Source organism: Brassica napus, chromosome C9, assembly GCF_020379485.1.
Source record: "Brassica napus cultivar Da-Ae chromosome C9, Da-Ae, whole genome shotgun sequence".
In the NCBI taxonomy this organism is placed as follows: Eukaryota; Viridiplantae; Streptophyta; class Magnoliopsida; order Brassicales; family Brassicaceae; genus Brassica; species Brassica napus.
In genome coordinates this window covers 31,785,558-31,915,636 of record NC_063452.1, presented here as the reverse complement: position 1 = coordinate 31,915,636, position 130,079 = coordinate 31,785,558, and the positions used below count along the sequence as shown (strand labels likewise).

The following is a 130,079-nucleotide window of genomic DNA, read 5'->3' as shown; positions in this document are numbered from 1 at the left end:
GTTGGTTTAGTTTCTTTTTTTTTAATGGAAACGTTAGCTACGGCAATGTAACCGTATCAAATTCGTAGCAAATCCACCGAAAAACGTCCCACCAGTCAAATCATGTGTAAATGTCGGGGATAAAAAACAATTCACACAGCCACGACATGTTTTCGTAACAAAGCCCATGGCTTACTCTGAATGTGACGTCTCCTCGGTCTGACAATGTGCAGGACAAATAATTCAAGATATTTTGAGCTTGTTACGAAATGGGAACGTTGCAAAAACGTAGCAATTTTTGTAGCATTTTGTGGCAAAAAACGTAGCAAATATCGTAGCAAACCGTAGCAAAATCGTGGCAAGCTATTTTATATAAAAGCAAGCAACGAGTTCGATATCAACTTAAGCGAGTTTTTATTCAAGAGAGTTTGATATAGTTGTGGCAAAATTTGAGAGTTTAATGTCTGATTATTTTTATTCAAGAGAGTGGATGGATCGACACATTGATTCAATTAATAATTGTGTTTCTCGTGAGTTTAAGGAAGGTGTTGATGTTTTCATCACATTTTCTTCCAATCAAAATTCTTTTATAGAGGGAAAAACCATGTTATGTCCTTGTGCAAGATGTCAAAACCGAAAACAACGTGACTCGAGAACCTTATCTCGCCATCTTTACTGAGTCGGGTTCAAGAGTAATTATTATTTCTTGTCAAGCCATGGAAAAAATTACTATGACGTTGGCGAATCATCGACGGGAGGTCAATTTATGGGAGAAGATACACTGCATACAGAAAAAGAGACATAGCAGGAGAACTTTCTGAATGTTATGGGAGGAGACATTGGACCAACTCATGTATTAGAGGATGTGATGGAAGCACCCAATGAAGAGCAATATGAAGATGGCGTGTTTCAAGCATTTGAAACCGCTAATGAACCATTATACGAAGGATGTGTTGAAGGTATTTCTCAGCTATACTTGGCGTCACAGTTATTGAAAGTAAAAATCGATCATAATTTACCCGAGTCATGTTTGGATGAGATATCACAAACTTTTAGAGATGTTCTGCCACAACCAAACAAAGATTCTGCATCATATTATGAAATGAAGAAGTTAACAAAGGAGCTTGGTCTCCCTATTATGAAGATTGATATTTGTAAAGATAACTGCATGTTATTCTGGAAGGAAGATAAATAGTTGTTGGTATGTCGGTTTTGTGGGGAAGATCAATATCACCAGAACCATGGAAAGAGAAAAAAATTGGCCAAAACAAAGAATGTTTTACATGCTTATTACAGAAAGGTTGAAGCGGTTGTACCAACTTGAAGCGACTGCATCACAAATGCGGTGGCACGTAGAACATGAGTTGCCCAAAAGAGAAATCCATTACCCTTTTGATGGAGCAGCTTGGAAGCATTTTAACAAGGTACTAGGATAAGATCAGCGCAAATGAGTTTATAAAATAAAAATTTAAAATATATATTATTGACAAATTAAATATTTATATATGCTCAATTTTTAATATATATCTATACTATTATGTTTTGGATTGTATAAATTAGACCGTGACCATTTTTAATTGTAACTGTAGATCAAAACCTATTTTGAATTTAATGTGGGGTAGTCGATTTGGGCTTAAATTTTTTTCACTATTTTTAAGAATTTCAGTATAGATGTTCTTTATATCATAGATGACATTATATTCTTTCTTGAATTAGAGATGATCGTATTTGTGAATTGGAACTCGAACTATCGTACTATATATATAGTCATAATACCAAGGGTTTTCCAATAATAAAATATTAAAAGCCACATGAAGTGTCTTTTATTGACAACAAAATATACAAATTAAATACATGAAAAATTTGAGGAAAATTGTAAGGAAAATATCCCAACTAAAATTTTTAAGCTTTTTAATACTCAAAATTTTTCACAATTTAATACCCCAACAAATTATTTTACTCATTTTAACACATAAACATTTAAAAATTGTGCCCATTTTAAAACCCAAAATTTATTTATTTTAATAATAAATACTAATAAATTTCAATTGAAGTTAAAAAAAGTAAAATTTATTAAAAAATATCAGAAAATATTAGTTTTATCTTGTGCTTCAGAATTAAAAGTATCTAAATTTGATTTAATCTTAAATTATGAAATAAAAGTTTTAAGTAGTAAATATTGAATTTATTTTTTGTGAAAACAAAAAAAAATATTTGTTTTATTCTAAAATTAATATTTATAATGTCAAACAAAATTCTCCATAGTTTATTTCCTAAATCTTAAAATAAATTTTTTTTTACATTATTTTTAGATTTTGAAGATTTTTAAAATTTTGTTTGAAACTTATTAGTATTTTTAACTAAAATAAACAAACTTTGAGTATTAAAGTTGGTGCAATTTTAAAATTTTATGTATTAAAGTGAGCAGAATAATTAGTTGGGGTTAAAACTGGGTAGCAAAAAAATTTGGATATTAAAAAAGTTAACAAAATTTAGTTGGGTAGTTTTTTAGAATTTTCCAAATATTCAATGAATTGTTTCTAATGAATTTGGTCCCATATTAAGTTTTGCTTGATAAAGAAGAATACAAATTATTGGGAAGGAATTTATGGGTGTTTTTAGGGCTGGACAAAAAAAAACGAATTCGAAGAACCGAACCGAAAATGTTGTATCGAATCCGAACCGAAATTGATAAAATATTCAAACGGGTTCAAAATTTTGGTATTTAGAGAACCAAAACTGAACTCGACCCGAACCGAAGTATTATGGGTACACGAATGTATCCGAAATACATAAGATACTTTTAAGTTATTCAAAATACTTTAAAGTATATACAAATAGCCAAAAGTAAAATAGCTAAAATATACTCAAAACATGAAAAATACTTAAAATATCCATTGACTCTCTTCCAAATATTCAAATTAAACCAATTTATATGTTAAGTTTATGTATTTTTACATATGTTATTCAAATTTATATGTAAAATATTATTTTTTTATAGATTTTGAGAAATTCAAAATTATATAATAGATTTTGAGAAATTCAAAATTATATAATAAATTTTGAAAAATTTAAAATAATTTAATTGAGTTATCCGAACCTGAACCGAACCCGCAAAGATCCGAACCGAATTCGAACCAAAATTTTAAAATACCCGAATGGGGCTGAAATTTTTTACCCCAAAAATCCGAAACCCAAATAGACCCAAACCGAACCCGGATATTTATGGAATAAACTATATTAACTTTCTGATTAAAATAAGAAACTTAGATTTGAATGAAAAGTCTACATTGAATTTTGCAATATTAGTAAACTTATTATAGATTTAGACTTCTTAATCAAGCCTAAAAGATTGCTCACCAAGATTAACAAAAATGATAACTTTCTTTATTTTTAATTGGCGAATCAGTACAGAGGTATACTCTATTAAAAGGCTGTATCTTCCTAAGGAAATATCCATATACAGGATGACGATTTTCCCGGTTAAACCAAAGCATTATTTTTTCTCATTCATGACTAACTTAACCATATGAAAACAACAATGTATTGTATACAATAAAATTCACCGCAACACAGCGTCATAATTGTGAAAACGTCAAGTCAGTTCCTTGAGTGAACCATACAAAACGAAAGCAAATAATATATCCAAAGAACTTTGGTTCAAATACTTATTCGTCTAATTTAATGTGCAGATTGTTCTGTATAGTAAGGTTCCCGAACTGATCTAATATAGTGCTAACAATGCACGGTTTATGAATATGTATGTATTGAAACAAAAAGGAATTCTGATGACAGAGTATACGTTTTGAACTACAATATATGCAGTTAGTTTTTGCATTCTGGAGCCTTTATAGTCATGGCTGCAATGAGTACAGGATTTGAAGCTTCGAATATATGCAGTTTGTTTTTGCATTCTTGAACCTTCATTGTGATGGCTGTTCCGCATTTGTTAACCTTTATAATGATATACACCAGGATTCAAAGGCATGGATCTTGAAACGCACATAGAATTAGACTTCTGAATTTATATTTTAATTGCATACTGTTAACTACGTAAATGGTGGGTAATAGGATTATGTTATAGTGATTATGGATTTAAATATTTAAATAATTTGGTTATTTTTTTTTTTTTTACGTCGAACGGCCATTCTATTATTCAAGTTTGAGGTGGTCTGGGTAACTAGACCGGAATAATTTTGTCCGCCAATTCACTTAAAGCATGGTTAATTGAATGGCTTTCTAACCCTATGTAATTTTATATGTAGGTACTATCTTGGGTTAACATAAAGTTTCTCAGAGAATTGAAATTGGACTAACAAATTTTTAAATCAATTCTAATGATGACACATCAGCAAAATTGAGAGGTAATTAAGTGACACATCAGCAAGCTTCGTTTGTAAATATTACAAAATATAATGTTACTATTTTTCAAATGATTCTCAACTAATATATAGGGAATATCCTAATTTCGCTGAAGAAAATCGGAATATATATTAAGGATTAGCAACAGATGGATTTAATCCAGTTGGTATGAGTGGTGAAGCCCACTCGGTCTGGCTTAGTGAATGAGTTGGTTTTGAATATGTCCTAATGGGTTTAAGAAGTGGAGGTCCAGAAGAAACTGTTACTCACGCTATCTTTGAATGTCCACCAGCTTTACACATATGGTCTTTATCAACAACTCCGTCAAGTCCTAACACTTTTCTGCTACCAAGCACTTATGCCAATATGACTATCTATTCTGGAGGAAGAACAATATTGAAGATCCATACTTAGAAAGAGATCCTTATCCCTGGATAATCTGGTATATATGGAAGACCTGAAATGATAAACAATTTAGAGGGATAAACAGGGATCCTTTGGAACTTATTGGAGATAAGGATGAGAATATTTAGGAGATAAGTATATGTTATGTAACAGATAAATACGTAATTAGTTGAGGTGTTTATCCTAACCAAGTTGGTTAAGGAGGTTGTATAAATACTCTTGTACGTACATGAATAAGATCAAGCAATTCTATAAGCTTACATGGTATCAGAGCGGAGATCTGTATAATCTCTTCGTACAAGAATTGTTACGTGACAAACAAGCTTCACAATGGGTGATGATACGAAACAACTGACTACGAAACAAAGTGATGTAATGGTGACGTCGCCATACGCTCTGTTCTCATCAGACAATCCATGTGCCTTGATTACATCTGTTCAGTTGAAGGGTGATAATTACAACGAGTGGCCTATGGAGATGGAGAATGCTCTGAGAGCAAAGAAGAAGATGGGTTTTGTTGACGGAACTCTGCCAAAGCCAAGCGATGATAGCGCTGAGTTGGAGGCGTGGTTGAGCGTTAACTCGATGATAGTGGGATGGATCCGATCCTCAATAGAACCGAGGGTAAGATCTACTGTGACATTCATAACTGAAGCTCACAAGCTGTGGGATAATTTAAAGAAGTATTTTGAAGTGGGGAATAAAGTACGTGTGCACCAGCTGATGGAACAGTTGGCGTCTTGTCGACAGAACGGACAGCCAGTGATAGCTTATTATGGTCGACTTGCCATGATATGGGAGGAGCTGCAAACATACAAACCTCCTCCTGCGTGTAGCTGCTCAGCGGCTGCGATCTATGAGAAAGAGAGAGAGGATGAGCGCGTGCATCAGTTCATCATGGGACTGGACGATTCAAGATTCAGCAACGTTGTGACTGCTATAATAGAAGCAAATGAGCTACCTGATTTGGGAAAAGCCTACGCAAAGGTGATCCGAGAGGAGGCGAGGCTAAACACATCCAAGTCTAGAGAAGTTGCTCAACAAGAGGCTATTGGGTTTGCTAGTAGAAAGGAAGTGAGAGAGTTACACATAGAGGATAACTCACGTTCAAGAAGTGAGAATCAAGATGCAAGCAGTTTGACGACACGATCGGAAAATACTAATGGAAGTTATGGGAACAGAACAAGAGACAGAGTGTGTTCTCATTGTGGGAAGACATGCCACGATAAGAACAACTGTTGGTAGCTAATTGGTTTTCCTGAGTGGATGAACGAGAGACGAGGAAGAGGTGCAGGCAGAGGTGGACGTGGAGGTTCTAATGGTGGTTATGGCCGTGGGGGAGCAAGTGGACGTGGTGCTGCAAACACTGCTCATGCGACTAACTCACATGGGTCTAGTGCCTCTGACTTGTCACCAAAACAATGGAAAGCCGTCACTCAGATACCCAATAAAAGACGATCAGGCGGTCAGTCTGAGAAGCTTTCTGGTAACCCTATTGGTGATGTTATTATTGACTCTGGTGCGTCGTACCATATGACAGGAACGTGTCATTCCTGGTTAACGTGAGACAGACCCGACCATGCATTGTTGGTTTTGCGGATGGAGGGAGATCTAAGTCTACTCAAATGGGTGACATGATTCTCATGGATCATATATGTCTGAGAGATGTGCTTTTAGTACCAAATTTGGATTGTACTCTTATCTCGGTATCCAAACTCTTGAGACACACGAATTGTTTTGCCTTATTCACAGACACTATTTGTTTTTTGCAGGACCGTTCTTCGAAGACTCTGATTGGAGCCGGTGAAGAACGTGATGGGGTTTATTTCTTCAAGGATGTGAGAGTTGCTCGTGACTGCAAAGCTGAGGGAACTGACGATCAGCTTTTATGGCATAAGAGACTTGGGCATCCTGCAGTTTCAGTGTTTTCTACTTTACCTGAACTTTCTGGTGTTAAAAATAAGGCTTGCTCTAGTCCTTGTGACGTGTGTTTTAGAGAAAGCAAACAAGAGATGTTTTTCTTGATAGTATCAATAAAACAAGAAAGATTTTTGAGTTGATTCATGTGGATTTTTTGGGTCCTTATAGAGTACCAGCTTCGAGTGGAAGTGTGTATTTTCTTACTGTGGTAGATGACTTCTCAAGAGCTGTATGGACACACCTCTTGCTCGCAAAGTCGGAAGTGAGGAATGTGATTCAACGGTTCTGTGCCTATACTGAAAAGCAGTTTGGTCAGCCTGTTCAAATGGTGAGGAGTGATAATGGAACGGATTTCATGTGTTTGAGAGGTTTCTTTCAAGATAAAGGGATCATCCATCAAACCAGTTGTGAGAACACGCCTCATCAGAATGGGCGCGTGGAGAGAAAGCACATACATATCTTGAATGTTGCGAGGGCATTGCTGTTTCAATCTCACATGCCGGTGAAATTCTGGGGAGAAGCAATAACAACAGCAACACACGTAATCAATAAGACTCCAACAAAGTTGCTGAAAGATAGATCACCGTATGAAGTCTTATTTGGTGCAAAACCGGTTTATGACTCGTTGCGTGTGTTTGGCTCGCTGTGTCATATGCATAGACGAGACAAAAATAAGGATAAGTTTGGCGCACGAAGCAGAAGATGTGTGTTTGTAGGGTATCCGTTTGGAAAGAAGGCATGGAGAGTATATGACATTGAAAAGAATGAGTTCTTGGTGTCTAGAGATGTAACTTTTGTTGAAAATGTGTTCCCCTTTGCGTAAGAAACAAAGAAAAACGTGGAGATTAGGGAACTGACTGGTAGTCCAGATGATGATTGGGTTATTGATGTTACCACTGGTGGCAGGGGGAGTGTTTCTACCACAACTGAAGAAGTCTCTGGAGTGGTTAGTACACCCATAGTTTCAGAACCAAACGTGGCTCAAGTACAAAGTAGTGAGGAACATAGTGGCTCTGATAAGGTAGAAGCCGAGAAAGTGGAGAATGCAGGGTCAGAACCAAAGATGGGTAGAGAGTGCAGAGAGAAAAAGCCATCAACGAGGCTGCGAGATTACGTAAACTACAATACACGCTGTCTCACAGAAGAACCCCATCACGATCACACCACCGCTTCCATCCAAAAATCAGAGTCATCGGAGGCAGTCCAAGGTAAAACGCCATACCCTATTACTAATTATATCTCTGATGATAAATTTTCTCCTGCACACAAAGCTTTCCTAGCGGCTATAACAAATGGAAAGGAGCCTAGAAGCTATAAAGAAGCTGTGCAGCAGGAGATATGGCGTGATTCGATGAAGAAGGAGGTTGATGCGTTTGAAGTTAACAAAACATTCGGCATTGGGGACTTGCCTCCTGGTAAGAAAGCCATTGGCAATATGTGGATCTATAAATACAAATATAATGCGGACGGAACTGTGGAGAGACCAAAGTCTAGACTAGTGGCGTTGGGTAATCGGCAAGTTAGATGCAGAGACTTCAAAGAAACGTTTGCGCCTGTAGCTAAGATGACAACCATTCGGTGTTTGCTGAGAATAGTAGCAGGGAAAGGCTGGATTGTACATCAGATGGATGTGCACAATGCCTTCTTGCATGGAGATCTTCGAGAAGAAGTGTATATGAGGCTTCCGCAAGGGTTTCAAGCGACAGGTCCAAACAAAGTTTGTAGACTGCATAAGGCGATATATGGGCTGCGGCAGGCCCCCAGATGTTGGTACCAGAACCTCACAGATGCACTTAAAGGTTTCGGGTTTCAACATTCATATGCAGATTATTCCTTGTTCATTTATTCAAAAAGGAACGTTGAACTTCAGGTGCTCATTTATGTTGATGATTTACTCATATGTGGAAATGACATCGATTTTTTGACTAAGTTCAAAGATCATTTGGGGAGATGGTTTCATATGAAGGACCTAGGGAAGTTGAAGTATTTCTTAGGCATTGAGGTTGGTCGTGGAGCAGAAGGCTTCATGCTTACGCAACGCAAATATACTCTTGATTTGGTTGCAGATGTGGGGCTATTAGGCTCAAAGCCGGTTGCTACACCCATGGAAATACAACACAAGTTGGCTCTGGATTTGAGTCCGTTTTTGAGTGATGCTGAAAAATACAGGAGGTTAGTTGGTCGTTTAATTTACTTGTCCATTACGCGACCAGGTATTTCGTATGCAGTGCATATTCTGTCACAATTTATGCAGAAACCTAGAGAGTTGCAGTGGGGTGCTGCTATGAGGGTTGTTCGCTATCTAAAAGGAACAGTTGGTCAAGGGATATTGTTGAGGTCTCAGGTTGATACGAGTTTGTCAGTCTACTGCGACGCTGCATGTCCTGTTTCTAGACGATCTTTGAGTGCGTATGTGGCGTTGGTTGGTGATTCGCTGGTGTCATGGAAGACTAAAAAGTAGGGAGTGGTGTCACATTCATCAGCTGAGTCGGAGTACAGGTCAATGGCGCGAGCAACTAGAGAAATAAAGTGGCTCAGGAGACTGTTGCGCGACTTAGGTGCTCCACAACGAAAACCAACTAAGTTGTTTTGTGATAGCAAGTCAGCTATACATATAGCGGCCAATCTAGTGTTTCATGAGAGAACTAAACATATAGAATCTGATTGTCATCAAGTCAGGGATGCGATTCAAGACATACTGTTGGAAACAGTGCATGTCAGGACAACGGAGCAACTGGCGGATGTCTTAACGAAGGCGCTTGGGAGAGTTCAGTTTGAGTGCTTGTTGTTCAAGTTGGGAGTTCGAAACTTTCATCTTCCCAACTTAAGGGGGAGTATTGGAGATAAGGATGAGAATATTTAGGAGATAAGTATAAGTTATGTAACAGATAACTATGTAATTAGTTGAAGTGTTTATCCTAACCAAGTCGGTTAAGGAGGTTGTATAAATACTCTTGTACGTACATGAATAAGATCAAGCAATTCTATAAGCTTACAGAACTTGTCTGATATGCAGAAGGTGAATGTCAAGCTTGGTGTAATGCAAATGAGTCGATACCCTTACCTCCACATAAGCATCCCCTTTAGGAGCAACAAGTCTTAAGCTTGGATAATATTTGTATGGTTGATGCGAATGGGTTTTGATGGATAGCTTGGGCAAGATTGAACTCATGGAGATGCATAACATAAGAAGGCGAGAGGCTGCTTTGCACACAGAATTGGAAGCACTGAAATGAGCTATGGAATGAATGTTCCAACATTTGACATGTCATGACTTTGGGACACATTGCATGGATTTAATTGCAATGATAAATGAACCTCAAGCCTAGTCAAGTTTTGCAACAAATTAGAGACGATACAAACTTTTCAGATTTCCTTCCCAAACTTCAAGATTTCTTATGTTCCAAGAGCACGAAATGGAATTGATGATTCTTTAGCTAGGTCTGCACGGTCTTTTGATCTTTGTCATAATTGTTGTTCTCTTCTGAATCATACCACCTTAACTTTGATTAATATAATAGACGTTCGTTAAATAATCGAATGAATTGGTTTTGGAAACTAGTTTGAAATGTGATTCAGGTACGAATTTACTTAAGTAATTTTTTCAAATTATACTTGACAAATGATTTTCGAATTAGGAAAAAGGTAAAAAAAGGGAAATTAGTTTTACATTGAGAATATATTAAATAACATTTAAATTTGTTGAAAATAAAAAAAATTATAAATTTAAAGGTATTCCAACCAATTGTCCAGAGAAATTTTTTTTTTGAACGACTCTTAAAATTTTTTTATCTATTCTATTAAAACAGAAACATGACCTATTGATATAGGTTTAGTCCAACTATTTTGATGTAATTATTACAAAAAATTATTAATCATTTAAAAAAAATATGATACAAAAAATATAAATATGACTAAAAACATAAATATAAAAATTAAATTTCTAAAAAAAATGTTTGAAAAATGAAACACAATAGTTTTGCATTTCTGACCAACTTTTCTCTCCCCTTTGAGCCTGGCCTTCTCCGTCAACTGCGAAATGGAGCCACCGAAGGACCAACCACCATCCTCCGCTTATCCTCCCTCTGGTTCCTGTAACAACTGCGGCGGACCAACAATTTCCGAGCCGGCACCTCAAGCTTCATTACCCGATATGTCACCGCCACCAAACTACCGCCCGATCCGAGCTCCGGCTATCAATGTCCCCCACAACCCTCAGGCGATCATCCTCTCCCCCGTTCCTCATGCCGAGAAAGTCCCCGTCGTCACTCCGCCGTATCAATTCCAACGTCCCGTCAAGAGAATCCACTCCCCAGATGATATTCGCCGCTTCCAGGAATCAGCCTCTTTCAAGAACTTCTTAGGATTCGTAGTCTCTCTATCGGAATCGATCGACGGACACAAAATCGCAGATCCTTGCCATGTTTCACCCACCGTCGCCACCATAGTCTCAATCCTCGAGACCTTGTTGCGATGGATCGACGAGATCCCTCCTGTTCCAATGTCCTCTCGATACGGTAACATCTCGTTTAGGTCATGGCACGATCGCCTCGCTGAGAAAGGCGAATCGCTTGTCCATGAGTTTCTCCCCGATGAGTTCAAAGAATCCACGATCGAGATCGTTCCTTACTTGTTCGATAGCTTCGGAAACGCAAGCAGAATCGATTACGGAACAGGGCACGAGACGAACTTCGCGGCGTGGCTGTATTGCTTAGCGAAGATGGGGATCATCAAGGAAGAAGATTACCATGCTGTGGTGGCTAGGGTTTTTGTGAAGTATCTTGAATTGATGCGAAAGTTGCAGATGGTTTATTGCTTAGAGCCTGCTGGTTCTCATGGAGTATGGGGACTTGATGATTACCATTTCTTGCCCTTTATATTTGGGAGCTCTCAGTTGATTGATCATAAGTATATGAAGCCCAAATCCATTCATAACGATGATATCTTGGACAATTTCTCTAGTGAGTATATGTACTTGTCTTGTATTGGGTTTGTGAAGAAGGTGAAGAAAGGGTTGTTTGCTGAGCACTCCCCGTTGCTTGATGATATAAGCGGTGTACCCAACTGGAAGAAAGTGAATAGCGGCTTGCTTAAGATGTACAAAGTTGATGTGCTCCAGAAGGTTCCCATTATGCAGCATTTCCTCTTTGGCTGGCTTATCAAATGGTATGACTCTTCTTTCGTTTTATCTCGTTTTTTAAGCATAGTAACCTCTGGCTGTATAATGTGGTTTGTGGATTGGGTTTTGTATCACGGGACTGATTGATATCTAGAACTAAAGGAGATATAGTTTGGTGATCTTTTGTATCAATGTGTTTGACGGGAAGCAGTAACTTCTTGATTGTTACAAACCTGTTACTGTTAGTTAGAGAAACTTGTAGTTTACAGATGAAGTTACATTATCTATTGACGCTTGACATTATCAGACATGAACTTAACTGAGACGGCTTGTTCTTTGCCACTCAGAGTCATACCTAACTTCTCTAATTGAGTCATTAGGTTCTTGGAATGTAATTAATTTAATTGCTCAAAACTGGGAGGAGTGAATTACTTTAGCATAATACATTGGAGCAGGGACGTCGATTTCTACTTGGAGAGATGGCTTATAATGTAATAGAGACACGTTTTTGCTTTTGCATGTATCGGATAGCTAGATGAGATAGATAGGAACCTTTAATAGCTTATACTATCTTTCGTATTGTATCCTTTGGGTTTGATACTTCAACTTGTTTTTTATTTGTTTTTTGGTGATTCCAGTCCCATCTGACTTTTACTTTGAAAGTCTCAGTAGCAGAGTAAATGACAAATACAAAATCCGTGACACAGGGTAGAAATTCTTCTTAAGCCTATTCACCGAAACCAAAGGACCTTAAAACACACAAATCACCGAGCTGAAGAAACATTAGTTTTAAACTTTAAATTTTCTCTGCAGAATGTTCAATCTAACAACAGCTACCATATTTTGTGTGTTTTCCATTTATAAAAAGGAAAGTTCCAACTACCGGTAACAAACATTAAACAGGGAAATATGCACGGGTTGCTACTTGGTACCATGATTAAACCATGATTAACTCCAGTCTTTTAAGTTGGGTTCTTAGCTTCGGCTAAGAGACGGTTCTTAATTTTTCTTAGATTTTAACTAAAAAAAGCTAAGAACCGTCTCTTAAATACAAGATATAAGAGCCATTTCTTAGCCGAAAAATGTAAAAAAAAAAAAAAAAAAAAAATTTATCAAATCATGAGTTAAGAACCCCGGCTAAGAGACCGGGTATGCTCTAAATTTGAACGATGTTTGTGGTTGCCAAATAAAAAAAGCTGTTTCACGTTAAATAAGTAATTGTATTCATAGCCTAATGGTGATTGTTTTCCACATGAGTCCATTTCTGTCCCCATAACTAATCTATTACCCAGTTTACCCAACATTCCGTCCTTTAGGCCTTCTGAAAGTTCTCTATAGGCCCGTTTGAGACCGGTGTCATTGGTTCCATAGCCCATTTGCTGATTCAAAAAGATCAGCAATCGAAGATTTATGGTTAGAAGGATTTAGGGATTGGGTTTATAATATTTTATCTCTTAAATTTATTATTTTAGTTATTCGATTTTAAAAATAAACATTTTTCTGCAATATTTTGGAGATTTTATTTATTTATATTATTTACATAGTTTAAATTGTTATTCAGATAAAAAATACTTCCTCCGTTTCAATTTAATTATTATTGTAGATAAAAATTTTCGTTTCAAAATAAATGTCGTATTAATTCTTCTATTCATATTTTTCTTTATCTATTTAGAATTCATCATATTTTTGATATTCTAGAAAATAATATAGCTCAAATAAATAGTGACTATCATTAAAAAAATAATTTTAATGCAAAATTTATTAATAAAATTCTCAACTTTAGTTTTTTATTAGTTAAAATATGGTTAGGTGTATAGGTAATTGTGTTTTTATTTTAAAAATATATAAAATCATATATTTTCTTAAACTGTGTGGATAAACCTAGAACAACACAACTAAAATGAAACGGAAATAGTATAAAACTTTCTAGATATCAGAACTCTGAGTATCTGAATTGCTACGGAATGGATAAAATGATTTGTGTTCATTAAATCAAATGGAACGGATCATGAATGCTTCCAAAAACTAGACAATCAATTTTTTTTCCACCCTTTATCTAATAAAAAACTTTATTTTCACCTCTAGATGTTTACATTCGCGGAAGCAGTCAATAAGTCAACGTCGGCAGAGACCCAACGATAGCATCTATATACACGTGTCATTATTTTCATCCGGAAGTAACTCTCTGTTCTCTGGATTGAAGTGCCACCACACACATTTTAACAGTTATGCGTGTAAGAGCATCATTAACCTCAAGACCCATTAAAAATTTCTTAATTTTTTTAATAGTAAATAGGAGTTAAGAGACTCCGTTAGGAGACGGTAACATTTATGTGCTCCAATTCAAGTCTGTTAATTAAAAGTTCTTAAGAAAAAATTATTAAACATTTTTTTTAAATAAAATTTATTTATTAAATAAAACATAGTAAAAGATAACTTTTTAAACATTGATTTTTTTAAAAAAAACATAAAAACAAAAATTAGTAAAATAAACGAGAATAATTTGAAAGAAGCATCCGAGCTCAGTTGTAGTCTTCATCACGTCCAAATTTACGCCATATATGTTCAACCAAATCAGCTTCCAGTTGTTGATGCATTTGTCTATCACGAATTCTAGTTCAAACACCCATCATATTGGCGATATTTGAAGGGATATCTATAGAATACATGAGATCCACATGTGAACTTCCGGTGTCTTCTCCTTGTTGGAAATCTGAAACATCAAATTGAATGTATCTATCTCGTTCGTCTTCTACTATCATATTATGGAGTATGATACATGCTCTCATAATCTTCCCAATTTTGACTTTATCCCAAAAAAAGTGATGGATTTTTAACAATGGCAAAGCGAGCTTGCAAGACTCCAAAAGCACGCTCGACATCTTTTCGGACAGCTTCTTGACGTTGAGCAAATAAAACTGCTTTCGGCCCTTGTGGTATTGGAATAGATTGGATAAAAGTTGCCCATTTTGGGTAAATATCATCAGTGAGATAGTAAGCCAAATGATACTCTCTTCCATTGACGGAGTAAGTGACTTGCGGAGCTTGACCATTTATTATGTCATCAAAAACAGGTGAGCGATCAAGAACATTGATATCATTTAAGGTACCTGGAGGTCCAAAAAATGCATGCCATATCCAGAGATCATATGAAGCAACCGTCTCTAAAACGATTGTTGGTTTACCCGAACCACGAGAATATTGCCATTTCCAAGCGGTGGGATAATTCTTCCACTCCCAATGCATACAATCAATGCTTCCTATCATCCCGGGAAATCCGCGTTGCTCTCCAATATCAAGTAGACGTTGGAGATCAACCGGTGCTGGTCTTCTTAGGTACTCATAGCCGAAAAAATAAATTATTCCTTCCACAAAATTCTCCAAACATGACCGAGTTGTAGTTTCACCGAGCCGGAGGTATTCGTCGACCGTGTCAGCCGCACTACCATATGCCATGACACGAATGACTTCTGTACACTTTTGAAGTGGTGAAAGACTTGCTCTTCCAAGAGCATTTTTCTTTTGGCGAAAGAAGTGAAATTCGTTGGAGAGTCGATCAACAATGTGCATGAACAATGTCTTGTTCATTCTAAAACGCCATTGGAAATAATTTTCAGGATACGTTGGAGTTTCACTGAAATAATCATTCCATAAACGAACATGGTCTTCTTCACGATTTCTTTCGATATAAGCTCGTTTTTTTTTCTTTGTTTCCTTGCTTCTTCTTGATGACCAATGGTAAAATTCTCAAAGGTTTGATCAAAATATTGATCAAATGTATCATCAATTGATTCTTCAAAAGTGTTTTGAGAAGAAGATGCCATATTTTTTTTTTGAATGATGTTGGTGTGGTGAGAAGAGAGAATATGACTTTGTGATCGAACAATGATCTTTGTTTGGTGATACAAGAAAGATTGAATACAAATGATGATACAAGATTAAACGATGAGAAAGAGAGAAGGTTGAATACAAAAAAGAGAGAAGGTTGAATACTTTATACTGGTTGATGATACAAGTCTCGTGAAACTGATGATGATACAAGATTATGACATACAAAAGCATTCAAGACTCTACACAAGACTTTCTTTCAGTCCGTGACATACAATAATTTCTTTCAGTCCGGGACATACACAAGCATACAAGACTCTACACAAGCATACAAGACTCTAGACAAAAGCATACAAGACCCTTTCAGACCGTGACATACTACACATGCCTACAAGACTCTAGACAGAACCAGACAAGACTCTTTTAGTCCGTGATTCCTCATCTGCTCTCTCGCCTGCATTAGTGAAGCCTCACCTACTCTCTCGCCTGCAGTATGAAAAAACAATAAGGTGAGAAATTTTATATGACAAGAACTACAGAGAGAAGAACATTTTAAACCAGAACCTGAGCCATAATAAGAGAAGGACATTTTAAATAGAACATTTAAAACATAAACTTCATTAATTCCTTAAAACCATAAGAAGAACAACACGTCAGAAAACAGAACAAGCATACAAGACAACCATAAAAGCAGAACAAGAACATTCCAACCTTAAAAACAGAACAAGAACATTCCAACCTTAACAGCATAACAACTCAGACTTAAAAGCGAGACTTAAACTAAGTAGACAAGAGCTCAGTAATTAGCTTCTTCTTGAGGACTTCTTCGTAGTCAGCTAATGGTTCTTTTTTGGTAATTAGGCTGTCAAGAAGACTCATGTTCGACAGCCTCTCTTTCATCGCTAAGTCCTTCTGTTTTATGGACCACATACTCTCAAACTCAGCCACTGACTTCTCCTTAACACGACGAGCCTTTGCTGCCTTCACACCTATGGGGCGATCGGTTTCAAGAGCTTGAGGGCCTGATGACTGTGCAACGTACTCACCCTTCCTTTTCTTAGAGTTTCCTTTGTTTTTAGCGGTAGATAGGTCACACCACTTCTGATCATTTCGGAGCTCCTTCCAAGCATGTTCGAGGTTGAATTTCTTCTTATGATTGTTGTAGAAGATTTCATGGGCTCGTTTCAAAACATCATTCTCATTTTGCCCGCTAGTTTTCTCTCGAGTTGCGGCTTCAAACGGGCCACAAAACTTGCAGACGAGGTCGTTCATCTTGTGCCATCTTTGCTTACAGTGACTGGCCTCTCTCATTTTGCAGCCACCCACCTTCGGACTTGCAGCAAACTAGGCTGCAATCCGTTTCCAGAATGCGCCTGATCTTTGCTCGTTGCCAACGACAAGATCCTTGCTGGTGTTTAACCACGAGCGGATGAGGACAGTATCATCCGTTGGAGTCCACTTCCGTCGTTCTGTACGCTCTGGAGGAGTGTCTTGACTGAAGTTTGAATCTTTTGTACCTTGAGTTCCTTGAAAAAGAACTTGTGATGAAGATAGTTCCACATTATCTTCTACGTAAGCAAAGGGAATATTTCGTTGACTACTGAGTAGTTCAATAAAGTTTGAATGCTGCCTATATGGATTGGAATCCATATCCGAAGAGAGAAGCTTAGAAGAGAGAAATAAAAGAAGAACAAAGATGAGAATAAGAGAAAAGAAGAACACAAATTGGAATCTGTTAAAGAAAGAGGAGAAGGAAAGTGTTTTTAAGAGTGAATAGAAAGACAAACGCATTGATCACGATGGTGTTGTGTTAGGTAATAAATTTATTATCTAACCATTACACAACCATAATCAATTGCTGCCATACACAACACCTTCGATTTGTAACACGTTCAATAAACACTTCCTTCGTTCTCTATCTAACCATTACACAGCCATAATCAATTTATTACCTAAAACAACCATTACACAACCATTAGACAACCATTTATTACCGACGATGTCCCACCCATTAACCATTAACACTTTCGTAATCGATTTCAAACACATTCAACACACTACAACTTTGTTCTCTATCTAACTATTACACAACCATAAAACATTTATTACCAACGCTTCAATTGATTGCAAGCAAGAATCAAAATCAATATCAATCGCAACAAAATCGAAAACAATGCTTTATTGAACAGATAAAAGCAAAAACGTTTTACCTCTGAGGCTGAATCGTACGCGTTTTGTATGACGAACCAGGATCATGCCTCTTCGTCCATCCATCTAAAGACAACAAAGACAGAAAAAATTCAAAATATCTGAGCATTTTATATCTTAAGATTCACGCATAAGAAGAAGGATAACAATCTAAAGACATGCATAATTGAAAGATTGAAAATTAATAACAAATTAACAAAACCTTGCCTTTCGATTTGACTGACCATCAACCGTCGGCGTTTTCTTCGTCTCGGAGAGCCACCAGAAGAGAACACTCGCCGTTTACCTTCCTCGAGGCCAGCCACTGATAGAGAGGTCTTCGTTTCATTCGCCGACAAGATCCACTGAAGAGAGAGAGGTCGCCGTTTTTCCTTCCTCAACGAGATCCACCGAACAGATAGGACGCAGTTTTCCTTCGTCGAGGAGATCTACCGATAGAGAGGTTGTCGTTTCCTTCGTCGACGACACCCACCGAGACATCGCCGTGTCGTCAAAGATAGCCACCGAGAAGGACAGAAATCGACCTTTCGTTGCGGAGAGGAGAGAAACAAAAGAGAGAAAGAGACGACACCGACCCTCTGCCCAATAGCCTAATGACACGTGTCTTTTAAGATCCGTGTCTTTGTTCTCTTAATTAAAAAACGCGCTTTCTTTATTTGTCTTTTTTCTTTTCTTTTAATCTAAAATTATGCTAACAAACCCCCCTAAAATACCCTGTTAATGATGCTCTTATACCCAATTTCCAGGGCACCTATATACATCGTTATCATTTTTTTTAAATCATCTTTATTAGTTTAAATTAATAATTCTCGTGCATTGTCCCAAGTAGGCCTGACACTTTTATCCAAGATCCTGATTCGATCCGACATTCGATCTGGATCCGATCCGAAAATCCGGATATCCGGAGGAGCCGAATCCGGATCCAGATAGTAAAATGTTGGATCTGTCAAAGGCGCATCCGGATCCAGATATCTTGATTTTTTAGTCCGGATATCTGGATCCGTAAGTTTTATTAATAACTATTTCAAAAATAGTAATATATATATATATATATATATATATATAAACTAATTTTATTTAACATATTTTCATTTTTATGACAGTATATGTAAATTTTTGTAATATTATACATAGAAATAATTAAAAAAATATATATTTTTATTTTAAATTATTGTTTATATTTTATATATATTAATATTATTTTATTTATTTATTTTAAGGATCCAAATCCAAATCCGGATATACGCCGGATATTACAATTTTTTTAAGGATATCCGACACCCGGATATCCGAGAACCCCGGATCCGGCTAAGGATAGTAAAATTATGGAACCGCCAGATAAGGATCCGGATCCGGATACCTTAAAATTGTCCGGATATCCGATCCGTCACAGGCCTAGTCCCAAGATATGGGCAAATGCTGGGAAGGGACAAAAGGGTAAAAAAAAATATATTCTGGACCACATGTATTTTTGTTTAAAAATTAAAAAAGAAAAATCAAAAATAGGAGAAAAAGACTAAGTAACCAAGAAATTTCAACTTATTTACAAACCCAACCACCGAAACCCATTAACCCGACCCGACCCAACTTCAAAACCCTAAATTCCCAATTTCATCTTTCCCCACTCACGATTTCAAACTCTGTCTCCCATAACCACCACGATTTCAAACTCTCTCCCATAACCACCACGATTTCAAACTCTCATCTCTAATCAAACTCAGATTCAAGCACAATCATCTCAAAACAACAATCCCCATCTTCAATTTTGTGTGTGAAATGTCGCCAAAAACTCGGCTCGCCGAGAAGAAAGAAAAAGCAGGAGCATCGGAGAAGAAGAAGAACGCCGGCATGAAAAAAGAAGAAGCGGCAGCGAAAAGGAGAGCCGCCGTTAAGAAAATGAGAGATGCGGCGAAGAGGAGTAAGACCACATAGAAGAAGAGGAAGCGAGACAGTTGTCTGGACGGTGGGTCCTCGTCGAATCCAACCAAGAGGGCTCGGAACCTTGTGAGAGAAACCGCAGCATCTCCACCGGAACATCAAGGCGTTCAATCCTCCACACCAGCAGCAGAATTGCCTTCTCAGGGCGATAGCGAGGGTACACCACGCCCAGTACTTCCGAGTCAGCCACAAAAATCGCCAACACCAACTCATGCAGCGAGTGAGGCTGAGAATCGAGTAACCTCAGGCTCTTCCACAAAGAGTCCTTCACATCGTGTAGACGAGCTGAACGGTGAGGAGATTGGATCTCACAACAGAGATTCAAACGCACCTGAGGTTCCCGTTGATAATGATGCGCCAAGAACGGTAAACAAGTCAATTAAAAATGGTTTTAGAATTATTTATGATAGGGTTGAACTAAGAAATATGTAGTAATTATATAAGTAATGTAACTAGTACAACTAAAAGAATAAAACTAGTTCAACTGGTAATAATATGTTGTAAACAGAATCAATGGAACTAGTATAACTAGTAGAACCACACTTCTTATAAACAATATAACTGGTACAACTATCAAAAGTATAATTAGTTTAACTAATACACCTAAGTATTGAATAACTAGTACAACTAAAAGAATGAAACTAGTTCAACTGGTAATAATATGTTCTAAAACAGAATCAATGGAACTAGTATAACTAGTACAACCAAACTTCTTATAATTAATATAACTGGTATAACTATGAAAAATATAATTAGTCTAACTAATACAACTGAGTATTAAATTACTAGTACAACTAAAAGAGTGAAAATAGTGCAACTGGTAATAATATGTTGTACACAAATTCAAGATAACTAGTAAAACTACTTTTTTTATAAGTAATATAACTGGTACAACTACCCTTCTTATTCGTAGTCTGACTGGTATAACTAGAGAAATATTTTTTATAACTGTTTTATGAGATGGTGTTGTTGTTGTATAACTAGGCTTGCTGGTAGAACTAGTAATGTCATTTTTAATAAATTAGTGTAACTGGTACAACTAAGTGATTTTGTGTTGTATAACTCAGCTATGTATTCAGTGTATTTTGTTTGTGTTTTTCAGGTTGAGAGGGATGATATGACCGTAGAAGCAGACAGACCTGCTGGTTTTTTCTTCAAACCGAGCGACTTTGGAAAGGGTTGCAAGCTCTCCTCAAGGTGCATGCAACACAAATTTCTGAAGACGATTGATAAGTTTGAGGCCTTAGAGAAGAGTTGGTTTCAAAATCATCCTCGGTTCAAGCATATATTCCACATGGATTGTACCTCAGCAAGAAAAGTGATGGGATTGTGGATGTTGCTACTTCGTACTTTGCATACAGGAAAGGGTCGACAAGCTTGGTTTGGGGTAAACGGTGTTCCAATTAGATACTCCATCAGGGAACATAGCCTCTTCTCTGGTTTATACTGCCACTCATATCCAGAAAACTATCCGAGCATAGGGAGCATGAAGTTTGCGAGAAAGCAAGGTGAAGAAGACAAAGGATGGGAAGTAAAAGGGTCTGCAAGTGACAGAAGCGGATGTCAAAGAGAAACTTCAGAAGATGAAGTTTGATGGTAGTGGAGATCGTCTGAGGATGGCGGTTCTTTACTTTCTGGCTAGAGTTTTAAGAGGAAGGTCAAAATCATGATACTTCATTGAGTATTTCATTCTCCAAGTAGTAGAAGATCTGGAGTTTTGCACCGAATTTCCATGGGGCCGTTACACATTTGATGATTGCATGAAGGAGATTTTTCATGTGAGGGATCATTTTCGTGATGGGATCCCAGAGAAGGCACAGTGGGTATTTCCTGGGTTTATCAACCCTTTGGAGGTATATGAATTGTATTTTTCATAAGCATATTTGTTATAATATAACTAATAAATGATGTGCAGATATTAGCATTTGAATGTATCTCTGTCCTGAGGGAAAGATTCAGAGAGCATGTTCCAAACTGTCTTGATGGTTGTCCAAGAATGTGCAAATGAGAGTTCAAGAGGACCAGAACAACAGGATTTCCACTTGACATGATTTATCCAACGCTAGGAAACACAAAGGTAAAAGCTTATAATTTTTTAAGTGTTTTTATTTCATTTTCTTCAAAGTTCAAAGTTAATTAAATGTGTAATTTGTTGTTGGTCATATTTCAGGAGATTATCAGTATTTTGGAACCAAAAGGATATGAAGCAAACCTTTTGTATGAAATAATGGATGAAGGGACTTATGAAGACTTGGAGCTGTTAGATGATTCGGATACGCCAGACATAGCTGCTGACAGTTGGAACAAGATCCTACTAGAACCAGGGAGTAAAATTTTATGGCCGGATCTATTCGAGATGGATGTGAGAACCCGAAAGCAACAAGAGCAAGCAGGAGGCGAGGAAGGAGGTGAGGCAGGGGGCGAGGCAGGAGTTGAGGCAGGGGGCAAGGCAGGGGGCGAGGCAGGTCGTGAGAATTTAAGAGAATTAGAGTTGAAGTTGAAAAAAAGAATGGACGATGGATTTGCATTGAGAGAAGAAACAATTCGTCTTCTAGCAGCAAGAGTAAAGGACTTGGAACAAGACAAGATTCAGAGAGAATGTTGGTCAATCCAGTTTGGTGAAGCTGAAACCGGATATGCTTCAGGAGGCAGAAGAAGAGATAAGGATGGTGATGAAGAGGCTGAGATGCATGGCGATAAGGAGGGTGATGAAGAGGCTGAGAAGCAGGGCTTGGATGATAATGAGGCTGATAAGGAGGGCGAGGACAATGGTGACAAGGATGGTGATGAGGCAGAGGCTGAGAAGGATGGTGATGAGGCAGAGGCTGAGAAGGATGGTGAGAAACAGATTGAGGCAGAGGCTGAGAAGGATGGTGAGAAATATGGTGAGAAATAGATCGAGGCAGAGGCTGAGAAGTTGATGCAAGGTAAGTCATGACAACATATAAGTTCAAATTATATTTTTAATGATGATGATCTAAGTCAGGATGTATTTTTGTTCAATGTAGATACTAAAGAGAGATTTGATGATGATGGAGATGAGCAATCTACACTTCAAATTATGACAGACACTGCAGAGAGATTTGAGATGGCTGCTGCGGAAAAAGCTGCTGCGGACAAGACATATGAGGTTGTAGATGATGATGATGCTGTGGAGAAGGAAGGTGAGGTTAGAGTTGATGATGCTTTAGAGAAGGAAGGTGAGGTTGGAGTTGATGACGCTTTAGAGGAGGCAGCTTCGGTTGGAGTTGATGACGCTTTAGAGAACGCAGCTTCGGTTGCAGATTCACATGATGCTGCTAAGATGCCAAAGAGGGTGCCCAAGCGTTCTCATTTGTTGAGGTCTCTTTTTACGCCAAACTGATTTGGCGAAGTGCTGAACTATGTTGTTGTTTTCGGAACCTGTATGTGCTTGTTTTAAAACCTAAATCCAAACTTGTATGTGTGTGTTTTAAAACCTAAAACTTGTATGTGTGTGTGTTTTAAAACTTAAATCCAAACTTGTATGTGTGTAATTGATTTGGTGGTTGAACATGTTGCATTTACAGGCGGGAAACTAGAACAAGTAAAACTGCATCAACTTGCCAAAAAATATAAAATTAGTACAACTAGAAAAACTAGTACAACTAGTGTTGAATTAAAACGTGTAGGACTTATCTGGGAATCCACTTATTTGAAACACATTATGCACACAAAGTTGTATTAGTTTTTTAGTTATACTAGTTTCTACAAAGTTGTACTAGTTTATTAGTTATACTGGCTTGCACAAAGTTGTACTAGTTATTTAGTTATACTAGTTTATACAGAGTTGTACTTTGTCAGTGAAACCTGAAAATATTAGTTGTACCAAAGAAAAAATACCATTATCTAAGTTGTACCATTTACTTATGTTTACATTTGTTTGCCCGGATACAATGAAATCATCACTATTGTTAAAATACTTGTCATATATGTTTTACAAAAAATATGTGGAGAAACAAGTTAACAAACCTTAAAAGTATAAGGTAGATCAAGCAAACTTTTATAATGGAGTTAGAAATCAAAAAAAAAAAAAACAATACAAAACACAAAGAAACCTATCTAAACACTTAAAAATTAGACTATTTGATTGTTTTATTAATATGGAAAGCCCAAAAGAATATTTAAATTTCAGAACCTGCATAGTTGTACTAGTTAAACCCCATGTTCGGAAACGCGCTAGGCGCTAGTCGGGCGGTCGGGTTGGGCCTAGCGCCTAAAGAGAAAATCAGGGATTAATCAGAAATAATGCGGGGCGGAATTTTTAGATGGTTTACTATGTTATAAAACATGTTAATCTTTAATCGTGTATAACATTAATACATTTTCATGTTTAAGATTGTTTAAAACACACAAATAGAATATATAAACTTAATATAGTGTAATTTTCATCAAAATTATGAATAAAAATGATATTTATAAAATTTTAGATCAAATAAACAAATAAAAATATTATTAAAATAAAAAAAAATAAAAAAAAATAAAATAATAATAAAAAAATTTAAAAAATAGATTAGGCGGCCGCCTAGGCGGCTAGGCGGTCATTTAGGCGGTCTAGGCGGAAAAAAATCATATCCGACTTTTTAAACCGATTTGGCATAAATCGGGGCGGAAGAGTGACGCGTAGCGCCTAGGCGGCTAGTCGGCCGATTTTTAGAACAAGGGTTATACCAGTAGAACCTATTTTAGTAAACTAGACATAGTTGTACTAGTTATACCAGTCGAACCTATTTTAGTTTTGCTAGTTGTACCAGTATGATAACACAGAAATATGAGTGTTATGTTTTATGAAGTTTTACCATGTTGCACATGTATTACCTGATTGAAACAACACAACACATAAATAAATTCTACAACACATAAATAAGTTCCACAACAAATAAGAAAGTTCCATAACAAGTTAACAAGTAAGACTCATTCATCATTTTTTCGTTACCACTTCCTTCGTTGTCACCTCCCTCGTCCCCATTTCCCTCGCTGCCACTGCTGTCACTGCCACTGCTGTCACTGCCACTGCCACTGCCATCACTCCCACTTTCTTCGTTTTCACCAATCAATGGTGGAAACTTCTTCTTTCTCTTCCTCCGATATTCTCCGGCAGACGTGAATCTAGTAACTTGTAGTCTTCCTTTTGTTTTCTCCACATACGGAGGGAAGACAACCTGAGATCGGATTTCCTCAGGAATTTCAGAACTTTTCCATGTTGGATGATGAGGCACTGGATATATTGTCCTGTAATATGCCAACGTCCACTGTTCCATCCAGTAATACTTAGAACAATAATGTTCAGCCATTTCTCCACGCGCCATGATGGCAGCAAGTGCATGCACACAAGGATACCGATCAATATCAAAATACCTACAATAGCATGTTATGTTGCTCAAATCAACCAAATAACCATGACCATCCTCGTCAAGCACATTGTAGTGACCTTCAAATGCAATATCCATGGATCGCCAATGAGTAAACCTCGTGTACTTTCTTGATGATGCTTTGGTTTCTATCAGTACAAAATACAAGCAGAGGATCATCTAGTATCAAAGTTTTTAATATAGTCAGAAACCACTCCCAGCTTGCATTTTTCTCACCATCTACTACCGCAAAAGCAAGGGGATAATGATGATGATCTGGATCCTGAGCAGTGGCAATGAGAAGCACTCCTTTGTACACACCCTTCAGGTGAGTTCCATCCATTATTATCACTTGCCTCATCGCCTTGAACCCTTCGATGCAAGCTCCGAGCGCAAAGAACATATACTTAAACTGGTTCTTCTCATCCACTTCTAATCGTGTAATGGTATCAGGATTCATCCTTTGTAACATGTACAAGTAAGATGGTAGCCTAGCAAAACTCTCCTCTGGGTTACCACGCAAATCACTCAAAGCTTTATTTTTTCCTATCAAAGCCGTAGAATATGAAACCTTAACACCCAGTCTGTTCTTCACCAAATCTATGAGAGTCTTTGGATTCGGAGTCTTGTATTTGCCGGAATAATCAGAGTGCACCACTGATGCGACCAAGCTTGGTGTGCCTCTTTTCTTCTTCTTCTTGACACTTGCATCTCCACGAGAGCACGTATGCATCTTTCTATACGTTCTGATAGAGAAAAAAGCAGAGTTCTTCAGCTTTGCAGCTCGTAAATACCATCTGCATCCAGCCCCATGACATTTCAATATGTAAACCCGAGGATTCGACTTCTTTATATCAACCTCAAAACAATTGGAATGCACACCTTTGTCCACTAAATCCCTCACTTCTTCTCTAGTCGCAAATTCTTGATGCAAACTCATATCAATGCCATCATCCCACTCTGAATTGACAACAGGAGGTTCAACTGCTGTAACAGCCAGCAACTCCTCCCTATCATCCATTTCATCACCCTATTCACTGACTTTCTCATGCTCAAACTCATCCTCCTGAATATGAGGAATAATTTCCAACTCTCCAACTCCAACCATGCCATCATTAGCTCTGGCATCACTCAGATTTTCCTCATTCATAAAAAACATCTCGTTACTCTGATTTTCTGAGACGATTTCCTTAAGCTCCACATGCAAGACACTACGTCGGTTTTTCTTATCTACCTTCATTAAATATCCTAAAACATCTTCATCATCCAAGATATAACAAGGCCTCTTATTATTCAATACCAGCGGAAAGTAACTCAATTGAAGCTTCGTCCCAACTACATCGATCTTCATTTTCTTGGCTATTCTATCAACCAACTGAGAATAAGTAATCTCCTCATATCTTCCTTTCATCTCTAGTGTAGAAATATGTTGCTCTTCACCATGTTCAAAATGTATCACCACAGACCCATTACTATCCATAGTTCCTGAAAATGACTAAAAACCAACATTATCATTTATTAGTTAGTTCAGTTATACCAGTTCTACGGTCACAATAATATCAGTTATACTAATATTATCAATTGGACTAGTTTACATGTAACAGTAGTTATCAGTTATACTAGTAAGACCAGTTATACTATGTCAACTTTGCACATGACTACTATAAGTTATACGAGTGGTACCAATACGATATATTCAATGTGTTACTCCAAGTTGTACCAGGTTTACTAGTGGTGTGTTTCGTATGAACAATATTAGTAATACTAGTTCTGCCAGTTTTACTACATTCCATTTTACTAGAGTTGTACTTGTTGTACCATAGACAAAAAACGATTTATTCTACAATATCATGCTTCATACTTTAACCAAATTATATTAAACTTTATAATCTGACTCATATGGTTGACACACATTTTATATGACTAAACTGAAACAAACAACAATAAAAAGAGAGAGAAACATAAGAGAAAGAGAAGGAGAGAGTTTACACTTATCAACCGATTTCAGAACTAAGGACGACGTACATGACCTGTTTCACGGCGTCCTAACCTGTCGAAAGACCCCAAGAAACAGAGGTGAAGGTTTGTGGATGAAGAGTTGAAGAAGAAAGCTTTTGTTGGTGAGGAAAATGAATTTTCGTGGTAGTTGAGTATGGTTGTAGGAGAAATGAAGAAGAAGAAGGATTAATGCATCTGTGGGACCCAGGCGAGAGAGAAGGGTTTGGATGTGAGATCCGAAGGCCAAGATTGAAACAAAGACATAAGATCCGACGGCTTAAGGGTGAGTTTCATTAATGGCATTCTTGTAAATATTGATCACTTTTCTTCTAATGATCTGACGGCTCACGTTATATCACATAGAATTCTGATGGACTAAAATCTGAAATGGACCAAAAGGCCAAAAATAAGTCTCACACATCCAAAAAAAATCTGTATGGACCAAGTGATTGTAAACTACCATTTTACCCTTAATGAATGAATAATATGAACCATTGGATTCTATTATCTTTCTATAAATCAGAACCGTCGGATTAAGAGAAGAAAAGATGAATGTTATATTTACAAAAATGCCATTAATGAAACTCCAACCAGAGCCATTGATCATCTTTTCTATGTTTTAATCTTGGCCACACGTTTTCACAGATCTCTCATTCTCTATCCTCTCCCCCCTCTTTAATCTGGCGTATAAATAACTCAGAGCCACACGATTTTCATTATTTCATTCTCTCATTCGACTAGGTACAACTAGTATAACTCATACAACTATACATGTTAAAAATAATAGAACTGGTACAACTGGTATATAAATGTTATAATTCATGTACATTTTGCAGCTACTATAATTAACTCAACTATTAAATCATTTTTAACATATGATGATAAAATTTCATCTATTTTTTCTGAGGTTCTTCAATTATTGTTAAATTATTAAATTACACTATCAATTTTATATAAGATACCTTATACTTTTAAGGTTTGTTAATTAGATTGACCATATTATTATGAAAAATAAACATCAAAAATATATTTACAAAGTTATAATGTGAATATTTTGGTACAACTCCTAAAACTAAACATATAAAAAATTTGGTATATTTTTTTATTATATATTAGTTTACATGATCTACCTTATACTTTTAAGGTTTATTAACTTGTTTGTCTACATAATTTATGGAAACACATACATGAAATGTACTTAAACAGTTATGAAATGTATTTACCAGACTAGTAATACTGATATAACTAGTACAACTACTCAGGCTCTGAAATTTAAATATTCCTTCGAGTATGTCATATGAAAAAAATCAATAAAGTGGCGAAATTGTAAAGTATTTATAAAGGTTCCTTATGATATTTCATGGGGGAGTTTTTTTTTTTGCAAATCTAACACAATCACATAAGTTTGCATAATCTACCTTATACTTTTAAGGTTTGTTAACTTCTTTGTCCACATAATTTTTGGAAAACATACATGAAATGTATTTTAACAAAATTTACGATTTCATTTTATTGGGGCATAGACGTATACACATAATGAAGTGCTACAACTGAGGTAAGTTTAAATTTTATGTCGTACAACTAGTTTTTTCGATTTCACTGTCAAAATATAACTATGTACAAACTGGTATAACTCAAAAACTAGTACAACTATGTACAAACCGGTACAACTCGAGTACTGGTACAACTATGTTATTTCATTTTATATTGTGCATTACATTTTAAACGTGTATCATGTTTTAAACATTATGGTTGAATATTAAATCAAGTCGTTGTACTAATTGTACTATTCCTAAATATTTTTGTGTAGTTTAACCTGTTATCTATTTCTTTTGGTTGAAATACATTAAATCAAAGTCGATAAAATTAAGAGAAAAATTTGTTAGGTACGTAAATACAACACGTAAAACTAAATAATATTTATAAAAAAATAGATATTAAAAACTGATGGTATTGGGATTATAAATTTTATAATTTTTAAAAACTTCATAGATTTTTAAAGATTTATTTTTTTGTAGGAAAAAATTTATATTATAAAATAGAATTAAATAATAAACTGAGTGAAATGTACGAATTTGCAAACATAAGAATCAAAAACTATTTGAAATCAAATTTTTAGATACAACAAACATATGTATATCATATTTTATATCAAAATATGCAAGTTTCACCATGTTCTTTTTGTGTATGTGATTACAATTGCTCTATTTCTTGTAATATTTTCATGTCCATATCAAGAAAATGAACTTTGAGGCGAGAAACCTACTAACCAACACTAGAAAAACACAAATCAAGTGTTGCCACAATTAAACTAGTAATAGTACTACTGTAGTTAAACCGGTTAAACTATTATTGTTGTAGTCCAAATACCAAATATTAATGTTTATGTATTTTTTTCAAACTCGTGATGGCTTATGCATTATCTTTTGGACTATACTCTTCCAGATCTTAAACTGCAATCTTTTCTCGCTCGGCAGTTGTCTTATTCGGCTTCGGGAGCAAAAACGTGAAGATAATTTTCTTCCATATATAATACAACTAGTACAAACCGAAAAATAAATCATTATCAAAACAAATATTATATAAACAAACTATTAACATATTTTGACACATCCACTAAGGACAGGTGGTAAGATCACCTTGCAGTCGATCAAAAAGGTGCATCTACAAGAAGTTCACAGCTGGTCTCGGCGTGACAGGATGAGGCTGATCTACTTGTGTGTGATAATGAGTGTGGTGATGGGGAGAGATGAGAAGGTGAACATCCCTCATATGTACATCAAGCTGGTGATACTGATATAACTAGTACAACTATTCAGGTTCTGAAATTGATATATTCCATTGGATATTCTATATGGTAAAAACAATTAGCTGGCCAATTTGGTAAGTATTTAGATAGGTTCCTTTTTATTTGTGATAATTTTTTGTTTTTTTTTTTTTTGCAGTTTTTACACCATTTCATAAGTTTGCATGATTTACCTTATTCTTGTAAGGTTTGTTAACTTCTTTGTCCATATAATTTTTGGAAAACATACATGAAATGTATTTTAACAAAATTGATGATTTCATTTTATTGGGGCAAAGACATGTATACATAAAGAAGTGGTACAACTAGTTTTTTCGATTTCAATGTCAAAGTACAACTATGTACAAACTGGTACAACTATGTACAAACCAATACAATTCAATTACTAGTACAACTATGTTATTTCATCTTGTATTGTGCATCATGTTTTAAACGTGTATCATATTTTAAAAATTATGGTTGAACTACATGTGAAGATAATTTTTTTCCGTAAATAGTATAACTAGTACAACTGGTACAATTGGTAAACAAGAACTATCCAAATAAATATTAACAAAAATAACTTTAAACATATTTCGACAAATCCATATAGTGGAAGATTATACCAATTTTTTCATTGGTTCTACATCATCCTCTTCTATAACATCATTCACATGCTGAAAACAAAAAGCTAATATACCATATTAAATGTAAAGTTATACTAGTTATACACGTTCTAATTATATTAGTCATACTAGCTAAATTTGTCGTAGTTGTATTAGTTATTCACGTTCTAGTTGTACTAGTAATACTATGTGTTTTTCATTGTCGGAAATTTTGTACATTGAACACGAGATTCAATTTTATATAAGAGAAAATGGATTGAGAAAGATGGAGAATTGATCGATTTGGGATAAGAATGAAATTTCATAAAGTTTGAAGAATTTTTCGATTTTGATTTGGATAATGAGATGAAGCAATTTTGATAAAAAAAAAAATTAAAATCTGGTTCTTAGCATTATGAATCAGGATTGATTATGGAATAGATGAAATTGAGTAACACAAGAGGAATCAGGTGGATGTTACATGATTTTAGTTTGATTTTGAAAAAATAGTAATGAAAGATGAAGGTGAAAATCGTGAGAGGGAGGATGTTTGAGAAACAGAGATTTGGGGATTTAGGGATCCGAATTGAGTAGGATCGGGTTAGTGGGCTAGGATAGTGTGTGGTTGGGTTAGTAAATAAGTAGAACTTTCTAGGCTTCATGGTCTTTTCCTCCTATTTTTGATTTAATTTTAATTCATTTTTAAAATAAAAAGGCAAGAGGTCCATATGAGATTATTTTGACCCCTTGTGGTCCATTACAGCATTTGTTCCAATGGTAAAGAAAAGAATCCTTTTATTCTTACGGACTTTAATCTACTATGGGACAAAAGAATGAAAAAAAATCTGGCACCACCTAAAGTAATCTCCCATAAAACAAGGGAGTGGTTAATGACAATTTTCCCCATTAATTGAGTAGGATCGGGTTAGTGGGCTAGGATAGTGTGTGGTTGGGTTAGTAAATAAGTAGAACTTTCTAGGCTTCATGGTCTTTTCCTCCTATTTTTGATTTAATTTTAATTCATTTTTAAAATAAAAAGGCAAGAGGTCCATATGAGATTATTTTGACCCCCTGTGGTCCATTACAACATTTGTTCCAATTCTGATCCAATGATTCATATTGATCTCATTAATGGGGAAAATTGTCATTAACCACTCCCTTGTTTTATGGGAGATTACTTTAGGTGGTGCAAGATTTTTTTTCATTCTTTTGTCCCATAGTAGATTAAAGTCCCAAGATAAGTAAGAATAAAAGGATTCTTTTCTTTTCTGTTTTTGGTTGGAGAGAATTACATAAAAGTTTTGGCAGATTCTCTCATCAGAGATTGGGTTCTAGTTATGAGGTACGGACTCATGTAAAAAGGGTTACTCTTTTGCTTGCTTATTGAGGAGTTAAAAAGTGAAAAAGAAAAACTGTTTCTTGAGGGACCCTTTTGTTGTCAAAGAATTAACTCGCTGTTCTTTTACTGTTGTTGGTTTGTTCTTGTTGTTTGGTTGTAAAAATTGTCGATGCTTTCTTTGCTTAGAGCATGATCAACCGTAAGAGTTGTAATTGGACTCTTAATAATTTTTTAATAATTAATGATAGTTAAGAGGTTGTAGTTAAGAGACACTTAATTTTTTGGCTCCAATGGTAAAAGTCTTAATTTGAGATTCTTAAGAAAAAAAATTATTAAACTAAAATTTTGAAAAGATTAAATTTATTTATTAAATAAAAAATTTTAAACATTAATTAAAAAAACACTAAAACAAAGATTAGTAAAATAAACGGGAATAATTTGAAAAAAACATCTGAGTTCAATTGTTGTCTTCATCACGTCCGAATTTATCCTACATATGTTCAACCAAATCAGCTTTTAGTTGTTCATGCATTGGTTTGTCACGAATTCTAGTTCGAGCATCCATAATATTGGCGATATTTGTAGGCATACCCGTATCAAATTCGAGATCGACATGTGAACTTCCGGAGTCTTCTCCTTGTAGGAACTCTGTAACATTATATAGAGTGTATCCATCTCGTTCGTCTTCTATTATCATGTTATGGAGTATGATACATGCTCTCATAATCCTCCCAATTTTGACTTTATCCCAAAAAAGTGCCAGATTTTTAACAATGGCAAAGCGAGCTTGCAAGACTCCAAACGCACGTTCGACATCTTTTCGGACAGCTTCTTGGTGTTGAGCAAATAAAACCGCTTTCGGCCCTTGTGGCATTGAAATTGATTGGATAAAAGTTACCCATTTCGGATAAATACCGTCGGTGAGATAGTAAGTCATATGATACTCTCTTCCATTGACATAGAAGGTCACTTGCGGAGCTTCACCTTTTATTATGTCATCAAAAACAAGTGAGCGATCAAGAACATTGATATCATTTAGGGTACCTGGAGGTCCAAAAAATGCATATCATATCCATAGATCATACGATGCAACCGCCTCCAAACGATTTTGGGTTTTCCCGAACCACGAGAATACTGACCTTTCCAAATGGTGGGACAATTCTTCCACTCCCAATGCATACAATCGATGCTTCCTATCATCCCGAGAAATCTACGATGCTCACCAACATCAAGTAGACGTTGAAGATCAGCCGGTGTAGGTCTTCTTAGGTACTCATCGCCGAATAAATATATTATTCCATCGACAAAATTTTCCAAACATGATCGAGTTGTACTTGAACCGAGTCGGAGGTATTCGTCAACCGTATCAGCCGCAGTACCATATGCCAAGCAACGAATGGCTGCTGTACACTTTTGAAGAGGAGAGAGACTAAGCCTTCCCCGACAATCTTTCTTTTGTCGAAAGAATTCAACTTCATTGGAGAGTCGATCAACAATATGAACGAACAAATGCTTGTTCATCCTAAAACGTTGTCGGAATAGATTATGAGGATATGTTGGAGTTTCGCTGAAATAGTCATTCCATAAATGTTGATCGCCTTCTTCACGAATTCTTTCAATGTAAACTCGTTTTTTTCTTTTTTTCTTTTCTTTTTCTTGATTACTAGAATTAATGGTAAAATTCTCGAAGGACTGGTCAAATGTTTCTTCTAACATATTAATCAAAATATTGATCAAATGTTTCTTCAACATATTGATTATCCAATCCCTCAAAAGGATTTTGAGAAGAAGATGCCATATCGAAAAAACAAGAGTTGTGTTTTTTTTTTGTGAAAACAAGAGGAGAAGAAGAGTTGAAGCGTTGTGTGTCTTGAATGAGAGAAGAAGAGAAGAAGAGTGGTGTGTCTTGAATGAGAGAAGAAGAGAAGAACAGTTGTGTGTTGTACAATGAGAAGTTCACCTTAATTTATAGAAGAGTACTTAACATACTACCAAACATACAAAGAGTCTTGTGAATACAGAAATAGACAAGAGTAGTCTCATGACTACACACACAGACACAATCAAACCACAGTCTCGTGACTCATGACAGACACAAACATACAAGTCTCGTGACAGACACAAACATACAAGTCTCGTGACTCCAATACAAAAGTAGTCCCATGACTACACAAAGCAACAAGCGTCTCGTGACTACAATGCAAACCCATGACTCTCACCTTCTTCTCTTCCTCTTCGTACTCTTAGAGGATTGTCCTTCTTCTACCTTGATACCCCGTCTCAGCTTCTTCTCTTCCTCATGCATCCTGTGCAACATTCTTCTGAACTCAGGTTCAATGTCATCTTCTGATTCCTCCATCCTAATCAAATAGCCCATATTCCTCCTGTATTCTTCGCATGATAACTCCACCATATCTTCTTCATCTTCATCTGATATCTCCACCACTTGTACTTCAGTTGGTGTGATCTCCGCAACATCATCATCCGTAACTTCTGGTTGGAGAGGTGGTATGATTCCACTTGCTGAGAGGCCACAAACAATCGGTTTTTTTGCTTCCATTACTGGATGTGTCTGACTTGTTCTCCTGAAAAGCAAAATATGAAAACAGAAACGCAGAAACGCATTAGAAATGCATAAAGACTACTAATATTACACATCAACTTATAATTGAAAGCAAGATTGATAACATTGATCACAAATGTTGGGGTCGAAAACGGTTACGACGAAGTTAACGTCCAAATCCCCTAAGAAGAAAAACGTAGAAACCTTCTTCGACAAATACTTTTTCGAAATAGATTCTTTTTTACGAAAAGTTTTGCGGAGGAAACGCGAGTCATCGGACAAGAGCCCGAAAAGGATCGTTACGCAGTGACCGAACACGTGCTCCGCTCGGTCGCTACGTAGCGACCGAGTTCGAGCCAAGGCTCGGTCGCTACGTAGCTACCGAACGTCCATTCCGCTCGGTCGCTACGTAGCAACCGAGCTTGAACCGGAGCTCGGTCGCTACGTAGCGACCGAGCGTTCGCTCTGAAGTTCGGTCGCTACATAGCGATCGAGCGCCCGGTTGCTACGTAGCGACCGAGCGCCCGGTTGCTACGTAGCGACCGAGCGCCCGGTTGCTACGTAGCGACCGAGCTCTTCCGAAACGTCGATACGACATTAGTCCATGCGTTCTCGTCTACCCTTCGATGATATCTCCCGAAGACCGTAGCGAACCCATTTCACGATTCCCGGCATTCTAAGTTATCGATCAAACTTTACCGTAAAAACCGCGGAAAGTTCGTTCTTTATCGAAAGAGGCTGTAATAAACGCTTCGAGTCGGAAGACGGCCCAAAGGGACCAAAGACATGACTTGAGACCCAACTTACAATTTCTTAACCAACAGCCCGTAAGCCGCATGATGGTTTACGCTTGGTTCGCAAGGAAAGATAAATGTCAAGTTTCCGCGGATAAATACGAAATTTTGAAGATAATTACGAAGATCGGAAAAAATGGAATATCTCTATTTTTATGCTATGGCGGCTTAAGGGCAGAAGGGGAAAAGCGTAAACCGACCTTGGAGCCAGTATATAAGGAGTCCTAGGCGAGAGGCATGGAGGGGGACTTTTTCACAGCAAACTTAGCACTTAGAGCGATTTTAGGCAATTTTCCGTTTTTGTTATTCGAGCTGCGACTCAATTAGGTTTTTGTTGTCTTAGGGTTTTAGAATTAGGAATCTCGCCGACAGCTCTCGTAGCCCAGACACTTACGTTGTTGTAAACGCTCAAACGCAGATTCGGAATAAGAACTATCTTGCTCTCTTTTTCGATTTCGTATTTTATTACTGTTCTCGTTTCGTGTTCTGATTGCTTGGCGTGTGGTATTAGCAGATATCCGGGACCTCTGGGAAATTAGGGTTCTCCTACTTTCCTAATTTAAACGGAAATCGACAGTGCAAATTTCGGTTCCCACAGTTTGGCGCTAGAAGGAGGGGGGTACGGATCAATCTAACTCTCAACCACATCACACTCAACCAAACATGTCAACTGACGACACGGATAACGTGCAGACTCCTCTTAACGGAGGCAGAGGCACTGATCTCCACAATCCCGCAGCGGACGTATCTGTGGCCAACGAACCAGCCAACGCCGTGGCGCTCAAGGAGTTTAAAAAGATGTTCGCCACCTACGAAAAAAGGTCGGAAGAACAGGATAAGCTCGTGAGCACCTTGACCAAACAAGTTGAATCTTTAACGGCAAGGACTTGAGCAATCCGCCCCCGCGGAACCACTAAAGTCCGCGGGAAAAGACTCAACTTTGCAACCCCACTCAACAGGCCTGGAGCCGCGCAGGAACGACCTTCGAGTCAAAACCCTAGCGAGAAATCTCCCATCAAAAAGGGAAACTCTGAAAGCCCTCCGCCTCCCGCGAAGGCTTCGGAGGACAACGGAGTCGAGCAAGTCGACCTGGATCCTAGCGAAGTCTCCAAAAATACTGATGAGGACGTCGACAGACATCCAAGGAGGATCAGAAGCCGATTCACTCGGGAAAGCTCTCCGTTCGACAAACCAATGACAGAAGAGGAGGAAATCCTCTATTGGAACGAACAAGAAGAGCTGGCTGAAAAGCAAACCGAGCTCACTCGCAGTAAACACCGAAAAGCTCGGAAATCTGCTAACGAGAAGTCGGATATACGCGATCTTCGCGACTATATCACCAAATCCATCACGCTACCAGCGCGGCCCCCGAGATCGACAGGCTGCTGGAAGGGGCTCGGAAGACCCCTTTCACCGCTCGCATCTCAGATACGAGGGTATCCGATCCAGGAAAAATCAAAGTACCGAAGTATGATGGTACGACCGATGCGAGAGCGCACCTTCAGGCTTTCCACATCATGATAGGAAGAGCGAGGCTGAAGGACGACGAAAGAGACGCCGGCTACTGCCGCCTGTTTGTCGAGAATCTAGAAAGAGCAGCCCTCGAATGGTTCGCGCGCCTTAAGCAAAATTCTATCGGAAGTTTCCGACAGCTCGCATCGGAATTTCTCAAGCAATACTCTATGTTCATAGATAGAGAAACTTCCGATGTCGATCTCTGGAGTCTGTCCTAGAGGGAAGACGAACCCGTCCAAGAGTTCATCAGCCGATTCAAGTTGGTAATGTCTAGGGTCAGCAGGATAAGCGAAAAGGTGGCCATCGATGCGCTCAGAAAGGCGCTCTGGTACAAGTCGAAATTCAGAAAATGGATATCCCTCGAAAAACCGCAGACAATCCAAGACGCACTCCACAAGGCGACAGACTTCATCATGATCGAGGAAGAAACGAAAAATCTTATCGCAAAAACATAATTCGGCGAGATCATCCTCGAAAGATGTAGACCCAAAAACAAGGAAAAAGAACCCTCGTAACGACAAGTATGACCATCACGAGGGGGAAGAACTCCAAGGAGCACACAATTACGAGATCGGCTCAGACCAGGGCCGAACCACGGGAAATACGTGGACTCGCAATCAAGGATATGATGAAAACACCTTCTGCGAGTTCCACCTGTCCCGAGGACACTCCACGACTAACTGCAAGGTCCTGGGAGCAAGGCTGGCCGCGAAGCTTCTAGCCGGAGAATTGTCGGAAGTGACCAGTGTGAAAGATCTCATCCTCGAGACCGATCGGCCCCCGAAGCCGGACAGAAATCTTCCCGCGGAGAGATCTCCTCAAAGAAACCAATCTGGGGATAAACGCGCAGGAGGCCAGATGACAAAGGGAATGATAACAATCGTTGTAGAGTCAACATGATCATCGGAGGATCGCAATTCTGCAACGATACGGTTTTGGCCATCAAGGCTTACCAGCGGAAGGTGGAGTCAAGCGCAAACTGGCCTACATGGTCTCCTACCCGAGATGATCAGAACTGCTCAATCACCTTCACAAAGGAGGAAGCCGGCGGGATCGATCAACCTCACTGCGATCCGCTCGTCATAGACCTCGTCATACGAGATCTGGAAGTCGGAAGAGTCCTCATTGACACGGGAAGCAAGGTCAATGTAATCTTCCGCAACACTCTCAATTGGATGAGCATCGAACTCGGAGAAGTAACTCCAACTCCGAAACCGCTCATAGTTTTTTCAGGCAAAGTATCGATGAACCTCGGATCGATTCAGCTACCAGTCATGGCCAAGGAGATCACAAAAATCATCGAGTTCGCGGTAGTCGATCACCCTGCCATCTACAACGTGATCATGGGAACCCCATGGCTCAACGCTATGCAAGCCGTTCCATCGACGTACCGCCTGGGCGTCAAATTCCCGACCCCAGACGGGGTCGCAGCTATCTGGGGATGTCAGAAACAGTCGCGACTGTGCTTCCTCGCGGAACAGAAGTTAAGACAGATGACGACCTCTGTAACGGCAAATTGCAAACGCACGAAGATTGATAAATCTTCGACCAACAACGTTTTGAGAAAAGACGATTTAACATCGTCTGCAGACGCAGACGCTTCGGGTGTCGAAACTCAACATGAGTCCGAAGCCGACACTTCAACCCAACCGGAACATCCGGAAGAGAACACTGACCCAGCCACGATCATCACGATCAAGGCGGTCAGCACGGCGACAACCACCGAGTGAAAACGCTCGCGGCATAAAACAGAACTACGAGATGGCTTGATCCTTTAAAGGGGTACGTAGGCAGCTCGACGAAAGACGAGTTAAGCTATCCCCCTCTCTAAAAAGGGGGGGGGGGAGTGGGTGCGTATACTCGTATACTCCCACATAGGAAAAGATGCGTTATTGTAATCGAATTCTATAGAGTTTTCGAAAATTTTTACGATCAATATGCTCCGCTCCTTTTTAAGACACTTGCAAAAGTCTCATAACACACCTAGAAAATCTACGAACGTTAATACTCTTGCCAGCAGCCTCGTACGGCCCAAAATCGCAAAACAATCTCACTTCAGCACCAAAATATACGTATAGTCTTCGAAATAACTGCGAGACGTCGCCAAGTTAAAAATCGAGATGATACGAACAAATTGTCCGAACGCGACCACTACAAATCTTACACTCCGTTCGTCGATTGGCCCCGACGAACACATCAGCCGTCTTAAACAAACGCAACTTGATCACTCTTTTGATCTTCAAACGTCCAACACAAGGACGAAAGCGCGCTACAAAAAAAAAATCCGAAATTTTGGTCTAGCACTTCCAGTTGGCTTACAAATTGTCTCAGGAAAGATGCTCGATTCGTGCCATACAAGTCGTATAAGCCGAGAACCTATCGCGGACTTTAAATCGGTACGAATCAGGTAGAAATCGCAACAGGAAAACCGATAGCCGGCTAGTCACCGCACAAACCTTAAAACCGAGAGTAAACCTAGGTCTTGCCCTAAACTCATCGCATTGGTCTCAGACATCTCAAAGACATGATATCTAAACGATACGAGATCCTAAAACATGTCTCTTCGTTCGTATCTCAACGTTCCCGAAAGATCGTAAATAATTTTTACGAAAACTCACGTCTCGAACAAACTAACAGACTGAACGCCTCAACGAAGTTAAATATGAGACGACAACTCATATTTACTTCAAACCCACTCTAAACAAAGTAACTCAAACAAACATCCATTATATAAACCGCATAGCGGTAGGGATTCAAAGCCACCAACGGTCAGTCCCAACAAAAATGGCCAAAATAGGCCCATACAAAGTTCGAAGGCCACACTCGGCCAGACATATATGAACAAAAGCCACACACAGCCGCTAAATACTAGATAAAGGAAAAAAACTCCTTCCCGTCAAAACACTCACAGATCGAAGTTAAAATTTCCGGACAAGGAAGCTCCGAATGCATCCGCGGGAAAGTTCACTTCCTCATCGTCATCGGCAAAATCAGCCGCGGTTTCTACGGTATCAGGAGAAACCGGGATGGGATCCCAGAATCCCTGAATCTTCCCATCGATCGGAGGAATGATCGCCTCAGCGTGAGCATGATCCTTCATGCCACCCTTCATTAACTCCATCTCCCTCTCGAAAACGTAATCATCCGCCTGCGTCTTCCAAAGGCTCCCGACGGAGCCGCGACACTCATGGAAGTCGCCCAGCGAGTTGAAAGCACCTTTAAGATTCCCGTACTCAACCTGGAATTGAGAAGCGCGAGTCTTCATCACCTCGACAATTTCCCTCTTGCCCTTCTGTTCCACTCTACGAACGGCCCTGGCATGATCACGAGCGAGTTGAGCATTTCGCGCCAACATCTCGTCTCGCATGCGAGCAAGATCCTTTTCCGCCTTCTCCGCTTTAAAGCGATAGATCATGGCCTCTCTATGGCTCGCCTCAATGGTCGATCCAAGGAAGTTCAAACCCTATAAAATCGATTGACACGTTATAAGCAAAAAATAATAATAACGATCGTCAAAATTCTTAAAGTTTATAACCCGTTAATGATACGAGATTCTTCCGCGACGATTTTCGGCCTCTCTGACTCACTCGTGGCCGGAGGAGCATCAAAGCCCGACGGAAGACCAGCGAAGAAATCATCAAAGTCCTGAATAGGTACCTCACTCGTACCGCTCCCATCGCCGAAAGCAAGGTCCGGATCCCATCCTTGAAGCATGCAATCGTCCACCGAAAACTCCAGGTCGCCGAGATCAATACCTTTCCCCTTCGAAGAGTTCAGCCCCGTCACAATCGTGGGAGTGGCGTTGGGACCTTGGTTTTCAGGTTCGGAATCACTCCTTGTTTCTCCGCCCAAAGCAGGACTAGGGTGCACAAACCTCAACGCCTTTCGAACTCTCTTCGGCGTAAAGGAAGTCCAGAAAAAAGGACCATTCCTGAGCAGATCCCTCATCGCAATAATGTCCTCAGGAAACGGAGCAAGAGGGTTGATAAAGGGACGATCGTTCGGCAACCTCCGAAACAGTGGGATACAACTCTCCTCAACGGACGCTGCGTCTACACGAATGAAGACGAAAAACTTCCTCCACGAGTTGAAGTTAGAAGTAAACCCCTTTACCACTGACATGAAGTTCCGAGGAACCAGCCTGTACGTGTCTGTGTCCCTGATGATCTGTAATCGAAGAAGCGCTTCGAAGTGATCGACGGTGAGAGAGAGACCATGCTCGTAGCTCAGGACCAGGATTCCTATGAGGTGCTGGATGCCAAGAGGATTCAGTTGGCTTATCGCCACCCCGAAACGACCCAACACACGGACGATAATCTCGGGGATCGGGAACCACAAACGACAGTGCGCTACGAATGCCTCGTAACAAGTAAAGAAGCCCTCCGGGGGACTACTAGCGCATTCTCCTTGACGAGGAACCCTGAATTCCACCGCGTCCGAAATATGGTAGAACGACCGCATGACCTCGAGGAATTCACTAGTACTCCTACTCGGTGCACCTGCCTCCACCGGGCGATGGTTCATGACCGGGAACGATTTTTCTTTGGGAGGCGTGATCGAACCGTAACACGCCACCCACCATGCCTCGTTCTCGGCTGGGTCTACCGAATGAGGAACGAATTCCATCTTCGGCACTCGAATCTCTTCAGAAACGTTCGCAGGCAAGGACCCTTTCTTCGAACTCCTCGTCTTACTCGACATCTCGTGTTTCTCTTTTTAATCAAGAAGGAAATGATAGAGAGAAAGAGAAAGAACTTTTCAAGAAAAACCTCTCTATGAGAATGAGTAAGTGTGAAGATTGTGAAGAAATTATCTCCCTTCTTATAGGCATGAGAAATTACTATTTAGTTGCGGATTTTTGGATACGAACTTCGCCCAAATACACCAATCTCGTCCGAACTCGCCATACCGCGCATTGGGACCTCGCTAGAAATCCACGCTCCCAACGAGCTGGGGGGCTAACTGTTGGGGTCGAAAACAGTTACGACAAAGTTAACGTCCAAATCCCCGAAGAAGAAAAACGTAGTAACCTTCTTCAACAAATACTTTTTCGAAATAGATTCTTCTTTACGAAAAGGTTTGCGGAGGAAACACGAGTCATCGGACAAGAGCCCGAAAAGGATCGTTACGCAGCGACCGAACACGTGCTCCGCTCGGTCGCTACGTAGCGACCGAGTTCGAGCCAAAGCTCGGTCGGTACGTAGCGACCGAACGTCCATTCCGCTCGGTCGCTACGTAGCGACCGAGCTCGAACCGAAGTTCGGTCGCTACGTAGCGATCGTGCACCCGGTCGCTACGTAGCGATCGTGCACCCGGTCGCTACGTAGTGATCGTGCACCCGGTCGCTACGTAGCGACCGAGCTCTTCCGAAACGTCGATACGACATTAGTCCATGCGTTCTCGTCTACTCTTCGATGCTATCTCCCGAATACCGTAGCGAACCCATTTCACGATTCCCCGCCATTCTAAGTTATCGATCAAACTTTACTGTAAAAACCGCGAAAAGTTCGTTCTTTATCGAAAGAGGCCGTAATAAACCTTCGAGTCGGAAGACGGCCCAAAGGGACCTAAGACATGACTCGAGGCCCAACTTACGATTTCTTAACCAACAGCCCGTAAGCCGCATGACGGTTTACGCTTGGTTCGCAAGGAAAGATAAATGTCAAGTTTCCGCGGATAAATACGAAATTTTGAAGATAATTACGAAAATCGGAAAAAATAGAATATCTCCATTTTTATGCTATGGCGGCTTGGAGCCAGTATATAAGGAGTCCTAGGCGAGAGGCATGGAGGGGGACTTTTTCACAGCAAACTTAGCACTTGGAGCGATTTTTGGCAATTTTCTGTTTTTGTTATTCGAGCTGCGACTCAATTAGGTTTTTGCCGTCTTAGGGTTTTAGAACTAGGAATCTCGCCGACAGCTCTCGTAGCCCAGACACTTACCTTGTTGTAAACGCTCAAACGTAGATTCGGAATAAGAACTATCTTGCTCTTTTTTTCGATTTCTTATTTTATTAATGTTCTCGTTTCGTGTTCTTATTGCTTGGCGTGTGGTATTAGCAGATATCCGGGACCTCTGGGAAATTAGGGTTCTCATACTTTCCTAATTTAAACGGAAATCGACAGTGCGAATTTCGGTTCCCACAAAAGACTACCTATATTACACATCAACTTAAAATTCAAAGCAAGATTAAATTGATAGCATTTCAGTTATCAGTTTGTTCTTAAGCGCCACTTCTAATTCACTAAGTGGCTATGTTCTTGCAAGCAAACTGTCAAGCAGTTTTTTGTTGCTAAGCTTATCCTTAAAAGCCAAGTCCTTCTCCGTGATCTCCCACATTTGCTGATACTCTTCCAGCTTCTTCACTCCTTCTCCCACTGGCCTTTTAGCCTTCGCCTTTGCTGCCTTAACACCAGTAGGCCTAGCCATTGCTTCATCCTCTCCATTCACACTCGGCATAGATGCCGATGACTGAAAAGATTGTTCTCCCCCCACCCTCTTTCTTTTAAAACCAGAGCTTTGTTGAGTACTTCCATATGTCCCACACCATTTCTGATCATTCCTGAGCTCCCTCCAGCCATGCTCCAACGAGACCTTCACCTTGTAATCGTTGAAGAATATTTCATGTGCTGCCTTTAAAACATCATCTTCACTCTGGCCACTGGTCCTCTGTTTTGTTGCAGCGTCATATGACCCCACAAACTTGCAGACACCCTCATTTATCTTCCCCACCTTTGCTTACAGTGGCTTTGCTCTCTCTTAGGCAACCCAACCACCATGGGACTTGCATTATAATAGGCGGCAATCCTCTTCCAAAAGGTTCCTGCTCTTTGCTCATTTCCAACTAATGGATCCTTGGGGGTGTTCAACCATGCACTGATGAGGACCAGGTCTTCAGCTGTTGACCACTTGACCCTCTGCTTACGGTCCTCACCACTTTGTGCATGGTAAGGAGAACCTCCAAGGTCTGGAGTTGGTGAAAAACTCATTAACTGAGTTGGGGATTCGTTGTTAGGAAGTTGACTGTTTAGTAAGTGTAAAAAGCTAGAGGACTGGCTTTGAAGAGAATCCATACCGAGAAGAAGTAGAGAACAAAGATGAAGGAGATGAAGTAGTTGGAGAAAACGATTAACAATGAAGCTTTAATAGAGGAAAGTAGATGAAGTTTTAAGGTTGCTTTTAATTGCTTTTAATTGGTTTAGGAAGTAGTTGTGTGTTATAGAAATGTTTTAGTTAAGTTTTTTAATTTCATGATTTAATGCTTCTATCTAACAAAGGACATATACATAAATGACAGACATCAAGAATGAGGACTTTTCATTATTTACATTTCAAAAAACTTTATGCAATTTCGAATTGATGACCAAAATAGAAACAGACTACACCCATAAGAAGCGATCAAGCAATTCATGTCTATTATGTCACAAGTAGATTGTACAGAAACGATTATAGATAACAAGAATGAAGAATCACTCTTACTGACATTATTTGTTTCACAAGCAAGCAAGCAAACTATAAGAAGCGATCAAGAAATTAAAAGGCTGCAAATTAATCATGTCTATTCCTATGTCTATCTACCTGTCGCAAGCATCAAACAACATCTATATCCTTACAAAAAGGCCAAAAGCTTACCAGATGTTATGGAGTTCAATGAATCTTCCTGCCGCTCCCTCTGTGATCCAGTAGAACACTCGGCACAACCTCAAAATATACACAAAAAGCATCATTTTAACCATGTTCCTCATTCAACCTCTACAAATTCAAATACACCAAAAGCTTACCCGAATCTTCTTCTGTATGATGAATCTTGTTGTGGCTCCCTGTATGATTCACGAGAACACACTTGAGAACCTGAAATACACACCAAACATCATGATTGTGTTCTACCCTGAACCTAACCAACTCAACACACATGCATGTCTATGAAAAGACCACAAATTACCTTCTCTTCTTCAACTCGGAGATACACCAAAACAGAAAAGCTGCAAGCTCTGTTTTTTTGCTCACTGATTTGGCTCACCTGAAACAAATAAATCATCAAATCAGTTCTTATTAGGGTTTCAATCCGAGGGTTTTGATGACAATGTAAGAAGAGGATAGAGGAAGAAAATGATAGATGAATAACAGAAGACGATAGATGAAGAACAAAAGACGATGGAAGAAGAAAATACCTTCGGCGATGTGGTCTGATAGGAGCTTTGCTTCGCCGGCTGCGCAAACACGGCCACAGAGGCGAAGAAGACGAAGATATCTCTCTGTAGAACCTGATTTCTAGTGAATTTCGTCTGAGAAGAAGAGATTTTTGGTGGGAAGAGAGAGAGAGAGACGAAGTCGATTCGTCGAAGAGGTGCCTCTCCCGTAGGGTTTCACGACACCCGCCTCTTACCCCTTTTCATTTTTTTTAATGGGTTTGGGCTTAAGAGCCCACGCAAGAGACGCCGTTAAACATGGTCTTAGGTGGGTCAGATCTCTCTCTCTCCTCTCCCTCTTAACTTACCCAAGCTTCTGTGGCGGATAATCCAAACGTGGAAAAAATATTTGGAGCTATAGAGATTTGTGATGAATAAAGTTTATATATATACTTTTTGATGGTTTTTGTGGGATAGAAAGTCTCTACTTTTTTTCCTTTTAGGACATGTCTTTCCATTCTAGTAATATCTATGCTTCAGAATAACTGGTTTTTGAGCTCTTCTACTCTTTTTCAGATCTCTGTTATCTGATCTTTCTACAGTGGAAGCTACTGGGTAAGAGATGTTAGTAATGATTGTACACATGCTTATGCCTCATTGGGTTTGTCATTTTGTTGATTTTTTCAGTTCTTTATTCATCTTGGTTTGTTTGGATCTTTGAGTGTTCTTTATTTATGTCTCATCTCTTGCTGGGTATGGGCCTGACCCTCCCAAAAGACCCACATGATGATTTTCCTGACACATGATCAAAACAGATGAGCTCGGCTCGTCGACTCGCGAGCCAGTAGTCGACTCGACTACGGACTACTTTTAGCCGACAGAGCGAACGACCATAAGTCTTTGGCTCGACGACTCGGTTCAGCGGCCCGACACCTCGGCCCAATCGTCGAGAAGGCCCATTAGGTCAAGTCGAATTAGGTCAACAGAAGACCGTCTATATAAAGAGGATGAGAGACAACGATGAGGGGATCCGCAAATCACAACACACTTACTTTCGGCTAGAAACTAGGGTTTTACATCTTATTCTCGCCGACTTGTATTCTCCGGCAAATTAGCTTTCGCCGGTTCATTTCCTTGTTTTCCCCTCCTTGTAACACGACTGAGCGTTCACTTGATCTAATAAAACACGCCTTTGTCTCGACCCACCGACGAGAACTCGTCCTTTTCTCTTAACTAGTTTATCGACAGTCTCGGTTCAAACAGTTGGCGCCCACCGTGGGGCAGACAGAGTAGCATCAGCAAAAGATCATGGCTCGATCTGATTGACCGTTCGACGACGAGTCACCTACGACTGAAGGCTCTCCGACAGCAGCGGCCTTCAAAGACACCATACTCGAGAGGATGGCGCAGCAAGACGCCGTCCAGAAGGCGACGAACGAGCAGCTCGCCGTCATCGCCGCCATCTTGGCTCCTTTGGCCGGAAACTCAGGAGATCCAGCCTCGACGGTCCGAAAACAGCTATTCGACACTTACCGAACAGCCGGCGCAGAAAACACGACGAACACAAACGCCGCCCAGGTTCAAACACCCGGTGGCGTAGATCTCGTTACCATCTGGGAACTCGCTGAGCTTAAGCAGTTGTTCCTGGACATGAAAGACCGAATGCTTGAAGGACCTACTTCAGCGCCGTTGATTGAACGCGTCCTCGCCGAAACCCTAAAAACCCCCTTTTCCCGGTGAATCACCGACGTACGGTACCGACCAGCCGAGAAAATCTGCCTTCCGACTTTTGCCGGAAAGGCAGACCCGACTAACCATATCACCGCATTCAACATGGCGATTGGTCGAACTAACTTTTCTGATGAGGAAAGAGACGCTGGCTATTGTCGGCTCTTCTTCGAGAGTCTTCAAGGACCAGCCCTTGGATGGTTCACTGGATTGGAACGAGACTCCATCAATGACTTTCACGACCTAACGTCTGCATTCCTCAAGCAGTACATCATGTTTACGAGACAAGGAGCGACCCTATCCGACCTTTGGAACCTATCTCAGGGAGCGGACCAAAGCCTCTGCGACTTCATGGAGAAGTTCAAAGCTGTCGCTTCGAAGGTACATATCCCAGACAGCATCGCCGTTGACGCGTTGATGGATACTCTCTACTTCAAGTCCTTGTTTCGCGAGGATCTCTACAGACACCCTACCAAGTCTCTTCAAGATGCTACCGCGAGGTCGAACAACTTCATCCGAATGGAAGAAGACACAGCAGCGATACTCAAGAAAATGAATGCGGCCGCAAAACCGACGACTGCTCCAAAAGCTCCTGAGGCACGCCAAGAACCCCGACAGCACGCCACAGGCAGCAAATCTAATCAGCAGAAAAACTTCGTCTATGTCGTCGAAGATAAAAACCCACCCCCAGGATCGACTGTCGTTGTGCGCGAGAAAGGTTGGAACGTCTGGGAGAACGACGAGAAGCCGCAAACTTCTTTGTCGCCTTCAACTTCGAATCCTGGCACGACCGAGCCAAACCTGTGGTGCAGTTACCATAAGTCCAAGGAACACGACACAAGAAACAGCAGGCATCTGGTCGATGCCCTTTTCTCATCTTACGAAAACGGAATAGCCAACGTCGAGCTCCCCAAACCTAGGCAAAACAACACCAAGAGCTGGAGCAAAAACAAAGAAAAGAAGGCTCAGAAAAGTCAAGACAAGGCCGGAGCCCGACCCAAACGCGCAGAAGATAACAAGAAAGAAGAGCAAGACGAAGACGAGGGCGAAGCACAAGTCGAAGAAGAGCAACCTCGTAATCGTCGACGCATCCAAGTTATCCTCGCACGACCAAGTTCCTCCTCGGATGAAGAAGAGGACAGAAAAGTCCGTGATTTGCACGAACGCTCCAATAAGCGACCAAGTGAAAACGGCAGACCGGAAGAGTCGAATGACTTGAGAAACAAGCTCAGGCGAAAGTCGCAGACAATCGACCGTGTGCACGACTCTAAAAACGATCTTCGTTCAATCATCGAAGAGTCCAAGGCTAAAAGAGTCAAGGACCCCAGTGTTCAACCACAGCTCATGCCTCGAGTCCTCGACCTTCGTGATCAGCTAAACTCGAAATCAGAAGACCTTAGGATCAAGCTCAACCGACCTAAACGTTCCAACTTACGACGAAAGTTGGAGGAAATGAAAGCTAGGAAAGGCTATAAACATGAGCCAATCATCGAGGACTCGCCTAGAGACCTGAGGGTCCAACTGCAAAATAGACGGATCGAGCGCGCTCCCTTCTTAAATGTAATTATGGGAGGCTCGCCTCCTTGCGGCGACTCGGTTCGATCGATCAAGGACCATCGACGACAGGCAATAACCTCAAAGAAATGGCCATCGAAACCTGAGAATGATCTCTCGATCACTTTCTCACATGACGATGCCATCGGCGTCCATCTACCTCATAACGACCCCCTACTCATCGAAGTAGGAAATGCAAAGTGTGACGTCGCCAAAGTTCTGGTCGATACTGGCAGTTCGGTTGATCTGATCTTTCGCGATACACTTGATAAGATGGGAGTCGACCTGCGCGATATGAAACCATCATCTCACTCCCTTACGGGATTCAACAGAGCTTCTGAGACGATGATCGGAACAATCAAGCTTCCGGTCTACGCATGCGGAGTAACACGCACGGTCAAGTAATCCGCTATCCGAATAAAGGCTCCATATAACGCGTGTCAATCAAGGCAATATCATCGACGTATCATCAGTGCGTGAAGTTTCCTGGACTGAACGGTCAAATACAGACTCTTCGCGGGGATCAGCAGGCCGCCCGTGACCTACTGATTGCAACAGTGAAGATGCAACAATCGACTCCTCGCATCAACGCAATAGCAAAGCAAATCCAACTTCAAAAAGGCGAGATTCTAGAAGTGACAATCGACAACTCCGACCAAAGAAAAATAGTCCGAGTCAGCGCTTTCCTCTCCGACGAGATGCAACGCATGATCATCAACTTCCTGAAGCAGAACACATCAACATTCGCTTGGACAACGTCAAGTATGAAGGGAATAAGTCCCGCCATAACATCCCACGAGTTGTATGTGGATCCAACCATCAAGCCTATTCGCCAAAAGAGACGCAAGCTTGGCCCTGAATGAAGCAAGGCTGTCAACGAAGAAGTCGATCGACTACTCGCAGCCGGTTCAATCGCCGAGGTGCGATACCCGGAGTGGTTGGCTAACCTGGTCGTCGTCAAGAAGAAGAACGAAAAGGGGCGTGTCTGCATCGAGTTCACCGATCTGAACAAGGCTTGCCCCAAAGATAGTTACCCGCTTCCGCATATCGATGGATTAGTCGAATCGACTGCCGGAAACGAGCTCTTGACCTTCATGGACGCATTCTCGGGTTACAATCAGATCATGATGCACCCAGACGATCGAGAGAAGACAGCATTCATCACCGATAGAGGGACGTACTGCTACAAAGTGATGCCATTCGGTCTTAAGAATGCCGGTGCGACCTATCAACGACTCGTCAATCGAATGTTCGCCGACAAACTGGGGAACACAATGGAGGTCTACATTGACGACATGCTGGTTAAGTCACTCCGCGCGGCAGATCATCTAAATCATTTAAAAGAGTGCTTTAAAATGCTGAATGAGTACGAAATGAAACTCAATCCTGCAAAATGCACCTTCGGCGTCACTTCAGGCGAGTTCTTGGGATACATTGTCACCCAGCGAGGGATCGAGGCGAATCCTAAGCAGATCACCGCCATACTTGACCTTCCCAGCCCAAAAAACAGCAGAGAGGTTCAGCGGCTCACGGGGAGGATTGCAGCATTGAACCGCTTCATCTCGAGGTCCACGGATAAATGCCTCCCCTTTTACGAGTTACTGCATGGAAACAAGCGTTTCGTCTGGGACAGAAGTGCTAAGAGGCGTTCGGACAACTCAAACAGTATCTTACGACTCCTCCCGTGCTATCGAAACCAGAAGCCGGTAATACACTCTCCTTTTAAATCGCAGTATCCTCCACCGCGGTCAGCAGCTTCCTCATCCGAGAGGATCGAGGAGAGCAAAAGCCTCTCTTCTACACGAGCAAGCGGATGACCGACCCAGAAACACGATTCCCCACCCTCGAGAAGATGGCTCTTGCAATTATCACGTCAGCGAGGAAGCTGCGTCCTTACTTCCAATCGCATACGATCGAAGTACTAACAAATCAACCGCTCTGCACAGTAATGCAAAACACCAACCAGTCCGGACGATTATCAAAGTGGGCTATCGAGCTCAGCGAGCATGACATTGTGTTCAAAAATCGAACAGCAGCAAAATCCCAAGTCCTCGTTGACTTCCTGATCGAGCTCGCACCAGAGCTAGAGCAAGACCTAATCCTACCATGCCAGAATTGGATACTTCACGTCGATGGATCGTCAACAAACAAAGGATCAGGAGCAGGAGTCCAACTGCAGTCTCCAACAGGCGAGCTAATCAGACAGTCGTTCAGTTTCGGCTTCACCGCTTCAAACAATGAAGCGGAATACGAGTCATTGATCGCAGGATTACGACTCGCTAAGGCAGTCAAGGCAAAACGCCTCAGTGCATATTGCGACTCACAACTCGTTACCAGTCAGTTTAGCGGCGACTACGAAGCTCGTAATAAATGAATGGACGTGTACCTTAAAGTCGTTCACACACTCGCTAAGGACTTTGAATTCTTCGAACTCACCAAAGTCCCCATAGGAGAGAACGTGTGCGCCGACGCCTTCGCTGCCTTGGGTAGCAGGCTGCGCGATCAGGTGAAACGGACCATCCCCATCCACAAGATCGACAAATCAAGCATTGAGCTCCCGCCTAGCGAAGCGACCGTCGTAGCACCCATAACCGAAGCCATCCCCATGGACGAGGACCCCGCAGCGGAACAAGTTGAAGCTACCGACTGGAGGACAAAATCCATCAACTATCTGGTCGATGGAAAGCTACCTCCCGATAAATGGATTGCAAGACGACTCAAGACAAGAAGTGCCCACTACGTCGTCTTGGATGGAGAACTCCATCGATGGACCACAACCAAAGTACTCTTGAAGTGCATCAACGGCGAAGAAACGCATCTTGTCATGGCCGAAACGCATGAAGGCGCTGCAGGAAATCACTACGGAGGTCGAGCACTAGCTTTAAAAGTCAAAAGCCTCGGCTTTTACTGGCCAACAATGAACGCAGATTGCGAGGCATACGCTCAAAGATGTGACCAATGCCAGTGACACGCTTCGACAATCCATTCCCCGACAGAGCTGCTACGGACGATGACGGCACCATACCCTTTTATGCGATGGGGAATGGACATAATCGGCCCTATGCCAAGCTCTCGACAGAAACGCTTCGTCCTAGTGCTAACTGACTACTTCACAAAGTGGATCGAGGCGGAAGCTTTCGCCAGCATAATAGAAAAAGAAATTCAACGGTTCGTGTGGAAAAACATCATCTGTCGCCACGGCCTACCTTAGGAAATAGTGACTGACAATGGCACCCAATTCATATCGAACAAGTTTCAAGAGTTCTGTGAAAGATGGAGAATCCGACTCAACACATCGAGTCCGCGGTACCCGCAGAGCAACAGTCAAGCTGAGGCATCTAACAAGATCATAATCGACGGGTTAAAGAAACGCCTCGAATTGAAAAAAGGATGCTGGGCCGATGAACTCGACGGTGTTCTTTGGTCTCATAGAACGACTCCTCGAGGAGCAACGAAATCAACTCCTTTCTCAATGGCCCACGGAGTCGAAGCTATGGCTCCCGCCAAAGTGAACGTAACCAGTCTACGTCGGTCAAAAATGCCACAGGACGTTGAGCTTAACAGCGACATGCTGCTAGATGCTTTGGACGCTATCGTAGAACGACGCGACCAAGCCTTGTTCCGCATCCAGAACTATCAGCATCAGATCGAGAGCTACTACAACAAGAAGGTCAATTCTCGACCTCTCGAACTGGGCGATATTGTACTCCTCAAAGTGTTCGAAAACACTAAGGAGCTGAACGCATGCAAGCTTGGAACTAACTGGGAAGGACCGTACTAGATCGCCCAAATCATTAAACCAGGAGTCTATCGACTCGAGACATCAACAGGCGAACCTGTTCCCAGAGCATGGAACTCCATGCATCTCCGAAGATACTACTCTTGAAAAACGTATCTAACGATCGAGCAACTGCCAGTTTTGCTCGATCAGACCTCAAAACCAACGAGTGAATGACAATCAGTCACTTTCACTCGCAAAAAAAAAAAAAAAAAAAAAAAAACTAGTGAATGCGCATCATCCACTGCCACTTTCGCTCATCAAAAAGGAACTACAAATGGTTTGATCCTCTCCCAGAGGTACGTAGGCAGCTATAACCAAAAAAATCAAAACAAATTCCCTCGACGAGAGGAAGTGCGAATTGTTTTGGCGATGCTTACGCACGAGCACGACCCTGTCTCTCGGACGAACGTACTAGCACTCGCACCATCTAACGGGCATGTCCTGATCAGACACGTGCTCAGGGGACTCCCGGTCGTATCACGGCCCCAGCCGATACGATCGAGACGACGGCTTTCAATCATCTTATGATCCTTTAAAGTCAGGTTTGGCAAAACTTATATTCTAGGTTTACATTGAGATCGGTTGAGAACCGCTGTCGCTCGAAAAACAAACGATTATCTTCGAAATCGGAAATTTTAACTTTTCGATGACTCGAACTGATGGCACAACGCGTCAAAACTCGATAAACCATCTGATCAGCCTTGAGTGTTACTTCGAGACGCCGACCATATTGCTAGATTAAAATCGCCAAAATCTAAAGTCAGAAACAAAATTCGACGACTCGTCGGAAGACCTTTGGCAGTTCCGAGTCCAAGAAGCCTCATTTCACGACTAAGGCAAACTTCGTTGAAAAATTTCTAAGTCCAAAAATAGTCATAAGGCTTACTGAAGGTTCAAAACAAAAAAAAACAAAGCCCCAAAACAAAGAGGTTCGGAGTTACAACAACAAAAGACCTCGAAGGGACAAAAGACAAAACAACTAAGAAAGATTACAACAAACATAAAGAGTCAGCCCTCGACACGGCCAGGGTCGTCCACTGAATGTCGAGGAACCGGATCAAGAGCATTCTCGACAACTCCCGCGTCGGAAATGGGTGGGTCAGCCTCCAGTGACCTGCTTTCAGGTTCCTCGGGGACTTCGGCAATCGCGTCCTCGCTCCCTCGCTCCCCCCTCTCAACTGATGATGCATTCGAATCTTCCCCTACTCCGGGAGGTGCTCCCTCGCTGGGCTCGTTCTGGCCACTTCTTTCGATCGAAGAATCAGACAACTCGACCAGGTCATCAAGACCGGGTCTCGTTTCTCTTCCTTCGGCGGGGAGGACCGGATCTGCGTCACCAGGACCGACCTATCGAGCTGGTGCTTCTTCATTAACAAAAGAGCTTTCTCCTAAGGGAGCTGAACCAGGATCACTCGAAGGAAGTACGGGAGGAACTGTCGATCCCTCGACCAACGGAACCGCCGACCTCTCAGCTGACGGCTCGCCTTGTGAGCTGGTTGGAGTCTGAAGGATAGCAGCGGTTTCGGCATCGATCAAACCAGCATTCGACCCATACAGATCGATCGCCGCCAGGACGTTCTCGTTGGGGAACTTAGACGCTAGAGCGAGAGGAGACAGGCAGAGATACTCTTCAGGAATTTCACCCACATCAAGGCGAGCGGCTTTTTCACCATACTCTTTTTCCTGCCCGGCGAACAGATCGATCGACTCCTGAGGGATGTCGATCCCATTCTCCTTAAGCGCCTGAAGACATTTCTTCGTCCCGAATGCTTGACTGTAGATACACCTCGCGGTGTCGAAATCTTGACAACGAGCCTCCCGCTCGCGAATGTTGTTGAAGCGCCTATTGCACTTCACGACCATCTCAATCTGGACGCGGACCCTCTCAAGGGTAACCTCGTAGCTTCGGGAGTCCCTCAACCGTTTAATCTCCTTCAGATGCATTAAGGCCGTAGCAGCCTTCTCCTTCTCCCAAGCGGCCTTCTCTTCCTCAAGAGAGGCATTCTCTCGCTCAAGAACTCTGATCTTCTCGCCAGCAGTCTTGAATTTGCCCTTCAGCTCTCCAAACTTCTCCGTGAACTTCGCCTTATGGGCCTTCTTCTCTGCGAGTAGTCGACTCTGCTCTGCCTCAGCCTTCTCGATCACTGCTTTGAACTCACTCGTTTTACGGTTAAGAGCTGAGTCCTTCACTCGCACGAGCCTTTCAGCGTTCTTCAACTTGGAGATAGTTTCTTTCAAGGCAGTGTCGTACAGCTCAACGACGTAATTCACGCTACCATCACTCTGCGTAAACAAAGATTGAGAGTCAGGACCAGAAGCATTAAAAAGACAGAAGGAGGAAAGCAACCCTTACCAGAACCTTGGTCATTGCCGCATCGACATAAGCGTCCTTGAAGATAAGCTCTTTAACCGGCGGCATATCTTTCGCACCGCCTCGGATTTGGCAAACTAACTGGGCGCATTCCTTCGGGCGTAGGCGAGCGGTGTGTCACCGTCGTATTTGAACCCCACGTAATCAAGGAACTTGACGGGACCTTTCTTTCGAGTAGAGCTGCCTCCGGGAGCCGACGGCGTAGAGCGAGAAGTGGTGGCAGTGATCGATTGAGAAACTCATGCTTCGCGCCTCCCTTCGGGTGTCTTAGAATGGTCTCGACCGTCGGAACCTCGATCAACAGATGGTTCCCTTCTCCCCCTTTCCAAGGGAACGACCAGAAAACTGCTCAACTCGTCATCAGTCAAAGCCGCGTTACCACAACTCGACTCTTCTTGAACCACGAGCTCTCGATTCTCTGCCCCGACACTTGGCACCGGGTCCTTTTCAGCAGGCTTCTTCTTCTTATCCTTCTTCTTCTTCTTTTGGGGAGGTTCATCCTGATGAACCTCGGCAGCAATTTCCGATGAACCCCCCTGAACCACAGTGATAGATGCGTCAGGAGCCGGTCTCTTCTTTCCTTTCTTCTTAGTACGCGCCGACTCGTCAACTTCTGGCACCAAACTTTCCCTTGAAGGTTCGGAACCGACAGGGTCAGGAACCGGCGATGGTCGAATGACCGCAGGAGGAGACTCCCTGCGATCAACTCCGTCAGGAGTCCTCGACGGCACGTCACTAGACGAGCCACTAAGTCTTTTCTCGATGATTGCACTCAAGTCTGGAAGGGCCTTCATCTCTTTTGCGGTGGTGATTTTTCTCTGTTTCACTCTCGTGAATAACGAAAACCGACGTTTGCGACCAGTCACTAGTGACAAAAGATCAGATCTCCAATCCTCTGCGAAAGATCGACAAGTAAGAACGATGAAATAACAAAGAAACGCGAGTGAAATAAGAGAAAACTCACTTCGCGAGATCCTGTCGATGACTCGCCGAATCCTTTCCACAGTAATGTTATCCCAACTTTCTTGAGCGAGTAGTGCGACAGCCCGAACGTTCTCTATAAATTCTTCGGGATAAGCCGCCGTATCCGGATGATCAACTGCATTCAAAAGAAAACTAGTAAGATCAGGGAAGCAATCAATCGCGAGTTATCAGCAACAATCTACCAAGTTCAGAGTTCCATAAAAAAAGAAAGGTGTCGCCGGGCGGCTCCTCGAAAGCAAACTCATCTGACTTGATGTAGAAATAAAAACGCTGCCAGTTGTTCGTCCTGTTTGGATGCCCGACGATAACGTTGTAGTTCGGCCTCATTTGGATCGAGTACAACCCTTCCCCCCCATCGACTTAAGATACGTCAACTCCTCGAAGGCTCGAACATTCATCGACATGTCGATCTCCGCCGCCATCACAAACAATGCTACCGGGAGACGAAACGAACCATTTAAGAACTGACTTATCGCCGCATCACGACGCCTCACGTAAGACGTGACGAGCCTAGGGATCGGGAACCAAAGCCTTGTCTCATTCTGAAAATAGGATTCATAAACACATTGGAATCCCACCGGGGGTGACCATGGCCTCTGGGTCTTAGTTGGAATCAGAAAAGTCACCCCGACTCCAACACACTCCCTTAACAGAATCTTCACGCTGCTTGGAGTCGAACGAGTCGCCTCAACATTCTTCCACGATTGTCCCTCCACGACCGGAGGACGTAACAGCCCCAGTGCCAACGCCGGGAGATCTTCGAAAATCCCCTCAGGATGATAGCAGCATGGAACAAAATCAGGAGGAGAAATCTCTCCGTCATGGGCTCCACCTCGACCATCTCTCGCACAATCTTGCGCGACCGACTCAACGGTCGCCCTTTCCTCGCGAATTAGGCGCGCCGACTCGGCGACCAGAACCCGCTGGGACGCATCCATATTCGTCGTGTCCATCATGGCCTCACGATGTATCACCTCAAAATCAGAAGGCGGGGTCGAGTCGACGACTCGTACGGCAAGTCTCCGTCGCCACATCCTTCCCTTTCTGTTCCTTGGAAAGCCTACCGCACGACGACATGGCAAGTTTCTAGGAATCTATGACTAAAAAGGGGTAGAGAGAGAAGCAGAGAGGAAGAGAGAGAAAGTACCTGAGTCGGGTGAAGAATGAAGAAAATGAGAGGCGAGAGGGATATTTATAAGGAGAGACTGCGCACCCCGAGGCATCATCATTAGACGTAGATGGGCCTATGTAGGCCCATTTAGGCGCGTGAAATTCACCGGATCTCGCGACGGTTCGACTTCTCGAGGTAAACCGGAACCGGTTTAGACCAAATCCAGCGATTGCAACCAAAGCCAAAGGAAACCGCCGGTTCGAACCAATCCAATGAAACTGCGAGTCACGAGCAAGCGAGTCGTCCGTGTAGTCAAGGAGTCAAGCGGGATCGCGGGTCCAGAACAATTATCTTGTAAACCCTACTTCCAAATTCGCTGAGTCGGCTACGCTACTCACCAACGAACTGGGGGACTTACTGTTGGGTATGGGCCTGACCCTCCCAAAAGGCCCACATGATGATTGTCCTGACACATGATCAAAACAGATGAGCTCGGCTCGTCGACTTGCGAGCTAGTAGTCGACTCGACTTCAGACTACTTTTAGCCGGCAGAGCGAACGACCGTAAGTCTTCGGCTCGACGACTCGGTTCAGCGGCCCGACACCTCGGCCCAATCGTCGAGAAGGCCCGATAGGTCAAGTCGAATTAGGTCAACAGAAGACCGTCTATAAAAAGAGGAGGAGAGACAACGATGAGGGGATCCGCAAATCACAACACACTTACTTTCGGCTAGAAACTAGGGTTTTACATCTTATTCTCGCCGACCTGTATTCTCCGGAAAATTAGATTTCGCCGGTTCATTTCCTTGTTTTTCCCTCCTTGTAACACGACTGAGCGTTCACTTGATCTAATAAAACACGTCTTTGTCTTGACCCACCGACGAGAACTCGTCCTTTTCTCTTTACTAGTTTATCGACAGTCTCGGTTCAAACATCTCTGCTGGATCTTGATAGAAAAGAAGAAATTTTGTGATTCTCAAATACAAGACTTTGAAGACTTGTGTTATCTAAAGTATAAACGATCATTCATGTATTGTTTTTTTTTGTAGGATGGAAGAAAATTGCAAGTTGCGAAACTGGGATGAGCTTATCCCTGACGCTCTTGGCTTAATCTTTAGCCACTTACCTCTTCAAGAGGTGCTAACAGTTGTGCCTAGGGTTTGCAAAGCATGGAACAGAGCTGTAACTGGATCTTATTGCTGGCAAGAGATAGACATTGAGCTGTGGTGTAACCGTTGCCACCAGTCCGATCATCTCGATCGAATGCTTCAGTTGTTGATCAATAGAAGCTCTGGCTCTTTGCGGAAACTCTCAGTCACTGGCCTTCAAAATGACTCTATCTTCTCCTTCATTGCACAACAGTGAGTTTATCTCTGGCTTATTTTGCTTATTATGAACACAGTGGGAAGAAGCTCGAAGCAGTCATAATCTACATTTGTGTCATTTGCCTTCAAAATGACTAGTTGTCATGTTAGAATCAGTTTAAGAAGCTTTAAGTGTTTATAGCATACTTTAGTTTCTGACTTAACACTTTCTTTTGTTCCTTGTTTATTTTTGAAAGTGCTGGTTCACTTAAAACCTTGAAGGTGCCGAGAAGTTGTCTGAGCAATTCAGGTGTTGTAAACGTGGCCGAAAAGCTTTCATCTCTCACTTTCTTGGACTTGAGCTACTGCTGTAAATTAGGCCCAGAGGCGATACAAGCCATGGGCAAACACTGTAAATCCCTGACAGAGTTCTCCAGAAACATGCATCCTTTGGACGTAGCGAGTGTCGTCTCTCACGACGATGAAGCTTATGCGATTGCCAGGACGATGCCGAAGCTGAAGCGGTTAGAAATTGCATACCATCGAGTCAGCGTAGAAGGAGTACTCAAAATCTTATCATCTTGCATTTTTCTTCAGTTCTTGGAACTCCGAGGCTGTTGGGACGTGCAACTCGACAACAAGTTCTTCAAAGAGAAGTTTCCAGATATGAAAGTGTTGGGTCCACGCGTGATTGGATTCTATGATATGATAAACGACTGGGAGGATTGCTGTTCGGATTATTTCTCAGATGGATCTGATTACTTGGCATGGGAGTTCCTTGAGGATGGTGAAATGGGAGAGTATGAGTTTGAGCATGGTTGGGACGATAACTTTTATGCGGATAGAGTGAATATCGACAGGGAACCCCATATTTGGCCGCCATCTCCATGAACCAGGTCTTGTAATGGTCGTAGCTCTCTACCCCAAAGTTGCTTCTACCATGGGTTTTAGCCTCATATGCGTCTTTGCTCTCTGTATGTGTTGCTTGAAACTTGTTTGGCTTTTTCGTGTTTCTCTAATCTTTAACCGGGCTGGTTCTTGGCTTTTGTGTTTCTCTTTAACTTAGTGATGTTTAGATTCATATTTTATATAATATATAGATATATATAGGAATGTGTATATGTATAGAATTGGAGATGTCAAGTTGATTCATTTTTTTTTTTTTGGTCAACTCAAGTTGATTCATAAGAAACAAAAGAAGTGAAGAAGTTTTGACCAAAACAAAAAAGAAGTGAAGAAGTTAAAGCACAAACTGTTGAAGAAGAATTCAAATGAGATGGGGTTATTCACATTAAAGCTTTTTAGTTACTCACCTCTTCGTTATATTGAAAGGATGGCTCAGTTTACTTTATATTGATTCCGTATCCTTCATTCTACAGTTCTACTTATTTACTTGTATAAACTTGTAATCAGTACCAAAGCTCAGAAGTTCATTGTTCAATCAGTAAAAATAGGCCCTATGGTCCCTACCTACCTTTAACAAGTTTGCTAGGTCTGAGGTAGCCCTAGGTATTCGGTTCGGTTTCGGTAGGAATTATTCGGTTTTCCGGGATATATAAGATAAATCATTCTTATGCCTAATAGGTATTTATGAGATTTCGGTTCGGATTCTTCGGTTCCGGGTCGGTTTCGGGAACCCATTTAATATGTGAATGAAATATATAAATACAAAATATATTAGTTAACATGTTTATCTAAGTGGTCTAGTAGTTACACATTTGCATATCCGTCAATTTGTTATTTAAAATAGAAATATCATATATATTTATAATATAAGAGTTCATAAAAAATAATGTGGTTTGGTGGTAACAATATTCTCACTTTTTGTGTCCAATCAAGGTTCGAGTGAGGTTGGTGCGTTTTACCTTATATCAGAAAATTAAAACTTGTTTCCTCGGATATTCGGATACTCGTTGGGTTCCGTTTCCGGTTCTGGTTCAGTTATTTCAGATATAAAAATATAGAAACCATTCGGATATTTGAAAGTTTTGGTCCGATTTTGGTTTCAGTATTCTGGTTCGGGCCTTCGATTCCGTATTTCTGCCCAGAACTAGTCGGAGACCTTATTTTCTAAACTCAATCTACTTTGCTCGGATTGAGAATTCAAGTCACCCAAATTACTGGCGGTATACATTGATTATGAAAACACTATTACACAGATATATTCTCAAATTATCTTATACAGTTGAGGTAAGAACTATTTTACATCCTATATTGTATAACATGTCCAAATTAAGCCATCATGCTATATGTTTCCGAAATTAAAGTTTCAAGCCTAGATCTACTCAGAATGGAAGTTCAAAATCTCCCTACAATTATAATTAGAAACTGCGTAACCCTTATCCTTTGGTTTATTGTTTTACCAACCAACTATTGACCATCTAAATATAATACTAACTTCGATTAGACCCATTAATATAACAAAACTCACACAATCAAAATTTATAAGAAAAGCATATTTTTTTCGAAGATCCAGAATCTCTACTATAATCACAAAAACATGAAAATGAAAAAGCAGTAAATAATATAATATTCCACATTGACGTTTTATTGACTGCGACAAAAACGATTTAAAAAAGTTACACAAAATATTGTACAGAGATTCGTCATCAATAAAAATAGTAGAACGCAGTGAAAAAACGTCCAAGTCTTAAGTTCAGTAGTCTAACCACCTACACCTTAAATTCTCTAAAGCTAACATAAATTCTTAATATTTTCATCTCTGGATCCCTTACTCGAATGTCAAAGGTCTAGCTTAGATACTCTCTCTAGAATGGTCATACTTTGATCCTCTTGAATATTCACGTCGATCTTCTTTACACTTTCTTCTATGTTTCTCTTTTTTCGCTCTTTCTATTTATCAGTTTTCCATTTATGTTTATCGTCTTTCTCGTAAGGCAAACCATCATTAAATTGGGCTTCTTTACATGTTAGCCAAAATGAGCCGTTTTGTGTGTTTAGGTCGTTTCAGACAGTTTACGACTTTTCCCAAAGCAATGGTTGTTTCGCTCTGAACTGCATCTTTTATGTCGTTAATTTAAAAAAACGATAAAATTAGTGTTTTACAAAAAAAATATTAGGTGTTTAAGTTAACTGTTTTTGACTCAACGTTTAGCTAGATTTTAAGGGAATAAAGTATTTCTCAGATTTTCCGCAAAATTTCAGGGACAATTTCGTTTACAGTGAAACAAAGAACGTTTTAGGCGACATTTGAACAAGAACACGATGAAAGGAGAAGTGGCTGACACTGAGAAGTAGAGAGAGACATGGGCGATGCTGAAGGAGAGGAGAGAGTTCGGGCGATGCTCGGAGGGAACAGGCGATGCTGAGAGGGAACATGCAATGCTGACCGGAGATGTGATGCTAAAGAAAAGGGTAATTCTAAGCAAAGAGGAAGAGGAGGAGATAGAGGGAGATGATATGGAGAGAGGAGAGAGGAGAGAAGAGAGGCTTTTTCCACCTAGAGGCTTTTTCCTCATTTGACATTTCCCATCCCATTTAACCCAACACACCCAAACAGATCATAGTCGCAAATTCTAAATGACCGATGGTCTACAAATATCCGGCTGCCTCTAAAACCAGTACGCTCGAATCGCACATCGTCATGTGTGGCACGGGCCCTAAGCTGCAACCCCGTCCCTCCGTGTTTCCATACTAATGGGTTGTCAAACAACCATAACAACACTTTCCACACACCACTCATAATTCATAGTAATAGTATTATCTAATATCGAATAATAATATCCATGCATATAATAATCATTTCACATACTAATCATCTAGACCAACAAGCAATCATGCATATCCATCACACCAATCAATAATATTCAGGACCATCATCGTTACTTATAACTATCAATACAACATCTCAGTATGGTAGTATTATCTAATTTTAATTAACAATGCTACAACATATCATGTTCATTTACTTAACTAGCCACCTAGTCATGCTACCAAAAATATCTGCATCAAGCAAGAACAATCAATAAACAACAACCATAACATAAATCAACATCACAATATCTCATACTTGATTTAAAGTAAAATAACAAGCACAACCACAACTCACCTTGGCTTTTCAGAATGAGATAAAGATACTTTATGGGTCATCGGTTTTCGGGTCTCCTAAACAAAACCTGGGCTCTAGGATAGACCAACAATAATTAGAAAAAAAAATTCTAACCTCATATTTGGATCCAGGACAGAAAACTAAGCCGGAAAGGAAAGTTAACTCAAAAGAACTTACCCAAACACTTTCCGACCTAAGCTGCTCGGGAATTCCTCTGTGAGGCTTTCTATAGCAAGCATGAGTCTAACTATTTTCTATTGGTTTCGTATTTAAGCAGTTTCCTCCACATCCAAGAGCATTTATTTTGCTTCTCTTCATGAATCAGAAGTTTTCGTCCCGAATCAAATAAGTATGTATTCATCGGACCCATAGAGAAGGAACCTGAGATAATATTCTCCAGATTAGACGGAGACAGCAGACTGCATTCACTATTTTAAAAGATCTGATACCTAGACCTCCTTCTGTTTTTGGCCTACAAACACTCTCCCAAGAGACCTTTTCTTTCCTCGCATTAAGTATTGGGACCAACCACAGGAACGCTGCACTAATCTGTTCTCTCTCTTTTATGCAAACATGTGGAAGCCGAAAAGCAGATAGCCAAACGTAAGTGGTACTTACAATGAGAGATTGTATCAGCTGTAGTCTTCCACCATAGACAAGTGTCTCGCTATCCAAGAACTTATACGGCTTCTGATTCGATCCACACATGGTTTATAGTCGGATTCAGTCATTCTTTTTGTGAGCAGTGGCTGTCCCAGAAACCTCACCGGGAGCTCGCCTTTTTGTAAATAGAACTGATCTTTCATTTCTTTCTTAGCATTTCAGATACTCCACCACAATAGATTTTTGACTTCTCCAGACTGATTTTTAACCACGCTATCTTAAAAAAATGGTCGAACACCTCAACGATACTATCCAGAGATCTTGTTTTCCCAACCGTGAATACCATAATATCGTCCGCAAAGCTTAAATGGTTGAGACTCATGTTTTGACAATTCGGGTGATAATCAAATCGTCTTTCCATTGCAGGCTTTGTGCAACAACTTTGATAGTACATTCATACTGATTACAAAAGAAAGTAAAGAGATAATTCAAATCCCTGTCTCAAGCCTCTATTACTCCTAAAATATCCAGCCAACTATCCTTTAACTTGAGCCAAAAAAGAAGCCGTTGTGACACAAATAGTTATCCAATGAATGAACTCAGGTGGGAACTGCATCGCTTTCAATGTGTTTATCAAGAAAGGCCACTGCAATGTATCAAAAGCGTTTGATATGTCAAATTTATGGCACATCTAGCTGATATTGAATCCTTGTGGTAGTCTTTGAAAAGTTAAGTGGCGAGAAGTAGATTTTCAATTGGAAGTCTTCCTTTCACAAAGGCTGATTGATTCAAGGCAATGAACTCAAGAAGAGTAGTTTTGAGTCGATTGGCGATGATCTTCGAGATCACTTTGTAGAGTACATTACAAGAAGAGATTGGGTGATAATCCTTTATCTCTTGTTCTTATATTTTATTTAGTATCAGGGCCAAAATAGTAGCATTAATACCTTTCGGTAAGAAACTTATAGTAAAGAAAGACTTTACTGCTGTGATGAATTCATGCCCTACAATCTCCCAAGCGGCCTTAAAAATTCAACATTTTAGCCATCTTGCTCTGGGGACTTATCCTGTGGCATTGAGAAGAGAACCTTTTGAATTTCCTCTGTTGTAGCCTCTCGAGTCAGCTAAGAACTGTTCTCTTCCGAGCAGTGTTTCCTCTAATAAACGAGGAGTGCTTCGGTTTTCAATTTACGGAAGTAAGAGTTTTGCTAATATTCATGAATAAACTAACATCTTGGTAGAGCTTCTTAAGGGTGTTTACCGAATTGGTACCAGGGCTGATGACAAAAATTCAACCATGGTGACAACTCGAAACATGACAGCTGTAGAACCAAAGGTTTCTGAAGGGACCAAGTCAAGGGAGGTTAATTTCGGGAACGAGGAGCATACATCCTCCAACGAACATGCTGAGATGGCTGAGACTAAAAGGATGGAGGTGATGTGAGCCATAAATATGCTCAATACTGAAGTGGCATTGATCATGCTCAAGACTTCGAAGAAGAAGAAGAGATGAGTAAAGAATCTGAGAAGGAGATGATTGGAGAATCAGGAAGACAAACAACGAGGGAAAACACATCTGTCAAGACAAGGGAGGCTCCAAGTCACAAGGTGAATATTTCAGAATTCATCGACGATAATTGAGAAGGATGGGTGTTACAAGCTGAAAGGAATTTTATGTTTTATCATTCATCTGAAGAAGAAAAAGAAGAGATCGCCTTCTACAGCATGAACAGATAAGCATTGATATGGTTTCAAATTGAGGAGTCACAACAGTCAATGTTATCTTGGAATGACTCGAAGGAACGATTATTATCATTGTTTGGGAGTGGGCAGAGAGAATCTCCCTACACTCCTTTGATGAATCTGAAGCAGACCAATCTAGTAGTGGAGTCTCGTCGACAATTTGAAAACGTTATAGCCACATCATGTGAACTACCACAAAAATTTTTTAAGGAAGCTTTCTTAAATGGTCTGAAACCAGAAATCACTGAAGGTCAAGCTATTTTTCTCTATTGGTTAATCATGACTGAAAGAGATGGCGCAGAGACTTGAAAACAAAAACCAAGTCGTTCACTCTGAGAAGAGTTTCCCGGAATTGTCGTATTTTCAACAACCATCAAAGAGTCCAAACTATTAAAAAAGGGGTGGACCGAAGACAATTAGTTTGAAATTCCAATCCAAACTCAACTTCGTTACTCAATAACAAACTCCGATTACAACCTTAGACAACAACTCAAGAAGGAATCTCAACCTACCAATATCGATTCTTCTCGTACGAAACTCTACTAGAGAATCGGCTCAAGACTCTCTTCTCCACTGTTATTTTCAGATCACAGATCGGATAACACTAAAATAAAAGAATACAATTACAAACACTTATATGAATTGCTAAGTTTTTAACTGCCAAAGACTCTTTACGAGTCAGTCTTTCTTTCCTCTGCTTGTTTGAACTTGATTAGAAGTTTCCACCTCTTCCTCTTGGTTCTCTACTTCCTTTGAATCCATCACCCTTTTCCCTTGTTTCTTCTTCCGGTAATACACTTGTAAAGGTGTATCAACAATGCAACTCCAAAGCTTGCAGACAACAAGTCCCTCCATCTTTTGTTCATACAATGACTCTCCAAGAAATTGAAAACAAGAAAGCCAAGGGAATCTGTTATTGATGTTGTGCCAAAGATAATCATGGGCATCAATGTTCGGGTAAAGAGCTGAAAATAATGTTGGTAGAGACATGGAATAGTGAAGACAGCTTTGAGAATGGAGATCCAAAACTGTTCAGATTACAAGTGTCCTTAAACATGATGATGTGCAATAATCAAAAGAAAAATCAACAACACCAAAGAAAGAAACAATCCCCAAAGGACCAAACAAGGGAATCACATGAGGCATTGTCGAAGCAAATTCCAGTCTCACCATGAGGACAAGGTGAAAGTGTTGATAGACCTCAAACTCTTTGAAAAGTTAAAACATTTACTTGTAGAGGAACATTTAAAATTTAGAGTATCTAGAAATTTCACATATATTGTTAGTTTCTTTATAATTAAAATTTCCTTTATGTAATGCTTGTACCAAGGCTTATTAATATACTAGCATTACTCCCATGCTACGCATGGGTTGAAATAATTTACTATAAATTATTTGATGATAAAACTGTAACTTTGTAATTATCAATCGGAATAAATTATAATTGTAATTAAATACTATACAAAAATAGATATGAATAACATGTGAGATAGTTGCATACAAACTAAAAAGTTGAAAACGGTAAAATAATATTTCTGGTTGTTTAAAATGGATATATAGATATATGTTTGCAAGTATTATATGTTTTAAAATTAAGATATATACAAACATATATAAAATTAGTTTGAATGCAACTACCTCGCGCACGGATCAATTTTTTAAAAAAATTTAAATGATCTTTTACTTATAAAATTATAGTGTTGTTGTTTCATTATTGTTTTCTTATCAAAATTAAACATTATATTGATCACACACGGATTTCTAAAATTAAAAGTGGATGTATTCAAACAAAGAATTGAAAGCTTTTAAAGACTATTATAGGGGTGGGCGTTCGGGTACACATTCGGGTTCGGTTCGGATCTATTCGGGTTTCGGATTTTCGGGTTCAAAGATTTCAGCCTCATTCGGGTATTTCTAAATTTTGGTTCGGGTTCGGTTCGGATCTTTGCGGGTTCGGTTCGGGTTCGGATAACCCATTTAAATTATTTTAAAATTTTTAAAATTCATTATATAATTTAAATTTCTCAAAATCTATAAACAAAACAATATATTACTTATAAATTTGAATAGCATATGTCAAAGTACCTAAAATTAACATATAAATTGGTTTGGTTTGAATATTTGGATTGAGAATCAATAAGTATTGTTGGTGTTTTGAGTATACTTTAGCTATTTTAGACATGTTACTTTTGACAATTTGTATATATTTATAAGTATTTTGGATAAGTTAAAAGTATCTTATATATTTTGATGTTCTTAATATATATTAAATCTAAAAATAATTAATATATATAGGTATATAAATCAATTTCGGATATAATCGGGTACTCGAAATACTTCGGTTCGGATCGGGTTCGGTTTCGGTTCTCTAAATACCAAAATTTTGAACTCATTCGGATATTTAATCAATTTCGGTTCGGGTTCGATACTACTTTTTCGGATCCGGTTCGGTTCGGTTTTTCGGATCCGGGTTTTTTGCCCAGCCCTAGACTATTATGACTTTTTAAGAAAGAGAATATACATATCTAGAAGCAATTTTTTATAGAAATTTAATATATATACATGAAAATGTAGAACTATAATTAAAAATATTATATTTGGTCTATTCAGTTCTTTTTTTGTTTTTTTTTTGTAAATAAGTCTTCTTTAAAATATAAAACTTCTTAGATTTAATATAATGAAAATAATAATGAAACTAAACATCTATTTAGAATATTAAATTTGTATATAATAGACTCGAACATTCTCTTTTGTAATTAAAAAAACACTCGAACCATAACACACAGATTTGTTGATGCCCAGTTGTATCATCAACGTTGTTGAAACTCTTTTTCTTCGGTAAAGTGTTTGGTTCTTGTTGTCTTTCCATCTTTGAAAGCTGCATCACAATCATTATTCTTTAACTTAAGCAAAAATTTCAAGCATGTAAGGCCTACAAAAATAAAATAGAAATTTTTAAAGAAAACCATAAGAAAGAGAATCAAAGAAAAACTAAAATACCACTTGTTTTCAAATTATGTACGTCTACTCTTGCATTCCATTTGTTTTAGCGATTTGTTTCGGCTTTTCTTTTGTTGGATTGTATCATTGTCCAATAATGCTTCATTCTTCTTTTTTTTTTCTTTTTTAGTTTCTTTATATTTAAAATTTCCTTTATGTAATGCTTGTACCAGGGGCGAATCTAATTGTATAGAAAGTGGGGCACGTGCCCCATACTAACTTTATAAATTTTTGTTTGTAACATAATTTTGAGTATGTGAATCAAGCTTATTTGGTTAAATCATAAATGAGGTCAATGGTGCCACACACTTCACGTTTGACCAAATTATCACCCATCTTTTATCTTATTTATTTTGTTGTTGTCAAATTTAGCGTGTGCAATTACACTTTCTTTGTCAAAGGTCTGATTTCATATTTAATTCTTCTCATTTCTTTTCTCTTAAATTTTATTAAATTTGTTATACATGTCTAATATATTCAGCTTTGCACTGTAAATATCAATTAAATATCAATTTTGAATTTCCAATTACTTATTTTGTACTCCTTCTATTTCTAGAAGATAAATATTTTCTGCTTTATACATAGCATTAAATCCGATAATAAATATATTATTTTATTTGATTAACTATTCAGTGATTTAATATATTTTCTAAGAGTTTATAATTTACTATTATTAACTCATATAAAATGCATTAAAAACTTAATATATATATATATATATATATATATATATATTTTAAAGATAAACGTTCTAACTTTAGTAAAAAAAAAAATTGGAAAATAATGAATATTTAATTAGTTAAAATATTTACTGTAAAAATATAATAATTTATAATAATACCATAAAACTGTCTAATTATTTTAATTAAATTATATATTTGTGCTCTATATAAAATATATCTCTAGATCCGCCTCTGACTTGTACCCATGGTTATTAATATAGAGTGCATTACTCTATAAGACACTTTATTGTCTTTCTCTACGTTGTAAGACACAATCTGCTGAAGGATTGTTTTAGACTCAAATGCCCATTCTCCCATGTGAAGAGAAACATCATTGTTCTATTTTATTTTTGGTTTAATTACTTTCTAAATATTTTTTTTATTGTTGTCAGTTCACCCTTTGTTTCTTTATTCATTTTTTTATCGAATTTAGAAATATAAAATTAAATAAATTGGATAAAATGTATTGTAATTTTTTATTCTCTATATTTCAACGTCCATTTTCATATATTTTTTCTATAATTTTGACATTTATATATATGGATATAAAAGTCGTGGACACACTAGTTATGGATAGAAAAATATAAATGAAATAAATCGTGGACATGATAGTTGTAGACAAATAAATTTGTAGATATATTTGTTCTTGCTGACATTTTGTCGAACATGTTATATGCAGCTTGTTTTTTTTTTCATATTTGCATAAAATATACAGATGAAAACATACGAGCAAAAAAAAAAAAGTTAACATTTTTCAGATTCCTAAAGAGTGTAGTACAATACTTCCAACTTCTGTATTAAAAGTTCACATTTTACAATCTATACTATTAAAGCAGAATACCTACTAGGATTCTGCCCTTACCTTTTCAAGTTATTTACAAGTCTCTGCCATTGCCTTTTTTCCTTTTAAAAAATTAAATGTCGACAGTTATTTTAAACAAATCTCAAGCCTTCGATTTTTAAAACATATTCAAATCGTTTTTAAGCCCATTTACGATTAAATCTAGGCTTTTTTAAAGAAAATCCAAACATGAATGAATGTTCAGTCCATCAAAACTATCTTCATGATGAAACACCCTATACCATTGAAACCCCACCGACATCATCTTCTTTTTACTGGCAAACCCTATGCCCTGAAATGAAAACACTAACCAAGATGAATCAATGTTCATAATAATAATAAGCTTATTTAAATTATATTTACATACAACATGAAACCTACATATATGTTGTCTCCTTTCCAAAATGCAATATATAATGGTCGACACTTTAATCAAACAAAATAATTAAAATATATTTGACCACAACTTAGTATGGTATGTTTCAAAAAATTTATAACAATATTTATTTACAAATATAATTATTTTTCAACTAATCCCCTAATTTTCATAATCAATTAAAAGCAGAAAATTAAATTAGAATGCCAAATCCATTCCAAGTATATTCTTTAGCTCATTCCATGATTTCCTCTTCCTAAAATCACGCTTTAAAGAATTACATATACTCATATTGCTTGTGCAATACCCACAGAATATCTTTGGATTTCGAATTAGGGGACTGAACCTTCCTAATATTTACAATTATTCATATCGAAATCAAAACCATAAAATCTTGAGAGATACGATCTAGAGTATGCATCAAATATAGAAAACGAATATATGCTTAAGCTACATTCACGGTTTAAAAAAAACAAGCAGAGATCGTATTACTATATAATACTCACATAATATCTTTGGTTTCAAATTGGTAACTGAATTTACTACTATTAAATACTACTAGAAAATCTTGCCAATATTTAGAGTATTCACCAAGTTTTCCTCAAAACCTAAACAACTCTCCCCATCGCCACTTCCTTATATAAATAACGACGCTTCTTCCTAAACAAACTCATACCATCAAACAAACAAATGGCTTCTAAAAAGCAAATCAAAACATCTATTGTTTCTAATGAACAAGCCATCCCCATCAACAACTTGAAGCCAGTGCACACCGCTAAGATGGTTCATGCGAAGGTTCTACATTCTTGGAAACAAAACATTCAACTAGGGGGGGAAACCATGGAATTCGTTTTGGCTGATGAGAATGTAAGCAATCCTAAATTATTCCCTTAACGTTTTTATTAGAATGTTATTATTCTAAATGATGTTAATATTCTAAATGTATTTGGAACATGTACAAGGGGCATAAAATTCATGCAACCTGCAAAAAAACTTACATTGAGAGTAAAGGAAGCCTTCTTCCGGTTGGAGCATGGCGCTACATCCGAAACTTCCATGTTAGGCCTGCAGGAGGAGCTTATCGCACAACAAACCATGCCTACAAGATTGTTTTTAATCCAAATACAAATGTTACTCGGTCAAATTTCATGAATGACGAGTTGTATCTTAATTTGGTCGATTTCCAGTTAATTTTATCTGGCACACTTGATGACAAGCTCTTAATTGGTAAATATATAAGCTATAGATTTCTAAAATATTTTTTTGTGCTTGCTATTACTAATATCTTTTGCAATGTTTTTTAAAACAGATGAGCTTGGCCAAGTGTTGGATTGTGGTGATGTCGAAACCATTCAGTGTTCTGGGGGTAACCAGCGTAAAAAACTGGAATTCATCCTAAGAGACATCAAGTAAGTTTGCTGTCACATGAAAAACTATTCAAGACATTATTTTGGTCGAATATTGTTACAACTAACCTCGCTTTTTGACTGGCGCCACCCCATAGTGATTCAAGAATACCATGCTGCATTTGGGGAAACTTAACCGATATTCTCCATTCTGCCTGCAACCAAGACGATGGAATGGTTACATTGCTTTTGAGGTTTGCTAAACTTGGAAAGTTTAGAGGTACATATTTAGCGTAAACAAAATATATATATTCTAAATAAGACTATCTTACATATACACTGCTGGATTATTAAAATGACAGGAGAACTACAAATCTCTAATTCCTTTGATGCCTCTCGAATGATCATTAACCCGGCAATACCAGAGGCTGAAGCATTTAAAGATATGTAAGGCCATAATCCATTGCTTATTTTACAGTAGTTATTTGCCTATCATACTGATTATTTGGGAAAATTTTCATGGTTATCAGCGACAATGGGGATGACACAACTCTAATTACATTTGAAAGTAATGAGGAGAGTCAAGAGGACAACAACAAGCAAGTAAATCATCCAGGCAAGCGAGGACAGCGTGATAAGTGGTTGATATTCCCCACTAAGACCATCCAAGAAATGGTAGCGTCAACTCAAGTAAGCATTTTAAGTCCTTTATCTTACATTGTGTATCTCGTGTGGGTGGTTAACTATTTTTTTTTTGATTTTGTTTAGGTTGATAAATGTTTAGTCACTTGCATAGTCTATGCAATTGATATGGATTGGTCCTGGTATTACTTTGGTTGTGATGCATGCCAAAAAAGGGTGATCAAAACCGGAACCAACATTAAGATAGTAAAAGGAACTGAAATAACCACTCATATTTGGTGGTGTGAGACATGCAACGACACTGTGTTCAAAGTTTCACCAAGGTATGATTGTGCAAATTTAAGAAAAAACATGCATACGTAACAACTTAGAGTGATGTTTAGCAGTTAAAACTGTAACTTATGGCTGTCTAATCTATAGGTTTTGGCTTCACTTGATGGTCAAAGATGATACCGGTGTGTCAAAAATAATGATTCTGGACAAGGTGGCTAATGGGATTGTTCCTGAATCTCCTCTCAAATTGTTGAATGGAAGCTGGGATGAGGTATTTTTTAAGCAAATATGGCAATTAATTTGCGTCATCTTACTGACAATAGAACACTAAATCTATGCAATCTATTTGGCAGCTTGAAGACCCAAGCTTAATACCAGATGCTATTACTGATTTGATTGGAAAAAGTTTCACATTTGGAGTCTATGTTGAGAAGGATAATGTATCTTATGGTGCTGAGATATTCAAAGTTGGAAAAGTCTACAAAGACAGAATGATTTGCTTAACTGGTGGAATCACATCCAGTCACTCTGAAAAGCCGTTGACAATTACAAGTGGTGATGAGGTACCATTGTCTAATCTATGGTTATATTAAGTTTTTTTTTTTGAGATTTTCTGTCTTAACATGACTATCAATGTAATTTTTTACAGGGTTCAGTTTATTTCACTGATAGTCAAGAACTTAACGACTCCGTGACCACACCATCCAGTAAGAGAAAAGAAGATGATTCTATTTCTCTGCCTGACATCAGTTCAACATCAAAGAAACCATGCTTAATGACAGTAAAAATTGAGAAGGCGGAAGAAGCTGCTAAGAAACTTGGCTAATTTGGAAGCAGACTGCTTTGATGTTTTCCAGTATTTTGGTTTTTGTTTTTCCTATTTACGTTGTTGGGTTTTTGCTTCTTTCGAAACTTATGTTTGATTTGTGTTTTTTTCAATAAGTCTATTTAGACTAATGCATTGTTAAGTTTTCTTTGATTTCTGTTTTTTTCCTATCAAAACAAAATAATCTGCTTAATTGATAGTTCGTTTCTTATAAGCAAGTCCTGGAAACAAAATAATCTATTTACTTAACGTATAGATTATTTACTACTGACGCAGTGTCCACACCATCCAGTAAGAGAAAAGAAGACAAGAATATTTCTCTCCCTGACATCAATTCAACATCCAATGCACAATGACAATCAAAATTAACAAGGTGGAAGAGGAAAATAAGAAACGTTAAAGTTGGAAGAAGACATCTCGTGTCGTTTTGAGCTTTTAAAATTTATGTTATTCTATTTATTAAGACTTCATTATACAATCAAATGTTTTGACCCTATTCTTTTAAGACTAATCAAATGTAACTATAGCAAGTGTAATATTTTGAACATATTCTTTTAAGACTAATCAAATGTTTTATTAGATACTGCAAGATTTAGTTGTCGTTTGAATGTATATTCTGACCATATACTTTAAGACTACTCAACAATTTGATTAGATACCAATATATTTAGTTGTCGTTTTTGTTCCTATATTTTCTGGCAAAATCTAGATTTAAAAACCTACACAAAAAACTGATGAACGCGATTGCTAATTACGTTTAGAATTTCAATGACACAGAAAAACGAAGAGGTCCCTCCAGGATCACATGATTTGATATCATCCCAACAGAGAAAAAGAAAGAGAAGAGCAGACAACAATGAATCCGAGAATACACAGCCGTGTGGTGAAGCTTCGAACAACATTTCAACTTCTGTGCCTCTTAGGAAAGCTTTTACGAGGGTTCTAAATGATATCTCCAATATTCCTACTAATTTGCGATTCTCGACAGTTTCTATTGGGACAAACCCTACTAATGGTTTAGACCTTCCACAAAACATCAAATGTTTTAGATAAATTTTGAAGCTTAACCTCACTACTGCAAAATTATGTTTTTTTTTTCAGATAGTGGAAATGTAAAGGATCAGAAAGCTTTAGCAAAAAGATTAAAGAGCAATTCATATAAGTTTATGTGTAAGTGTACTTAACTCCAGAACATTTTCTTAGTTGTTTGTAATAGTTTTGAATGACTCAATGTTATGTTTATGAAAACAGCACAATCAAGCAATCAAACTACTGTCAGCAACATCGTTGGAGGATCTAACAACAATAAAGAAACTGTTAAGAGAAAGAGATCTACAAGCATAGATGTCACTGAACATACACCATCTTCTTATTCCAGTAAGAAAAAATGTTCCAAACCAGGTGTTCTAGCTGATATTACCAACACCTTGCCTTCAATGCTTGGCACACCTTCTACAAGTGGTTCATGTATCTCCAAGATATCTACTAAGGGTATATAGTGTAAATCTGAAATTTTGATTTTGATTTGATTTCTCAGAGTTTGTTCTTTTTTCCTAACGTCTGTTGGCTCAATCACATAAAGGGAAAGATAAGGTTGTTGCTGAAGATAACAAGTTAAAGAGTAATACTAGAACCAAGAAGTGTAGAAAAACATTGGAACAACAATTTGATGGTTGTGTAGATGATTATTCGTCATGTGAGGATGATGAGGACCAAGCATTCCAATGTGACTATGAAGGTATAAACGTTTTAATGGTACCCCTAAGTTCCACTGATTATATATTTATAAAAATGTGGATATAAACCAATTATATTAAAACAACTTTTTTTGTCTACAGAAGAATCTGAATTATACAAAGAACAAGTTTATGATTGCAGTAGCGAAGAAAGTGACACAAGTGACAATGAAACCATAAACTGCAACCCTATATCTAAAGATTCAAATGCCAATCAAAGATCACCTGATGTCTTATCAAAAGAAGGGAATCAAGAAATTAATACACAGCGTACTTCTTCCTGTGCCAAGATGGTGAAGAGAACTTCTTCGTCTGCCCAGATGATGAAACCTACTTCTTCTAGAAAATCTCGTGGTAATCAGTTATTTTTATCAAGACAGTCAAATTATTCATTTACCTTTTCGTTACATTCAGCTCGTGATTTTATTCTTTTAAATACAGGTTACATTGATGACGGTGATCCAACTTACAAATGTGAACATTGTGGGGCTATAATGTGGTATGGTGAAAGGATCAACAACAAAAAACATACACGCAAACCTAAATTTGCTCTTTGTTGTGGTCAAGGACAAGTCCAGCTTCCGTTGTTAAAGGATTCACCAGCTATATTGAAACAATTACTCCATGGCAGTGATGAACAGAGTAGATATTTTCGTGACAATATCCGAGCTATAAATATGGTTTTCTCATTTACATCCCTTGGGGGAAAATTCGATCACTCAGCTCCAAAAGGCTCTGGCCCAAAAATGATTGTACTTCAAGGAGAAAACTATCATTTAATGGGTAGTTTGAAGCCTCCAGCAGGAGACCCTGCTAAGTTTGGGCAACTATATATTGTAGACACAGAAAATGAAGTTACCAACCGTGCTTCTATAATTGGGTATTCTGGTTTCCCCTAATTTATATATATTTGGAATTCATATGATTGTGTGTATATTAAGAACTGTGCTTTTGTTTTTGCAGAAAGTACAAAAAATCCGCAGAAAAAGCTAAAAAGGAGTCGATTCGGAATCAAGTTATCCAGTCTTTAATGACAATGCTTAACGAGGTCAATCCATATGTCCATCAGTTTAGATCAGCAAAGGATAGATTTGAGACTAATCCCCAAGAAACATTCCATATGCGCATTATTAGCAGTCGTGCAAAAGATGGAAGGACGTATGACACTCCTACAGCATCTGAGGTTGCTGCATTAATTCCAGGAGATTTCAATTTGGACATGGATAAAAGAGATATTGTTTTGCAAGAGAAACAAACTGGCTGGCTAAAGCGGATAAGTGAGATTCACCCTTCTTACTTGGCACTTCAATATCCTCTGATATTTACTTATGGTGAAGATGGGTTCAGACTTGGGATTAAAAAAAAAGAGACAGAGGCTACAGCTAAACTAAAGAGGCAGACTATTAGTATGAGGCAGTGGTATGCATTCCGTCTACAGGAAAGAGAGAATGAGTGTCATACACTACTGCATTCAAAGCGATTGTTTCAGCAATTTTTGGTCGATTCTTATACTTCCATAGAGTCTAACAGGCTGTGTTATCTACGGATGAACCAAAAAAGCCTTAGATCGGATAGCTATGACTCTATACAACAATCACGAAACGCAGGAAAAGAAGATATGCATGACCAAGGAAGTCGATTTTTGCTACCAGCCTCATTCACAGGAGGACCAAGATACATGAAGAACAACTATCTTGATGCAATGGCTATATGCAAATATTTTGGGTTTCCTGATTTGTTTATAACATTCACCTGCAATCCGAAATGGCCAGAAATCACCAGATATCTACAACAACGCTGCCTCACTGCTGATGATAGACCCGATATTATTGGAAGGATTTTCAAAATCAAGCTTGATTCTCTGATGATTGATTTAACAGACAAAGAGCTTCTAGGGAAGACCGTCTCTTGTGAGTTATTATGTGTTTAGTTGTTCTTTTATCTATTAACGTTTTCTTAAACTGTAACTAATTTATCTCTTCCATTTCTCAATTTCAGCAATGTACACTGTGGAGTGGCAGAAACGTGGCCTACCTCATGCTCATATTCTCTTATTCATGCATCCTAATTCCAAATTTCCAACCACTGATGACATTGACAAGGTTATCTCTGCTGAAATTCCAGATAAAGACAAAGAGCCAGAGCTTTATGATATTATCAAAGATATGATGATTCATGGTCCTTGTGGAGCTGTAAACATGAAATCACCATGCATGGAAAATGGTTTGTGTTCTAAACTGTATCCTAAGGCTTATGCAGATGTAACTACTGTCAACAAAGAAGGGTTTCCTGTTTATAGAAGACGAGAACAGACAAATAGATTTGTTGAGAAAAACGGCTTCAAGTGTGACAACAGATATGTGATACCATACAACAAGGAATTGTCTCTTCGTTTTCGAGCTCACATCAATGTGGAATGGTGCAATCAATCAGGTTCTATAAAATACTTATTCAAGTATATTAACAAAGGCCAGGATCGTGCCACTATTGTTGTTGAGCCCCCTGATAAAGAAGCACCAGACCAGAACACTTCAAGAAATGGAGAGTTGAACGAAAAGAAAAAAAAATGAAATCAAGGACTTCTTCAACTGCAGGTATTTTTTTCTACAGAAATAAGGTCTATTGTCGATTTTGAAAAACTAATGCGTCATTTCCTTTGAATGAAACTGGTGTTGATATTGATCCTTATCTCTGTGTTATCTGCCATTTTTTCAGATATGTCTCAGCCTGTGAAGGTGGTTGGAGGATTTTTACGTTTCCTATTCACTATAGATCAACACCCGTTGAGAGATTGCAGTTTCATCTACCAGGAAAACAAATCATTATCTTCAAAGATGATGACACATATGAAAAAGTTACCAGCAGGAAGCTTATTGAAAACACTATGTTTTTGGGCTGGTTTGAATTGAACAAGGTCAGTGCAGTAGCTCGGGCTCTGACTTTAGCTGAAATTCCAACAAGGTTTTGTTGGAATAAGAAAGAAAAAAAGTTTCATGATAGGAAGAAAGGATTCAGTATTGGGAGAATCAACTATGCCCCACGTGACATTGAAGAAGCGTTCTACATGCGTGTATTGCTTAACATTGTGAGAGGTCCAACGTGTTTTGAAGACATTAAAACGTTTCAAGAGGTTCTTCATCCTTCATACAAGGAGACATGTTTTGCAAGGGGACTGTTAGAAGATGATCAGGAATATATACACGATCTCGTGAGAGCAAGTTTCACTGGTTCTGCATGTTATATACGTCAAGCTTTTGTTATCATGCTCATGTCTAATACTTTGTCAAAACCAGAAGTCGTTTGGGAACAGACTTGGGAGTTCCTTTCTGAAGACATTGAGCATACGAGAAGGAAGCTATTACATAGACCAGGTACAATACTGGTTCCTCAATTTGCTTAATATTTTATATTTTCTCTCAAGATATTTAGGGAATATAGTATGAATTGTTAGTAGCTGATTTTTTTTTGGTTTTATGAAGATCTTTGCTTGAGTGATGCGGAAAAAAAACAATATGCGCTTACAGAGATTGAGAAGCTTCTAAAGAGTAATGGAACTTCTTTGGAGAAGTTCAAAAATATGCCTAAACCACTACCAGATATAGTTAATAATAACGTTTTGATCATGGATGAGCTCAGTTACGACCGGCAGGAATTAGAAGCTGATCTTCAGCGTGACACTCCAAAACTTACGGATGAGCAAAAGAAGATTTTTGATGAAATTACTGATGCTGTTATAACGAAAAAAGGAGGCGTCTTTTTTGTCTATGGATTTGGTGGTACAGGCAAAACTTTCTTATGGAGATTGCTTTCTGCAGCAGTACGTGTCAGGGGCGAAGTATGTCTGAATGTTGCCTCAAGTGGTATAGCTTCCCTATTGCTACAGGGAGGAAGGACTGCACATTCTCGATTTGGAATTCCTATAAATCCAGATGAATTCTCCACTTGCACACTTACAAAAGGAACTGATAAAGCAGAGCTGGTGAAAGCAGCGTCCCTTATAATTTGGGATGAAGCTCCAATGATGAGTAAACACTGTTTTGAATCATTGGATAGGAGTATGTTGGACATTGTTGGAGACAATGATAAGAGACCTTTTGGTGGCAAAGTTGTCGTATTTGGTGGAGACTTTAGACAAGTATTGCCTGTCATTCATGGAGCTGGAAGGGCTGAGATTGTTATGGCTGCTCTTAATTCATCTTATCTTTGGAAGCAGGTAAAAGTTTTGCAATTAACCAAGAATATGCGGCTGCTGTCAAATAATCTATCTACCGAAGAGGCAAAAGAATTGCAAGATTTTTCACAATGGATATTAGACATTGGAGATGGAAAGATTGGTGATGGAAATGATGGGGAAGCTCTTATCGACATTCCAGAAGAGTTCTTAATTCTTGATGCTGATGATCCAGTAGAAGCTATAAGCGCAGCAGTGTATGGAGATGCTACTTCTTTACAGCAGAAGGACCCAAAGTTTTTTCAAGAGAGAGCTATACTTTGTCCTACTAACGAGGATGTGAACATGATTAATCAACATATGCTGGATAAGCTTGATGGTTAGTTACGATTCCTTAAACTTTACATGAATTATTTTGTTAGATGTTTGGTTTTTGGTCACTAGAGTAACACTTTACTGTTTTAATGCAGGAGAGGAAAGAATATACTTAAGCTCTGATTCTATCGACGCTTCTGATAAGTTTTCTGTTAATGACCAAGCTCTCACTCCAGATTTCTTAAACAGAATTAAAGCATCAGGATTGCCAAATCATAGTCTGCGACTGAAAGTTGGTTGTCCAGTGATGTTGCTAAGAAACATAGATCCTACTGGGGGATTGATGAATGGAACGCGACTTCAGATTACAGAAATGTATGACTTCATGATAAAGGCCAAAGTTATTACAGGGGAAAAGGTTGGTCGAACTGTGTTAATTCCTAGGCTTTCAATAACTCCTTCAGATAAAAAGATGCCATTCAAGATGAGGAGGAGACAACTGCCTATTGGTGTGGCATTTGCTATTACCATCAACAAAAGTCAAGGCCAAACTTTGTCTGAAGTTGGTATTTATCTACCAAGGCCTGTTTTCTCTCATGGACAACTATATGTGGCTGTTTCCAGAGTCACTTCTAAGAAAGGCTTGAAGATATTGATTGTTGACAGCGAAGGCAAACCTCAACGTCAAACAAAAAATGTGGTCTTTAGAGAGATTTTTGACAATTTATGATTTCAGACAATTTGTTTTGTTTTTTATAACTTTGTTGGAACGTGGATTTATATACGGTTTATGGTTCTATGTTTAGCTACTGTTTTATATTAATAAGTCTCTCTTATAATATTATTGAAACTTTTGGAAAAGTTCGATACATGAAGAGATTAAAATATTTTTGCTTTGTGATGAGGAAAGATGATTCTTGATGAGGTTCTAGAAATCCCCAGGAACAAACAAAGAATGTTTCAAGCTATATGTGTTGTATAAGACAACATCTACAAGAGAATTTGAACTTTACTAAAAGTTCTTAAGGAATACGGTAATCAATATATTTTCCACTATTTCACATAATAACAAACAAATCAATCAAACTCCGGTTCCCATCCTAACTACCGATAATCACATCCAATCCTAAATTCTAGAACATTATAAATGAGGAATATTAACTTACTGATTAAATGCACTGAAGAAAGTTGTGTTAATAGTCGCTGTCATCAATTTGCTTCTTAATTTCCATTTGGATGTACCATGTACTACGCATATTGTCCTGCCAAAAGAACACAGTATAACAGTAAGTTACTATATATTTAAATTCTGGTATAGTATAAAAAGATACTTATCTTTTTGGGTGGTAGTATTAGTTCATGTTCAATCCCTTCCTATCTGCAAGCCGAATCACACTATCAAAATTCCTTACTCATTCAACCACCTAGAAACTGCAACTAAAGCAAATCACTTAATATTGAGTTACTTATTGTCTAATACAAAGCAATCTTATACTATTAAGAAATTTTAGATAAGGGGTTTATAAGAATTATCAGGCTTTTTTATCTTCTTAGCATTATTAACCTTTCTTTGTAAGACGCAAGTGTAATGCTACACTTTTTATAAACTTATTTCTTCAGCTATTTGTATCACCACGGAGCAGCACCACCATTACATCTGAACTTAGATTACATGTCTGATTTAACTGCAAAAAACAACAACAAAACATGGCGATGGTAACCATATATTATCCTAAATGACTTTCTAAAATTTAGTCAAAAGCTTCTGTGAAATCAGAGAGTTTATCAAATATTATATGAAAAGCTTTGATAATGGTTACCTTTGTTCGATTCTTCAGATGTGTTAAAGTCCCCAACATTTGATACGGTTGATATTTTTCTGTGACATAATTTCAGATCTAAGAAACTTTTCATCTGTGAAAACTAAGCCTTTTACATAAGGATCTGTGACAAAAAAAAAAACAAAACTTCAACTCTTCGTAAGAGAAATCAAAACAAACTAATTACTAATCAATACCATTCGATTTCTTATTTCTGAAGTTGTCTTTCTCAAATATATGTTGTATAACTTTGAATAGCACCATCGATTTCAATCTTCATCTCATCGATTGTTCGTCGGCCAAGAAGAGACGACCGTTTCTAGATCTCTCCTTTTTTTTCCCCTTTCCTTTTCTATTTTTTTTTTGAACTTGGAAATTAATAAACGTTACTTTTGATAAGTGGCCGAATAGTCAATGGTTAGATTTAAAAGGCCCAATTCGTTTAAAATGAACTTAATTAAAAATTTAAGAGGCCCAATTCGTTTAAATGGTTAGAATAATAACAAACTAAACTTAATTAAAAATTAATTTTATCTATATTATTTCGTTAGTTCAATAATTATTTCATTAATTCAAGAAAGTATATATTTAAAATTAGAATGTAATAAATATCCACTAATTTTAAAAATTCATAAAATTAAAATTTGTGTAATTAATTATAAAATTAATTATAGAAGACTTATTAATTTTGATGTAATAGCATTATTTTAGTTTCACCAACAACGCATATAAAAAACACATTATAAAATAATTTATAAAATGTATATATGTAATTTTTTTTAAATGGACAATCCCGCGCTTTGAAAGCGCGGATCAAAATCTAGTTTGACTATTAAAGTTAATGTCCACATGTTAGCAAAAAAAAAAAAAAAAATTAATGGCCACAAAAGACAACAATACACAAGACAATAAACAATGCTTACACAGATGAGAGAGCCGTTAACACAAAACCTAGAATAATCCAACCCAATCGAATGAAAGTGATAACGGTCTTTCCAATTCTGAAATCTCAAGAAATTAAGAAGAGCTTACAATGTGTTTGAATTGATGGGTATCCATATTTGTTCAGAGACAGTCCGTGTAATGCTTCACTCTACAACCACATTAATAAGAAAGTTATGATTCTCTCCGGTGACGGAGTTGTCAATTCGGTGAGGAAGACACCGAATATAGTGATATGATTGAGACAAAAAAAAAGAAAACAAAAAAAAAAGAAATCTGGAGAGAGGTAACGAGAGTGAGCTGTCTCTTTAAAGGGTATTTTGGTTATTGAATAAGAAGAGTATGTGTGTCAAGTGAGAAATGCGTTATTGTATATTACAAAGTCAGAAAAAACTCTCCGACGAAAGGTAAACGCTTCTTCGACTTTTCTCTCCGCTCATACTCACAATATCATCTATTTCTCATTTTGATTGAAGTTTAATTGCAGATAATTTATCAATTGAACTGAAGAAACCAAGTGTTTGTATTGGAGATAACAGAGTCCTTGTCCACGTTTTATGGTATAATTTTAGTAACATGAGTTCATGTCCACGTATTGTTGTATAGTTTTATGGAATCAAAACAGAGAGTTTGTCCACGTTATCTACTATAAACACATTAACATCACTCATCCACACATCACCCAACCACGCATCACTCGTCCACAGATCACCTATCCACAAGTGTCATTTTCATTAAGGGCAAAATTGTCCACAATCTGTTACTGACCCATAACAAAGTGTGTCACATGTAAGAAATATCTATAGATGTAATAGAAAATCAAAAAGTGTGTCTGAGTGTAATTGAACTCTCTTAGATTAGACATCAAAGAAAGTTGTTGTCGTTTCCTCTAATGAATGAGAAGGAATATTTTGGTTTCTCGAATTACTTTTGTTAATGTTCTCAAATAAACTAACATCTTGGTAAAGATCATTGGTGGTATATACCACTAAGACAAGTACCAATGTTTTTGACCGCAAACTTTACAACAAGTTATATCTTTTGACACTGACCGACAATAATGCACACTGGGCTGTTTTTTTTTTAATACATCCGTCGATCTTGGAAAACACTCGTTCAACCTTATTATTAGAAATTGATTTGGATCGACGGCTCTAAAGCAATCCTTATATGTATCATAACCTAAAAGTTGTGATAACTTGCATGAAGTCATTGAAAAAACAAAAAGGATTAAAGACAGAATACGAATTTCTCAGAACACATTGCTTAAGCTCATGAAGACTCGGAACATATTTCTTTCGACTTCTTCACTTGGAAGCTTCAGTTGACCCAGTTGTTTTGTTGACCTCGACAGGACACTGAGATACATATGGTTTCAGCTGTAAAATAAAAATTGTTCCATCAGCATACATGACCAACTTACAGCATAAAGTAAGCATAGGATCACAAACCTAAGACTTGTAAAAGGGATTCACTAATGTTCGATTCTCGTGTTGAATAAGAATACTGAGCTATTCGATATTTGATGAATCAAAGAAAAAGGAAACATAGGGTGAAATAAAAACCTTAAAGCCGGTCAGATCAGGGATCACGTAGTTTGGCAATTTATCTGGCTGCACAACATATCCTCCTGCAAAACAATGTCACAAAACTTAGACAAAAGTAAAAGTAAAGCCTGAAAACAAATGAAAATCGTTTATATTATAATTCTACGATGATGAATTTGCTAAAACATTAATCAGTCATAAGCGCTACTAAACAATAGCTCACCGAAACAGATCAATTCTCAAATTCCAATCATCAAATGATGTAATATTATTATTCATCTACTATTGTCATTTTTTGACAAAAGAATCTGAATTAACTTAGGTAATGATATATAAATTCAAACAACTTTCAATCATAAGATACTGAACAAGTTATGATTGTCAACTGTTTAAGTTTCAGGTCAATCTTTAGAAATAGAGATGCAATTCAGAAAATGTAGCCAGGTTATCGACAAGATAGCAAAGCAAATGAAACCTTTTTTGGTGTGGAAACCAGTAGATTTGCAGTTTTTGCCCTTGTAGAAGTCTCTTGGAGCTCGTTTTGGGGAGAGAATATCAAGTGACGACGCTCTCTTCCGTCGGAAAGATCTTCCAATCGCCGATAACAACCCTAGCGTCATCCCCGCTAATCAATATCAATCTGGAGCGAAAAAGTTATAAAAATCGATGAATATCAAAGATCATCAATGTCAAACAAATCAAAGTTGATCATCAACTGATATAGGAGAGAAAGTGATACAGACGCCCCGTCGGAGATTTTGGAGAAGATCAGTGTGGACTGTGGAGAGAGAGTGTGTGAATGGGTTTAGGGTTTTTCCGATATGGCATGGATGGGTGGGGAATATATTTAGAATAGGCCCAAACTTGAATTAAGCCCATCAACTGAATGTGTGCGTTAGTTTTTTCCTAATGGTAACGTCATATATGTAACTTTTGTCTACCATGTTTATTACTAGAAATATCATCCCGTAACAGAACAACTATAAATTAATACTCGATAAATTAATAATCTCTATAAATTAATAAATTTCGTCGGTTTCAACTTGGATCGGTTCAAAATTTGACACAAATCGATAAAATAATAAGATAATAATTTTTTAAAAAATTCTATGTAAATATATGGTCCCATTAAAATCATAAATTGATAATTTATATGTACACATATTTTATATAAGTAAGAACCTATTATTATATTGTTTATTTTATATTCACAATAAAAAATTCTTTATATTTTTTTAACACTTAATATAATTTTGATGAGATTTAGTAATATTATATCTAAAACCACATTTATGTTCTATGCAATATATATAATATACACCAAATCATATATATAAAATTAATATAAATGTCAAATTTTAAAAGATAACAATTAACGTCTATACAATAAAATAAAATATATATCTTATTTTAAAATAAATATATCTTAAAATAAAAAATCTAAATAAGAAAACTTTTGTAAATTAATATCTCTATAAATTAATAAAATTTCAAAATCCCAACATTATTAATTTATAGAGGTTCTACTGTATATTAAAAACATGCATTGACTTTAATGCATTCACACTATCTTTCCTACGTGGCGTTCTTACATTCATTTGGAAAAATTTACGTTTACGTGTCGTTTTAATAAAGCACCTCAAAATTTTGTTTCCTATTTTAATTAAAAACTACGACAAATGTTTTACATCGTTGATACTGTCATGTTTCACGTAAGTTTTTGAGCTTCAAAATTTTGATAACATAGCTTCGTAGCCGAACACAACTGTCCTTCTCTTAGATAACATAGCTTCGTAGAGATCTTTTAGAGTAGAGGAAAATGAAAATATGGTGACTGTGCAAGGATCTAAGTGAACTCGATGCTCAACTCTATTTACTGATTATTTATATTCAATTGTTTTTTGCCATTCCTGTTTTAATATTTTTTTTCCTTTCATCTCTCTTGTTCCTCTTTAGATTGCTAAAAGGAGGAAGTTGGTCTCATCTATAAAAGACAGCACACCTAACTTGGATGATGGAAAAGCTTCCTCCAAAGAAGAATATGATTCTTCTGTGAGTGCAAACACTGATGCAACTAAGAAAGAGAAGATGGGTGAGGACGGAAACGGTAGTGCTACCCCAAGTAATTATGGCAAGTCATCTTTCAGCAATGAAAAGGTCAAACACTAGCAAAGGTGGGTTTGTATCTACCTAGACCTGTTTTCTCACATGGACAATTGTACGTGGCTGTTTCTCGAGTTAAATTAAGGGAGGGGTTAAAGATCCTTATTACTGACAAGGACGGTAACGGTAGTGCTACCCCAAGCAATTATGGCAAGTCATTTTTGAACAATGAAAAGGTCAAACACTAGCAAAGGTGGGTTTGTATCTACCTAGACCTGTTTTTTCGCATGGACAATTGTACGTGGCTGTTTCTCAAGTTAAATCAAGGGAGAGATTAAAGATCTTTATTACTGACAAGGATGGCAAACCACAGAGTTCAACGATGAATGTGGTTTACAAAGAAGCTTTCAAGAACTTATTTGAAGATAAGGAATGATAAGTAAGTAGACGTTTGATTGATGTTTCAGAAATCACATGGGCAGTCTTTACAAGACGGCTGTAAACCACACTTTAGTTGTCTACTGTGTTGAACCTTCTTCATTTTTTTTTAACAGTGGAGCTTATTCCGTGTGTTTCGAGAAGGAGATGGTGCAATGAAGCTATGATCATCTCATAACTGTAAGTGTATAAGCATAAATATACTTAAGAATATTGTACTCGGTTATATAATTTGACAAAACTATTAATGTATTAGTCGGACTATTCGCAAAGGGTTTACTTTACTAATCTCTTTGTTGTATATTTTGCAGGACGTCTCAGAACATATCAAATCCCACAATTTGGTAGCAAACAAAATATTGTAGAAGCTCAAGAACAACTGTCCTTTCTACCAAGTCTTACTAATCGCACCAAAATTTCTTTTTCAGTTCAAACAATGTCTACTAAGTCTACATTTTTTTATACTCGGATCTTGATTCGTTATAATTTAAGAAGTATATTCTTTCAGCATTGCATATTTATTGCATCATTCAGATTTTTTGATGGTTTGGTACTAACATTATTTTGCGAAAGAGAGACTATCGTTGTACGACTTTCCATTTCCTGGCTCCCTTACTAGAGAAAAACATAATTAACTGACATTTAATATCTTTTTTGAGACTAACTGCTATATATTATTCATACAAAATTTAATGCAAATGTATGAATGCAACGAAATTTTTAATATAACTTTCATGTATTGTCAATAACACTTTTCGTTACACTAAAATTTATTTATCTCCTTTCTCTCACAGTTTATTATAAGTTCAATAAAATTACAGTTTTTTTTTTTTACGTCAAACGGCCATTCTATTACTCAAGCTTGAGGTGGTCTGGGTAACCAGACCGGAATAGAACAACCAATGAAAAGTAGCTCCCTATGAAAGCTCCTAGCAGTCTTAGCTAAAAATTCAGGAAACTGATTGCACAGACGTGGTACATGGGTGATTTTGAAATCCGGAAAACAAATCTGCAGCGTCTCTATCTTCTCCAGCTCTGTCGCAAATCTTGGCCACTTCTGGGGTTCATTTATCATTGCGATCAGCTCTTTGCAGTCCGTTCCAAAGCTCTGGCACAGCGAGTGTTGAAGCATGTTCTCCATCGCCCATCGCAGCGCTTCTACCTCCAAATGCAACGCTGATTCACATCAAGTAAAGTTTCGTGTTCCCATAAGTTGTATGTCCTCCCTACTATCCATGCAGACCCATCCACATCCACTAAAGCGATCAGAAGCTGTCCAAGATCCATCTAGCAAGCAGATATTACCCAAGCTTAAGACTTGGTTTACATCATTATTGCTGTCCCGGACTTGTGGCGGTATCATCTCATTTGCGTTAAACCAGGCTTGGCATTCACTCTCTGCGTATCGAACGAGTTCCAAAGGGTCTCTATCTATACCCCTGAAAAGCTTATCATTGCGAGCCTTCCAAATATACCATATTATCTAGGGATAAGGATCCCTGTCTTGGTCTGGTACAATGATATTATTTTTTCTCCAGAAAAGATAGTCCATGTTTGTGTAGACGCTCGCCACTGGGAATAAACCTGGACTTGTAGGAGTTACCGATAAAGACCATACTTGCAAGGCTGGAGGGCATTCAAATATTGCATGAGTTACAGATTCTTCTATTTCCCCACACCTTGGACAATAATTATCGCACCTCATATTACGCCTTACTAGATTCCTCGTTACTGCTACCTGGCCCGTGATCAATTCCCATATAAGATGGCACATCTTCCTTGGCGCTTTCAACTTCCAAGCAAAGGCTTGAAGTTTAGTGATACTTGGCTGTAATATTTCCTTTTCCTCCTCTTGCTTCAATAGGTTCTGAGCAACCCAGTATCCAGACTTGACTGTGTATTGGCCATTTCTCGTGTAGCTCCAACAAAAAGTATCTCGACGGTGAGTAGAGCTTATAGCCATACTGCGGATAAGAGGTATATCATCAGGATGGACATAATCATCTAGTAATCCTACATCCCACTCCTTTCATTTCTGATTAATGATGTCACTGACTCTCATGTTTAGGTTCATCACAGGGGCTATAGGTCTAGCCGGTCTAGCAGGTGTCGTTGGAATCCACGGATCCTCCCACACCCAGACGTCGTAACCAGAGTGAATCTTCTGTCTGATTCCTAGCAGTAAAAGCTTCCTTGCTGCGGAGATGCTTGTCCACACATATGATGGGCTGCTAGTAGAGGTTGCCCTCAATGGCGAGGTCATCCTATAATATCGCCCCCTTAATACTCGGGCAACCAGTGAATCAGGGTATTGGACCAGTCTCCATAATTGCTTTGCCAGTAATGCTAAATTGAACTCATGAATTAGCCGGAAGCCAATACCGCCCTCTTCTTTGGGTAGACAAACCTTGTCCCATTTCGCCCAGTGTATCCCTCTTTTTGGAGGATTCGAGCTCCACCAAAATTGTGCAATGGCACTATCGAGGTTTTCAAAGATCTCCAATGGGAGCAGAAACGTCGACATAACGTATGTCGGAAGAGCTAGTAAAATGGATTTGATCATTACTTCTTTTCCTCCTTTTGAGAGCCATCGACCAGTCCATCCATTGACTCTGTGCATCAGATTATCCTTTAGAAATGCAAAAAGTTTACATTTAGAGCCACTAATATCCTCTGGGATCCCCAAATACTTTCCCATCCCTCCATCATTGTGTATTCCAAGTGTATCTTTAACCTCTTGCCGGGTGGCTGCATTAATCCTCTTACCAAAGAGTAAGGAAGACTTGTCAAAGTTTATACATTGGCCAGATGCTTTACCATATTTCCTGACTACTTTCATTAATTCTTCACATTCACGGGGCTCCGCCTTACAGAAGAAAAGGCTATCATCAGCAAAGAGAAGGTGGGATACCGAAGGACATGCGCGTGTAATACGCATCCCCGTTACCTTCCCTTGGTTCTCTGCATGATTGAGAAGGCTAACGAGCGCTTCCGTGCACAGAATAAAAATGAAAGGAGACAACGGATCTCCTTGACGCAGGCCTCTACCTGGAACAATAAAATTACAGTTATGGCAAAGATTATAGTATATAATATTTTTAATATACATATTTAGAACGACTGTAATTCGTTTCATCCCGAAGGTATAATATATAGGGGTTTTTGCAAATATGACTTAAAACTTGAAATCAAACACAAAACTAACCCATGTTTTTTTTTTGGAACTTTGACTTGCCTCTTTCACCCCCAAAGTTCAAATTATTCACGAAAATGCCATCACTTTTTTCTTTCTTTTTTTCTTTCGAAAATGCATATTTTACTCTATCACCCTCATCTTCCTCAAGTATTCACAATATTGTCATTGCCATCAATACACCAACCACCATGAACAACCAATTTGAAGCTCTTAATGCACCTAAAAATCGATTTACACTCTTTCTTTCTCAATTCTTATGAACTACAAAACAACATCTCTTTCACTTTCTCTCCATATTCATCCAAAAAAACCAAGATTTTAATTCTAAAATTTTTATGGTTCATAGAGCCATTGAAACTTACGATTCTTGGTGGGTCACTTTTGTTTGAGATTCTGGGTGCTTGGAGAAGACTTATATGTGCTAAACAAGTTGTCTCACTGGTTTAAACTATGAAATCAGTTTTTTTACCAGATATGTTCGTCCAAACAACTTACAGATAAGCAGTCTGGCTGTAGACGACTTACATAGAAGTCTTCTGGTCAATGCAGAGGTTATTTTTGCAATTGAATTTTAAATGTGTTTTTAAAAGAATTCGAGACGACTTCCATGTAAGTCGTCTAAGGTAAACGGGTTAGTTTGCATTTGACTGGATTGTGTCAGAAATTTGACTTTTCCTGGATGACTTACACGTAAGTCGTCTAGTAGAAAATTAAAAAATCAATATTTTGTTATACCTAGACGACTTACATGGAAGTCGTCTCAGATTAGTTTTGCAATTGAAAAATAAAACAAAAAAATTATTTTTTTCTAGACGACTTACACGTAAGTCGTCCGTCCGACGACTTACATTGAAGTCTTCCATGATATATTCTGAGATTCTGGTCAAACCTTGCTTATCTTGGACGGTTTCCATGTAAGTCGTCGGACGGACGACTTCTGTATAAGTCGTCTAGAAAAAAATAATTTTTTTTGTTTTATTTTTCAATTGCAAAACTAACCTGAGACGACTTACATGGAAGTCGTCTAGGTATAACAAAATATTGATTTTTTTAATTTTCCATTGGACGACTTACGTGTAAGTCGTCCAGGAAAAGTCAAATTTTTGACACAATCCGGTCAAATGCAGAACTAACCCGTTTTCCCGAGACGACTTACATGTAAGTCGTCTCGAGTTTTTTTTTAACAAACAAAGATGGACGACTTCCATGTAAGTCGTCTAAGTTAAAAATCAATTGCAAAACTAACCTAAATGGACGACTTCCTAAAAGTCTGCCAGACGACCTCCGTGGAAGTCGTTTGCGTCAATGTTTAATAAACTTTTATTTTCTCAAAAACTATAAAGAATTTTTAACATTTCCTTTTTAATTCTAGTCTATTAATAAATATTTTAGCTACTGGATGAAATTTATAACTTAATTCGTGATATTTATGAGGTTACCAATATTCATGTTTATTAAAATTTTTGCTGATCCGATAAGACTTCCGTGGAAGTCTTCTACGCTAGTTTTTTAATAACTTGTATTTTTAAGAGTATTAAGTAACTTCAAAATATGTAAAACTCATATTTTCAAAATATGTTTTCTGCCTTGGTTTTACTAAATTTGACTAAGTTTTTCAACACAAACTTGTAAAAATTGTTATATGTTTTGACTAATTACTATTGTTTGTTTTCATCTCTTAATTATGAACCAATGATGATTATTGCTATGAGTGGGTAAAATACTTGTTTCTTAAAATGTTATATTAATGACTTAAGTATCATTATTGTTATATGCATCAATGATTTTTTTTTGCTATGAGTGAGTAAAATGGTTAAAATGATTCTTAATATGTTGTATCAATGACTTAAGTATCATTATTGGTATATGCATCAATGATGTTTTTTGCTAGAATACTTCCCAGAAGACTTCTAGTGAAAGTGTTATATCTTTGAACTTATGTAATGGTTTATTTTTTGTGAATTTGACTAAGTTTTCTTGAGAATTCTTCTCCCTTAGTTGTAATAAATTTGATTAACTTTTTCTGTTATTGTGTTTTGCTATTGAAGTTGTATCAATAACTTCAATTATGTCAAGTAATTTTGGCAAGATAATATTGTGGAATATGAACATATTTACCAATTTTTTTATTAATATCTCTTCAGATTTACAAAAAAAGATCACAACTAAAGGAGTACACATGCAAATCACAAAACAGACCATAAACAAAACTATTATAGATCATTCCTCTACAAACACAAGCTTAGACTCCACTTGATACGGAAGAAAACTCCGCCAGGAGAATTCTCGGAACTCTTCTAGCGCATTATATTTTAGAAGACTTCCGAGAAGATTTCCCATAAATCTTCCAAAGTCTGCTCCAGATCTGAAAAACATGCATATAAAAAATTGTTCAAATGGCTTAAAAACAGAGAAAATGAGTTCAAGATTATATAGATCTACTTTTATAGAACACACAAAGTACATATCCAAGTGGAAGATGGGAACCATCTGGTTAAAAACCTGCAACAAAAAGATAGATTAGTGAGAAAGACGTGAGACAAAAATGAAGAATTCATATAAAGTTTGGTGTTTTCAAGTTAAAGAAATTAAAATGGGTTTGGAGAGTTTTAGTTTGGGAAAAAGGTAAGAACTTTATGCAACATGAAATTCTGTTTTTTTGTTTGGTTACAAGGGGCTGGATGTAATTTCACAAGACTTTTAGGTTAGTTTTGCATTTGATTCAAGTTTGGGTATAGTTTTGTATTTAAAATCAAATTTTGAGTCATATTTGGCAAATCCCCCTGATATATATATAGTGTTTCTATTTTCACATGAATGTTCAATATTCAAAAAATTTGCATCCCAAGTAAACTATGTCAATATATGGTAGCTTCGGTACTACATTATTTCATCGAAACCTAATCGTAAACTGCTAGAATAACAAAGACCGAAACTTTTTACCTTTGCTCATTGATGTCGACCTACACATGTGTGTCTGCCTTGGTTCCAAGGAAAAAAAAAACAGTCTGCAATTCGTGTGAAGATAGCTAGAACATGGAAGGCACCCATTGGATCAATTCGACCCAGTACATGTTTGGTTATTGGAAATGAAAAAGTGAGAATCATATTTTTTTGTGAATCTGTTTTCTTTTTTCATATACTATTCTGACATATCATTTCAGCTATTACAATAGGGTACAACCATCGAAGCAACTATACCTTTGTTAAATTTCGGTTTGGAATAAATCTAAACGAAGGTGATTGGTTTGAAATCTATGATTTTTAACTAATTCATGCTTGTGGACTGATACGCACAACAAGGAACAAATACCATATCATCCTCACGCAAAACGCAGTGTTAACAAAGATTCAATCTATGACAGAGTTTAACTTTCTTTGCTGTGCGAATTACGAAACCATCCTCCGTGGTTTATCGCATCCTAAGTTCTGTATTGGTATGGGCCAAAATTTCAGTGACAAGTTTTCTTAGTTTTATGATTCTGTTATTTCCATCATTCGTAGTAGCATATAAATTCGATAGTCTATTAATGTCTAACCACGTTTTCGTACGTCACTTAGATCTATGCGGAGCTTTGGTTCATGTAGGCCCTCTCGAGGATTGAATTCAAGTGCAACCCAACCAGATTAATGGTGGACACCAAAGTCGAATTCAATTTTCCATCATAAATTTTGAGTGAGTGCTATTCTTTTTTTTTTCTTTTTAAGTTTACACCACTTCATATTTGATAACATAACACATTATATTTTATGCAGTTTTGTTGAAATCAGCTGTGTTTCCAATGGAACTGTAGCTGAGAAGTTATACGAAAACTGGTTTTCATCAACTGCAAAGGTTGTTGTTTGTGTATTGAAGCTATGGCGAATTGAGTGGCGCGAAGGTCAGTTTTTTTTTTTTTTTAATTTAGACTCTTTTACAGATAAATATTTAAAGATTTGTTATGGAACTGAATTGTTGATTTGTATAGGTTGCTTGAGCTATATCACAAATTTTGAAGAATGTTTGGATATTTTATTTGATCCTCAAATTCCTGACATAGTTTACTTCAAATCAATGTGAGATTAATATGAGTGGCATTATTTTATTTAGTAAACATCGTCCAACCAAGACTTTGACTTTAGAAATATGGGAGTTCTATGTCAATTTTTACTTTTAGGTTTTTAAGTTGAAAACAAATTTTGTGTTCTTGAGGGTTTAATAAGCTTCAATTGCTTTTAGTTTTCAACTATGTTTTTCTTACTTTCGAGAGTTAGATCCCAATATTATATTTATATCTGAATCCGTTATGGTTTTGCTTATACAAATTATTGATGACCCGGCAAAACCGAACAATTCTGATAAACTTATGGAGGTTTTCATCAGCCGGAAAACACACTATTTTACGCACTAAGAATGAAAAAGTAACATAATTTTTGTTATTATTAAACCCGAAATAAACTTATCTGCATACAAACCTTTTATATGAGGTACCGAGAAATATATATTTTACTATGTGACCCCTTTCACTATCATATTTCAACAGTGACATTTATAACTTCTATTGGCACCTTATTTTAAAATAACTGACTCCCTAGTTTTATTTGTTCACCAAGCAAAGAAAATCTATTGAACTTAACTTTTCCAGTCCATTAACCGAAAATCTTAGATGTTTGTATCTTTCTTTCCCTTTTCATTGTCCCTCTGAATAGTAGCAAGTGGTGGATCTTTATATATTTTTACTGAAATTAATTATATGTTACCATAGATTTCTAATTACCCTTAATAACTAAATAACATATATTTATGGGAATTATTTACTAAATCATTACATATGTCAATTGGTACGTAATCCCTTTGGTAATTTAACCGCATATCTAACTATACCATAACTCCAAATTTTCGTACAGGGGCCACAATCGAATATATAAATAACAGAATATCAAATAAAAGCGGAAATGGTCTACTTAACTTTCTCACGTATATTTTTTTTATACACCACAGTAAGTTGTATATGTATTGCGTGAAAAGAAACAGGAAGACTATCTATTTAGTTTCCTGATATAAACTAACATCTAAAACTATATAGTTAGTAATGTAATGGCATATACTCATTACATTTTTAATAAATCAGCCCAGCAGAAAAATGGTATGTCAATATATAGAAAACCTAAATGTCTACGCTAATATTACCATCTTTGGTTAACTTGCATTTTTAATCACAGTTAACCTAACTATATATAAACCAAGTGACATGCTATGAAGCACGGGGACGTCAAAGTGATTGATGTATCCGTACCGGAGACGTTTCCGGGACGGGAACACTGTGGGGACGGCACGGGGGCGGAAACATTTAATTATGGAATGTTTCTGAACAGTTTGTTTTAATATTTTCCTTTCCTAAGCTTGTTCCCTTTCTTTTCATCCAAACAAAAATAAGAAATAGAAGTCTAAACTAGATTTTGAATTTATAGCCTTTGTTTCTAATGTTTTAGTTTATAAACTTTTCACTAGACAAGATTTAAAATTATATTTTTTTTCATTTTTCAGTATATAAATATACATATATACATATATTTGTTGATATATATATGTCATACCCGTACCCATAAATTTTTAGTTTTGCCGTTTCCCGTCCCCGCTTTCATACCCGTATCTGTCTCCGTATCCGTCTCGGTGCAACATAGGTGACATGTTAAAATATATTCGCCATCACAAACAATAGAATACACGTGAATCTTACTTTCTTTCTGTGATGGCAATGTATTGTGTTTTTTCCGAGTTGCAGCCAAATAAACCTAATCCTGCAATACACGTTAAGATTGTCAGACCCTATTGTGATGGCTCCAATCCTATTTGTGATGGCTCCTGCACTTTTGTGATGCTCCAATCCTTTTTGTTTGCCTGAAAAATAAATTCAAACTGAATAAACACGTATGATAATGACTCATATATCCTAAACCTCTACACATAAGTTGTGGCCAATGAAAAATCCAAAAAATCCAACCTAGAACCAAATCGATATCAAAATTAAACAGACCCAATGTATTTTTATCTTATAAATAACAAAATTAATAATTTCATCCCGCGCAAGGCGCAAATTATCACCTAGTTAAGTTTAAATTACAGACCTACTGGTTTGTTGTTTTGGTACATTTTCATGGAAGAGTCATATGAAATATATTCTGATGTATCTTCAATTAAATATGTACGGCGTATACGAAATTATTATTTCAATTTTTTTGGATTGGTTAAGTAGACGATACATTTTTCTAAGTTTAAGAGATTTTAGGTGTTGATATCGCTAGGAGATTTGACCCCAACAGTTAGTCTCAATATTAGAATTTCATGTAATTCTGATAAGGTGACAATATCAGGAAGAAATTTTCTACCCCTTTACTACTCAGGAAGTCATATTATTCATTTTTTTTCTTTTTCCTAGCTGCTGAAGAGAGGAGAGAGGGTAACCAGAAACACCAAAACTTTTATATTCCAGACCTGCAGGACGAATATGATCCAGTGTATTCCAAGCCCCAAAACAAGCGATTAAGTAGATTATGGTTGGAAATCAGCTTTGGTTTCGTAAGACATTTTCAACAAGCGTGGATCTAACTGGCAGGTCGATCAACTTTTGTATTTCCATTCCATACACTCTGTAGTCAGTAAATCAAAGAAGGGTGCTAGAGAGTTGTTAGGCAGTTGGTTTCAAGAAAAAGTTCATCATCCCTTTTTTGACTCTACAAAACAACTTAACTGACACTTAAAAAAACACACAATGTCATTAACTACCTACCCCAGACTTGAATAACATTGTCCCCAGTGTTATACAGTCCGAGATTGGCAAAGGAAATAAATGAAAACTGTAAAAATATAACAAGGAAAATCGGGTAAATTCAATGCTGATTCAGGGCTTGTCTTCCTCGATAAATTGAAAACAAATATGAAAATTAGTAAAAATGAAACAAAAATTAAAATAAAACTTACTTATGAGTTTCCTCTCATTCATCGCTTTTTATATTCTTTAGCTTGACATTTTGGAGTTATGGGCTAGTTTGGAGGCAAATGAGAACTTGTTAGAAAACAAGTCTCAACATCTTTTCTATTTAATATATTAAGATTTTACATAAAATTATTTTTATAATATTATATTTTAATTTTATAGTATCATATATATTTATAAATGTTGTATAAATATTTAACTTATGCATTATTTTATAATTTTAGTATTTTTAAAAATTTATATATATTTTTAATCATATTTACGGATTCGGATCCAAATACCCGCGGATAGTACAATATTTATCTGATTATCTGAAATACAGATATTCTAAAACTACGGATCCGAATCTGAATACTAAATCTCCGGATTCAAAGGATTTTAATCTGAATACCTAATTTTTTTTGGATATCCGGATTCATCCCACACCCATTGAAAATCATGTTTTCAAATTAAATGGATGCTTAAACACTTAGGCTTTGAGATTATTTATTTTATTAATTTAGAGTCTTATTTTATCTACCGATAAAATGTTATCACTTCAAATTTAAAATGGGTAAACAAGACATTTCATTAACGATACATTTAATTACAATTATAAAATTTGAAATTGTTGAAAAGCCTATATATCTTTATAAATAAAGTTGGGTTTGCTTCCCTCTTAGGCTGTCCACGTAGGCGGACACGTAACTAATTCGAGTCTTGAGAAGCCGACACGTGTCTCTTTTATTCGATCCGCTGTGTTTCATTTATTCATTTATTCATTTATTCGTTTGGGTTTTGTGTTAAATGTTATATTTATATTGTAAACTAAAATTGTGATATATTTTAGTAATAATTAACTTAATATAGTAATATGTTTGACATTTTCATAAACTTTATTCGAAATGTTAGTACACAATATATCTTCTTTTTTTTTAAATATAGTATTAAATAAAATAAGATTATTTGATATAAAATAAGACTATATGATATAATATAAGACTATTTGATAAAAAATAATAAGAAATTCATGGTAAATTTGTAAAGTATATAAAATTATTCAAATGTATACTAAAGCCAATGCACAAAAATAATATTCATTTATTAATCAGATAAAAATAAAGAAAATAACCAAATTATACTTTACAACTAATAATAATATTTGTTTAAAATCCTAATCGGTTTGGATGATATAGTTTATTTGATAAAATTTTCAGTAAGTATAAATATTTTTGAATAGTAACAATCAGTACTAACTTATTGTACAATCTAGCTAATTTTAAAAAATAAATTTAACATCAATTTAATTTTTCCATTTTCTAAATCAGTAGATTTAGAAGAGAATGTATAAGAAAATATAAAATTATCAATGGATTATAAAACATGTAAAAATGTATAAGAGGGATACATAATTCATTATTCATGTATTTAACTTCAACTTTAATTTTTAATAATTTATTTAATTAAGTTAAAAAAAACATTACAATAAAAATAATTACACCGATTAGAAAATAAATTTTTATAATTAGTTAGATAAATTTATATTTCTAACAAGAACAATAAGAACAATTTAAAACAAATATACGCTTTTATTGAAGATTAAATATCTTTAATATTTATAGATATTTATTTTATTTTTTTCATTTGAAAACCCACCCGTAGGGCGGGTTTACGGGCTTATCCTAGAAGAATATCTAGGAGAGCCACCAGGATGCCACATAGGAAAGTCATCTCCTAACAACTTGACACGTGTCTCTTTCTTCAAAAACTCACTGTTTCATTAACTTGGGAAACCAATTGACGTGGACTTATCTATGTGTTAAAAACAAAAGCTCTTCCCAATTGTGCAATTAATACATCATTTTCGAGAAGGCAACAATTGGCGTTCATCGTCTCCTTCGATCTATGCATATCTGAACCGCCATTGGAGTTCATGTATGGTGCTCTGAGATGACCCTTCGTGAAGAATTTCTAGAATTAAGCTCGGTTCATGTCATTTCGATTGAGATTCTTCCCCTATGAACTGTTACGGATGCATTGATTCATCACAATTAATGACGTTCTTAACTCATTCAACCCACCCCAAGCATGATTCCTCATTCAATGCACTCTACAAACGGCGAATATCCAGCTATAAAAAGATGAACCTTCATCCCGTAGACAGATCACTTTGTAACGAACAATGAGTGGAAAAAGTCTTCGTTTTTCATGTTTTACAGTCTGATTCCATCTCACTCCTTCTCCAAGAAGGCTTCAACGAGATCTCCAGTGACTAATGGGAACTCCACGCCGAAGAGATTCTTCAAACGACCGTTTCGTCATCCGTTTCCGGCTAAACGCATCATCGCGATACGGCACGGCTCCGTGAAGCCGAAGGAGGCAGCGTGGGTTTTAGATAAGAGCTTTGATTCTCCAAGAGTTTCTTTAGGAAGTACGAGCTCGGTTATGAAGTTTGTCGTGGCCAGTTCTCTTAAGTTTAAGAAACGTGATAACAAGTTGATGTTAATTTTATTCACGAAGCAAAATTTAGTGCTTTTTGATTTTTAATTAAAAAAGTGTTTTTTGATTTGATGTCTTTTGGTTCGTTATCATCTTTTAGATTTTTTGCAATTGTTGTGTTGATTAATACGGCTATTGCCATTGAAATGTGAGGAGAGAAGTGAAGATATTGAAAACTTTGTCTGGTTACGATAATCTCCTCATTTCTATGATGCATATGAGGATCATGATGATGTCTACATTGTGATGGAGTAAGCTCTCTTTTAGCTCAGACTTCCTTGGAGAGTCTTAAACAAGTGGTTTGTTTCTTTAGGCTAGGCTATGTGAAGAAGGTTTTGGAGATGTCTAGCAATTGAGCAATAACAACAGTTGTAAGAAAAGACTTAGAGCCAAATTCTCTAATGAGAATCTTAAGAGCCAATCTTCATGCTAATAATATCTTTTATGTTTTCAGGTTCTGAACCAACATTACAGATGAAGCTTCAGCCATGTTAAGAAGGTGTTCTATTATGTTTTAATAACATGCCAATGTTTTTATCCCTATCTATATATCTCTTTTTATTTGGATGCATTATCGACTCTTTATTTACTTTTTTTCCAGGTGATCCAGTGGGCAAAATAGGGAGAATAGCCACACGCTCTTTGTTTAAGAGTTGTGTTTAGGGGTGTTCAATCCGGATATCGGTTCGGTTTCAGTTCGGTTTTTTCGGTTTTTCGGTATTTCGGTTAGTAAAATATAACTACCATTCTAAATCCATATTTACTTCGGTTCTGTTCGGTTTATATACCGTCGGTTTTCGGTTTATTCGGTTTTATACCAAAAAACATATTTTTTTATTTTGGGATCATATTATATGAATTTTACAGTCTTGTTGTCAACACATTCATTTATTAATAAATATTATAAGTTTAAATAAAAGAATAAAAAAATAAAAAATGTTTCTATCATCTAATAAAATAATCAAATCTATAATTAAAATCAAAGCTCAAAATTTTGATAATAAAAATAAAAAAATAAAAAAATAAAACAGAAGCACGGAGCACAAAAAATAAGTTATTATATTCTTTCATATTTAGCGTTCATCAAAGTCATGTTTCTTCTATTAAACACGAAAATCTATTCGTTTATAGATAAAAAAAATTGTGAAGAATTTCCACTAATTGTTATCATCAAATTTATAATCTTTATTTCAATTTAGTCAATGCTAAATTAAAGCAAAAAGATCAAAAGAAGACTAAGAAAATAAGAAGCATATTTGCGATGAATTGTTATTTAATTATAGTTCAAGTTTTTTACAAATCAGGACTATTTTATTACTGTAAAAAATATGGTAATAGTTATTAGCAAAAAAATTAACTTATGATTTTCATACGTTGTTATAAAATATATACATATTTACATGTTTCTATTTTTTGATCGGTTTTATTCGGTTTATTCGGTTTTATCGGTTATATACCGAACCATATCCAAATCCTACGGTTTTTTAAAAATCATATCCATTCGGTTTGTATGGTATATACCAAATCCAAACCATATTATCTATTTCGGTTTGGTTCGGTACGGTTCGGTTTTGCCATATTGAACAGCCCTAGTTGTGTTGACCACATTGTGATGTCTCCACTTTTTTTTTTTTAAACCGATTAGTCTCCACTTTGATTGATTATTTTCCATGCTTAAATGATAGAAAAAAATGTGTCACTGATATACATAAGATAGTTATGCAGATTTTCTAGAGTGCAGTTTGAAACTGATTGTACATCCAACATAAATGGTTTAACTTCAAGAGGGTCAATCTTGAGAGAAGAGATTTTCTAAACTATTAAGAGAGTAAAAAAAGATTTGATTGAGTTACATTGGTAAACAAAAAAAGGTCATATCAGATCAATTAAAGTACAAACCCATGAACTGGGTTTCAAAATAGCGTTTGAGCTCGATGGTGATGAGCTTTGTGCCTTGCGTGGATGTCTTAGAAAAGACGTTAGGTTTGTATACAATACGAAAGAGAGATTAACATAATAAACATGAAAACAACACGAAGCTTTAGAGAGAGATTAACATAATAAACATGCCCACAACATAGCGAGAGTTAATTACTTTATTAAGAAACGACCAATGCCTTTTTGGTACAAGACTAAAGTTTTTTTTGGGTTATTCAGTGACTAAAGCTACGATATGCAGTATTTCTTTGTTAAAAGTTAAAACACAGAACATAAAATAAAAATACAAACAATTTGAATCATCTGTAGTTAGACTAAAACTATAGCAAAATAATAATTTTCTATTAAACTTTTAATAAATAAATAAGTTTATGGTTTTTAAAATAAATATTCAAATAAATTGATAAATTGTTTTAATAAAAAACATGAAAATTAATTTAATTTCAGTTGAAAATAAGTTAAATATTTTAAATATATTTATATTAGTTGTTCATTTGTTTACCCACCTGTAGGGCGGGCCTACCCTAGTCTATCATATAGATTCCTGATTTTTAGCATAACCACTTCCCTCCAATACATTATTTATTCTTCTAACCAATACTAATCAATATTAATTTGCAGGTAAATATTGATGCACGTAAATTATCGTATTAACTATCCTTGATCATCAAACGAGCAATCTTTATTAATTTTTATGGAAACCAATGTCTATCCAATTTTATTAACTTAATGAGCCCTATATAAGCGGTTATCATGCAAACTGGTTAACCATACACTATATACTAGTGTAGTAATCCGCGTTGTACGCGGAGTGAAATAGTTTATTAGATTATTTATTGTATGTTGTAATGAGAGATTTGCTGTATAGCTTTTTTTGGGGTTGGATATTCATATATCTGTTTGGATTCAGTTAATCTACTCGGATCTCAAATTTTTAGAGTTAGAAATTTCAATCATATTACAAATTTTGGTTTGGATTTGGTTCGAATCATTGCGGGTTTGGTTCGGATTCAAGTTCGGGTATCCATTTTAATTATGTATTTTTTTAACAAAAATCTAAATATACTTAATTCCTCAAAATCCGAACATAAAATAATATTTAAATTTGCATAAAAAATAGTTCAGTTTAAATATTTGGATGTAGAACAAATAAATATTCTCATTGTTTTGAATATTTTTTTGGTTTTTTTAGATATTTACTTGTGACTATGTTGAAATTTTTAGATATTTTCATGTTTTTGAATATCTAATAGGTATAAAATTTAAAATAATTAACATATTTAACTATGTAATTGTGATTTAGATATTTTTGGTATCCAAAATATTTTTGTTTGGATCAGATTCGAGTTTTGGTTATTTGGATTTTAAAATTTTAGATCCATCTGAGTAAATCTGTTTTAGTTTGTGTTTAGTATAACTTTCAAATCTAGTTAGGTTCGGTTCTTCGGATCCAGATATTTTACCCATACTTACTTTATTCGACTAATATAAAGAAAAATAAAATAAATGTAAAACAAATATTATGGACTTATTTAACATACATAATTATTGGACCATACTTTAAGAAATACCAATAAAAATTGTTGGGCTTCATGTCAAAATTGTTGGGCATGTTACAAAATTGGCATAGTCTATAACCAATAACGTGTATTTTTTTATAAAAAGTCTTGGTAAATATAATAAAGACACAATACATGTATTTTCTTTTCGTGAAAAGTGAAAAGTGTTAGAGTTGCGTGAAAATAATGTGATCTCTTCACTCGGCACATATAATTCTTTTCCATCGATTTCACGAATTTTCTTTTCTTTTAATGATTTTTCTGAATTCTGATTTTTCTAGTAATCTGATTATGTTTCTAATTCTTGCTCTAATATGAAAACTCCATATAGAAAATTAATATTTAGCTAAATTAAAGATCTGACTTTGTGTGTGGTATTTTTTACCTCAGTTTTTTTAATGCAATTACAATTATTTATTCTCTTCGTACAGAAGCCTCAACCATGGCTAAGTTCGGCAAGATACAAAACATTCAAGTTCTAAAAACATTCTCACTCTAGCATTTTAGGTGATGTTAATCTTAATGATTTTATAAATTTTTTTTTCAAAATGATATTATTTAGCAGTTGTACAGAGAGAAATTCAATTCACTAATACAAAAGTTAAAAATGCAGGAACTAAAACAAAGCTGATTAAAAAAATAGTGTGAACATATTAAATTGTCTATGGTGGAGCTAAAAAAATTAGTATGTGAACGCATTAATTGTTAAATGATTGTGAGACCAACACGTCAGCATACTCAAATTAAAATCGATGTGAAACTGACACGTGGAGAATATAGTGTGAACAGAATAATGACAAATGATTCTCTTTTAATATATACTAGGTAATAACCCGCGCCTTGCGCGGAATGTGATTATTAGTTTCGTTATTTTTAATAAAAAGACATTAAATCAGTTTAATCTGGATAATGGTTCGGTTATAAGTTTTTTTTTGGCTTTTAATCTTCTAAAATATAACTATTATTTTAAATTAATATTCATTTAAGTTTATTTCTTTAAAATGTTTGATCTTTTTGGTTTTATTTCCCGGTAAAAACCAAAATTTAATATTACTTGTTTATTTTCATGTTATGAATTTTTGATAGCCGATATGTCGAACCAATAGTTTCTAAACAGATAATAGTTTAAGAAAAAGAAAAAAAAATTATTAAGACAAATCATTTCACTACAATTTGGTCGGTAGTGAAAGAAACATTAAGAAAAAATATTTCAACTTTCAAAAAAATTAGATACTTCAGTTGTGGTAAATACTTAGTTACAAGGTTCTCACATCAAGGTGCACATGTATGTGTATGTAAAAAGTATATAAAAATAGTTGAGAAATATATAAAGATATTTTTAATTAATATTAAATGACATTTTTGTTCAAAATAATACTTGAAAGATAAAATTAAAATTAATTTAAAATAAAAAAGGCCTTGATATTAGTCATTTTTTTACATATAAAGAAAATAAAATTGTATCCGTAAATAGGGGTGGGCACAGATCGAATATCTGGGTATGTGGAAGCATTCATGTTGATTCGATCTTTAGCCACCTAGATATTCGGTGACTCGGATATCCGAAATGTTTTAGAATTGTAAGGAATATCCGATTTGATCCGCAAATAAAATAAAATTTTAAAAATAATTAATTTTTTTAATAATAACATTTTGTTACAAAAATAAAACATTATTTAACTTTTTATATTCTAGTGCCAAATATATTAAATTTAATTCATAAAAATATTGTAAAACTGATATAAAGTATAATATATATAACATATATATAATTCTTTACATATATGTATATATATATGCATATAACAGATCGAATTAGATATTCGTTCCTCAAAATATTGGTATTTGTGATTTGAATCTTTTTTGGATATTGTATTTTAGTATTTGATTTGTTTCGTAGAGTTACGGATATCCAAATTTTTTGGTTCAAATCAAAACGGATAACGAATCGAAAAAAAATTATGAATATTTTTCTCAACTTTATCCGTAAACAATAAAAATAATATATATAGTTTGGCTTTCGATTCATTATCTATTTTTATTCAAACCGAAAAATCCAGAGTTTTAGTAGAATCATGTATGTGAGTTTTATATTAAAAAAATCGCAAAGTACATAGTGTGAACATATTTATGAATATAGTGTGAACGCGTTAACATACTTATTATCAAATCATTGTGAAGCTGCCACGTGTGTATTATAGTGTGAATGCATTTATTACGATGATTCTCTTTTAATATATAAGGGATGAGAATAGTCTTCTACATTAAACTCAATTACAAACAACTAAACAAATTGGATCAACATTAAATTATCAATTTACCTTTTTCTGCATATTTTGTAAAGAATTTTATAACGTTGAGAACCCAAATATGATTATATATAAAACCAATGAATCACATATAAACCGGGTTATCATAAACTAAATAAGAAATCTAATTTTTTTTTTTTTGTCAACAAGTAAGAAATCTAAATAATCTTACTTATCATATAGTATATATATATTGAAATAATATCATTGAATTATTTTTAATCAATTCAAATAATATTATATATTACTTATCAAATATGAACATATATCAAATGTAAATAATGTTGAACAATAAAATTATTAATTTTACACAATATTGACATCAAATATTAAAATAAAATAATATATTAACTTATATATGACTAAATAAAATGGTTGTTATTGATAAAAATGAGTAAACAACAAAAAAACATAACTATCAAATATTCAAAAAAGAAAAGAAAAGGAAGAAAATAACCCCAGCTAACTAAACATTTTATCAAATAAATTAGTACAGCACAATAAATATTTTCTTGTTGCCTTTTCTTGTAATTTCGACAAAACATCACATCTCTTAGGAGTGTTATTGGTTTATATATTTTGATTGATTTAGAAATCCATATAGTATTTATAAAACCAAGTAAAATATACAAATCCGGAGATTTTCCTTCGGATTTGAATCTTTGTATTTTTAACAAAAAAATTCAAACAAATCCATTCAAATCTATTATAAAATCAAATATATTAGTAAATCCGTAGGATTGAATAACAATATAAAATTTATGAATCATTAAACCAATAACATATGATTTCAATACAGATTTTAAAATCATAGAATCAATAATACTAGATTTAGTTCGGATTTTCAAATCCATTAAAATACAACCAACAATAACCCCTAGCTATCTCACGTAGCTCTCTCCAAGTCTTCAATATATAATGCCACTTCATCTTCTCTTTTCTCGAAACATAACTTTTACCTCTTCTCTCTCTACTTCTTGTATTAATCTCAAAGTACGAAGCTATGGCCTCAAAATCCATCGTCGTTTTCCTCTTCCTCGCTGTCATAGCTTCCTCCGTAATAGCTCAGGCTCCGGGACCATCTCCAACAAGATCTCCTCTTCCCGCCACTCCTCCAATATCACAGCCTCCAAGAACCGCCGCACCAACTACATCACGCGCCAGCACTCCGCCGCCCTCCGTCACTCCCACGGCAGCTCCCACCTCCCCTCCGGTTGGTTCACCCACCTCCACCGTCGCTTCACCGCCGGCTCCTCCGACATCTGTTACCCCCGATGGAGCGCCTGCCGCAAATGCTCCTTCATGCCCGACCGAATCTACTCCTGCTAACGAGAATAACGCGGCTGCACTCTCCGCCGGGTCTTTTACGGGATTTGTATTCGTCGCTACTTTGTTACTGTAGTATGGTGTTTTAAATTGGTTTGTTACGGATTTTTTGTTCATCTTCGGTCGTTTTGTATTTTTGTTTATTATTGAGAATTCGAGATTTTAGTGATGGACGGTAGTTATTCCATCAACTTATGTCTTAATAGTTTGTTTAGAAATAAATTTGTGTTATCGTTTGATTATTGCACCTTGATTTGAATTCTTATAGTGATGTGCCGTGGTTATACCGAATTCGAAATTGTTGGATTTAAGTTTAATTGAATATGATTAGTGATTTACCCTGTTGAAAAAGGTGTTCAGTAGTGGTGAGGTCAGCAACGTGCGTAGAGCTGTAAACTGGGCTAGTTCACGTTCATTAGCTCATATCCATTTGTCCATTTATTGGTTGTGGTTAGAGAATGATCATGTCCATTAAATACCTTGTCCATTATTGACCAAATCCATCATTCCCCATGTTTACATGAACTGCCATAGAATCCAAAATAAATTTCAATTTATAAGCCTACAAATACAAATACAAGTCCATAAAACCAAATTGATTTTGTTGTTCCGACGGAAAAATTCGATTTTCCAATTTTGGCGGGAAAACTTGATTTTGCGGTTTTAGCGAAAAACTCGATTTTGCGGTTTTGACGGAAAATTTTGATTTTCCAATTTTGGCAGAATAACTCGATTTTCTGATTTTAGCGGAAAACCTCGATTTTACGGATTTAACAAAACAACTCGATTTTCTAATTTTGGCAGGAAAACTCGATTTGCTGATTTTAGCAGAAAACCTCGATTTTACGGTTTAACAGAAAAACTTGATTTTTCAATTTTGACTGGAAAACTCGATTTTACGGTTTAACATAAAAACTCAATTCTCCTATTTTGACCGGAAAATTCGATTTTGTGATTTTAGCGGAAAAACTCGATTTTGCTGTTTTTGCGGAAAAAACTGATTTTCCGATTTTTGTGCGAAACCCGATATTAAGATTTTAGTGGGAAAACTTGATTTTCCGATTTTGATGGAAAGATTCGATTTTGCGGTTTTAGCGGAAAACTTGATTTTACGGCTTTGGCGGAAAAACTTGATATTAAGATTTTAGCAGAAAAACTCAATTTTACGGTTTTAGCGAGAAAACTCAAATTTTAGAAACCCTAGTTTTTTGTGACTATTGGATTGACCACGTCTACATAGTCTAAACCCACTATCGCCCATTACCTATTGGTCTTGTGATTTTTGTCCATTTATAATTCAGATGAACAAATAGATGCCACCAAAATAGATTCATTTGTATTTGGACATGCGCAACCAATGATCAATCCGCCCATTTTGCAGCTATACGTGTGCGTGTCCAGAGACACCTGTCGTCGTATCTAAGAACGGTGGATTTGTTGTTTATCGGTAGTGGAATGAACAGCTCGTATCTACGAACGGTGGATTTGTTGTTTATCGGTAGTGGAATGAACAGCTCGTTGATCTCTGTCCGGTTCTTTTTTAACTTTAACTCTTTTAATTTCATTATAAAATGTAGGTATCTTGTGGAGACAACTGTTAGAATTATAAAAAAAATAGAAGCAGGGTTCTATTTGCTCAGCCATGTGGGCTTCTCCGTAGTATATTAACCAATTTGGGCAAAGAGGAGCGGTAAAAACATGTTTTTATAAGTGAAATAAAAGGATAAAGAAGCAGAATGAAATGCGTTTCCTATAGAAGGTAGACAAAAATACCATCATTTTCAGTTATAGCAATCGCGAGAATACTGTATTCTTTGTATCCTTGTCTTTCGTCCAAAACGAACAAGTGTTAAAAAAGATTAGGAAGAAAAGGCAAAACAAAGTAGATAAAATTGTTCTGTTTAAAAAGAAAAGCTGGAGAACATTGCATCCAATAGCTGCAAATAATATTTGCATATGATATTAAAAAAATTAAGACTAGTACTCAAAAGTTATACTATAAAATTAAGTGTGACATGCGCTTTACACGGAATAATCATCTTAATAAATTATTTTTAGAAAGATTTACATCGTATGACACTTTTTTACTTTTTATTTTTACTCTAAGACACTTCTATTTAGTAGAGCACTTTTCTTTAAAGAACATATGGATAATATTGTGAATTCAACTCTAACCATAACTAATTTAATAAGTATGACACCAACTGACCATTACACTAACTAAATATGATATTTTTTTTTGGGTGGGATTTAATATTAGCCTTTGATTCTCTTTACTAATCCAGTGGCCATGATTCAGTCGAAAAAAGCTAAATATGACACATATCCACCACCACATTATGACCATTGGATCTATTGATATATATATAATTTCAGTGGTCCAGATTTCATCTCCAACTAAATCAATTCTTTGTTTTTTTCTTCTCATCCTCTCTATTTTCTCTTATTTTCTCCGACCATTGTATCTTCTCCGGTGAAGGTTTTACTCTTTGATTAGTGACAAATTTAAACACAAACAAATGAATTCTCTCACAAAAAACCATTTGGATTTGGAGTGTGTAAATGTGACGTCGAAAATGTAGACAACAATGACGTTGACGACAATAGAGACGCTGTCGTAGACGTATACGACAGCGACGATGGAGACATCGACCACATCAATCTAGACGACGAGCAACCCTCTAATGAACCAAAGAAGACAACTTTTTTTTTTGTTTTTTCTCCTTCTGTTGACGAAATATAATGGATTATCTCAAACACATACATGTTCTTATACACATATATGCTTATATTTTGTTGTACACATGACACTATTGTATTAGTGTACAAATGTGCAACTATGTGTGTTGTTTAAATGCATACTAAAATTATATGAAATTACTGTGTACATTAAATTTATCTCAGCTTAGACTGTATTTGGACATCCAAAATTCTCAAAGCTGGAAAATAATTTAGAATTTATCGTTTGTGTACACTTTACATCTGTCTAACATACAATCCATTTATAAACGACCACTTTGTTGATACATATGTACATAAATATTTGTACATGACCATAACTATCTATGTGTACAACTGAAATCTGGTATGTTTGTTGTCCAAATGCATACTAAAATTATATGAAATTATTGTGCACATTAAATTTAGGGAAAATTGGAAATATGCAACAAAAAAACTAGTATATTGTCCCTATGCCGTAATATGAATTAGAAGTTTTCCACTTAGCATAATTTTTTATGTAAACCCAATTAAGTCCCTAATCTAAGCTTAAAACGTTTTCTTTTGTAAAATTAATTGTTAAAAAAAAAGTTAAAAGTTAAAAAAAAAACAGAAGGTAAATAAACAAAAGGGGATAATCCCAAATCGTGATTTAGAACCCTAATTTCGTCTTCTCCTTTGGCGATAGAGAACAAAAGACGATTTGAAGTCATCGGCGTGTCAGAGCTTGCCGTCACCGGTGTTCCTTCTGCCCGCTAGGACTCCAGTGGTGTTCTTCTTCTTCTTCTTAATCGCAGTCTCAGAAACCACGTCTCACTTCGCATCTCGTTCTCAAGTAACTCGCCGAACACCACTGAAGCTCGAACCTCACCGATAACCGAAGCTCGTGCCTCTCCGATCTGGAATATACTCTCTCAGCTCTATTTCAAGCAAACCAATCGAGATTTTTCAGGTTTGTTTGTGAATTTTTTTTCATGTCTTTGTATCTTTTACTTGAGTCTTTTTTTAATCATAGTTTGACTGTCATAGGTTTCGAATTTAGTTTCTGTGAATGATTTAGGCTTCTATCTTATCAAAGTTGCATACTTTTTTTATTGTTGGTTTGTGGCAACTGATCTCTTGTACCTGTTGTTGTTTCTCGTGACATTGAGGGAGAATGGATTCGTATTTGATTGGGTATTGACATCTATAAAGCATGTAAAGTATTTGGTTTGCATTTTTGTATGTTTTAGGTGATTTTGTTTGATTTGTTTTCACTAGTATGTATGTCTTTGGACGATTGTTTTATGATGAAAAGTGGCATGAACCGTGACTGTTGTGATTGTTTTTCTTTCCTTGTGCATTGTTCTCAGACACCTCGACCTTTTCAGGTTTGTATAAGAACTGGTGACTTCATTTTCATGTCATTCTTTTTAAAATATATGTGTTTCGTTATCATAATTTGCACTTGATATGTATCGATTTTAGTTGAGATAGTTAGTGTTAATGATTTAGGTGTCTATGTTATCAAAGTTTAATTCTTTTGATGTTTTTGAACGCTAAGTAAAGTTTCATACTTTTTCTTGTTTGTCAACACTTAAGTATTATGAACTTGTATTATGATGACTTTGTTTTATGAGTACTGACTGTGGTGATTGTATTTGTTTCATTGTATACAGGTATGGCGATGGATCAGTTGCCAAAAACCTTATTCAAAGAGGGAACGGAAACACAAGTTGAGAAGGTCAACAACACTTGTCGAACTTCCATACTTAAGAAGGCGGAGAAGTATGTTGAAGCAAAGTACAAGGAAGTGTTGGGTGATCCACTATTTTCTCAGGTTATGGATATTTATGTGCACAAGCTTCAGTATTCAGGGAGAGTGATCCACAGCTTCGTTTGTAAGCAGCTTTTGACCGCAAAGCGCCATGAGTTGTGGTTCCATTTTGCTAGGAGGGCTCTAAGATTTTCAATGCAAGAATTCCATGCGATAACTGGTCTGAAATATAAAGACGACGAGCCTGACTTGGATATTGATAACTGGAGAGGTGATAAAGGGTTTTGGAGTAAGTTGCTGCGAGAAAAGGAAAAATTAGCCTACAACAAATCAGGAAGGTGCATCTGAAATCTTGTAATACATGGTTTCATGTTGATAGGCTGAGGATGGTGTATTTGTGTGTGATTGCTGGTCTGGTTATGGCGAAGGATGAGAAGGTGTGCATCCCACACAAGTACATCAAGCTGGTGATGGATTTCGATAAGATGAGAAAATATCTGTGGGGTCTTCACTCTTTTGATGCGCTTGTGACTTCCATTACTGAAGCTAGGGATAAAGTGAAGACGCAGAACAGTTATGTCATAGATGGATTCTCTTATGCACTTCAGATTTGGTTGATGGAGGCTATTCCAGACATCGGGTCTCTTTTGGGTAAGAAGCTCAAAGAAGGGGTCACTAGCATGAGATGCAGAAATTGGAAAGGATCTGATAAGGTTTCCTATGAGAATATTATTAGTATTGAGTCCGATTTTGCATCCACTGTAAGTTTTGATTCCTTTAATCAATGTGATTGAATTTCATGATTCTTAATCTTTGTGTTTAATTTTTGAACTTTGTTTTTTTTGTAGGGAGTTGTGTTTCCATACATCTCTTCAACTGGAAATGGCAACATCATTGTTGATGCTGGGTTTGAGCAAGACGATGAGATGAATGACGAAAGGGTCGATCTGATCATTGACATGTACATAAAGAAGTATGACTGGAGTAAGCATGTTTGGGGTTATCAGGAAACTGAACAACCATATGCGGACAGTTCTGAGGATGATCGTTCAAAGGAAGAAGAGGCTGGAGAAAGAAGTGACTGTGGAATGGAAGAAGAAATAGAAACCGCCCATGTGTCTCCTGCAAAGAAGAGAAAGAACCAGTATCAGGATATTGGAGCCGAGTCAAGGAAGAAGAGGTTACTTTGCCAAAGATCAACCGACAAATACAGAGATCTTGAAGAGGGTATGAAGTCCTATATACATGGTATGTTTAAGTCTTCTTTTACTGCCTTAGGGCTTGAGGTCCGCGACTTAATTGAAGACCGGTTTACCAAATTAGAGCAGACGATCCTTTCATCTCAGACTCCAGTTGGTGTTCCGGCTTATACTCAGACTCATAGTGCTGCTCCGGCTTATACTCAGACTCATGGTGCGGCTCCGGCTTATACTCAGACTCATGGTGCTGCTCCGGCTTATACTCAGACTCATGGTGCTGCTCCGGCTTATACTCAGACTCATGCTGCTGCTACGACATCTACTCAAGCTCCTGGATCGGATTCTACTCTTTCTCCTACTCCTACTCTGGCGTCTACTCACGCTAGTGCTCCTGCTACTACTTCCCGCGCTCGAGCTTCTCGCAACAAAGCTTCGGTTCCTTCTCACACTGGTGGTCCTGCAACTGCTGCTAAGACAAGGTCTCAGACAAAGGTAAACAAGAAATAGATCTTTTCTCATGTATTTGAATTCTCTTCTTGCGGTTTGTATTCGGTTACTGTTCTTGCGGTTTGTAATATTATTGTATGGATGATGTTTTGTTAGATGTTTGTAATATTGATGTAAGGATGATGGTTTGTTTGCGGTTTGTAATATTTTGAAGTAAGGATGATGTACTGAAATTGCATGTATTTGATGTTGTCTTATATATGTTTTAAAAGTATTAATGTCATGTTTTTCTGTTTATAACCAGGATCCAGAGTTGTCTGATGTGTTTGGCAGCTTATTTGACACTATAGATTTCAATTTAGGGACCCAAGAGCACGTACAAAAGACAATGAGCAAGCTTACACAAGAGTCGTATGTTAAGGGGTTTGATCCATCTCAAGAGATCTTCAACCGACCATTCTTGAATGATATAGATGATCCAGAAGTCCGTTGCAAAGACAGCGACTATGAATTGGTTTTTGTTCCAGAAGACAAATTTTCCAAACTAACTGAATGGATCCTCAAGCCCAAGTAAGTAATATTTGTATTGTTTTACTATTTTTCTCAATTTTCCTCACAAACATCGTCTTACTACTGCTTTCAATTTACAGAGTACTCCAGATTGGGCCATCTAAATTTGATGCAGAGTTGGTTTCGCGCATAATGGGGCCTAATGAATGGTTAAAGAACAATGTGAGTTTAGCTTAGACTTAATTTGCAGATTGAATTATGTTATTGGTTCTCATTCCTTAAAAAATGCATTGTCTTTTTCAGGACATGGACGCCATGATGTATTTGTTTCGGGAAAAAACCTCATTGCGTCGGTGGAAGCCAAACCGAGTAGCATTTATGAACTGTATGTTCAGTAATCAGATCATCACCGCCTACGGCAAGTTTGATGGGAACATGAGAGGGTACAAAGTCGACAACAAACTTCTCGAGTATGGAAGAGGTGAGCTTCCATATCATGGAAGCACAGGTTCGGTTTGGAGTGTTGATGTCGATCGTCTCTACATCCCTAATATTGCACACAGCTTCGAATCGCTTCTGAAAATCAACAACTCTATAAGCTTTAGAAGCTTTTGCAATCAATCCAACCACTCCTTTTCCTCTGTAATGTGTGACCACATTATTTAACAAATGGTGAATACAAATTCCATGTTGAGAAAGAGGATACACATTCTCAAGCCCCTTACAAAGTGAGTTATTTCTGTCCGACACAAAGGCAAGAGCACGCTCGTCCGGAACAACAACCTTTAGTTGTCTGAAAAACCAATCCCATGAACGATCATTTTCCGAGTCCACAACCGCAAATGCAATATGATACAAGTTGGAGTTTCCATCTAAAGCCGTTGCAACAAGTAATACTCCTTTGTATTTGCTCTTCAAAAATTTCCCATCAACAACAAGAAATTTTCGCATGGATGTATGAAAACCTCGTACTGATTGCCCAAACGAAACAAAGAGAAATCTGAATTTACCATCAACATCGGTTTCGTAAAAGGTGTGTGTTCCTGGATTAGCTTCTTTCAGCATGTGCAAGTATTTCGGAATTTTTCCAAAACTCTGCTCGGGAATGCCTCTAACCAGACTAATCGCATACTCACGAGCGTCCCACGCTAATGATTTAGATATCTCGCATCCATGTTCCATTCTCATAATCTGTATGATATCATTAGCTTTGGGACCTTCTTTGACACCATCATACCTATGCATTATTAGACTCCCAATAGTTTTTGCAGAAGCTGTCCGACCACCATTATTCATACTTGACGCAGCACATGTATGATCCGCCACATATTTTTTGATGATGAAATATGTGGATCCTGATAACCCCTCAGCACGAACACTCCACCTACACTTGTTGTCCACGCATCGGATGTACCAAAGTTTTCTATCTGAATTCACAACTTTGTAATCGAATTTATTCTTCATTGCTGACATTTCCAATGCAGCTTTCAACTTAGATTTGTTTTGAAACGTTTCACCCCTCTTCACAACATCCTTCAAAGAGAACCGAACACTTTTTCCCTTATCCTCTTCTTTTACACTTAAGTCAGCATCTTCATCTTCTTCTGGGGCGTTCGAGTTACATTCGTCTTCACCATCCTTGCTCGATTCACAAGAACTACCAATGCCATCTCCAGGTGAAAATGAGGAAGGCTCACCTCGCTCTCTGCCAGACGCGTTAGATTGCTCCTTATCAAGCTCAATGTTGTCGTTGTTTGCATTGACATGTGAAATAGACACACACAACCTTGAAGAAGCTTTTCCACGTACATATGTAAGAAAATTCTTGACTTGCCGATCATTCTCAATGATAACTGGAGGACAGTCTATCGTATTGATTAACTCCATAGGTAAGTAGGTTAACTCAAGATCGACATCGTTTTGGTCAATTCCAAAATCCTCAAAAGCCGTAGTCCTTAGATCTTCAAAGGAACTTGTCAATTCCACAGCAAGTACTCTTCCTCCTTTTTCCTTATCAAAAGCAAATCCCTATCCTTTACAGGGATCAAATTTCCACACCCCACAAGAGGCATAGATATGCATGTTCTTCAACAAGGGATTCAAATTTTTGGGGTGGTTTCAAAATTAATCAAGAACTTGTGAAGAAGAAGAAGAGAGGTCACAATTATTTTTTAAAAACATAACTTTAGGAAACACGTAAAATTTGGGAAATTAAAGATTTACAAAATATTTTTCAACAGATTTTGGAGAGATTTAAGGAATATTTTCGAAAATAATTCGAATTTGGCAGAACATGCATTATGCTGCCAGTAGATTGTATATATGATGGTAGATACGATGGCAGAATGTATAATCCGGCAGAGATAGGTTATAGTATCTTAGTAGATAACGAAATATTACCATGGTAGAGTATTAGTAACTGGCAGATTCTATGATTCCGAGCCAGTAGATATATAGGAGACATTAGTTCATGAAATCTTTCGGGGTTCTGATCGTAAGCAAAACCATAACCTTTTCTTTATGCGGTAGTATACATATTACGAAATCGTAGATTTTAACATCTTCAAGCGCCAGATATATATGTAGTTAACCGAAACTACGATCTACATATCCGTAGTTAGTAGATTTTGTTTTCTGCGATCTGAAGATCAAAATATGAAATTATGTTACACTAATATTTAGTCAGCCAAATTATTTTTCATATGATTGTTTCATGTTTATGTACATTTTGAATAATTTTTCATATTTTTCTGACTCTTAAAATAATTGATATGAATTTTTGAAGTGGCCAGGGGTATCTAAGTCCAAATCCGACCAAAAAATGATTTATGCTATAGGGACAATGTAGTTGTTCTTCTGTGGTGTTTTGGCAATTTTTTCTTAAATTTATGTCAGCTTACACTGTATTTGGACATCCAAAATTCTCAAAGTTGGAAAATAGTTTAGAATTTATTATTTGTGTACACTTTACATCTGTCTAACATACAATCCATGTATAAACGACCACTTTGTTGGTACATATGTACATACACATTTGTACATGACCATAACTATCCATGTGTACAACTGAAATCTGGTGTACACATACAAATATGATTATAAATCGTGTACACACTACCCACCAACTACACTATGTAACTCTTAGTAGATGATTTTCATATTACACACATCAAACTCCCTTCAAAATATGATCATACATATATCTAAATAATCTTCACCTAGGCAGGGCCGGACCTGAATAGAGGCAGGTAAAGCATGTGCTTCAGGGCCGGACTATGATTATTAATTTTAGGGGCCAAAAAATACATAAGGTGGTCTTTGGTCTAGCGGAAATGATGCATTATATTATCTAACGGGGGCCGGGTTCGAATCTCCTCCCCTCACTTTACACTGTTTTTCATGTTTTTTTAAAATTAAAGGGCCAAAAATTTTTTTTTGCTTGTGGGCCGGTAATTCTCAGGCCCGGCCCTGCACCTAGGCATGTTAAGATAAACACTAACCATCTACACAAGGTTAGGTATCTTCTCATCAAAGTTGGGTCCAATTAGGTTTTTCCAATAACCGTTGTTTTCATCAAGTTGAAGGATTTGATATTCATCATCATAACCCTCCTCACGACATGATAGCTCTGTCTTAAGCATTCTTGGGGAGAACTTGCAAGTAATGATATGGATCAGTCACAAAAGTATGTTTTGTGGTTTATCTATCTAGTCGAATGCATATCAGTATTTAGGCTGTTAGACTCTCTGGATTTTTTGCAGATGTGTTGATAATTCGTACTTTAGTGTTCATGCTCTAAAATTATTTTTGCACAACCTCTTACACACATCGTAAGACAACCATTTTCATCTAACATAAAACTTTAATTTAAATATATTCTTACAAAGTGTTTCATATTTCATGACATAACTAAAGATAATTGATGTGTACACATGGATCTTGCGATCCGGTGTACATGTAGCTCTTAAGAAAAAGTGTACATGTGGATACTATTATGAAGCTTTGCGATTCTTGTACATGTAGACTTTGAAAAAATGTGTACACGTAGATTACGTTTTGGCTATGTATTACCAACTGATAAATTTCTGGTTATTTATGAACATGTGGAGTGATTGCGAAGGTGCTCTGTTTCTCTTGAAAAAACAGAGTTTCTGATTTAAACTCGACTTGATGGCTCCCTCCTCTGTTTGCGTCATCTCTGTAACACAAACAGACCAAAAAAATTAAAGCTTAGTGAACTCCCAAATCGAAACCCACAACCCCAAATTGGAACTCTAACCCAAAAATTGGAGCCCTAATCTACAAACCCTAAAGGGGAGTTCAGCAGAAATCTAGAACCCCACCCTCAAATCGAAACCCTAACAACTAGAGGCTCTTCAGAAAGTATGCAATTTCACCCTTCTCACGGAAGAAACCCGAAATCGAAACCGTACAAGATGGAAGCAAGCTAAATAACTTACCTTTATTTTTTCCCTTAACAGTTCGCTTCTTTCGCGGTGACATCTTCTTCTCCGTCAACCTCCGGTCGTTAAAACATTCTCCGCAAGAAATCTCGTTCGTCGCTCTCTCCAACGGAACCTCTCTGTGTTGTACCGAAACCGATGGAAAAAAAATTACCAACCCATATATTTTTTAACGTGCCTCAGGTAAATAAAAAACCCAAATTATAGCTTCATTTTCGTGTCCACAACTTCAAACTAAACAATTTTCAAAATTTAAATCTTCTAACCAGCCCAACTAGAAAGAAAATGGCTAATTACCTAGATACCCATCCTTAGTTTAACTTTTAGAGGGCAAACAAGTCTTCAACCATTGGAAAGCACCTTAGTAGTACATTGTGCTTTTCAGTGTAATAAATACACAAAATGTGTCTTTTTGTGTTAATAGCTTATTTTCACGTATTAAATACATATTATGAAATAATAAATATATATTGAATAATTAGTAATTCAGTAACGATTATATATATAATTAAATTGGCATGAATACATAAATTTTTTTGTTAATCCAAACACACACTTTTTTCTATTTTATATGATATATAACTAAATTTAAATGATATTAACATAGATATATAGTATATTTTTAATATTGATATCTATTAAATAATTTTTTCACTCATATTGGTTTTTTGATCATTTGTATCTTTTTATAACATAACTTTAAATCACTAATAGCAAAGTTTTCATTGTGGAATGTTTAATAGATTTAGTAATTTATAATTGTTTTAAAAAATAAGTTCAAAGTTTAAATTTAAATATTAAGTTGCCAATATTTTTCAAAGCTTTTGTTAAAAATAAATTGTTCAAAGAAAATTTCAAAATCAATATATTTATGTATTTTTATATGGTACATAGTTTAATTTAAACGATATTAATATACATATATATATATATAATTTAATTTTAATATTTATTAAATGAGACTTCTTACTTATATTATTTTGTAATCATTTGTATCTTGTCATAATAAAAAAATTAAACCATGGACCACAAAAAATTCAATGTGAAACTTTTAACTACTTTTTTTAGTAATTTATAGTCTTTTTATAAAATTCAAAATATAACATATACGAAAAAATCTAAGTTTTTATTATATTGTTAATGTAGTTGTTTAATTTATTTTAATAAGTTAAAATAATAAAAAAAGAATGATAGAGGAAACACTAATTTTTATTATTCAAAATCATTAATTGTCATATATATTTTAGTTACATTAGGTAATTCTGTAATTTTCATTTAAAGAAAGAATGAAGAACATTAATAATTAATTTATGGTTAGTTTAATAAAAAACTTATTATATATTTAGATGGACCAACATCTTTTTCTAAAAATTCTAAGAATAATTGTGGTGATGACACATGACTACCTCAAATGTTGTAACGCTTCTCTTTTAATATATAAGAGATTATAAATAAATATACAAAACTAAATAATAGAGTTAGATCTGGTACTTAAAGTAATGAATTCACCTCCAGTGCATAAGGTTCCAATTCTGATTTAGAAGCGTTTTTTTAGCAAGGCAAATGAATACTTCTTTATCATACCAAAAAAAATGAATACTTCTTTGACATGGAAGTTAAATTGGAACCTCTAGAACTACGTCACTGGGTCAAAAATAATTAGACAGTATTAATATTTGTCTACAGAAAATGTGAGACCTCCGACAAAAGATATTGAAGATATTAGTCAAAGCAAGTTTGTAGCTTTTCTTAGTAAAATAATAAACACAACACAAGATATAGATTTTGAGAAAGAATTAAAATGTAGTTAATGGAAACATGAAATTTTATTATTTTGAATTGAGAAAAATGAAATGCTAAACTGCGAGTACCAATCAGGCAAACGGTCATAATCTACCGTATATATGATAATATGTTCAATTTATATCCAGCGTATATGATGATGCAAAATCATACCTCTTTTTTAAAAAAAAAAAAATTCAAACTTCATACGCAGTTTATTTGTTTTGTGCAAAAATCTATTATTGCCATTGAATTAGATACATTTGTTGCTGTACCGGTTAATTTATTATTATTATTTTTTATATATATGGACAAATATATTTAATATATTAATTTAAAATCTTATTTTTATCTACTAATTACAAGTTATAGTAGGACCAATTTATTAACTGAATTGAAAACGATTGCCTTTCTATTTTTAATACTCCAGTAGGAATCGCCGAGACCAGACAATTCTTTATATTAATCTATTGAAAATAATATAGTTAAAGAGATTACCGTTCCATATAATTTTATACTGCCTAATAACCATAGTTTGCAGCAAGAACTCCATCACCATCAAATGAACAACTATCAACGATTGAAGCTGGTAAGATCCGTCGCCGTCATCTGCAGTAGATCTGTCAATTACCTTTTTTAAGAGGTTCAATTGAACCAAAGTTTTTGTTTTACCAAATCCGGAAGAAACATACAAAAGAACGACAAAAAACTTTTTCAGATTTAAAATAAATTGGCAATCAAAGAAACCAAATGATATAAAGTAAAACAAATCAAAGAAAAGAAAGTAAAAGGAATCAAGCAAACCAATGTCTGTCAGAGCTGCAGAAGGCTCCGACCATCGGCTTCAAACTAAAAACATCTCTCTCTTTTTCTCTAGGATTGCTTGGTTGGTTTAAGAAACTGAAGAAATTGCTATCAAATGAATATTCAAACTACGAAGAGGTGAGAAGAGATTTATGGAACATTGATATTCTTGGAAACAAGAAAAGGTCAGTTGTGTTGGTTTGGGCCGTAGAAATGCAAAACGCAGAGAGTACTCGGAGTCACTTCAATCATTTTCGTTTCCGTGGTGCAGCAAGCGAAGAAGACAATCACGTGCAATCACGTGCCTTTACAGATTATTCTTTTTTTCTTAATTTTTTTAGCATGAGCCCGATTAATTATAAGTCATTTATCTGAATATACAAATAGTAGCCGGTAACCAGATGTATGCAGTTTTTGAAAGTATTTGCAGAATTGGTTATTCAGTGAGTATGGTTTGCCAAACTAACCGCCAATGACAGACCTACTCATTAGCATGTAGCCGGATTTAGTGGATATATGGAAATATATTATATCAGATACGTGTTAGTTGGAAACAGAATGGCTTGCTTCGCCGTGAAATGAGCGAACTTGAGGTAGGGGCAAGTCTCGTCGCATCTGGAAATTATCAGAGAGAGATTGGTCGATTTGAGTTTGCAGCGGAGAGAGACGGATGATCCGCCGCGCGAAGCAGCGAAGTACATAGCAACTTTCCTCATGGCTCCGGCTTGGGACCCAGCTAAGAACCCAATCTGCTTAATCAGAGCTTCCGCTAGGGTCAAGTTGCTGGTCTGTACGGCTTCAGAACATGCCATAAGCGCGTGGACTAGACGTACACCATTGTCTTGCGCGTGGACTAGACGTACACCGTTGTCTTGCAAGTCGACTAGGATTACATGCCGAGTTGACTCACTAGCGGTTGTTGTGGTTACTGTCGTTCTTATGATTCCGCCAATCTGCGTAGCCGGCGATGAAGATGTAACCATTGAATCAGGGCTCGATCATGGTTCCAAACACATTATTCGACGAAGATGAAGAGTCAACCGCGAACTGATTAATCTCCGGTGAAGAACGAGTTACTAATCTCCACTCTGGTGAGGAAGAGATGAGCATATGACTAATAAAGTGAAGAATTACTGTTGGATATGGGCCTAGCCCTCCCAAAAAGCTCACAAGACAATTACCCACACACATGATCACAACGAAGAAAGTCGGCTCGTCGACTTGCGAGCCGGTGATCGACTCGGCTTTAGACTGCTTTTGATCGGCAAGACAACTAACCGAAAGTCATCGGCTCGATGACTCGAGTCAGCGGCCCGACACCTCGGCCCAACCACTCGAGGAGGCCCGTCAGGATAAAACACATTAGGTTAACGAGCATGTGTCTATAAAAGGAGAAGAAAAGGCAACAAGGAGGGGATCCGCAAACTATTACACTCACTTCCGGCTAGATTTAGGGTTTATTATCTTACTTCTCGCCGACTCGTACGGTCCGACGAACCAGTTTTCGCCGGACTAATTCCTTTGTTCTCTCCCCCTTTTGTAACACTGTTTCGACTCATTGATCTAATAAAACACGTCTTTGTTTTGACCCACCGACGAGAACTCGCCCTTTCTCTTTACTAGTTTATCGACAGTCTCGGTTCAAACAGTTGGCGCCCACCGTGGGGCATGGGGAAGTATCTTCAAAGAAGATTAAACTGGAGTCCGTTCTGTCGTCGTTCGATCGTTTTGTCGTCACTCGACCGTTCTGTCGTCACTCGGCGTAGATCATTCTCTCGCAGTGGCTCGACTCCATCTCTCGCGGTCACTCGGCGCAGATCGTTCTCGCGCAGTCGCTTGACTCGATCTCTCGCGGTCACTCGCTCGCTCTCCTCACTCGGCGCAGATCGTTCTCTCGTCACTCGACCGTTCTGTCGTCACTCGACCGTTCTGTCGTCACTCGACCGTTCTGTCGTCACTCGACCGTTCTGTCGTCACTCGACCGTTCTGTCGTCACTCGGCGCAGAACGTTCTCTCGCGGTCGCTCGACTCGATCTCTCGCGGTCACTTGGTACAAATCGTTCTCGCATAGTCGCTTGGCTCGATATCTCGCGATCACTTGCTCGATCTCCTCACTCGGTGCAGATCGTTCTCTCGCAGTCGCTCGATTCGATCTCTCGCAGTTGCTCGGCTCGATCTCTCGCAGTCGCTTGGCTCGATCTCTCGCAGTCACTCGCTCGCTCTCCTCACTCGGCGCAGATCGTTCTCTCGCAGTTACTCGGATCGATCTATCTTGCAGTTATTCGGCACAGATCGTTCTCTCGCAGTCGCTCGGATCTATCTCTCGCGGTCACTCGACTCGCTCTCTCGCGGTCACTCGACTCGCTCTCTTGCGGTCACTCGACTCGCTCTTTGCGGTTACTCGTCATGGATAGCTCTCTCGCAGTTACTCGGTGAAGATCACGGTCACTCGACTTGCTCTCTTGCGGTCACTCGACTCGCTCTCTTGCGTTTACTCGACTCGCTCTTTGCGGTTACTCGTCATTGATATCTCTCTCGCAGATGCTGGGCTTGGATCGCTCTCTTGCAGTCACTCGGACCGATCTATCGCGGTCACTTGACTCGCTCTCTTGCGGTCTCTCGACTCGCTCTTTGCGGTTACTCGTCATGGATAGCTCTCTCGCAGTTACTCGGTGCAGATCGTTCTCTCGCAGTCCCTCGGATCGATCTCTCGCGGTCACTTGACTCGCTCTCTTGCAGTCACTCGACTCGCTCTTTGCGGTTACTCGTCATGGATACCTCTCTCGTAGATACTCGGCTTGGATCGCTCTCTCGCAGTCACTCGGATCGCTCTCTCGCGGTCACTCGACTCGCTCTCTTGCGGTCACTCGACTCGCTCTCTTGCGGTCACTCGACTCGCTCTTTGCGGTTACTCGTCATGGATAGCTCTCTCGCAGTTACTCGGCTTGGATCGCTCTCTCGCAGTCACTCGGATTGCTCGCAAGTCTCGAGCATGACGTGATACCGCGAAGACACGTCCACCCGTGACGATTTGATTGTGATGGTTCGCTCATGGCGGTATGTTCATGATGATGTCTATGGCGACTTGTCTTTGGCAGTTTGTCGATTGACACTTCATCCATGGCAACTTGCTCCGATGGTTCATAACACTGTCCTCACAGATCGTTCGCGCAACCATCCCGGAGTAAGAAGTCTGATCAGAATCAGAAGTATGTCGATGACAGCTCACCCGAGACGGTCCGTCTATGACACTTCATCTATGGCAACCTAACCATGATGGCCCATTCATGATAATCGTCTGCGACATGGGTAAAGCACGGAGTCCATTTTCTTATAAACCCTCTTCGTAAAATTCATTGCGATCAACTCCATCTCTCTCAACGAACTGGGGGGCTTACTGTTGGACATGGACTTTGTCCCCAACAAGGCTTATAAGATAATGGGTTCAGCCCATTTAAAAGGGGGTTCACTAGGAAACCCTAGACCTCTTCTTTCTATAAATAAGGAGCCAACCTCCTTTGAGACTCTCTTGGGCTCTCTTTTGGTCTCTCCTCCATCTCTCTCTACTTCTAGAGAGAGAAACACCTCAACACATGCTTTCATCTAGGCACTTGTGATCTTTTGTTGTAGAACTACGATTGGCTTGATCCCCTTTTGGGGTACGTAGGTAACCCTTCGCCGGGTCCAGCTATAATTATTAAACACCTTTTTTATTCTCTTCGAGTCGGCTCCATCAAGTTCAAGCTCAGCATGAAGATTTCTCCTAACCCCACCGACGAGTCCTCGTCTCTTTCATTCACTAGTTTGTTGACAGTTCTCAGATCAAACATGATCTTCAGTCCCCTGCAAGAGGTCGACGAGTCAGATGCGGATAAAGGCCTCGAGTGAACAGACGCGAGCCAAGAAAAATATGTAATCACGAAAAGAAAACTTACTCTTCGAAATCCTATCGATGGCTCCTCGAATCCTCTCGACGGTGATGTCTTTCCAACTTACTTGAACACGCGACACGACGGCACGAGCGTTAGCAATGAACTCTTCTGGATAGGAGGCCTATTCTGGGTGATCGACTGCAATCAAACGAGGACTCGTCAGTCAGAAAACGAAAGAAAGAAACAGTCGATAAGCTAACAGCAGTGCTCTACCGAGCTTATGATTCCATAAAAATCGAAAGAAATCGCCGGGCAGCTGCTCGAAGGCGAAACCATCATATTTGACGTAAAAATAGAAGCGCTGCCAATTGGCCGTCCTGCTGGGGTGGTCAACAATCACATTGTAGTTGGGTCTCATCTGAATCGAGAACAATCCGTCCCCCATCGACTTAACGTAGGTCAGCTCTTCAAGAGTCCGCACACTCATTGAGATATCGATCTCCGCCGCCGTCACCATCAACGCTACCGAAATACGGAATGCGCCATTCAAGAACTGGCTCATCCCTGCGTCACGATGTCTCGCATAAGATGTGATGAGTCGAGGAATCGGAAACCAGAGCTTGGTCTCGCTCTGAAAGGATGACTCGTAGACACACTGAAACTTCAACGGAGGGGACCACGGCCTCTGAGACCTCGTCGGGATTAGGAAAGTCACTCCGACTCCTCCGCACTCTCTCAGCAAAGCTTTCACGCTGATAGGAGTCGAACGAGTCTCCTCGAAGTTCTCCCACGTTTGTCCTTCCACGACAGAAGAATGCATCTGTTCTGGCGCCAAAGCCGGGAGATCCTCGAAGATCCCTTCGGGATGATAACAACATGGAACGAAGTCAGGGAGAGAAGCCTCTCCTTCACTTGCCCCACCCTGACCGTCTCTCGCAATCAACGAAGCAGCCTCTCTCTCCTCGCGGAGTTGACATGCCGACTCAGCAACGAGGACTCGCTGAGGCGTATCCATATTCTCCGTATCCAACATGGCTTCACGATGAATCGTCTCGAAGTCAGAGGGAGAGTTCGACTCGACGACACGAGCATGACTCGATTCGGTTGCTCTCGCCACAGCCTTCCCTTTCTGTGCTCTGGAAAGCCTACCGTTACCGCCCGACGACATTCTCAAAGGACTAAGACTACAAAGTTAGGGAGAGAAGCGGAAAGCAAGAGAGAGAAAAGTACCTGAACCGGATGAAAAGTGGAGAAAATGAGATGCGAGGAGGGTATTTATAAGGGAAGGAGCGCATCGTACCCTGAGGCGTCATCATTAGGCGTCATCATCTCACCACGACTCGCGACGTTTCGACTTCTCAAGGAAAACCAAGACCGGTTTGAATCGAGACCAACAGTCGAAATCAAAACCGAAAGAAACCACCGGTCCAAATCGAATCGGTCAAATCACGGAGTGAGAATAAACGAGCTGCTCACACAGTCGAGGAATCGAGTGAGATCATAAACCTGGAACGATTGTCTTGCAAACCCTACTTCCAAATTCGCTGAGTCGGCTACGTTACTCACCAGCGAACTGGGGGGACTTACTGTTGTGTATGGGCCTAGCCCTCCCAAAAGGCCCACAAGACAATTATCCAGACACATGATCACAACAAAGAAAGTCGGCTCGTCGACTTGCGAGCCGGTGATCGACTCGGCCTTAGACTGCTTTTGATCGGCGAGACGACCAACCGAAAATCATCGGCTCGATGGCTCGAGTCAGCGGCCCGACACCTCGGCCCAACCACTCGAGGAGGCCCGTCAGGATAGAGCACATTAGGTTAACGAGCATGTGTCTATAAAAGGAGGAGAAAAGGCAACAAGGAGGGGATCCGCAAACTATTACACTCACTTCCGGCTAGATTTAGGGTTTCTTATCTTACTTCTCGCCGACTCGTATGGTCCGACGAACCAGTTTTCGCCGGACTAATTCCTTTGTTCTCTCGCCCTTTTGTAACACTGTTTCGACTCATTTATATAATAAAACACGTCTTTGTCTTGACCCACTGATGAGAACTCGTCCTTTCTCTTTACTAGTTTATCGACAGTCTCGGTTCAAACACTTAAGCAATCGAGCATAGGCTGGGGATTGCTTTATTTTCACTGCGACTACCACTTCATCGATCATACGAATTGAAAATAAGAAGATACTTCAATAATATAACTAGTGTTTTTAAAATACATAACTATTAGATGATAACCCGCGCACATGTGTGGGGTAAGTTTTTATAATAATGTTTGTTTATTAAATGGTTTTAACATTTTGCAACATTATAATCTTTATTGATTATAAAATAACGAATACAAATATTGGTCTCTTAAATATATCATCGTTGTTGAAGAGTTAACATATTAACATCTTATTTTAATTACTTTTAAGACTTCATATCCACAAAAGAAAGTTAAGTTTTGCGGCTGACACAAATCACCAAAACCAAATAGGCAATATCGATTGTATAATGACGAAAGGGGATTAGGTTTCCTGCTCTCGATAAGTTTACTATTGACTCTCCATAAGTTAGTTCATTTTCTACTTCTATAAAATTGTGCTTTCATTCTCGTCTTTGTTTTATTGATATTAGTTAAGTTTTTTTTTTTTTTTTTTAACTTTTTCTATGAATTCGGTGAATTAAATAAGTGTCAACTTTTTTTAAAGAAAATAGACATCTGTAAAAATTAGTTTCACTCCAGATACATATCTAAGAATCAAAATTTTGAAAAAATCACCGGCAAACTATATTAACAGATTAGTGTTAGGCTGTTATAGAATATATAAGTGCAAACTCGAAATATAAATATCTGTCTAGTATATATTCACCAGCTCGGTCTAAATATCATCTAATTCTATAACAACAAAATAAATTACTTATGTCACCAGTTTGGGTAATATTTGAATCCAAACGGGTAATATCCAAACCCGAATGGATATCCGAAGATAACCAAACATAATTATATTTAACCCTATATTTCTAGTTTACTTCTCTCATTTTATTCAAAATATTTATATTAATGATGCTTATTGCTCAAAATTAGATAATATGCATATAATTATGGACAAAATTATTTGCTACTCACTTAAAATATATATCAAGCTCTTGTTTCTTGCATTAAAATATATTATGGACAAAATTTCAAAACAATAACTAAATTAGTGTCTTTCTATTTTTAAAGTTTTATCTACAAACCTATTAATAGTTTATTTTTTTTTAAATTAGAAAACAAGATAAGTTAAAATATATTTTAAATACAAAAACTTAAACAATGAATCATTTATTTTTTTTCTTCAAAATTTAAATATCCGAACCCAACCCAAAATATCCGAACCCGAACATAAAATACTCGAACCCGACTCGGAGTGTAGAAATATCCGAACGGATTTTATACATTCTGAAATACCCGATACAAACCCGAACGTGTATCCGAACGCCCACCCCTACGATATATGATCTTCATTTGTATCTTGCTTGAACAAAAAAAAAAGTTAAACCATTGATCACAAAATTTTCAATGTGAGACTTTTACCATTTTTAGTAATTTTTATTCGTTTTTAAAAATTCAAAATATAACATATAAGAAAAAATCTAAATGTTCTTATTATATGCTTAATGTGATTGTTTAATTTCTTTTAATAGTATAAAATTATAAAAAAAGAGAGAAGTTAGAAAAATTATTATCAAATATGTATTATTCATAATCATTAATTGTCATATGTATGTTAACCATATTAGATAATTCCGTAGCTTTTCTTTATGGAAATAAAAAATATTCTTTTGTACACTACTAATTAATTTGATAGTTAGTTTAATAAAAAACATAGTATATGTTTATATGGACCAACTTATTTTTCTAACAATTCTAAGAATAATTCTTGTGATGTCACGTGGCTACGAAAATATATTGTAATGCTCGAGGATTAATATACAGGGGATGCTATATCTGTGGGATTACAAAATGTCCAACGGTGATTTTTCATATACCTAATTAAACTTAGTTTCAGAGGTATGCAGTGCAAATTCTCTAATTATAATTCCTACAGGCCCAGTTCAACACTTAAGTGTAATTGTAGTTATTAATATATGGGTTCTTATGTGTATGTTAATATCATTTGCATGTAATATATTTATAACAAGATATATATCATTTAAGTTACAAAAAATCTAGATTTGTTGTGTTATAAATCTAGGAAAATGAAATGTTAAATAGAAATCTGTTAAATAATCTAAATACAATAATAATTTTTAATTGTTCTTAATAATAAAAAGAATAATGATGTAGTTTCCAAACTATAGAAAAAGAAATGTTCTATATATATTTTTGAGTATTAATCTATTTTATTATTTGAAATGATAAATTTTGTGTAGCAAATTATTATAAGAATATACTATATATGTAGTAACAACTTGATAACAAAATAAATTACTTATAATACTATAAATTATTATATAATACTAATGTTGAACAAGATACATTAAAAACATTGTTATATAACTCAACTAGGTGTCTTCCTGCACCATGTGCAGTAAAAAAAATTTAAAATATTTTTAACAGATAAATATAAATTATATTTTAAAATAAAATTTTATTAATATTGTAAATTTTTCTTTTTCGTATCAATATTTTAATATAAATTTGATTTAAATAAACATAAAAATTATATTTAAGAATATGCATGTATATATTTGAAATTATAATCTTAGATAGATTTTTCTAACTATTTATTTTAATTAAATATATTGAATAAAATTGTAAAAGTTGCATAATTACCAAAAATTAAAATTAAACAATATTTATAAAATTTTTAGATATATAAGAAAATAATGATTTTACGATTAAATTTTTATAATTTTCTAAAAAAAATTGTATACATTTTTGAAAATTTTAGTAATAAAATTGTATAATTTAAAAATATATAGTTATATTATATTTCGAAATTTATAATGCCATATTTGAATATATTTATTTTAATGATGATTTATGAGTTATTCCTATATTATAAAAAAAATTTCAAAAATATAAATTGACATTAAATGTAATATATGAATTATTACCATATTTTAAAAAGTTTACCAAAAATATAAATTAACATTAAATGCAATTGTCCATATTAAGCTATAAGACATGTCATCAATTTCAATAGCCATGTCATATTTGTTTTGTGAAATTGATTGTAGAAAGGACACATGGCAAAATCACTTCGCAAATATAGTATAAGGGATATATAATATCAAAATATAAAATTATACTTAATCTGTTTTCTAACAAACAAAAAAAATATACATATAAAATAAAATAATACTTACACAAACAATTTTAAATGTAATCGAATGGTAGATGAATTGCATACATTTATTTTGCTTACCTAAATATTGGACGGAAATAGAACATTCTACACTATTGAAAACATATTAAAAAGTTAAACAATTTTAAATTTGATCCATAAAAAAATGAAAAATCCACACAGACGTGCGGATTAAAATCTAGTATTAGTTTATAATAAAAACAGTAAGGAACCGCTTAGTCTGGTGGCAAGTGATAACAATTTTTTTTCTATATAATATATGGATAAATATATCTATCTTATTAAAACAGAAACATTGCAACTTCTTCTAGGTGGATTTTTAAATTGGACATCACATTATTATTCATACCATAACCTTATATTTCCTTAAACAGTTCAATATTAACCACCTTTTATTTAACTCCACTGTAAGATCCATCTTATTATATGTTTTACATTATACTTCTATTATTATACATCTATTAAACAAAACATCTATTATATCGTTATAGTATACTCACATTATCATATTTATATTATATCATAGTACAAATATAACAAACCCTCTTTTTATTATAGTCAAATGAATACAACAAATGTCTCCAATCAACTATTTTGATCGGCATGTTTACGCACCTGCTATAAGATAGATAAGAATAAAAATTAATATTACACATGTTACAATAATTCTGTGAAAACAAGTCACTGCATCACGAGTCAGTCATTAGCGAGTAGGGTTAGCGAGTCATTAGCGAGTTGAGTCGACCGCGAGTCATTAATGAGTCGAGTCGACCGCAAGTCATTAACGAGTCCTTAGCCAGTCATTATACAATTCTGAATATCTTGGTATGGTTATCTCCTAAACCAATTGATTAAATTAACCAAACCGATTATGGAAAAACCTTTTTTTCCAGTTAACGAGAATATACTAATGTATATTCTTATTTCAATAACAGAAACATCAATTTTTACTTTAAAAAAATCTATTATGGAAAAACCCCTTCTCCAAGTTGAGTCTACTATGGCTAAAACCTCAGTTACAATCAAATATTTCCAATCAAATTGTCAGATTTGAAAAATCATGAATATGGAAAACCTCATTCTCCATGTTTATTCTACTAGACCTAATATCTCGGTGTCAATAAAATCCGGAGATTTTGTAATTATTATACCTAACCTAATAGGTTAGGGAATACCCATTTCCTCCCAATATAATGTGTCCATAAATACTTGTCGATATCATTCATCATTCGACATTCACAAAAAGCTCTCAAAATGCACAATGTCGAAAGAAAGACATCGAGCAAGAAAACATACAGAGAATGTAAGAAGCTGGCATGTCTCAATCGAGCATATTGATAGCCGATCTTATATAGGAATCGATAAATCTATCAAGAAACAAATAAATCTGAATAAGAATAAAATAATCAGTATCGATTGAATATTGAAAACCAAGAATAAGAATATATATTCTAACCTTTTACGAGTATATCTATTAATGGGTTTACTCTATTTTACGAGAATGAAGAAAAAAATCTTGGGGTTCTCTGAATTCCTAAATTTTGATCGGGTTATAGATACTTTTTCAACATGAATTGATGACTTCCAAGAAGAACAAACACATTTAGAAAATAACACAAAGAAAATAAAATAATGAGTAACCATATTTATTCTATTTTTTTTTCTGTACAACTACTGTTGTTACTAATGAGCTTACTAATTTGATATGGACATGTGCATTTACAAAAAAAATTTGCTTTGTGGATCATAATAGTTAAATTGTCGATAAATATAAAACAAAAACATTTTTTTATTGCACTTAACTTTTTAACCAAACACTGTTATTCTTTATTTATTGAACTTCTTGTATACACATTGAAAATACTATTCTATTAATAAAACAAATTGAAACTATAATTTTTTTCGATTAGTACAGTTTCATTTAAATTTTGACCAAATAAAAATTGTTATATCTAAAAATTTATACAAACATTTATATATCCGCAAGGGGTTAATCTATTAAGTATTTTTAATTTATTTTTTGACGCGTTTGTTTGTTTATTTATCTTATTATTACAATTATTTTATAAGAATTATAATGAAGACTTCAGGGATGTTAGTCTATATCGTACTGGTTAATATTATATTAGTATTTTCACCTTTCATCTATATTTATAATATACTGATATGTTAATCCAAATCGTATTGGTTACTATTAGATTAGTG

General features: G+C 37.0%; 9 protein-coding genes, 1 long non-coding RNA gene and 1 pseudogene across 14 annotated transcripts; 6 read left to right on the top strand and 5 right to left on the bottom strand.

Annotated features, from left to right (window-relative positions):
- The first annotated feature begins 10,566 nt into the window (after positions 1-10,566).
- LOC111209307 (serine/threonine-protein phosphatase 2A activator) lies at positions 10,567-12,426 on the top strand. 2 transcript variants are annotated; one of them, XM_022709055.2, is made up of 2 exons: positions 10,567-11,832; positions 12,166-12,426. In XM_022709055.2, the coding sequence occupies exons 1-2, from the start codon at positions 10,706-10,708 to the stop codon at positions 12,182-12,184; spliced, it is 1,146 nt and encodes a 381-aa protein (XP_022564776.1). In that variant the 5' UTR covers positions 10,567-10,705; the 3' UTR covers positions 12,185-12,426. The 2 variants fall into 2 exon arrangements, with proteins under 2 accessions (XP_022564776.1, XP_022564775.1); XM_022709054.2 differs by lacking the exon at positions 12,166-12,426 and having other exon boundaries at positions 10,567-12,091.
- Positions 12,427-16,393: 3,967 nt separating this feature from the next.
- On the bottom strand, positions 16,394-16,885 carry LOC125592589 (glutathione S-transferase T2-like). The gene has a single exon (XM_048767847.1). It carries the CDS (start codon positions 16,883-16,885, stop codon positions 16,394-16,396), a length of 492 nt encoding a protein of 163 aa, XP_048623804.1.
- A 26,095-nt stretch (positions 16,886-42,980) lies between these two features.
- On the bottom strand, positions 42,981-43,717 carry LOC106422110 (glutathione S-transferase T3-like). Its single transcript, XM_013862939.1, has 2 exons — positions 43,505-43,717; positions 42,981-43,397 (listed from the first exon to the last, which is right to left on the bottom strand). Exons 1-2 carry the CDS (start codon positions 43,715-43,717, stop codon positions 42,981-42,983), a joined length of 630 nt encoding a protein of 209 aa, XP_013718393.1.
- A 13,718-nt stretch (positions 43,718-57,435) lies between these two features.
- LOC106422125 (F-box protein FBW2-like) lies at positions 57,436-63,427 on the top strand. The gene is made up of 2 exons (XM_013862955.3): positions 57,436-57,746; positions 57,947-63,427. The coding sequence occupies exons 1-2, from the start codon at positions 57,436-57,438 to the stop codon at positions 58,578-58,580; spliced, it is 945 nt and encodes a 314-aa protein (XP_013718409.1). The 3' UTR covers positions 58,581-63,427.
- A 6,306-nt stretch (positions 63,428-69,733) lies between these two features.
- LOC111209453 lies at positions 69,734-72,130 on the top strand. Its single transcript, XM_022709365.2, has 10 exons — positions 69,734-69,910; positions 70,006-70,270; positions 70,353-70,452; positions 70,548-70,669; positions 70,752-70,836; positions 70,920-71,079; positions 71,158-71,354; positions 71,452-71,575; positions 71,658-71,867; positions 71,954-72,130. Exons 1-10 carry the CDS (start codon positions 69,734-69,736, stop codon positions 72,128-72,130), a joined length of 1,617 nt encoding a protein of 538 aa, XP_022565086.2.
- LOC106407821 lies at positions 70,524-79,509 on the top strand (annotated as a pseudogene).
- Positions 79,510-82,213: 2,704 nt separating this feature from the next.
- LOC106399354 (39S ribosomal protein L41-A, mitochondrial) lies at positions 82,214-83,553 on the bottom strand. 4 transcript variants are annotated; one of them, XM_013862946.3, is made up of 4 exons: positions 83,405-83,553; positions 83,137-83,301; positions 82,680-82,744; positions 82,214-82,493 (listed from the first exon to the last, which is right to left on the bottom strand). In XM_013862946.3, the coding sequence occupies exons 2-4, from the start codon at positions 83,279-83,281 to the stop codon at positions 82,422-82,424; spliced, it is 282 nt and encodes a 93-aa protein (XP_013718400.1). In that variant the 5' UTR covers positions 83,282-83,301; positions 83,405-83,553; the 3' UTR covers positions 82,214-82,421. The 4 variants fall into 4 exon arrangements, with proteins under 4 accessions (XP_013718400.1, XP_013718402.1, XP_013718401.1 ...); XM_013862948.3 differs by having other exon boundaries at positions 83,401-83,504; XM_013862947.3 differs by having other exon boundaries at positions 83,378-83,502.
- A 21,043-nt stretch (positions 83,554-104,596) lies between these two features.
- On the top strand, positions 104,597-105,227 carry LOC106422121 (classical arabinogalactan protein 10-like). Its single transcript, XM_013862952.3, has one exon. It carries the CDS (start codon positions 104,663-104,665, stop codon positions 105,059-105,061), a length of 399 nt encoding a protein of 132 aa, XP_013718406.1. The 5' UTR covers positions 104,597-104,662; the 3' UTR covers positions 105,062-105,227.
- A 4,136-nt stretch (positions 105,228-109,363) lies between these two features.
- LOC106422113 lies at positions 109,364-111,852 on the top strand. The gene is made up of 5 exons (XM_013862941.1): positions 109,364-109,797; positions 109,839-110,220; positions 110,308-111,150; positions 111,410-111,675; positions 111,756-111,852. Exons 1-5 carry the CDS (start codon positions 109,364-109,366, stop codon positions 111,850-111,852), a joined length of 2,022 nt encoding a protein of 673 aa, XP_013718395.1.
- A 105-nt stretch (positions 111,853-111,957) lies between these two features.
- LOC106422114 lies at positions 111,958-113,502 on the bottom strand. Its single transcript, XM_013862942.1, has one exon. The coding sequence runs from the start codon at positions 113,500-113,502 to the stop codon at positions 111,958-111,960; it is 1,545 nt and encodes a 514-aa protein (XP_013718396.1).
- Positions 113,503-115,579: 2,077 nt separating this feature from the next.
- LOC111210103 lies at positions 115,580-116,839 on the bottom strand. Its single transcript, XR_002661557.2, has 2 exons — positions 116,076-116,839; positions 115,580-115,813 (listed from the first exon to the last, which is right to left on the bottom strand). It is a non-coding gene; the product is annotated as an uncharacterized LOC111210103 (long non-coding RNA).
- Positions 116,840-130,079: the final 13,240 nt, after the last annotated feature.

What these genes read in the sequence shown, in the direction of transcription:
- LOC106422114 (XM_013862942.1), bottom strand. Translation starts at nt 113,502, where the DNA reads ATGGAGTTAATCAATACGATAGACTGTCCTCCAGTTATCATTGAGAAT.
- LOC106422125 (XM_013862955.3), top strand. Translation starts at nt 57,436, where the DNA reads ATGGAAGAAAATTGCAAGTTGCGAAACTGGGATGAGCTTATCCCTGAC. An exon ending in TTCTCCTTCATTGCACAACA is followed by an intron (nt 57,747 to 57,946) that starts GTGAGTTTATCT and finishes TATTTTTGAAAG; the next exon opens with TGCTGGTTCACTTAAAACCT.
- LOC111209453 (XM_022709365.2), top strand. Translation starts at nt 69,734, where the DNA reads ATGGCTTCTAAAAAGCAAATCAAAACATCTATTGTTTCTAATGAACAA. An exon ending in AAATGGTAGCGTCAACTCAA is followed by an intron (nt 71,080 to 71,157) that starts GTAAGCATTTTA and finishes GATTTTGTTTAG; the next exon opens with GTTGATAAATGTTTAGTCAC. An exon ending in GTGTTCAAAGTTTCACCAAG is followed by an intron (nt 71,355 to 71,451) that starts GTATGATTGTGC and finishes TCTAATCTATAG; the next exon opens with GTTTTGGCTTCACTTGATGG.
- LOC125592589 (XM_048767847.1), bottom strand. Translation starts at nt 16,885, where the DNA reads ATGAACGACCTCGTCTGCAAGTTTTGTGGCCCGTTTGAAGCCGCAACT.
- LOC111209307 (XM_022709054.2), top strand. Translation starts at nt 10,706, where the DNA reads ATGGAGCCACCGAAGGACCAACCACCATCCTCCGCTTATCCTCCCTCT.
- LOC106422121 (XM_013862952.3), top strand. Translation starts at nt 104,663, where the DNA reads ATGGCCTCAAAATCCATCGTCGTTTTCCTCTTCCTCGCTGTCATAGCT.
- LOC106422110 (XM_013862939.1), bottom strand. Translation starts at nt 43,717, where the DNA reads ATGAGTTTTTCACCAACTCCAGACCTTGGAGGTTCTCCTTACCATGCA. An exon ending in ATTATAATGCAAGTCCCATG is followed by an intron (nt 43,398 to 43,504) that starts GTGGTTGGGTTG and finishes GCAACAAAACAG; the next exon opens with AGGACCAGTGGCCAGAGTGA.
- LOC106422113 (XM_013862941.1), top strand. Translation starts at nt 109,364, where the DNA reads ATGGCGATGGATCAGTTGCCAAAAACCTTATTCAAAGAGGGAACGGAA. An exon ending in AGTCCGATTTTGCATCCACT is followed by an intron (nt 110,221 to 110,307) that starts GTAAGTTTTGAT and finishes TTTTTTTTGTAG; the next exon opens with GGAGTTGTGTTTCCATACAT. An exon ending in GAATGGATCCTCAAGCCCAA is followed by an intron (nt 111,676 to 111,755) that starts GTAAGTAATATT and finishes TTCAATTTACAG; the next exon opens with AGTACTCCAGATTGGGCCAT.
- LOC106399354 (XM_013862946.3), bottom strand. Translation starts at nt 83,281, where the DNA reads ATGACGCTAGGGTTGTTATCGGCGATTGGAAGATCTTTCCGACGGAAG. An exon ending in TGGTTTCCACACCAAAAAAG is followed by an intron (nt 82,745 to 83,136) that starts GTTTCATTTGCT and finishes ATTGTTTTGCAG; the next exon opens with GAGGATATGTTGTGCAGCCA. An exon ending in CTGATCTGACCGGCTTTAAG is followed by an intron (nt 82,494 to 82,679) that starts GTTTTTATTTCA and finishes TTTATTTTACAG; the next exon opens with CTGAAACCATATGTATCTCA.